Source organism: Pelodiscus sinensis, chromosome 16, assembly GCF_049634645.1.
Source record: "Pelodiscus sinensis isolate JC-2024 chromosome 16, ASM4963464v1, whole genome shotgun sequence".
Lineage (NCBI taxonomy): Eukaryota > Metazoa > Chordata > Testudines > Trionychidae > Pelodiscus > Pelodiscus sinensis.
Window position 1 is genome coordinate 18,066,253 of NC_134726.1, and position 114,781 is coordinate 18,181,033.

At 42.9% G+C, this 114,781-nt stretch overlaps 1 protein-coding gene across 1 annotated transcript; it reads left to right on the plus strand.

The window, feature by feature from the left end:
* The first annotated feature begins 15,262 nt into the window (after positions 1-15,262).
* BMERB1 (bMERB domain containing 1) lies at positions 15,263-104,013 on the plus strand. Its single transcript, XM_006136286.4, has 6 exons — positions 15,263-15,608; positions 51,993-52,116; positions 79,943-80,016; positions 91,888-92,002; positions 94,638-94,720; positions 100,738-104,013. Exons 1-6 carry the CDS (start codon positions 15,491-15,493, stop codon positions 100,848-100,850), a joined length of 627 nt encoding a protein of 208 aa, XP_006136348.1. The 5' UTR covers positions 15,263-15,490; the 3' UTR covers positions 100,851-104,013.
* The last annotated feature ends 10,768 nt before the right edge of the window (positions 104,014-114,781 follow it).

Below are 114,781 nucleotides of genomic sequence, written 5' to 3' on the forward strand. Positions count from 1 at the left end.
TTCCCTGTCACCCTGGGTATGTCTACACTACAGCACTAATTTGAACTAACTTAGTTCGAATTAGTTAATTTGAACTAAGCTAATTCGAATTAGCACATTTAGACTTAAAAAGTAGTTCGAATTAGCGTTTTGCTAATTTGAACTAGCATGTCCACACTGAGTGGACCCTGAACCGAGGTTAAGGATGGCCGGAAGCAGTGCCGGCAGGGCATCAGGTTAGGACTTAGAGCGTGGAGCTGCTGTCTCAGGCTAGCCGAGGGCTGTGCTTAAAGGGACCCCACTCCCACCCCGGACAGACAGTTCTCAGGGGTTCCCTGCTTGCAAAGCAGTCCTGGCTTGGAGTGCCCTGAGTGCCCACACTCGGCACATCACAGCACTCGGCCATCAGCCCGGCTGCACTTGCCGCAGTCTGCCATACGGAGGGGGGAGGTCAATCAAGGGGCTTCAGGAGAGCTTCCACCCTGAGGAGCCCGCAGAGCCAGCCCAGTCCTCCCCATCGGGGGCTCGTACCCCATTCCTCCCTCACCTCCTCCCACTTACCCCTCCCTAGCCCCCCTTTCTGATGTACAAAATAAAGGACACGTGTGTTCAAAAATAGAAACTCTCTTTATTGAACAAAACTCGGGGAGACTGGGAAAAGGAGGTGGGAGAGGGGAGGGCAACTAAAATGATCAGGGGTTTGGAACAGGTCCCATATGAAGAGAGGCTAAAGAGACTGGGATGTTTCAGCTTAGAAAAGAGGAGACTGAGGGGGGATATGATAGAGGTCTATAAAAGCATGAGTGGTGTAGAGAGGGTGCATAAAGAAAAGTTCTTCATTAGTTCCCATAATATAAGGACTAAAGGACACCAAATGAAATGAATGGGTAGCAGGCTTCAAACTAACAACAGAAAGTTCTTCTTCACAAAGCAAATAGTCAATCTGTGGAACTCCTTGCTGCAGGAGGCTGTGAAGGCTAGAACTATAACAGAGTTTAAAGAGAAGTGAGATAAAGTCATGGAGGTTGGGTCCATGGAGTGCTATTAGCCAGGGGGTAGAAATAGTGTCCCTGGCCTCTGTTTGTGGAAGGCTGGAGATGGATGGCACGAGACAAATGGCTGGGTCATTTTCTTTGGTCCATCCCCTCCAGGGTACCTAGTGTTGGCCGCTGTTGACAGACCAGCTACTGGGCTAGATGGACCTTTGGTCTGACCCAGTACGGCCATTCTAAGCTCAGGGCTCAGGGTTGGGGGTCTCAGTGTACCATCTTGATTTTCATGCAAACCTGCTCCTGGGTGACCAGGTTGGCAGCTATCCTGCCCTAGATGGCCACTTTCCTGTGCCTAGTGCAGAGGTCGTGGATGAGGTCCACGATGTCTGCACTAGACCAGGCAGGCGCCCGCCTCTTGCAGACCTGGGCAGGCTCCCGGGAGCCGCCAGCCTGGTCCCGGGAAGAGGCGGAGGGCTGGGTGGCAGCGGGTGGCTGGCTCATCCCGTGCCAGGTGCAGGGTCTGCTGGCTGGGTGCTGGCAGGCTTGCACCTGGCACGGGCACCGTAGCCAGCCCGTGCCCCTTTAAGGGCTCCAGGGCTGGGAGGGGGGCAGACGAGTTTCCCTGGTGGTGCCCAGAGTGGCCACCAGGGAAAGCTGGGGAGGGCTAGCCTCCCACTAGTTTGAATTAAGTGGCTACACAGCCCTTAATTCAAACTAGTTAATTCGAACTAGGCGTTAGTCCTCGTAGAATGAGGTTTACCTAGTTCGAATTAAGCGCACCGCTAGTTCGAATTAAGTTCGAACTAGTGGTTTGCATGTGTAGCGCCTATCAAAGTTAATTCGAACTAACGTCTGTTAGTTCGAATTAACTTTGTAGTGTAGACATACCCCCTGAGTGGTCTGTAGTTTCCTGGGTTGTTCTTGTTTCCCTTTTTATACATGGGCACTATATTTGCCCCTTTTTCCAGTCTTCTGGAATCTTTCCCGATGTCCATGATTTTTCAAAGATGATAGCTAAATGCTCAGATACCTCCTCTATCAGTGCCTTGAGTATTCTAGGCCCTGGTGACTTGCAGATATCTAACTTTTCTAAGTAATTTGTAACATTTTTTTTTGTATTTTAACTTCTAAACCTACCCTCTTCCCACGAACATTTACTCTGTTAGACATTCCGTCACCATCCATCTTCTTGACGAAAACCAAAATGAAGCCATTAAGCACCGCTGCCATTTCCAAGTTTCCTGTTATTGTCCAGGCTACAGCTCTTCTGCATCCCTGGGCAGTGGAGACTTTGGGAGCAGGAGTGTTGGCAACTGTCGGAGTATCCAAGTGAATGTTGGGGGGCACTCGTGGTGTGCTGGTCGATCACACAGGGCTTACAAAGCTGGCTACCTGGGACAGGCCCGTCTCCTGTTTTCAGGACTTGTAGAGCTTTGCACCTAGAGCAGTAGAGACACCAGGTGTGGCCAGAGCGGTCAGAACTGACAGCAGCAGGAGGCCTCCAGAGGCCAATTAATTTGAATTAGCGACACCAGAGTGTCCAAAATTATTTCAGACGTACAAGTTCGGACTTACATTAGCATTATCCTCATGAAAAGCAGGCCTACAGAGTTCAAATTCCACAGCCCCTTATTCTGGAATAAGGGGCTTGGTAGTGTGGATGCACCATTTGCAAATGTAAACTTGGGATGGTGGTATTTTGGACTAAGGTTCTAGTGTGGACCAGGCCACAGAGAATAGCTCTGGGAAGACTCAGTTTAAGGGATTTACTCCAGTACCCATGTTCAGTCCCCCTTGATGTACAAACCCACATTTAATTGAAGTTCTCCTTCTTCCTTGGTATGTACATCATTTCCCACTTTACCACCCAGTTAACAATTACATAAACTGGGTTACATTCTAAATGAGAAATAATTGAAGGTGTATTTTAAGTGTTCAAAGAGGTAACAAACTGAACAAAAGCAAGTGACTAAGAAAATAATAAAAAGCACGTGATCTAAACTAGGTAAACTAAAGAAGCTAGTTACATGTAAGATCTACCCTAAATGTGGTTCTAATAATCTTCACAGGCCCAATGCCCTTCCAGCTTGGGCCCAGTTTCTTCCCCCAGTTCAGTCTTAGTTGTTTCCAGTAGTCATCTTGGGTGGGGTCACTGGGGAGAACTAACAACTGGGATTACCTCACTCCCTCCTCCCCATAAACTGCGGATGCCACGCTGTGTGTGTATTCTATGTTTGTTGGTTTTAATAAATGAAGTTATCAGGATTGAAAGCATTCTTTATTCCAATACATGAAAACAGGCAAGGACACCCCGGCAAAGCAACAGACTAAGTGCATCGTAGGGACCAAAGTACCCCGCTAGCACTGCAACCACTGCCCTTCTGTGCTTGGCAACAAATGTTACTGGATTTCAGTATCAAATTGCAGCCTCAAGGCTTCTCTGATCCTCATGGCCCCACACTGTGCTTCTCTAATCACCCTGTCTCAGGCTGTTCAAACTCAGCCTCCAGGTGCTATGCCTCAGTGGACCAGCCCTGAGTGAAGTTTTTATCTTCCATTCACAAATTTGTAGGGTACAGCATGCAGTAAGCATAAGGATGTTGTCATCAACCAGGTCCAGCTTTCCATACAGACACCACTAGCAGGCAATTTTAAATGGCCAAAAGCATACTCCAAAGTCATTCTTCACCTGTTCAGCCTGTTGTTGAACCACTCCTTGCTGCTTCCAGGGCTCCCAGTGTATGGCTTCATGAGCCATGGCATTGAGTGGTAGCCACTCCAGGATCACAGTGAGCATTTTCTCTACGGTGATCTGGGAAGAAAGTCCCTGCTTGCAGCTTCCTGAACAGGCCAGTTCTTCCCTCTACTTCCATGTTTTCCACTAGTGTATGGCTTATGTCACATCTTCAGTTTTTCTCTCACCTTCATTGAGTGGCTGAGATTGAAAAAAAATCTACTTTTCTGGCCTTCCTCTACTGTTTGTGGTGTTCTCCTCTAACCATTACTATAACAGTCCAACCCTACAGTCATAGCTCAGGCAAAACTGCTATATAATTCAATATGTGTGGTTTGTCTGTATTAGGAGTGCACTTTCAGATGTGATATACTCTAGATAATGATGGGATTGATATTTCACTGTTTGAAATAAACACCACATTTATTTACCTAATACAAATATTCAGCAGCTTCCATTTCATGCATCACATTTTTATTTTCACATCCAAAGCACAACAAGATTGTTAGCTGCACCTGAGCTGCCTTAGTAAGTCAGTGACATTGACTGAAGGACTGTACATTAATTACATGCTCAATTGATAACAACCACAATACACAGTGATGAGAGACTAGTAGAGTGTAGTAATTACATCTGATGTTATGTGGCAGTACTTGGACTGTTCCGGTGCAATATTTCTCTTGCTCTGTAAGCAGGATTCTGAAAAATCAATGGGACATATGCTCCAAAGTCACTTGGAGATGATTTTAAAATATATTCATGCACTTAAAATGCAGATAGACACCCACTGGTTTTTTTCGAAAGCCCCTAACTGCCATGGGATTGGGAACTCAGCCCTGCATAACTCCCAGTGGGAGCCAGGGGTCTAGGACAATGGTCTCAAACCTTTTTTGGCCTGCAGCCCACCCTACTCAATGCAGACCTTTCCGCAGACCAGCAGCCAACCACCCATGATGACATAATGGCTGCAGGAGGGGGTGAGGATGTAGGGTCTCTCCAGGAGATAGGGTGCAGGAATGGGGTATCGGCAGGAGGGAGAATGCTGGAGTGAGGTTAGAGTGCAAGGTCTGGGCAGGACGGTCACTTACCTGGCTCTGTGCCTGCCACTGCTCCCATTGACCATGATTCTGGCCAATGGGAATAGAGGGGAACACTTCCAGGTTAGTGGTTTCCTGCATTGCCATTCCCTAACTCGGGGGCAGGAGGAGTGGCAATGTACGGAACTGCTTTCTGCTCCCACAAGCTGGATCTGGCCCATGAGGCTCACCCCCATCCCTGCAGTGGAAAGCCAGCACTGGCGCACCAACCTCATGAGTAGTCAGGGGGCTGGAGTGCCAGCGCAGGCTCCCCATTGCAGGGGTGAGTGAGCTCTGAAACTGCGGCCCACCTGCTAGACGGTTGCAGACCACACTTTGAGAACCGCTGGTTTAGAGGTTTGAAATTCCCATTAGGTGCCTATCTGCATCTGTGGGTGCCTAAATAAATACTTTTTAAAATTAAGCCTTTAGACACTTGTAAAAACCTTGAGAGACATGGAGCACCTGCAGCTCTCACTGGCTCAGGGGAGTACAGGGGCTACCTTGCATGTCTCTCATGGTGTATAGCAGGGGTGGCCAACCTCTCCTTCCCCCAGAGCCAGGCATCCCCAGGCCCCTTCCATTCTAATCCAATGCCTGGGTCTCACCGGAGCTGCCACCGCCACAGCCATGCACCTCTCCCTCCAGGAACTGGGGTGCGTGCACAAAGGAGGCATATTCCAAAAGAGCCGTATTCTTGAGAGCCACATTTCTGTGAGTAGAGCCACAGGTTGGCCACCCCTGGTGTATAGCATCTCAAATGGAAAAGGGATCTGCACTGGCCCAGAGAGTGGCTGCATTTAGTGGATCGCGCTACACGGTTCTCACAGATGATGCAGTTTACAGAATCCCATATTCAACCGGGCTGTTGAGGGAGGTAATTATATCTCCCTTATACCCATGGGGCTGTATAGCTCCAGCTTGTCCACTGCTCCGCCCAGTCAATAAATGACATAATGTGGCCATTTGACAGAATTAGGATATTTGAAGATTATAGCTGCTATTTCAGGCTGCGTCTAGACTACATCCCTTTTTCGAGAGAGGGATGTAAATTAGACACTTTGAAATTGCAAATGAAGTGGGGATTTAAATATCCTGTGCTTCATTTGCATAATCATATAATGGTGCGCTTTCAAAAAAGCGCCATTTTGAAAGTAAAACCACGGTCTAGACGCGGTTATTTAAAAAATGGCAGGCTTTTTTGAAAGATCCTGTACTCCTCAAAAAATGAGGTTTACAGGATCTTTCGAAAAAGCCTGCTGTTTTTGAAAGAACCATGTCTAGACAGCGGTTTTACTTTTGAAATGGCACTTTTTCGAAAGAGTGCCATGACACGATTATGCAAATGGAGCGTGGGATATTTAAATCCCCGCTTCATTTGCAATTTCGAAGTGTCTAATTTACATCCCTCTGTCTAGACATAGCATCAGTGATGGGCAACCTGGCTTAGTGAGTGGGCCTCATGAATGGCCCTTCTTCATTTCAGTGGGCAGCAAGATTGTTGTAATCAAGATTCTCCCGGGATAGGGCAGTTTTGCTAAGTGCACTTGCACATCTAGAATTTGCAGGGTGTGTCGACTGAACGATAGCAGTGCTTGGAATGGAGCGGAGGGAGCGTATAGCTCTCACAGTCAATGGATCTCACTTCACATGCATCTCACTTCACGTGCTCCTGCTTTACATGCATGTCACTTTAGTAATACTGATAGGAAAATATATGTGGACAGAAACCAGCAGAATCTTGCAACCCTGAATGTGGGCAACAGTAAACAAAATGTCTTGTGGGCCACACACAGAACCCCCAACAGGCTGCAGGTCACCCACCATTGTGCTATTTCAAGGTGGAAGAGATAAGAGAGTGCTAAGTGGAGAGAATAGGGCATACCTACTGTATTGCATAAGATCACTCTTACACTGAATGGATTTTTTTGTTGTCTTTTTGAGGATAAGATACCCTCTTTTTATGCCCCTGGGCCTGTGAACATTTTTGAGCTCTTTGCATAAAATCTGCTCTTATAAAAGGAAAATAGATGTCCACTGGCAATTACTTTTAATTTTTGGACTTTCTAATGCCAATACAGGTTAACTCAGGTCCTAAGTGAGATGGCAGAATGACACTATGTTGACATGTTTTATATAACTTTTTTATTTTAACAGATGTATCTGTGTATTAAAATTCGATACTCTATTAATAATTGTACACTTTTGTTAGTGTGGAAACCTGTCATATCCTGCCCCCTATATTTTGTGTAATTCATAAATCTGTTTTGTTCTGTGAATTTACTACAACCCAGGACCCATGTAAAACTTGTCTGCAAGATAATGGCTCACCTACATGACAAGGTGATGAAATGGGTCTAAAGATGTGGAAGAATGTCAATATTATAGTGACTTTATTACCAGTATTATTTGCAAGCCAAGGCAGAGTACAAATAATATGATGACTTTTAGTGTACTGATGTAAAAGTTACAGTCAGAGCAAAGTTTGACTGTAGCATGAGTTTACTAAGAAAAATAAGAAGTCAGATATCTTTCGTTGTGGTCCCAAGTACTGCCAGATGATACACAGTTATTAAGCCCTTACTGCTCTAGTCAATCTGTTTCTGTTGTGTATGACTGGACCTACATATGCCCATGTATATGAAATACCAGTTTGTATTTCTAGGACTCCTGTATTTTGTACTGTGTAGTCTGATCTTTCACACATCAGAATGGAATCTGAGTAAACAGATGTTTTTTAAAATGCTGGTGTGGCCTCTATTATTGGTCTCTTTGCAACCTTTGCAATCAGACAACAGACACCAAACCCCTGACTTCAAACAAACCCCCCCACTTAAACAAAAACTCAGCATAACTCACCATATTTTGCTGGTTTCCATCCAAAACCATAAATCAGGTCAGCTTCTCTTGAAACCCAGTTTTTGAGGCTGGGTCAACCTGGTCTGTACTTTAGGGACCGAAACCTCAAGAATCTGAGTGTTGTTCCCCTGATCTAGCAAAGCCTTTAAATAAGTGGTTCTCAAACTTTTTGGCCCACCCTGCTCAATGCAGACCTTCCCATGGACCACCAGCCAACCACCCATGATGACAAAATGGGTGAAGGAGGGGGTGAAAGTGTGGGGTCTTGCCAGGAGGTAGGGAACAGGAGTGTGATATTGGCAGGAGGAAGGGTGCTGGAGCAGGGTGAGGGTGCAGGTCTGCGTATGAGGGGGATGGCAATTTTGGCCAATGGGAGAAGGGAAAGCCTCCAGGCAAGTGGTTTCCTGCCCTGTCATTCCCCCAGTCAGAGGGTGTGTGTCTAAAACTATACCCTCTGTCGGTACTCAAAAAATGAGTACAGGAGCTTTCAGCCCCATCTAAACTGCCATTTTTTTTTCGAAAAGCCCCATTTTGAAAAAAAGCGGCGGCCGCCATAATGCAAATGAAGCACGGGATATTTAAATCCCAGATTTATTTGCACTTTCTATGTGTCTAATTTACATCCCTCTGCTGACAGAGGGGTGTAGTTTAGACATACCCAGGGAGAGTGGCAGCATGTGGAGCTGCTTCCTGCCCTCACAAGCCAGATCCGGCCCACCAGGCTCACCCTCGCCCCTGCAGCAGGAAACCAGCACTGGTGCTACAGCCTCATGAGGGAGAGTGGGGGGGCTGGAATGCCAGCACAGACTCCCCACTGCAGGACGGGGGGGGGGGAGGGGGATGAGCTCTAAACCTGCATCCCATCTGCAAGATGGTCACAGACCACTAGTAGTCTGCGGACCACACTTTGAGAACCACTGCTTTAAATGTTTGTTTTATTTTTAACATGTGATAATGGACAACTCATGTGCTTAAAGTTGAATGCATGCCGGGGAACTTTTTTGAGGGGTTGGAGGCCCAACAGAAAAAACAGTTGTGGGCCATACACAAGGGAGAGAAACAAAAATAAAAAAAATACACCCCTTTTTTTTTAAACCCAAACCCTCACTAATGTGGCCCCCAACTGAGAGCATAAAATAAAATGAGAGAGACACCTACACAACTCAAGGCACCAGGGTTCTCCTCACACTCCAGTCCCCTGGGGGTATGGGTACGGAGGTGCAGGGCTTTCTTTCTGGAACTGAATTAACTCTTGTGAAGCCCAAGGCTAGTACATTTTGTGGACTCCCCTAGGCTCCAAGATGGTGCAAAAAATGAGGGGTTAAGTGTGCTGGAGGGAGCTGCTGGGAAGCGGGTTGGGGTACAGGGTCTGGGCGGGAAGTATTGTGCAGGAGCAAGCTGAGGGCAGAGGTGGTGGGGGAGTCTGGGCAGGAGGTCGAGTGCAGGAGCAGGCTGGGAGTGAGAGTGTGGGGTCTGGGAGAGAGGTAAGGTGTGGGAGGTGCAGGGGATTGGGGTGCTTACCTGGCACAGTTCCCATTGGGTGGGGAGGCACAGATGGTTCTGCTCTGTACTGCACTTGCAGGAACTTCACCCCTGCCACTCTTTGGTTAATGGGAGCGATGGGGGTGAAGCCTGCACTTGAACTCAGGGTCAGAGCTTCTCTGCACTAGCTTCCCTGCATTGCTGTGCCCCCAGTCAGGGGGGAAAGGAAGGGGATGGCACCATACAGAGCTGCTTCCTCTCCCCTCCTGACAGAGCTGGCGATGAAGGGGCTTTAACGCTGGTTCCCCACATTGGGCAGTTGGTGAAGTTTGGGCCGGGGGAGACAAGTCCCCAGCACCGCACTCACCATCCCTTTTGCCCGGGCCATGCCCCCTTGGAAACCAAGGGCCGCCCATCTGGAGTACCATGGGGAAGTGGGGCGGTGAATAGTCCCAGCCTTCCCGGACCACAGGGAGGGCAAGTGGGGCACAACCCTCCCCAGTCCTGGTCATGAAAAGGGTGGGTGGCATGAGGCCCCAGCCTTTCCTGCTCTGGAGCATGGGGAGGGCAGGTACTCTGGGGCAACAACGCTTTGCCCCCAGTATACCTACAGTAGGTGTTCTGGGGGTAGAGTCTGGGTGTGTCCAGGCTCACAGCCACCTATTATACCCACCAGCCCTGCTCCCTGCTGTTTTCCCTTGCTGTTTCCCCCTACTTATTTGGTGTGCTGGCAAGCAAGATGGAGTCCCAGCCCTGCTAGCCACTCCCTTGGTGGTATGGCTGTCCCCAGTAGACACGCTGCAGGATAGCTCTCCCCTGGGGGCGTGCTGCCCCAATGCCACTCTCATATCGTGTCCCTCTGAACAACAGTCCCTCCCTTTGCATGTTATGGAAAACAGTCCTTTTCCTAGGGCTTCCAGTTGTCCTGGCACAACCAAACCCTGACCTTTCTTTAAGTTAGGAGAAGAGGAAGCCACTTATAAAATTTGGTGGCCCTACTTCTCACCGTTTAGGAGGAGTTCTTGAACAAATGGATTCGCAGACAGACACATTCTAATCTAAAATATACCTCTAAATTATTAGAAATGCTGGCAGTGAAGCAGGGCTTGGGAGTGGAGATTTACAGCTTGCAATACCCCAAGTAATAACCTCATGGTCCTTCTCTACTTGGAGAACCCCTGTTCTAATACAGACTCCTGCATCCCGGTGGATTCCCACTGATGTGCAAAGGGTCAGGATCAGCACCTCTAAGAATTCTTCTTTCATGACAGCACATACTTGAACATAGTTAAACTATGAAAAGATACTAAGCTATCTCTTGTCCTTCTATTTTTAGTTGGGATTTATATTCTTTGAAGAAATAAATTAATTTTACTTTTGCCTGATAGACATTTTAAAAGAAAATGTGATTTGCAGAATATCAGAAACAAAGGGAAATCCCTGATTTGTATAGGGCAATAATATGAATCAATGACATGACTCGACTCATATACACTGGCAAGATCAAACTGTGTTATGTGTTATACCCCAATCTCCTTACATAGTAAATTTGTCTGCATAGAGAGCTCATAACATCATAATGACAGGAGGTTATACATAGTGTTTAATGCTGTCTTGTTCACAGATCCAATTTCCTACCCTCTTGATTTCATCTATGTTATATGCTCATCTGTGCTGGGGGATCTGGTTACAACACACTTGGACATGTCCCAAACTTCATGGACATGCTGAAAACACAAAGTCCACTTTACACTACAAAATTAAATCATTGAAGGAGAACTGACGTGGTTGAAAATCAAGTGCCAGTAGGAGCAGGAATTATTTCATGTAAACTGTATTGTTCTATGTTTTAGAACAATTTTGTAAAGTTTTTATATTATAGACTCTGTCACATGGTTTGGCCAGAAAATTGCTCAAGAAAAAAAATCCCTGGCCAACCAAACTAAGAAACTTATTGTAGAATTGTGCTAGGCTATGTCTACAGTATGGGGTTTTTCCGGGATGCCTCTGGAACACATCGACTCTTCCGCTTTTTTTTGCAGAAGAGCAGACGTGCTTTTTTGGAAGCCCTGTCTTCCTCCTCCCATGAGGAAGAAGGGCTCTTCCAAAAGAGGAGGCTTTTCCGAAATTTGGCCCAGTGTAGATGGGTCAAATTTTGGAAAAGCCTCTTCTGAAAAAACTATTGGAAAAAGGTATGCAAATTGTGGGGCGCAATTTGCATACCTTTTTTCGATAGATCATTGTATTGTAGACATAGCCCTAGTGTCAACAATTATTAATATCATGGTTTCAAGTGTAGTATAGACAGGCTGTAAAAAGGCTTCATAAGATTAAAAACAAACAAACAAACAAAAAAGAAAATCTGCTGGCCTCCTCCCACAAAAATTAAAACCAGGCACTGATGTGTATAAGATACACGAATACTGTAGAAGCAAGAGATGAAATAATTTTCCATATAATTCACTTAATGTCATTTTACTTCACCAGATCAAATTTGCAGATGTTAATTTTAATGATGAATAAATATAAACCTTTGCAAAAGTTTTATCCTTATTTTTATTGTGTTAGAATTATTGCACTGTCTGAAGGAGAATATTGACCCTACTTCTTGCTTCCATTGTGGCCAGTGAGTAGCCAGATCCGGCCCTTGGAAAAACAATTGATGTAATCAGATTGCCAGGATAATATATACCTGCCTCCCTCTCCCCATTATGCAGTCATAAGGACTATGCCAAAGGCTTTTCCCAGGGAAGGGGAAAGATAAAAGTGCTGTTGTGATTTGTCTCTGCAAAGTTTTTTGGGGGCTATTACAGTTGCATGCAAATTAGAACAGCAATCTGGCTGCTCTAGCTTTCACCAAAGTCCCTAGCCAGCCCAGAATCTGTCGTCTCATGAAGCACTTTCTCCCCTTGTCTTGTGAGATGCTTAGAGCTCAGAACTGAGGCCAATGCATTTGTGATAAACATCTTGGTTAATATTGCCAGCTAATTTTAGATTTGGTTTCGAGGATATACCTACAGCAGCTTAAATATGTTCCAAAATGAAAGTGCTTGATGAAAACAGAATTTTAAAAAGATGTTAAATAGGCCAACCATGAAACAACCATGAAACTTTTCTGCCAAATCTCACTAAATTAACCTGAGCAGCAAGTTGCCTATAGCCATTCCCTCCTGTGAAAAAAAAATCCCAAAGAAATAAACACATCTACACTGTTGTGAGGTCTGACAGTGGTTTCTTTGCTGTATCATGTCTTTATTGAGCTGGGATTGAGACCAGTGGAAAGAACAAGGATTTCAGTACCCACGTAAGCAGAGGATAATATATATTCTGTGGTTCTGTGGGAGGCTGAAGCAAAAAACAAAAACAAAAATCCTATAGATCCCTGTCATACTATGTGAAGCCAAAGATTTATCACACAAACGTTCTTCTACTCTGATTTACATGCCATATTGCCATTGTCTGAGTAAAGAGCAAACATTATATATAGTGCTTGTCTGCTGCAGGTATGTAGTGGAGGGCAAAGGGGGCAATAGATTGTCACACACACAAATTGTCCAATTTCACAAGACTAGTCACAACACCTGATGTCATTACTTGATGAATAAATCATTGTAGGAATAGGCAGGAAACTAACACAGTCAGGTGGTGTGATTTCATGAGAAAAATATAAATTGGATCTGAGTTTTCTTCATCTCAAACTTCTGAATAAATTGAATGAACTGCGATTATCACAATTTCTTTTCCCGTGATCCATTCAGTAAAATAAAACAAACTGCTGTGGGTGTAAGGGTAAATGTCTTTCTAAGGCACATTCAAGGACATCATTACCTGCAGGGAAATTACTTCCACGGCAAATGATACCACATTACAACAGAAAAAATACTAGAGCATAAACAACTTAATTTATTGTGAACTAAGACCTCAATCCTGCAAATGCTTTCATGTGAACTCATTGGATCTGCTCAAATATTCACACGTGAAATCATTTGCAGGTTCAGGCTCTACTATTATGTAGCTATATCAAAGGAAAGTGGCTGAACACACACTATCTGAATATGTTTGACTGAAATTCTCTGTGACCCAGAGTTCATTTGTCAAAGTATATGATTTCTAACTACTGCCACTTCTTTTTTCTTTGAGGTTAGCAAATTCGGATCTTAACATATTTATTTATTTTCCTAGATTCTTCTTCCACCTCCAAAACGAATTGCATTTGTGTTGCAATTATGAAAAGCACCTAAGGGAGGGATTAAACCCAAATGAGGCCCAGATGCACCCAAATGGAAGCCCTCTTCCACCCTAATCTAAATTTGGCCCCTCTCCAAGATAGTCTTATGCCTTCCTCCCACTTATATGTTCTTCATTCCTTCCAGTGACTCAATACAGCCACCCCAGCAGGCAATCACATAGTCAATCAATCAGCTGTGCACTGTGCTGCCACCTGGTACACTGCTTCTGACTCACAGCTCTGTCTGGGCTTCTTCTCATGAAGGGCTGAAATTTGCCAGTACTGAGTTTCTTAGTTACTGAGTGCACTTCCAGAATGTCTGGGACCCAAAATAAGTCCTAGCAAATTTCCACAGAAAGCAGGTTAAAGGGAAGAAGTTGGGTGTCCTGCAAGCCTTCTAAAATATGGTCCAAGTAATTCTAGTTTGCTAGCTGGCTTCATTCTGTGAAAAGCAGAAATGCAACTAGCAGAGATTCTCTCAATGCTACAATTTTGAATTTTGCTCTTTCCAGGCAGCCTCCCACTCCAAAATTAAAAATAGCTCCCACATTACTGACTTCAAAAAACCCAACATCATTTTTTGAAATCCCTTCCACTAGGTTTCTAAATTCTTTGTATGTCTGTAATTGAAAAGAAACAATCAGAATTGCCGGAAATCCTGAAGAAGTTGGTGGTACCCATGAAAACTCATGATACCACCATCTACATGTTATATTAGTCATTAAGGTGCTGCTAGCCTGTTCATTGTTTGTTTGTTTTTTTAATCCATGGATTATCATAAACGGGTCACTTGATCTCGCTTAGCTTTTGTATGTATGTTCAAAAGGAGACAGTGTGGTTCAATGATTAAAGCTCTGGCTTAGCGGCAGCAGATGTAAGTAGTGGTCCCCACTCTGTTATTGACTTGCTAAGTGGAAATGGGAAGTTATAATGTACAGTGAGGGTAATACATCAAGAAAGTGCCATGGGAGCTTTGGATGAAAGGTGCTACATACTGTATTTGTAAAGACAAGTGTTACTAGAAGATTTTACCCACTCACCACCACTATAAAATAAAACTAATAATCGCCATAGTTGGAACTTGGATTCCTGCCTAGTCATTTCCTTCTCTTTTAAATCCCTGGAGGTGTACAGTGTAGCCCCATGTTAATGAGAAATGCAAAACCACATCGTTTGTTCGGGTGCCATCCACTGGCTTTTGCTGAAAGTGAAGCTAGAAAGCGCGGTGTTCTCCCAGCGGTGGTTGAAATGTACATGGGAAGTGGGTTTCGCTGTGAAAGCAAAGCTTACCTCTCCATTGTATTATTGTTGAGCTGTAACATGCACACGTTGTGCTCACCGCTGCGCTAGACATAACAAGACAGCCCCTGCCTTGACTGGTAAACCTCTAGGCAAGGTTTCATAAACGTGGATTCCAGAGTTCTGGAAAGCTGCGTGAGGTCAGAGTCTCCTAGCAGCATTTACCTGGCAACTTACTACTCTAGAAGGAATGAAGAAGGGGAATGCCCCCAGCTTCCCTCAGAAGATCAGGAGTAGAAGTGGGCATGAACAGAAGGTGACGCTTTCTCTCCCCACTCCACCATTGCACGGATGGAGGCGAGGAGTAGAGCTGGAAGGGAAGAGGGAAGCTAGCCGGTGCCTGGTGCGGAGAGCTGCTTGGGGGAGGGGTCAGGCGATAGGACCATAGAGATGGGCTTTGGAGGAAGATTCTTTGTGAGGTGGGAAACATCTTCCTCCATAACCCTCTTGGGGAGGGGAATATTCGGGCAAAGGTCTTCTTCCTGGGCGTCCCTGCCTGTGAAAAGCTATTCCCAGCACACGCCCCCCCCCCCGTGGCAGAATCCCCAGGCAGTGACCCCCTCTCCCCCCATGGCAGGTTTTCCCCCGTTGTTTTCCTCCCCCCCTCCCCTTCTCCCTTGCTCTCATCCCGCGTTTCTGTAGACAGCATCCTCGCACTGAGCATGTGCGCTGCATCCCTTCCCCTCCTCCTCCTCGGGTACCAGCTCGGCGACAAGGTGCAGTGAGCTCAGCAGCGCCTTCCAGTCCAGCCCAGGAAAGGGCTGAGCCGGAGCCCTGACTCCCCGGCTAGGATGGAATAAGCAGGAGAGCCCCACGCACACAGCCTGCCCGGGCAGGAGCCATGCACTCCGGCGTGGAGTTAAAGAGAGCCATCTCTGCCAGCATGGAGGCAGAGAAACCAATGAGACGTTACGGGGCAGTGGAGGAGACCGAGTGGAAAGCTGAGGGGCTGAGGAGAAGTAAGTGCTTTGGATTCTTAACGCAAAAGATGAAAACGCTGAGCTGCTGCTTATTTCCAGCTCCCTGCACCCGCACTTTAAACCAGGGGCGGGAGGAGGGAATAGCCATTTAAAGGGACATTCTGTTGGCTAGCTGTTGTGTTCAGTCAGCCCTGGGTAATGACCTGATTTGATCCCCTCATGCTTAGCTCTAGCAGTGCATGCACACATGCGATTGAACAGTGTGGTCCTGGTAACAGCCTCTGCTTTGTTTGGGGCCGGGCAAGGTTGGTGTGATCATTTTGCCCTTTGAGGCTGATGAGCGCCTCTGCCTTCTGAACTGGGTTGAGCTCAAGACAAAGGTCTTTCCTTCACTGACCCTAAAAATGGACAGGGAACCTGGGGCTGGATTCATTCCAGGGGAGCTCAAGTCACTTTGTTGTTTCATTGAAAAACGGATCTCTTACTTAGCTCAATGATGTGCAGAGATGCTACTGTTTTGGAGGCTGTGGGATGGGGAAGGCTAATTCGGATGTTAGTTGTCCTCTGTCTATAAATGTGATTTAATATGTTGGATTTTACAAATATTGGCAGCATGTTATAGGCTTCATGTTTGACAGGCACAAAAGACATCCACATTATTCATTGCTATGTTCAGCTGGCGGGTATTGAAATACTGTGCTTCGTTCAATTGTATAATAATGGATGTACTGTATCTATTGGCTTAATAAAAGCTCTTTAGTGCAAGAGTGCTCTTCAGTGAAATCAACATTTTTCAGAATGCAACAGCTGACACATCCGCTCCAAAGTGCTGATGACAAGAATAGATATAGAGATAAATGCTGTCAATTCAAGTTATCAAGACTCCTGACTGTTCCAATACTAGTAACCGTTACTCTTTTAGTGGCAGGGCCAGTGCCCACCACAACTTGATAATTCTGTAACCCTAACCATAAATAAGTGATTATGGCTAACATCCTTGAACAGAAAGTCATTACAAGCTGTGCATTCATTGTGGGACAAAATATATGATACAATTTAGCAAAGGTTCTGATTAGGCTCTATGAAAATGCTTTGGGCAATGTCTGCACTAACTTATTTGTTTGGACATGTTGTGGATCATATTTGCTGGTCTCATAAATTTATCATCCACTTTTTGATATTGTGCATTATGACATTTTGATTTGCAGCAACATATACTTTATCCACAGTTTTCTGCTTTGCACAAGTTTCTATGATATTGGAGTGTTCCTCAGAGCTGTGTGCTGGGTTCATACTTTACCTTTGGTTTCAGTTTTCCATGAATGTTATCATAGATCATATGCTGATGACAGTGAAATCTAACTCTCCCACACTCCTGATGTTTCAATTGCAGCATTGCTTTTGTTGCAATGCCTGGCATAGGTTCAGGACTGAATGGCTTAACAATTTCCAAAACTGAACTGAACAAAACTGAAATCATGTTGGTTGGCTCCTGTACATGTAATAGATTCTACTGCTTCTGTTGCATGGAATAAACTTGTACTCTTCTCCTTGTTTCTAAAAATTAGACTCTTGGTATTGTTATAGAGCCAGATCTCGAATGCTGGTGACCATGTAGTACACATAGTAATGATGATTTGTATTTATAGATCTCAGAGAGGTAGCCATGTTAGTCTGTAACTTAAAAAAAACGAGTGGTTCTATAGCACCTTACATACTAACTAAAATATATACAGTATATAGCATCATGAGCTTTCGTGGGCACAACCCACTTCTTCAGATGGGTGGTACCCACAAAAACTCATGATACTGTATATTTATGGAGTAACTTTCATCCAAAGTCCACAAAGACCTATATTAGCACCATTCCAGCATCTCCACACACAGTACATTCAGGCTTAGAGAGGTGACTGGCATGATTTTTAGAACTGTTCATCACTTATGACTCCCACCAAATAGCAATGTAAAATCACAGAGAATGTCATTGGCAGAGTAACTGGCAGGGAAGAAAAGAACCCTGATGTCTTGACTTACATGTGCAGACGATAGCCAGGGGAGCTCCACTGCTTCACACTAGCCTCACTTTACAAAGGACTTTTTAAAAAAATCACTGAGGAACATTATAGAATATATCTCATAGTAAGGTGTTGGTCTCTTCTCCAGTCACCTTGAGTACTATTATGAGGCTTTACTATTTGAATAATTGATCTGTTGGTTCATAGGCTTCAACTTGCTTAAAACACTTTAGAGAGGCTATTTACAGTAGTTGTTCTAAATGATCATTACACATCTTTCCTGCTCTAGTTCCTGTACTGACTTCTAATCAGGCATTTACATTGATTTTAAATCTTATTGTTGACTTTGTGAGATGATTCCAAGTGCTTTGGCACAGAAAATGGTGGCAGAAGTGCTCTCTAGAAGATGTGGGAAGCAAAATGTGGTAGAGGGTCAGAACAGAGTCACTCTTCCCAGTGCCACAATTTAGCCTTTAATGTTGATATAGCACTTTGAACATGTGAAGTATTGATTATTATTATTAACCAAATCAGATGCCCAGTCTAACCATATGTAGTTGCCCTCCTTAGTTTCTTGTTTGTCTCATCTGTTGGCTGCTTTTTGTCGTAATAGAGATCATGAATTCATCAGGGCTGAGACAATTACGGCAATTTTATTGTCTGTCTTTCCAATGCCTATCACAGTAGGGCCCTGTTCCCTAATTAGTGCCTCTAGAGTAAGACATACCTGCACTACAAATAAATAATAATAATAAGATGACATACCTTTATTTTAATATCATTTGATTGGGTAAGGAATGGGGTGGAAAATAATGGAAGCTAATGTAATGGAAGTAATATAATGGAACCCAGATAGTTTCTACTTAACTGTTAAAGGAGAAGGAACTCTTTGCTAATATACATCTAGATTTGCAAAATTAGAAAGATTTACTTATTTATTGGTTGTGTCAGAGATTAGTTATTGTTAGGGCAATGAAGTGTAACACTATATGAAATCCTATTCTACAACTGTCACTTTTAGCCAGATCCTTACTGGTGCTGTGCTGGTTTACACTGTTTGAGGATCTGTCCCCTAAAGTGTGGCAATCTGAAATAATTTTACATATAAGTCTCAAGCGGTTTTGTTGTAGGACATGTTTTTTTAAAAAGTTCACGAGGCACTGAGCTTGCTTTCTCATATGTGGGTGAAAATTTCTGGAGAGAACAACAGGAATGCAGTCATTCCTATCCATGCATGGAGCAGCTAGGGCATTTCTTGTGCTCAACAAGAATATAAATGCAATGTAAAATGCATTCAAACTTGTTAATGGAGAGAAGTAATAATTATAATGTGGCAACAACTTTCTCTGTAAGTCTTCTTTGTAATATACTTTTGGAAAGGCTTCACTGAACTAGAGACACATAAATGTATCTCTGGGTCATCATTAGCATACACACAACTTCATTTGGAATCAACTGTATTGGCTTCAGTAGGGCTATAGAATTTCCTGGGCAAATACTAAGATGCTAATCTAATAAAATAATCACACAGAAATGAATGAGTCACACAGCATTCTATTAAGTCTCATACTTTCCAGGTACATTTTTGTTTATTATTGTTATGAAGTTTAGAACCAAATGCCGGGCTAAAGGTAATACCCCAATTTTGTCCAGCACAAACAGGAGCACATGCCAAGAGACCACAAAGGGAGAACTTTGCTGGAATTTAACATGAGAACAAACAACAAATATTCTGCTTTTTGCACGCTTAGGAATTTGTGCCTTAGCCTTATTTTTATGGTGACAATGTCAGATGTAAGCTGCAGTAGATAGTTCAGTAAATCCATCTTTTTGCTTAACTTTGAATAAGATTGGTAGGGTAGAAAACGTGGTCAGATCCTCACTCAAGAAAACTGGAAATTCCCATATCATGTGGGGATCATCCAGTAGCATAAAGCCAGCTCTCTGCCACACTCCATTCTTCCTCTGTTTTCCCAGGATAGGGGGGATATCAGAGGTGTGCCACTGGCAGGAAGCAGTCAGCCTGGAATGAACACCAATAATCTTGAGCCATCAGAACAATGCTTGCGGGTCCATGCTAGCTGGCATAAGTTAAAACAGTTCTGTGGTTGCTCTAGTTTGCACTATGGATATGAATCGTTAACCAATTCACTGGTAAGCATCACCCTTGCCCAGTGATGTTTACCAGTAACAGCTAACCACAGCCTGGCTGGAGAAGCTCAAGATGCAGTGAGCCCGACTGGGTTGGAGGGTGGCAGGCACTCCAGTCCTGGACTGGCCCACTGCATTATGGGTGAGGGGGGCGTTCCAGCCTGCCCGGAGCAGCCCCCGCACACGGCGGGCCCAACCTGGCTGGAGCAGTCCACTTTTCATTGATTTCTTTGGATATTGAATTGGGTCCACAGAGAATTAAGCCTTGTCAACAGGATAAAGATGTACTAGTTTTCCCCATGTAAGTTTTAAAACCTATTTAGGTAAACTAATGCAAATCTGTGTGCACATACTCTTATTTCAGAGTGGCTTCTTTCAATTTTAAATGATTTCTAGTTGATTTAAACTGAGATTAAATAAACTTGGTTTAAACTGAAATAAGATTTACCACACAGAGGTTTATACTAGTTTGAGTAGGTAGATTTAAAATTATACTTTTAATGAAACTGATACAACTTTCTCATGTATGCAAGGCCTTAGATGTATATTTGCCACTGATAATTTACCTCAAGCAAATGCATCATATAGTTCAAGTTCTGGAGAACCATAGAAGAGTTTTGCTACTAAATGCAGCAACAAAGAGACAACCTTGCACCGTGTATCTCAGAAGTATAGGGCTGGAAAGAACCTTGAGGGGTCATCCAATTAATCTCCCTGCACTGAGAAAGGAATATTATAATTTATATACATATGCAAAGTAAATCTAAAATACCCCCCTAACAAATCAGAATGGTAGCATTTTATGTTCACTTTGCACAGGAGTAAATGATGACATAAAGGTTCAAAGCAGTGAAGAATCAGGACCCTAAAAAGTGGAGAAGAAGGTAAAATGTAAGAAGAATAGAAAATCAGAGCTTTATACAAGAAAAGAGATTGGTGGTAAAATAACATTTAATGCCACAGCATGAAAGAAGTTAAAAACTAGTTTTAAGTTCTAGATGTTGAACAGACCCCTTATCCTCTCAACCAAATGGATTTAATGTTGCAAAAGATTCTTGCTTCACTAATTAGGCAATATAAAGAAGGCAGAACACTGGCCAGCAAACATGGGTTCTGCTCCTCACTTACCTGCAAATCATTTAATTTTCTTGTGACTTTCTATAAAATGGGAATAATGATGCTTTGTAAAGCACTTGGAAATATATGGGTGAAAAACTCGGTATTGAGCACTCAGTATTACTAACTGTATCTATTGCAAGCAATATCATAGATAAAATAGTTTTTACTTACTCAATGCCAGTCCACTGGGAAAAGTGGGAAAGGATGTAACCCAACGACATGGCAATTAAATATCTCTTTACAGAAGTAGCAAATCTGCTGGTTTTATGAAGGTCTGAAGACAAGCTTTAAATAGTCTGAGAAAGTAATTAAGATTCTTAGCATGTTTCTATTTTTAAAGACCTTTACATTAATTTTTAAAGAAACACAGAGAGACCAAGAAAGCAAATTTGCGGTGATAAAACAGCAATAAATAATCCCACTGCAGTAGACCATATCAGATCAAGTAAAGACTTGTAAACTCTTTTGGCAGCTATTTTCTAACAGGCAGTAAGACAGACATCAAAGGATTAATCCAATTCGAGATTATTAATGTCTCTTATTATTATAATTATTACTATTCATATATTCATATTGTATTACTTCTCTGATGAAAGTCAGCTTTTCTCTCAATGCAGCAAAGACAATGCTTCCACTGAGGAATTTTCTCTTTTCTAAAGTATGGAACCTATTCCAGCTGAAGTCAACAGCAAAACTCTCATTGACATCAATCGGGGTCCTAAAATTCTGTGTGGGTATCCCTGGCAGGAGAAGGAAATGCCTTCCCAACTGCCTCACCTGGCCCTGCCCATGCTCCACCTGTGTCCCCCAAACTTCCTTTCTCAGCCTGCTCTTGCAGTGCCACTGAGACTGGGAGCTGTGCTGCCCATCCTCCCAGCACTGGGGCTGGTGGCTGGTCTCTGGGAGTGGAGGGAGCTTGCTTGTTAGGGGTCCAGCTGGCAGGCAAGGCCCAGGATAGCTGGGGAAATGCTGCTCGCTAGGCTAGGACCGTGCTATTCCAGGCTGGGGGTGCTACCCAGGGCTGGGAGTAAGGGCTAGCATCCATATGGGGGAAGAGGGACTAGGCAGGGGCCAGTAGTAGCCACTTGTGGCACAGAAGGAGCAGAGCTGAGGGGTTTGCCCTCTACCACCAATGGTTGTATGAATGTTTCTATAAATGATTCATGGCTTTGACCAGTATCAGAATCAAGTAACTGTGCTTGCATTTCTGGCACAATTGCAGATACTTTTATTTATCTGAATTCTCTTCTAGTATTTATTAGGCCCTGATCCTTCCTCTCTTGCAAAATATTCCATATGTACAGTAAATAACACTTAACATTCCCACAAGGTAAAAAGCCTGTGATGCAAGTAGCTCTCCGTTTTCCTACTTCAAAGAGGGGACAGCAGCATGACAGTTACATATGCCAGAGTGCTTGAAAATTCATATAACAGCTGGTTTCCAAGCCAGCAGATTGTGTGTTTTCCACACAGGAACCACCATCTCCCCAACAGCATGACTCTTTCCCCTACAGCTGTGGACTCTGAGCCCTGGTCTACATTTGGGAGTTATTTTGAAATACCCCCCCCTTATTTTGAAATATTAAGTGCATTGTCCACACTAGGATGCCCGTTATTTCAAAATAACAGGCTGGTTATTTCAAAATCTGTACTCCTGTTTTCCTTGGGGAATAACACTTATTTCAACATAGTTATTTCAAAATAGCATTAGTGTGGATGCTCCACTACTGCTATTTCAAAATAACTACTCCCTAGAGTAATTCAGATCAATTACTCCCCAATGCTTACCAGGTCTCTAAGTCGAGATAGAGCATCCACAATAATGGAACCTGCCTCGGACTTATTTTGAGGCTCCCCCATAGTGAGGACACACTATTTTGATTTTGTTATTTTGGGAGTGATTATTTCAAATTTAGTTATTTTGAAATAATTTCCTAATGTAGATATGCCTTAAGGAGCTACAGGGATGGTGGTAGAAGGCAGAGAAATAATGCTTTTTCTAATGCCAGCAAACACATTTTTGCTCAGAAATCTGCAATTAGTAGAAGCAGGCCTGCTACTTTGCACAACTGCTCTCTTGCTTTGGTTCCTCTTGGTCCTTAGAACTTTATGTATAAATCTACAGAATCCTGATAGTACAGATTGGCATAGAGAGGCTGTTTTGGATTCTTGTGATGGGAGTGGAAATAGACTATAAAGCAACTGGTTTCCTCTCACATTCTCTCGATCCTGATGCAATATGGCTGGACTGCCTCCAACATAGCAGTCCCTTTTCTAGCTGAGTCCCATGGTTGCAATTTACTGTGTAACCTGCCTCCACATTCTATGCACAACCGGAAACCTTAACTTATTATTCTATCAACTCAATTTTATACCACAAAAAGGGGCTAGTGAGAAAAACTGCAACCCTCCTCCAACCCCCACCCCCCAAAAGGAATGATCTGAAAAAAAAGCGGGAGAATCTGAGAGCAAAGCTAAGATGTTATGCAGGGTATTGTCCAGAAAAAACAATGTAAGCTAATGCAGCAAATAAATGGCAAATTATTACCGCGCTGAGTACATTTTTTAGCAAAGAAATGTATGTGTTAAATTGCTCAGGGGTCAAAGAGTTATTGAATTCCAAAGACTTTATGCATAACAGTGAATAGTTAGGTAAATTAAACTTAAATAACAAGGAGTCCTGTGGCACCTTAGAGACCAACGGATTTATTAGGATATAAGCTTTAATTGTTTTTGCAGATGCAAACTAACGATAACTCAGTGTTAATATTTAGGTGAATGTACCACCAATATTTATTTGAAATGTTATTTATGGGCCTCAAGTATCATATTTGGAACAGTTCCTCATTAACTTTCATATAGCCATTAAATATAATTTATATAAATTATGTGGTAGTCCTGTCAAGTAGGGCACTTTGAAATAAATTCCTGCCAATAGCTTGTGGCATTATGCACCTCTATTATGTAATTTTGGTGTTGTGTTTGGCTGTTGACTCCTGTGTTTTACAGTGTGCATCTCATGGGAGCTATTGTTTATCTGAGTGTGTGCGCCAATAGAGAGGCAATTATTAAAAATAGCCCACCTTGCAATGCACTGAGCCTCTCTGATCATTCCTGAGGTACTGTGCAAACTGAAACTAAGCACCTAGCAATATTCAGCCCAAAGGTGCTAGAATCTGCATCAGGAGAAGCCCCTTTTGGTAGAAAATGTGCAGTGCAACATAGTTGATTATTTCCCTTTGGGGCTATTAAATAAAGTCATTTCATTTCCCTGAGAAGCATTCTGCTGTGTAACTAGATTACGGCTATAGTATAAATTCACTCGTAATTCAAAGATGAAAAATGCATGCTTGGGGGGGAAAGTGTATGAAAAAACAGAGTGAACGTCACTAAATAAATTATGCAAAAGCGACGAGGAGTCCTGTGGCACCTTATAGACTAACTGAAGTGTAGGAGCATAGGCTTTCGTGGGCAAAAACCCACTTCGTCACATGCATCTGACGAAGTGGGTCTTTGCCCATGAAAGCTTATGCTCCTACACTTCAGTTAGTCTATAAGGTGCCACAGGACTCCTCGTCGCTTTTGCAGATTCAGACTAACACGGCTACCCCTCTGATACTTAAATAAATTATGTTAGTTGCCTTACAGAATCAGCAATGAAACTTTAATTAACCACATTTTGTCAGTTCATAAAGGATAAAATGTTTGAGAAAATCATCTCAAGAAAATTCTTCATTAAATGAAAGAATAATCTTCTATGAAACAGGTGGCTCTTTGAGCAGTTCTATGATTATATGTGCTCCCAAAAATACAAAATGTAGTGTGTTATATGACTAGCAGGAGCAGTGTTTTAACTATATTTTTACTAGCTTGAAGAAACCCTTTTATTGATTGGTGATATATGGGATTTTGTACAAACATGTTTGTTTTTTATACTGACAACATGGTAAATTATCTCATCTCCAAGTGATTTCATGGAAATGTGACAGCAGCCTTTGTTCACCTCTTAGCAAAAACAATTCAAAAAAGGAAGAATCAACAGCGAATTCCACCTTTTCTTTATTTTCATGGTGTAAGGCCAAGCTCATTCCTGGAGTAATGCCACCCAAGCCAGCTGGCTTTCTTTAGGGTGAACTGGCCCTGTGGTGAACTGGTACATAACATCCATTCCCTTATTTTTACAAACACACAACCCAGTCCTGGTTCCACCTGAAGTCAGTGGGAGTTTCACCATCAACATCAGTGAGAGCAAAATTGGGTTTTGTGCTTGTAGCTGTGTAAGTCCAGATCACCCTGATTTCCTGCAGGAATACCTGGGGTGGGCATTTGAGAGAGGTGTGCAGTGTGTGAGGATCTCCTTGCAGAGATTTTCTGGGATTATTCCATTAGCATGATGGAGATTATCTCCAGTCCTTCTCTTCCAGCTAGAGAGAGTGGTCCTGTCCCTGGCCCCCAGGAGTCCAGATGATCAATGGGGATTTATCTCCTTGGAGTCCTTGTGCATCTACATTTCCTCTAGGGATCAGTGTCTCAATCATTTAGCTTCTGGGCAGCATGGCACCATTGGGCAATGGAACTGGAGCATCCTGGGCCAGTGACTTCCCCTAAAGCCAATGTGTTTCCCAGTTTCAGAGAGAGCAGAACAAAGTTAATGCTACCCAAAATTAATTCATTCCCATGGCCACACCCTTGGTTTCCTGTGTTACCCCCACTATGTCACCTCTCCCGCTAAAGGTACTTAACTTTACAGAGGACTTTCTACCAGAGTCCGGGCTGAGGAGACATGAACAATGCTGTTACAGTGAATCAATGCAGAGGTTAACTTCCACACTGCTAAATATGGAGCACATAAGCATGAAACTACCTTGGAGCATGGCATATATAAGCATAGGGTTGTGTCAGCCACTGTAATTCAGGTAGATCTGTTCCTGTTGTGATGAATCATAGAATCATAGAACCATAGAGCTGGAAGAGACCTCAGAAGGTCATCAAGTCCAGCCCCCTGCTCTAGGCAGGACCAATCCCAACTAAATCAACCTGGCCAGGGCTTTGTCAAGCCGAGACTTAAACACCTCTAGGGATAGAGACTCCACTACTTCCTAGGTAACCCATTCCAGTGCTTCACCACCCTCCTAGTGAAATAGTTTTTCTAATATCCAGCCTTTCCCACCACAACTTGAGACCATTGCTCCTTGTTCTGCCATCTGTCACTACTGAGAACAGTCTTTCTCCATCCTCTTTGGAACCTCCCTTCAGGACGTTGAAGGCTGCTATCAAATCCCCCCTCACTCTTCGATTCTGCAGACTAAACAGACCCAACTCCCTCAGCCTCTCCTCATAAGTCATATGCTCCAGCCCCCAATCATTTTGGTTGCCCTTCGCTGGACCCTCTCCAATGCGTCCAAATCCTTTTTGTAGTAGGGGGCCCAAACTGGACACAATACTCCAGATGTGGCCTCACCAGAGCCGAATAAAGGGGAATAATGACATCTCTGGATCTGCTGGCAATGCTCCTCTTAATGCAACCTAATATGCCATTAGCCTTCTTGGCTACAAGAGCACACTGTTGACTCATATCCAGCTTCTCATCCACTGTAACCCCAGGTCCTTTTCTGCAGAACTACTACTTAGCTGGTTGGTCCCCATCCTGTAACAATGCTTGGGATTCTTCCGTCCCAAGTGCAGGACTCTGCACTTGTCCTTGTTGAACCTCATCAGATTTCTTGTGGCCCAATCCTCCAATTTGTCTAAGTCACTCTGGACCCTATCTCTGCCCTCAAGCATATCTACCTCTCCTCCTAGCTTAGTGTCATCTGCAAACTTAGTGCAATCCATCCCTTCATCCAGGTCATTAATAAAGATATTGACCAAAACCAGTCCTAGAACCGAATCTTGGGGCACTCCGCTAGAAACCGACCGCCATCCTGACATCGAGCCGTTGATCACTACCTGCTGGGCTTGGCCTTCTAGCCATCTTTCTGTCCATCTTACTGTCCATTTATCCAATCTACATTCCCTTAACTTGCTGGCAAGAGTATTGTGGGAGACCGTATCAAAAGCCTTGCTTAAGTCAAGGTGTATAACATCCACTGACTTTCCCATGTCCACAGAGCCAGTTACCTCATCATAGAAGCTAATCAGATTGGTCAGGCACAACTTTCCCTTTGTGAATCTACGCTGACTATTCCTAATCACTTTCCTCTCTTCCAAGCACCTCAAAATGGATTCTTTAAGGATCCCTTCCATGATTTTTCCAGGAACCGAGGTAAAACTGACCGGCTTATAGTTCCCTGGATCGTCCTTCTTCTCTTTTTTGAAGATGGGCACTACATTTGCCTTTTTCCAATCATCCAGGATTTCTCCCGACCTCCACGACTTTTCAAAGATAATGGCCAAAGGCTCCTCAATGACATTTGCCAACTCTCTCAGTACCCTCGGATGCATTAAATCCGGACCCATGGATTTCTGTACGTTTAGCTTTTCTAAATAGTTTATAACCTATTCTTTTCCCACCAAGGGCTGTCCATCTTCATCCCATCTTGCGTCACTTAGTGCATTAGTCCAGGAGCCCACCTTGTCCGTGAATACAGAAGCAAAGAAAGCATTGAGTACTTCAGCTTTCCTCACATCATCTATCACTAGGTTACCTCCTTCATCCAGTAGGGGCCGCACACCCTCTCTGATCACCTTCTTCTTGTTAACATGCCTGTAGAAACCTTTCTTGTTATCCTTCACATCCTTAGCCAGTCGCAATTCCATTTGCGCTTTTGCCTTCCTGATAACCCCCCGGCATTCTCGAGCTATACATTTATAGCTCTCCCTGGTCATTTGTCCAAGTTTCCACTTTTTGTAAGCTTCCTTTTTGTGCTTAAGTTCACCAAGGATTGCCCCTGTAAGCCAATCTGGTCTCCTACCATGTTTGCCTCTCTTGCTAGGCATCGGGATGGTTTCTTTAAAATACTGCCAGCTGTCCTGGACTCCTTTCCCCTTCATGTTAGCATCCCAGGGGATTCTGCCCATCAGATCTCTGAGGGAGTCAAAATCTGCTTTTTTGAAGTCCAAGGTGTGTATTTTACTACTCTATTTTCGTGCTTTGGTCAGGTTCCTGAAATCTACCATCTCATGATCGCTGCTTCCCAGGTTGTCACCCACCTCTACTTCCCCTATTAGTTCCTCCCTGTTTGTGAGCAGGTTGGATCCTTCAGCACTTGTACCAAGAAGTTATCCCCAGCATTCTCCAAAAACTTCCTGAATTGCCTGTTTACTGCCGTATTGGTTTCCCAACAGATGTCAGGTTCCCTATGAGAACCAGGGCCTGTGATCTGGAAGCTTCTCTCAGTTGCCTCATCTACCTCATCCACCTGATTCGGTGGCCTTTAGCAGACACCAACCACAACATCACTGCTGTTGTTTGCTCCTTTAAACTTAACCCATAGACTTTCAACAGGTTTTTCTCCCTCTTTATACTGGAGTTCAGAGCAATCATAGTGCTCTCTTACATATAGTGCAACTCCTCCTCCTTTTCTCCCCTGCTGGTTCTACCTGAACAGTTTATACCCTTACATGACAGCGCTCCAGTCATGCAAGTCATCCCACCAAGTCTCTGTTATCCCAATTAAATCATATTTCTTGGACTGGGCCAGGGCCTCCAGTTCTTCCTGTTTGTTGCCCAGGCTTCTTGCATTAGTATACAAACACCTCAGTTGATGCCCTATCTTGTACATTCGAATCAGGGGTCCTCCTTTGTTGCTTGTTCCTCTTTGCATTTCTTCCTGGTATCCGACTCTCCCACTCCCCTCAGGGTATGAAACTTAGGTATAGTGAGGTTAGAAAAATCCCTCTACAGATAAGGTCCCTAATGGTAATTACATGAACTAATTAGGGTAGCTCAGGAGTAATTCAGGGAAATTTGGTCTGATGTATCAATATAGGCAGACTACCTGAGCTTGTGATGTGAATCCTAGGTGAAAGCAAAGAGCTTGTATGAGAATTGCCTTATCTTGGCTGCTCACCTTTAAGAATGTCCTTCCAGTTTATTTCTGTTTGTTACACTGATTTAATAACTTCTTTCTGTGTGATACACAAGAAACTCATTTGTGTTTACTTCTCATGCATAATATTTGCTTGGATTTAAACCTTGCCGTGGTAGCGTTTCTCATGGTAAAGGCAGTCCAAGTAAAAGGGAAAAGTGTAATAGCATATCTTATTTCATCTTCCTTGAATTCCACGGTCAGATTCTGCTGGCAGTCAGAGTAGGGTAAAAGGCTTCACAGAGTCTTGCTTAACCCAGTGTAACTGGAAGAAGCTGCCACCATACATATGAGTCATAGAAAGATACAGGTGTTTGAGTCAAACAAATAATTGACTCCTTTCTGCATCATTTAGAAATGAAGTAGAAATCAAACATTGTTTCTTCAAATCAGATATTGCTTTAGCACCATGTTGTTCTGCTTTACAACACAATTACAAAGAGATGGCTATGCACTGCCCTGCACAGGAACAGAACTCACAAGGTGAAGGATACTCCAAGTTTCTCTTTGCAGAGTGTCCATCTCATTATACCACCATTGGTTCTTGTCCTTTATAGTAGATAGTGTAAATTTCACCAATAAATATAATTGTATGTCTACTGTAATAAGGACAGTCAGAACTCTCATTAGTTCCTAGATACTATGATAATTAGTGTCCTATAAGTATTATATGAAAGGCAGACAAAGTGGATAATGTCAAAGGAAATTCAGTGTGCAGAACAAGGACAGTGTTAACACCTAATTAATGAGCTAAATGTATGCTGCTGATTCACATACAGAGATTGACAAACCTGAGACACAATCAGTTTTCATCATAACTCCTCCTACAAAGAGAATTATTAGTACAACCAAATAAAATCTTCTAATCTAGATGTGAATAAAATACAATAGAACATTAACAATAGCAGAGGAAGAAAGTAAAAATATACATATAGTATTAGCTTCTGCTTTATTCTTTAGAAACATGAATTGGATAAGATATATTTAATTCAGAAGAAAGGTCAATAAAAATGGATGTTCCTCATGTACCTAGAAGTAAAGACATCTATCATGGTGAGAAAATTAAAAGATGAATAAGCTACAATGACTCCTCTACAAATAAATGCTGCTTTGGAAATGTATCTTTTCTGTGCTTACAAGTAGAAATATTATTAAAAAGATAAATCACACTTTTGTAAGATTACCTGTAAATCTACAATTATAACTAGTAACATGTAAGATTACTGACCTGAAAGAGATTATAGTGAACATTTTTGTTTGTTCATTTTGTTTACTTTGTGATTTGATAACACTTGGTGACACACAGTGAATAATTTTCTTCTGTTGCCCGTGAGTGGTTTTCACACAGCAACAGAGAAGAGATAAACACTTTAGGAAATAGGAAAATGCAATTGTAAAACTTCAGAATGCTGCAGTGGATCTAAGGGGCAGCTTTAGTATAATTTTTTTTTATAATTGACAGAATTCAGGTTTCAGACATCCTAGTCATTCATTCACTGACAGATCCTCTCCCGCCTCTCTCTCAGCACTGCAAAATATTTCATTTGTATAGGGACTTGCAAGGATTTCCACCCATACAATCCCAGAAGGCAAGAGTCCTGAATATTGACAGTCAGAAGAATGTATTAGATATTACCTTCCTTTCCGATTTATTATGGAGTAACTCTCCAGATGGTTTAAGTTTTAATTTGGTGTCTATATGTGGCCATGGCTACAGAGAATATATGTTAAGAAAAATTCAGTTCCAGATAAATTACTTGAAAAATGATTCTCAAGGAAATAAACAGTTTGACTAAAAACATGTCATAGGGTACATCTACACAGTACCGCATGCCTTGAAATAAGCTATGTGATTTGAGTTACACAAATTGTGTAGCTTATTTCAAAATAACTTATTTCAAAATGTGGCGCTTTCTACACAGCACTAATTTAAAATAAATCACTATTCCAGCATCTTCCTTAATCCTTGTGCAATAAGGTTTATAGGAAGCCGGAATAACAAACCTGTTATTTTGAATGTATTTCGAAATAATAGGCATGCTGTTAAGACGCACAGAACACTATTTTGGGATAATGGACATTATCCCGAAATAGCGCTGCTATGTAGAAGTACGCTTATAGGGCTAACTACACCTCTGGTCCTTTTCTGATTTCTCTAATAACATCCCTTAGATCTTAGACTTTATACCTTTACCTATCATAGGCTAGAATTCCATAAGGGTACGTCTACACTGCAAGTTTATTTCGGAAAAAGCTATTCCAGATGATATCTTCCAGAATTGCTTATTTAGAAATAGAGTGTCCACACTACAGGGAAGCCTCAAAATTAATACAAGGCAGGCTCCCCTAATGTGGACACACTATCTTGATTTAGAGTCCCAGGAGGCACTGGGGAGGAATAACTTAGAATGGCACTGGTGAGGAGCTGTTTCAACATAGCAGCAGTGGAGCATCCACACACACCCTCTTCCGAAAGAGCTTTTTTGGAAGAGGTGTTATTCCTCATGGAATGAGGTTTACCAGCGTTGGAAAAAGCCCTCCGTTATTTTGATTTTCTTTCAAAATAATGCAATTGCAGTGTGGATGTTAGAATTGTTTTTCTGGAATAATGGTGCAGTGTAGACACGTTCTAATTCTCCCATTCTTCAATATAGCTCTGGACTACAATACCCTGCATATCATTGGTCTTACCCAGAAGGTCCAACCAGACATCTTTGGTTCTTCATTCAGAGTCTTGGACCAGAGGTATATTTAGTGATGCAATATCCCTTCTTAAATCAAAGTATTGTGTATTTTTAACAGTAGGAATAAAATACTTAGATAAATGGATTTTAAAATAAAAATAAAAATAAAAATTTAAAATAAAAAAATAAAATAAAAACAGTCTACACATATCTCACCTAAACTCTTACCATCCCCTGATCTTCAGACACCATAGTGAGTAGCTTCCCAGTTTTTTGAAAAAATTCCATCCCCCTTCAGCAACCTGTTTTGGGCCACGATCCCTTTCCTCTTTTTGTTCCTGAATCTCATTGTGAACCTTAAAAAAAACCTGCCACAATTCTTCTAATATCTATTTCCAGGCCTTCTGCTATCCTGGCACTGTGTCAGGAGTAATAATCCATAGATAGCTTGCTTACCTGCTAGCTTAGCCCTCAAGCAATCTAGCAAGTGCAGCTGGCCCTGCTTGTGCTACTTGACTGGTCAAATTGTTCAACTGTCTGAGGGCATCAGCAGTCCTGCTTTGAATACCAGCAGTTGGGGCAGAGGCAGGGGATTTGCCGTTGGGGGATTTGCAGTTGGGGCAGAGGGTTGTGATAGTGCCAATATCTACTTGTTTTCTGTCTTGTTCTAGCCCTCTTCCTGCCTTGGCCCACTCCATGTATCCTGGTTTTGACCCTTGAATTTGGCATGTGGCTTCTGGCTTCAGCTCTGACCATTGGTGCCAGTTCCTGAAGTCTGCCTTTGACTTTGGCCTCTGACTCTGGCTCTGAGTCAACCAGTGGGCAGGACCATCCACAGCCTAGTCTCCGACATAATGTCTCTCAATAAATCCTTAGGGGTTTGTAGAAATGTGGCTTATCCTGCCTTATTCCTTTTCTTTCCCACTTGATTTTTCTTATAGCCCTCTATTAATCTAAAGCAATACATTCATACAGTAAATATCCCAATAACTTGGTCAATCCACTGTATTCATAAATTATTACAGAGTTGCTTCAAATCCATCATAGACAGTAACCCAGATATATTGGCATAGAACAATCAGCTGATTAGATCCAAAGTGACGAGCACTAAAAAACCTTTCATATTCTGAATACGATGTTGTAAACAGTTGGACTCTTCAATTTTTATGTAATAAAAATCTGTATTGTAGAGTAAATGTTTATGTAAGTACAAGAAAGAAGACCCCTCTAGATCATGGGTGCAAATTCATCTTGATCAGTAAAACTTCTGTCAGATGAAAATATATTGAGCTGGGAAAAGGACAAGATAAATGAAAAACTGCAAAAGAATGTACAGGCCCATCCATGCCATCCAGGCAATACTAGAGCCATTATAATAATTGTAAAACCAGTGACACTAGTAAATGGACTGCTGGAAATATACTTACAGCCACAACTATACCAGTGATCTGGCACTATTTTACAGGCATAAGGCCATTTTCTGCATTTGATATGTAATTCCCACTGACAGATGTAAGTTTGACCTACACATTGCAGAGAAGGTTTTGGGTCCCAGGCTTTTAAAATAGAGATTTACCAAGACCAAGACTGGGATGTCAGCTGAGAAAGCTGCTTGCCTTACAATAGTTCCCTCAGGACAAAACTGACTTAACAAATTATATTTCTTTAGAGAAGTGGGTGTCCAATGTCTCATTAACCTCATTCTAAGAACGGTGTTATCATATAACTATATTAGAAAATATTTACCTGAGCAACATTTTGAAATGGGACACATTCCTATGGTAGCTGCAATGGTGAGGAAATCTTTCCTGAGAGCTATATTATGACATAGATGACATAATAGAGTAAGAAACCCTGTCATATCCCATTACAGGTTATTGGAACCATGGGTCTAGCTCTAGGTGCATAAGAGAAAGCAGGGCTACTTACCTGCAGACTCCTTCCCTAGAGTGAGTAGATGGGGAGTAGCAGTGAATGAGAAAAAACATGGCTCTACTCCTTACGTGCTAGTCAGGGTAGCTGAGCAATGTGAGGTAAAAGAGTGGAAACAATAATCAACACGGTATAGGCCAGTAATAAATTACTAATCTCCCATCCCTAAAAGCAAGCAGGGAGCATCTGTGTCTTTGAGTAACAGGGCCTCCTAGGGATGCCTCTAATGCTGGTGCCTGATGTCAGAGGAGTCACAAACAATTACAAGGAAATAAAGTTCCCAAATGCAACCCGCACCCTTTTTAGAAATACTGATGACATTTACTGCAGACTGATTTAGACTAGACAATATCAGAAGCTTCTTAGTCAGAGGCAAATTAATTCAACTCAATCAAAAGAAGGTTCATTGTATTCAAACTGTCCATTCCCAATCAATTACAAAAATTGAGGCCAAATATACACTGTGGAGAAGCATAATACAGGAAAAGTTCTCACTTTGCTTTTAAATGATAACACTAAAGGCAGCTTTTCCTGGAAATAATGATAACTGGGAGACTCAGTGACGTAATACATAAGGTGGCACATCTTTTCCAATAGGAAGGAAGAAAAATACTGATCCATTTTGGTGGAACAAATTAGGTTGCATTTGTATGTAAAGTAGCCTGAGTGAAGTTTCTTTCACACCTCATCCAATGGTCACCATCTATACCTGTGAAAAGTTCTGCTGTCACAGCATCTGACAATTAACTGATTGCACCAATTAATAGTTTCCATTAAGAGAGTTGGTTTGGAAATATCAGGATGAAATTTGGAAAAAAGTGCTTTAATAATTCATAGCTATTAATCAATAGTTCTTAATTAAATCCATCATAGTTCTCTTCAGATTTCATTACAGGAGCAAACCAAATCTCATTCAGAACTTTTTTTTGGTTTGTTTACATGAGAATGTCTGGATAATCTACCTGAGGTTATTTTTACAATGGGATGTGATGGTTTTGCTTAGGGATGTAGTCTTAATTAAAACAGAGAACTCTGCTTCATCTGTAGGGAGAATCTAGAGTGACGCCCATGAGTAATATGTACAGGTTTGTTGATCCTTTGGGATACCAGGGTCTGCCATGTTTATAAAACAGTGCCTCTCTGTTAAAGTTTTTTTTCTGTTGTGCTGTTGTGCCCCTCATTTTGCAATGATACTTGACTACTGACAGGTTGAAGAATATGTGCATGATCTTTGTCTCATTGACTGTAATGGAAACAGGATCAGCCATGTAATGTCTCAGATGGAGTCTTGCAGTTGACTTCAAAGGCCCTGTAATGGAATGTCAAAAAGTGTCCTTCCTCTAAGATTTTTTGAACAAACTAACAAACCTTTGAACTGCTATAAGGTAATTTACATTAATGGACATGTTCCTGTACAGTATGAATCCCTGTGCTGTCTGCATATTTTCAACCACACACAAAGTTGGTGAGTTTTTGTCTTGAGAATAAGACACTTTACAAACAGGCACGAGGTTGTTAATTGTCTGACTGAAAAAAGAACTTACTCATGGAATTTTTCCTATATTTTGAGCAGGTGATAAATGATAAATTCTAGATGGGTGATTGCAGCTCATTAAGTATTTATTGCAATGGGGGCACAAAATTGTTGTCTGACATGTAAATACATGTGTGTTTGCTTCTGTATTGCTGTGTGATTGACTTGTGGAGGAAATATTTTCTCTAAATAGAGACTGCATTGTCAGATATACCCATCAGCAGGGATGTCAAGGGTACTGAGAGACACAGATCAAAAGCACTATTTAAATACATCACATTATCAAAAAAATAAAGATCTTAATGGCAGCAAAATAACAAATAAATTATAACTAGAGTACTATGGAACAACACCAAGTCACAAAGTCTTGCAACTGATTCTCATTACAGATAATTAGATACCATATTGCTATATAGTACTGAATAAGTTACTTGTATATGCAAATACTCAGATCCAGATGGAATAAAATGCAAGAAAAGACAACACATTATTTTGAAGTGGGTGGATTGTCTTTCCATCCTTTAAATGGTTTCATCTGACAGGATGAACTCTTTGATTCTCTACAGAGAGAGAACATACCACATTGTGATATGATGTCTAGCTATGTGAAGTGCTACCTCTAAGCTGATATACACTTCTGGAGCTGAGCCTATTTTATCCAAGATGAAGATCTGGCCCCAAAACCCCATGTAAATTCTGCTCCCCTTCTGAGAAGCCATTAGTTAAAGACACTTTGGGGCTCTTCAAGACCTGGACTTCTTCCATTTCCTGTCCAGAAGAGGGGTGAAATTCATTTGTGGCAAGAGTATAATGCTGAGGGGATGCATAATTATATACTTAGAAATGAGAACTGTTAAAAATTGATAAACTATTGAGCCAACAAAATCTTCTCAGGGGAGTAAACAAGACAAAGGAAAGAATTTGAAAGATATTTTGGGAGACAGTTATATGGCAAATGATCTTTAGATGTATGGACATATCTTGACAATGATCTTTACATAGGGAACAATAGCAGGACAATAGCATAAGGTATAAACCTGAAGAACTTATTCAACCATTAAGGCCCCAATTCAGCATAGCACTTAAGCATATGCTAAAAATTCATCCCGAATTGGAAATCAATTTTGCTGAATTGAGGACTATATCTCTCCAAAGTCATGTCTACACTGAGAGACAAGGTTGAATTTATTAAGGTGAATTTTTTAGCATCGAATTTTGTAAATTTGAAGGTTTGTGTCCCCGCTGTATGCAATGTATTTGAAGTAGCTTAACCCCAGTAGGGTGGCTACCATAGTGCCCTTTGAGCTGCGCGCTTGCGCATGCACGCAGACAACATTTTTACCCTGTCCACCTCCTAACAGAGCCATGCAGCAGAGTTGCAGGAGGCAGGCGGCTGTTCAGATGGCAGATAAGTGGCTGCTCCGGCCAGCCGGTCAGGGCTGGAGGAACCATGTGGCAGCAGTGGTGGCCCGTCCATAGGTGCAAACTAGGCAGTTGCTTAGGGCGCCAAATTAAATGGCCGTTGAGGGGTTTGGAGGCAGGGGTGCCGATCGCGTGTTTCGCCTAGGGCGCCAGTTGCTGGCAGCTCGTCTAGGGCCGCTCCTGTGTGCCAGGCAGGTTCTGCTGCCAGGGTTTGGAGCTACAGGTGGGCGGGAGGGTTGCTGCCACCGGGGGTTGGGATTGAAGGGATTCTTTATTCCTATTGTTAAAACAGAGACGGGAAAGGTACCCAAAAAAGAAAAGATCAGAGTTGAGAACAGATCCTGGATTTTAAGTCCTCATACTGTATAGGCTGGATGAATGGATCACTGTCCATACGCAAGTCTGGAGCTAAGAGCTCTACTGTGTCTTTTACTGCAGCCTTGAAGTGTAGGAGGTATTGTGCATTGAGAGAACTTTAGTCCACAAGGGCTGGAGGGTGGGGAGCCTGTTCAGGTAAGCATCCTGGAAAGCTGCTATGGATGACAAAACTCTCATCCTGCTATGGATGACAACACTGCCCTCCTTTCCTCACGTTCCACGTGCATCTCCTCCGGCAGCATATTCCTCCACTTGCTTACACACTCCCTGTCCAAGCGGGCAGATTGCATTTGCTCCTTGAACATCTCTTCCTAGTCCATTTTCACCTGTGGATTTGTGCCAGACAGAGAGCTGGGGGATATAATGGATTGCTCAGTGGGCTCCCTGCTGTTCCTGCTGTAATGAAAAGCAAAGGTTAGACTTTACAGGAGATTCTTTGCAGAGCGTGAAGCCTAATTTGTGAGAATAAAAGGAAGGTCTGTCTAAGGATATTAGGGATGTGTTACGTACGTTATGCTTTGAAAAGGCCACTTGGAAACAGGTACATCTCAGAGTTCTGGGTGGAGCAGCTGGACTCAGTTGGAGGCAGGCATGGTAAGGGACAGGCCAGGGCACGAACCTGCAAGTGGCATGGTGGCAGAGCAGAGTAGGGGCTCATATGGTGCCGTGTGTTCAGCACCCCCCATTTGTTGGGGAGTGCAACTTTCCCTACCCACAGAAATGGGAGGGTGGGCAGGAGCATGGCAGCAAGGCAGGGCAAGGGCTCATGTGATGCCCATGTGTTTGGCACTCCTTGTTTGCTGGGACAGTGCAACTTTCCCTTCCTGCAGGAGCAGGCGGGTAGACAAGAGGGGGTCTTACTCTAGCAGCAGAGTCAAGCAGGGGCTCATTCAGCACCCATATGTTCGGCACTCCATTTGCTGGGACAGTGCAATTTTCCCTTTCACGGGAGTGGGTTGGTGGGTGGGGATCCAGGCATGGTGGCAGGGTAGGGGCTCACACAGCGCCCATGTGTTTGGCACAATGGTCTGCACATACCAGCTATAAACCAGATAAAAGGCAGTAAAGAATCTCATTTTGAAGATTAGGCAGGGAGATACACCGGCTTATGTCAGCCTGGAATACCATCTATTGTGCACAGTTCTGGTCACAATTATATGGGAAAGATATTCCAAGTATGAGACAAAAGAAGCCAAAATGACTTTTAGTGGAATGAGTTAATATTTTACACTTGGGATCTGGCCTTTATATTTTAGGAGAGATTGCGTACACTGAGTATATAGAATCCAGGAATAGAGAAAGAGAGTGCTGCCAACAAGCCTTTTGCAGTGGTAAATAATGCAAAAATAAAAGGGCAAGGATTGAAGATAAGGAAGAGAAACTATAGTATAAACAACTCCAATAGAATCTCTTTATAAGAGAAACTATTACATTTGGAACAAAGGAGGCACTGAGTTTTGGACAAGTATGCAGGCAGTTGCACACATGGATTATCTTTATCTTTATCTGGTTTAATTTTAAAATTGGGTCATGTGGCCTTGTAAGTAAGACACCACTTTAAAGTATAAGGGTTTGTATAGACTGCAAGTCTGTGCCAGTTTTAGGTTTCATGTATGAACTACACCACATACTGCTATACCCAGGCTGTCCTATCCTATACCACAACCGGACAATTGTATTTGAACATGGTTGTTTTTAACTGTGTCTGACAAGTCGGCACTTATCATGGCTTTGAAGGAAGTAATGTGGCAAGTGTCTTTCTAGGGCAATGTTTCCCAATTTTATTTGGCCACGGAACCCTTTTAAACTCGAAAGAATTTTGTGGAATCCCTAATAACAGTCTAATATATGGACATCAGCGCTGAGTAGTGACATCCTCATCCCTAATCTCTGGCTAACCTGGCATTACACAGGGACACTTATCTTGGCAAACACAAATGAAAATTGTTTTCAATAAAATTCATAAATGCTTAAATATTAATTATTTTTTAAATCATAAAATGTTATTGTAATTGAATTTTCTCGCGGAACCCTTACTTTCACTTCACAGAACCCTAGGTTTCCATGAAACAGCATTAGGGAAACACTGGTCTAGTGGATTTTGTCAGTGAAGCCTCTTGATCACACTAATAATGAATCTGCATTTTTGGTTTAAGTCTTTCTTTAAAGTTATTTACATGCGCTTATTAAATGTCAGCTCATTAGAGCACTTAAATTGAAATAAATAGATAAAAATAAATGATAATAGTCCCAAGCTATGCAGCGCATGAGTGGGCTCTGCTGTGCTATTATTAAAAAACAAATAGAAATTTTTTTTTGTATTAGACAATCAAAGTGACATCTTATTCACTAATATTGAATGTTGAATGTTGATGCCAAGTAAGATAGATAGGTAGATCAAATATTGAATGAGAGGAAGAAGCTGAATCAAGCAGAAGAACTAGTCATATTATTTGCACATTTTTTCCAACTGAAGAATTTGCATTTGTAGTTCAACAACATACCAGAACACTGTGTTCCTAGGCTGCTGTGTTTACTATCCAGTAAATATTTATTCAGTTTGTCTCAGTTATTAATTACATTGTTAATATCCCAGATTCTCTAATTTCCACTTTGATTACCTAGAAAGTGGTTAACACTCTGTAACTGCAGCTATTATCTTGACACACACTAGGGAAAAGTATTTTTTATTCTCTACAACTGCAATATAGTGATATTTACTCTGCATCTGAGAGCTATAACAGCACTATTTCAAATGATTCTAAACACCACTAGGAGATAATTTATCAAACTTAATTTCTTAATTACTGATAGTCGAGAGGAAGCTTAAATATGTGATAATTCCTTGTGAGCCTCTCAGGAATGTCTGTATTTCTCTGTGCAGGACTAAAGATAGTAGGATTTCTGATTACTTGAACTATATACATAGATGAAAGGTCTCAGAGTGGTGGCCATGATAGTCTGTATCTGCAAAAACAATGAGAAATCCTGTGGCACCTTTCAGAATAACATGTATTAGGACATAAGCTTCCATGGGTAAAACCCACTTCATCAGATGAATTGGAGCGGAAATTACAGAGGCAGGAGTGTATATAAGATCAACAAAAGAAAGAAGTTACTTGTGTTAGTGAGATTAGTCAAGTCAGGGTGGAATTGGCTCATTCACAGCATTTGATACGGAGATGTGAATAACAAGAGAGGGGAAATTGCCTTTGTAATGTGTTAACCAGTTAAGATCCTTATTCAATTCTACATTGATAGTGCTGAATTTGCACATGAATTCTTTTGTAGAAGGATGGCTACTTTCAAATCCTTTACTGAATGTCCAGGCAGGTCAAAGTGTTCCCCTACTACAGGTTTATATGTGTTACTTTTCCTGATGGCTGATTTGTGTCCATTTCAGTTTGGCCAATATACATGGCAGTGGGTTCACTCTTGACCATCAGTGCTTTTTTAAACTGTAAGTGGCTTAAGACAGCGTTTTTATAGTACAGCCAGTCCCCAACTTATGAACAAGTTACGTACCAAACCCTAGGTCATAACTCAATTTGTTCGTAAATTGGATTACATTCACTTACATACGGCCACGCTGTTCGTAAGTGCGGATTTCGTTCATAACTCGGATTCCGGCTGTATAGGAGGTTGGTCGTAAATATGAATGGTCGTAAGTCAATGCTTTCATAACTTGGGGACTGGCTGTACATGATACTTTGTTCTGTTGGTGTGGGCTCTGGGTGTGTTCTCTTGACTCTCCTTAACTTCACCCTTTGTTGGTACAACTTCAATTGCAGCCCAGGCCACTGATTGCAGAATGAGTAATTGTGCCATTCAACCCAAGTAGGAGAAAGAAGAGAGTCATTAGCAGTTGTGCAGCCAGAAAAATCCTTCCTTTCCTGCTGGAGACTGAATAACCTTATATTCTTCCCGGTATTCAGCACTTCAAAGGCTTAGAAGGCAAGTGGCTTTGGGAACTTCAATGCATAGAATAGCACTGTAAGTAAGCACTTTGGTCCGCCAACAACTTCTTGTGTATTGTACTAACAGCCATACAGGCTGTTTCCATTGCTGCACTCTAGTGAGTAAAATGGCAGAATTAGTCATGTATGTGAAATCAAATGGATGACTCAGAGAGCTCTGCTATATTTCTAAATAGCCCTGATGAGTCCTCATACCATCCTGAATACCTTACATAATGCTACAGTCGATGGAGATTCTCCGACAGTTTATGTGAATAGGCTGTATTTCTGCTACAGAAGATTTTGAACTTTCTGTCTATTGATGACCATAAAAACATGTGGCCACACTGTATGGTTGCAGTGGTGTTTGTAAAAATGCAGTGTATGAGGCTGAATGCAGCCGCAGGCCCTGTTCCAGAGGAAAAGCTAGAGACACGTGTCTAATTATGCTAATTTAAACTTTAACAGCAGACACAGATGCTGTTCTGTCTTTAGTAGAAAGGGAAAGGTTTTGGTGAACAACAGGGAAGGGAGAGGATGTCTGGGGTCAGGAAAGAAGTCTGAAAAAGTTGCAAATCGCATCTAAACTAATGACTTTAAATGAACTATGTACTGTGAAAGCAGGAATGGTCTGATGAGTTTGTGCCAAGCACTATGGGTCCTTGGGCTTGATTTGGACTCTAGGTGCTATTGTAGTGTGAAAAACAATAATCACTGGTAGCAGGTAACATAACTGTTAATCATTGTCCAATACAGATGTTTACTTTACAGGTAAATATTATTATAAACATTATTTTTGTAAATACACATTTATTTGCAACATTTTCCGGTGACAATCATGAATATGGAAGGTTGGATAGACCACTAAGCTGATGCTGAGGAACTTGGGTCTGATCCAAACTCCATTGACTTTAAAGCCATTGATTTTAATGGACTTTGGATTGGATCCTTTGTGTACTATTCCTTGGAAAAATCCTGACACACTGTTTAAGATCACATTAACACTGCGCACCTCAGAGACATCAGCAACAAAATATACTGCATCTATTTGTAGTATGCTTAGCTATTATTATTATATTTCTATGGTAATTCTAGCATAATGCATTGAATAAATAAAGCTCTACTGATGCACAAAATTACACTATCTTTAGTGCTCTCAATGACAATTTTCTGCAGCAGGCTGGATTAGGAGTGAGAATTTGGGTCTTTCTTGCAAACACAGGCTAATTATTAGTCATTCCATTCCACCACCCTATTTGTTAATTCTTAAAAATACCATAGCAGGAGAAAACTGAATGCATTTTCTCAGAATTGAACAAGGTACAGAATTTTGTTCATGTTTCCAGGTGTGAAGTTAATGAGCAATTAAATGAGCCACCTGATCCTCTTTAGATGTGTCTGTTATCCAGAATATTATTTTGTATTATACCAATAAATTAGTCAGCATAATGTAGCTATTTCAGTTTCCACCAACCATGTTGATTTTTAAGCTTCACCATCTGGTTCTCTTCTCATCTGCATTTAACCTGTACCTTCTGCTTACTTCTGCTCTGGCTCATCAATTATAACTGATCTTGAAAGTCCTAGTTTTAGTACATGAATCAGTCTTCAGAATATACTTGAAACCATATGTTACTTAAGCCTTTAGGAAACTCTAGTAGTAAGGGTTGTCTTAAATGTTTTACTGAATAATTATGGGAAATTGCAAAAGTGTTGATTTGTGTCTGAAATGGAAACTCCAGGCAGGTTTGAAACTGTAACTAGGGGTATGTCTACACTACCACCCTAGTTCGAACTAGCGTGGTTAATGTAGGCAACCGAAGTTGCAAATGAAGCCCGGGATTTAAATATTCCGGGCTTCATTTGCATCTTGCCGGGTGCCACCATTTTTAAAGCCCCGGGAGTTCGGACTCCGTGCCCACGGCTACACGCGGCACGGAGTAGATAGTTTGAATTAGGCTTTCTAATTTGAACTACCGTTACTCCTCGTTCCGTGTTTAAATCCCGGGCTTCATTTGCAACTTCGGTTGCCTACATTAACCACCCTAGTTCGAACTAGGGTGGTAGTGTAGACATACCCTCAGATTATCTTTTTATTACACCTCAAATTCACCAGTTTAAATCCACTCCATGTCAGTAGCAACTGAAAGTCATTGCCACCTGAAGGACCAAAATTAGGTAGTCAGAGTGAAACAAAGTGGTCTTCTTGGTCCTTTTTGTAGTGGAGAAGTGTCCACATTAGAGGAGCTGCCACTACACTTGATATGAAATGGCATCTTCTTTGACAGTCTAAGAGGGTGTGGTTGTTGAGTGAGCATGGAGAATAGGGGAGCTGACAGCCTCCGAGTACCCCCAGTCAAAGTGTGAGACGGGGCTGGTTCCATGTCCCAGAAGGGCTGGGGCCTCAGGCAGAAGGGATGGCGATAAGGGCAGCCAGCACTCAGTGCCATTCGGACTGCAGCACACACCAGCCCCTAAACCTCAACACTGCCTGGAGCATGTGACTCAGCATCCCTACCTGTCAGCCGACGGTCAGGGCAGTGAGTGGTGTGTGTGTGTGCACTATACACCCGAGACTTCAACTGCTGAGACCGGGGTCCCTTGCAGTGGGCAACCTGGAAGAGGTTGAAGGGCGCCCCAATAAGTGTACAGGAAGAGCTTATTACACTTCAGATTTCAGCTGCTAGAATTCATAATTCCTTCGCAGCAGGCAGCCTCGGGGAGGCTGAGAAGCGCCCCAATGGGTTTTGCCACCTGGGTGTGGCACAAATCCAAATGCCCAAGCTCTTCCTATACTGTGTGTGTACTATACACCCAAGACTTTAACTACTGAGACCGGGGTCCCTTGCAGTGGGCAACCTGGAAGAGGTTGAAGGGCGCCCCAATAAGTGTACAAAGAGAGAGAGCTTATTACGCTTCAGATTTCAGCTGCTAGAATTCATAATTCCTTCGCAGCGGGCAGCCTCGGGGAGGCTGAGAAGCGCCCCAATGGGTTTTGCCACCTGGGTGTGACACAAATCCAAACGCCCAACCTCTCCCTATATCTGTCCCTTTATGACCGGCTGAAGTTCTTTTAAATTGTGCTTGGTTCTGTTACAGCAACTGAAGGAGTCAGGTTAAAGCTTAAACAGTTACAGGTTTATTTGAGGAAGCTTATAAATCACGTGGTTGCAATGGCTATTGTTCTATTTCTTAACTGCTGGCAAATATATATATATATATATCTTTAAAAAAAATGGTTACAAGGAAAATAAAGATAGAAAATAGAGAATAATGGTACCAAATGACAGCTTAATCTTTAAAGAGCTCTATTCTATGCATGCACTAAAACAAAAGGACACATACAGGTACAATTTTTACCCCTTTTTGCATCACTCGGTCCCAGCGTGTCAGGCCAGGATCGGTCCCTCAATTCCTCGGAAAGACGAAAATACGAGGTGGGCGTCCCCGTGGACCTCGGGAGGTCAAACACCTAACCTAACCAGCAGGTAAATGGTAGATTGACACTCCAAGTGAGTGTGTGCTGGCCCATCTTATATACCCATTGGGTCACGTATTTTCTCTTTCTTATCTGTAATGCCAAATGATGCTGGTCTGTCTTTTGTGAGACCAGTTCTTACAAGGGAGTTGTGAACTTAATTTACACTTGTAAGAGAGAATTGAGATGATTAAATTGGAAGTACTGGACATTCTTTTCTCAGTGGGAAATTCCTCTTCCAGGGACTGTGTGTGTTCGAATCAACATAGGTGCCAGCCAGCCACTTCTTGCAGCCTCGAGCTTAGCTTATTTCCTTAATCGTTACTCAGAGTCAGAGAAACTCGCATATCCTGGTTTCACATCAAAGCAGATCAAAGCTTAATGGCTATGCTGATCTTCTTATTGTTCCTTCTCTGCTCTGTATACAGACATCTCAGAGGGCAAGCAAGATTGTTTGAGATGGGGGGGGGGGGCTGTCTGGCTACACCACCTCCTCAAGTAATCCTAAGAGCTGCCCAGAGCACTCTGGCTACAATTTAAAGTGCCCAGAGTTCTGGCTACTACCACTTCTGTAGTAGCAGCTGCAGCAGTCGGGAAACCCAGGCCCCTTTGAATCACCAAGCCCTGGGACAATTACCCCCTTTGTCACCTCCCTCCACATTGTCAGTGGGCCTGGTGGGAAACTAACCTGAAAGTGGTGGATCCTCCAAGTCAGGTGAAACAAAGTGGCTAAGCAGTCTCTGAGTCTCTGTTCTGCAGATAAAGGTAGGAGGATATTGTCTCCAGAGCTATCTGACCTGCACTTTTATCAGCAGCAAATTCACAAGCAAGAGAAATTTTCAGGATGAAGAGAAAGAATGAGGCTCTTAGAGACAGTGGAGATACTGCACTGAGCCTATTCCTGCTATACCACTGACCTGCTGAGGGGTCTCACTTCACTTCTGTGTTCCTCTTTTCTTCCTTCTGACTTCATCTTTCTTGTCTCTGCTGGAAGTTCTTTGGGACAGGAACAGCCTTTTACTAAATGTTTGTACATCTCCTAGCACAGTGGAGCTCTGATTGCAGTTCAGGCCTCTAGATATTATCATCTAGTAATAATAGCAACAATTTTATCCTTGTAGCATCAGAGGGTGTCTACACAGCAAAGTTATTTCGAAATCACAGCTATTTCAAAATAACTTTCCCAGCGTCTACACAGCCAAACCGCTATTTCAAAATTAAATAGAAATAGCAGAGGGCTTATTTAAAAATTGGTAAACCTCATTCCATGAGGAATAGCACCAATTTCAAAATTGCTATTTCGAAATAAGCGTTGTGTAGATGCTTATTTTGAAATAGGGGGCCTCCAGCCCTTCCCAGGGTGCCCTGGTGGCCACTCTGGGCACAACCAAAAAAACTCCTCTCCCTCCCCCCTTCCCAGAGCCCTTAAAGGGGTAGACTCTGACCACAGTGCCTGTGTCAGCTCCAAGCCTGCCAGCCCAGAACCAGCAGTCGCTGCACCTGACCCAGTGGCCCCAGCATGAGCCAGGCACCCAGTGCCAGCCAGCCTTCCACCGCTCCCCAGGACCAGTCTGCCAGCTCCCAGGAGCCTGCCAGGGGCTGGAAAAGGCGGACGCCTGCCTGGTCCAGTGCAGAGATCAGGGACCTAATTCAGGTTTGGGGGGATGCCTCCAACGTCCATGATCTCCACACTAAATGGAGGAACGCAACTGTCTACAGGTGGATGGCTGCCAGCCTGGCCACCAAAGGCCACATGCGAACCCAGGAGCAGGTTCGCATGAAAATAAAGGCGCTGTGGCAGGCGTCTGCCAGGGCCACAGGGGGCAGCTCCCAACCAGGGGCAGACCCAGGCCCCTGCCCCTATTTTGATGTCATGAACCGCATCCCGGGGGGCAGGACAGTCCGTGCCCCCCAGGTGGTCATCGACCCTGCAGAGCTTGCTGCCTCCTGCTGCTCCAGCCCCTGCTGCCTCCCCAGCTCCTGCTCCTCCTCCCACTCCTTCTCTCCCTCCTGTTTCTTCCTCTCCAACCTCCCCACACCCCCAGGGATGCCAAAGCCCCCACACCCACGATGCTGGGAGACATTTGGGCTGTGTCCAGACTCCATGCCTCCGTCGACGGAGGCATGTAGATTAGCCAGATCGGAAGAGGGAAATGAAGCCGCGATTAAAATAATCGCGGCTTCATTTAAATTTAAATGGCTGCCCCGATCTGCCGATCAGCTGTTTGTCGGCAGATCGGGAGAGTCTGGACGCGATGCCCCGACAAAGAAGCCTTTCTTCATCGACACAGGTAAACCTGGTTTCACGAGGCTTACCTGTGTCGATGAAGAAAGGCTTCTTTGTCGGGGCATCGCGTCCAGACTCTCCCGATCTGCCGACAAACAGCTGATCGGCAGATCGGGGCAGCCATTTAAATTTAAATGAAGCCGCGATTATTTTAATCGCGGCTTCATTTCCCTCTTCCGATCTGGCTAATCTACATGCCTCCGTCGACGGAGGCATGGAGTCTGGACACACCCTTAGGCTGGTGAGACCCCCAACCCTGAGCCCTGAGCTCCTCCTCCCCCTTCCTCTCCTTGCCTCCCCTGCCAGATCCCTCCTCCCAGGTTTCCCCCTCCCCATCCCACCTTCTTTCCTCAGTCTCACCTCAGTTTCATTTTCCCCCACCCAACCCCAGTTTTGTTCAATAAAGAGGCTTTGTTGTAATGAACACGTGTCTTTTATTGTACAGCAGGAAGGGGGGTTAGGGAGGGGTAAGTGGCAGGATGTGAGGGAGGAATGAGGCACACGCTCCCAGTGGGGCACACCAGGGAGACTGTTACTGCCTGCAGAACATGCTGCCAGGCTTGCAGCAACACGTCCAGTAGAAGCACCAGAGTGCCCAGCGGCGGCTCCAGCTCCATGCCGCAGAGTGCTGTGGTGTCCTGAGTGAGGGCAACCAGAGCACACAGAGAAAAAAATGCTTTGCTGTTCCTCAGCGAGGTAGGCAAGCAAGCAAGGAAACGTTAGAACCAGCTGTCTGGGGGGTCCCTTTAAACACAGGTCTCAGAGAGCCTCAGGCAGCAGCCACACAAGGTAACTCCTGACCTGATGCCCTGCCAGAACCAGTTCCTGCTGGCCTTAAATGCGATTCAGCGTCCTATCAGTGTGGATGCACTATTTAGAAATAGCAAAACGCTTTTTTGAACTGCATTTTGTGTCTAGACGCGTTATTTTGAAATAACTATTTCAAAATAAGATATTTCAAAATAAGATATTTTGAAATAATGCTGTAGTGTAGACGTACCCAGAATGGCTGCCACAATATTGGATTCTTGCACAGACTTCCTATGCAACCTTGGACTTATCGGATTCTCTGTGCCTCAGTTTCCTGTGACAGTATGAATGCCAATTCCTTCATTATGGGGCTGTGGGAGGCTAAATCAATTAATATTTATAGAGCACAGTGGACTTCTGTGACAGACAATACTCTAACGGTGTAAGGTACTGAAATTATTCCCCATTTCATCACTGTGGTTTTTTTAAAATAAATGTACCTGAAAATATCTACAATTTGACTTATACATTCTTCTATTTCTCATTCTGTTACTTCAAGCATTTTCCAAAGTTTTCTTTGCACATTGAAAGACTTTGTACTGACTAAAGATGCACTTTCTTTTCTGTTGCTTTTCATTTCAGGCTGCTAATGTTCCTTTTAAAGCTGTACACTGGGAATGAAATGTGATCATTAAATGAATAGACAGCTTTACAATACTGGTCTACATTTAGATTGAAGCAAAATATGTTTAAATTGATTTGGTTTAATCCTGCATTCCCTCTCACTACATGCAATAGCTTGATGGTTTTATTTTTATGTAGTAATTATTCTAATGTTAATGCCTCTTTGTTCATTCAGTATTAATATTTCACATTTTTCTTCTCCAATGAAAAATATTCTGATAAGACAAAATATTCTAGTTCTGTCATTTGCTATGACTAATCTTGATGGTGTCTTCGCTATTGCTTTATGGATCTTGGCTCATTATCTGAGGCTGAGCTTTGATTTCTTTAATAATATATACTAAAAATCAGCTGACTAACACACACAAAATTGCAATATCAACTCACATTAGTTTTAAATAAAAGAAATGTTTCTCCTTTGTGTTATGAAGTTGCAGCATTTTTATGTGTTGCAGTCTGCCTAGCCAGAAACTTGTGGATGAGGTTTGTTTATCATGCTAACGGAGCTTGAATCACAATAGTGTATGCCTAGCTTGCCAGTGGGTCATATTAATAGCTTAGCTCAGAGACCCATTAACATGTTGATTTTCTATATCATATAACGAACACAGGGTGTTTTATAATCCTCAGAATTCTGCTGTCAAGTAGGGTCATTAATATAGTCCTCTATGTTAGAAGTGAGGAAACTCAGACAGGGTACGTCTACACTACAACGTTAATTCGAACTAAGCTAATTCGAACTAACGGATCCAGACTAAAAAACTAGTTCGAATTAGCGTTTTGCTAATTCGAACTAGCATGTCCACATTAAGTGGATCCTGAACCAGGCTTAAGGATGGCCGGAAGCAGTGCCGGCAGGGCATCAGAGGAGGAGTTAGAGCGTGCAGATGATGTCTCAGGCTAGCTGAGGCCTGTGCTTAAAGGGTCCCGAACCCCACCCCGGACAGACAATTCTCAGGGGTGCCCCGCTTGCAAAGCAGTCCTGGTTTGGATTGCCCGGAGTACCCACACCGGGCACATCACAGCACTCGGCCATCAGCCCGGCTGCACTTGCCGCAGGCTGCCATCTGGGGAGAGGGGACAATTGGGGGGCTGCAGGAGAGCTTCCATCCCCAGAAGCCCGCAGAGCCAGCCCAGTCCTCCCCATCGGGGTCTCGTACCCCATTCCTCCCTCACCTCCTTCCACTTACCCTTCCCTAGCCCCTCTTCTTGATGTACAAAATAAAGGACAATTGTGTTCAAAAATGGAATCTGTCTTTATTGAATAAAACTGGGGGAGACTGGGAAAAGGAGGTGGGAGAGGGGAAGAGAGAGGGTGGGAGAGGGGAGGGCAACTACAATGATGAGGGCTTTGGAACAGGTCCCATATGAAGAGAGGCTAAAGAGACTGGGACTTTTCAGCTTAGAAAAGAGGAGATGGAGGGGGGATATGATAGAGGTCTATAAAAGCATGAGTGGGGTGGAGAGGGTGCATACAGAAAAGTTCTTCATTAGTTCCCATAATAGAAGGACTAGAGGACACCAAAGGAAAGGAATGGGTAGCAGGCTTCAAACTAAGAACAGAAAGTTCTTCTTCACAAAGCAAATAGTCAACCTGTGGAACTCCTTACTGCAGGAGGCTGTGAAGGCTAGAACTAGAACAGAGTTTAAAGGGACGTGAGATCAGGTCATGGAGGTTGGGTCCACGGAGTGCTATTAGCCAGGGGGTAGGAGTGGTGTCCCTGCCCGAAGTTTGTGGAAGGCTGGAGAGGGATGGCACGAGACAAATGGCTTGGTTACTGTCTTTGGTCCATCTCCTCCAGGGTCCCTAGGGTTGGCCGCTGTCGGCAGACAGGCTACTGGGCTAGATGGACCTTTGGTCTGACCGAGTACGGCCATTGTAAGCTCAGGGCTCAGGGTCGGGGGTCTCAGTGGACCACCTTGATTTTCATGCAAACCTGCTCCTGGGTGGCCAGGCTGGCCGCTCTCCTGCCCTAGACGGCCGCTTTCCTGTGCCTAGTGCGGAGGTCGTGGACAAGGTCCACGATGTCTGCACTAGACCAGGCGGGTGCCCGCCTCTTGCGGTCCTGGGGGGCATCGGGTGGCTGGCTCGTGCCATGCCAGGTGCAGGGTCTGCTGGCTGGGTGCTGGCAGGCTTGCACCTGGCACGGGCACCGTAGCCAGCCTGTGCCCCTTTAAGGGGTCCGGGACTGGAAGGGGGGCAATAGAGTTTCCCTGGTGTTGGCCAGAGTGGCCACCAGGGAAAGCTGGGGAGGGCTAGCCTCCCACTAGTTCGTATTAAGGGGCTACATACCCCTTAATTCGAACTAGTAAGTTCGAACTAGGCTTAGTCCTCGTAGAATGAGGTTTACCTAGTTCGAACTAAGCGCTCCGCTAGTTCGAATTAAGTTTGAACTAGCGGAGCGCTAGTGTAGCGCCTATCAAAGTTAATTCGAACTAACGTCCTAACTAACTAAATACTGTCTATTTCTTATACAGCACATTCCATCATTATATCTCAAAGCACTTCACAATCTTCTTCATGTATTTATCCTCACCACACCCCTGTGAGACAGGAAAATATTATTATTCCTATTTAACAAATGGAGAATGAGGCACAGAAAGGCTAAGTGACTTGCCCAAAGTCATACATGAAGTCCATGGCAGAGTAAGGAATCAAACCTATGTCCCAGACCAGTGCCCTAACCTCTAGATGTCACTGTAATATGAAACCTTATGAGCAGTTTAGTAAACAGGAAAGCCTAAGGAGATTGATGGTGCTTGGAAAGAGACTAAAGCCACATAGGAAATTGCAACTTTATTCATATTCCAAGTCTTCTGAGGAAGCAGTTATGTTTAGCTACCGGGGTCTGATCTTTATGGTGATACTTGCATAATTTGTTTACTTGTAACTGGCAGTGCTGCATTCTCCTAATTCAGATACGCAGCCAATACTACCATTTCTTTTTTGTTTGTCTTTTGTGACCTGTACACCTGGGTATTCAAGTGTAGCTAGTGAGTTTGGGTGTCTCTGTTTGTGTTATTTAATTTGAGATTAAACGGGTCTGATTTTCAGAGGGCAAGTTCTCAGCACTTCCTGAAAATCCAGCTTCTTTAAGGTGCTTCCAGCTGAACATGCAAAACCTGAGATACTCCAAATCTTTTGAAAATATTAGTTAAGATAAATAAATGTGATAAAATATCAGTATAACGTTTCCTGGAGGTCAGAGTCCTTCCCAAACCAACTCTCTGTAGACTGATGATACTTATTTCTATCTATCGGAAAGGGATAATATGTCAGTTACACCAAAATAACTATAAAATTGGCCTGTCTGATCCTGCCACTTGCTAAGCACCTCCTACAAAGTACTGTGTATCCTCTACTCTATCTGACATCAGTGGAAATCGGGATTCCTAGCATTTCACAAGAAGCATTCTGTGGTTCATAGCAGCAGACCCTTAGCCTCAAATGCACATCCTTTAGATTCTCTGATGGGCCCTGTTTTCTGTGCTGTCCTTTTAACCATCCCCTTCAAATCAAAGAAGTGCCAGGGAGAATCATAGGAATTAGAGCTGGAAAATCTTTATTAATTCATTTTCCATGTCTTTTCCAAGGCAGGATTGTTCACAATAGTGAATTCTTGTAGTTGGTAAGTTTTGCGGCATTTATATTACTATATTTTAAAAGTCTGTAGTGATGTAAAATAAGACACAGCAGCTCTGACTGAACATTGGGTTACTGTAGGGTAGGCTTTCTTATGAGTTGTAATATATTCTGACTTGCTGAAACACATGTCAAATCATATTAGAGATTTATAGGAATCCTTTTATATTTAAATAATTGAAACTAGCCAGCCAAACACAAAAGGACTCCGTCTATCTAGCATCCAGCTAGTATGTTCCCTGCTACCCACCTTAATTATGCCATGGCCTGGCACCTCTGTGATTAAGTTGCATTCTTTGAATGTCCAACTCTGTTAGTTTGACTTGCCTCATTCATTTCTCTCTTCCTTCACACACGTAGATCAACTTGACATCATCTCAATGGCTGAAACAACAATGATGCCTGAGGAAATCGAACTGGAGATGGCGAAGATCCAGAGGCTTCGGGAAGTCTTAGTCAGAAGAGAATCAGAGCTCAGGTTTATGTAAGTACCAGCTCTTCTGGGAACATACTAAGCAAAATTGATCAAAATGGGAGTTTAGGGGTTATTTATCCATTTGACATTTTGAGAAAAAGATTGTCCATTGCTGAATGCTTGCACACTACCACTGGGAAATGGTTTCTGTAGCTGCAAAGGAAGTGAAATTTGTATCCAATATGTACTGCAGAATTTACAAAGAGGATCTACTCTATTGCTTACAAAGGGAAACATTGGAGCAATGCTTCTGGCAGAGCATGTTTTCACACCAGAGCTCACATTTTATTTGGGAGTGAGTATGATGTGAAGGAACAAATACATTCTATTGAAGTTTCACTGAAGATGGTGCGATCTGCACATGAATCCCTGAGGGCAGAATTATCACTTCTCATATAGGGCCAGCTCCTATGCTCATGTAAATTAGTGACTGCATTGATTTATATCACCTGAGAATCTGGCCCTTTTCTTGCCCTACTTATGCACCCATTTTAAAGGACAAATATAGAGCACGATCCTTTAATCCTTACTCATGCAAATAATCCCATTGGCTTCAATTCTCCTTCACTCTTTTCTTTGACTCACTTGTGTGAGTAAAACTGGGTTGGCCTCCTAATCTTTACAACAAATCATGTCAAAAATTTTTTATCCAGGTTTGGAAATTGTACTGTGTTAGTGAATTTCAGTCCTGAGCAAATGCAGAACCATTGTTTACATGTTTTTGGAAATAATAGTTTGCTGGCAGACTCTTTATAGTACTGACTGGAGTGATATTGCAGTAGTAAACAAGCACAGGATTGGTTTTGTCACACCTGCTTCTAGGTAATCAAGTAGCAAATACTTAACTATTGGTTTCCATATATAGAGTTGGGTCAGGCAAAAGTCTTGCCAGGAACACCTGCGTTTCCTTTAACATTTCCTATATCAAACAGTGCGAAGGGATTGAAATGAATTATCCTAGTGAAAGAGTATAATAGTAACTGTCTGTCTGTCTGTCTGTCATACTTACCTACATTCTTTCCCTAACTTGGTCTGTTTTCCCTCATCTCCAGCTTGCCTTTTTCATTTCCCCAGTGCTCATATTCATAACTGTTCTCAATATGTTGTACTTAAAGTACTGCATCGGATCTTTTCAGGGGGATAAGGCAAAATGCCACATTTATTGGTAATAAATATATAAATCACTACTTTATCATATGCATATAATATATTACACTCATGCTCTCTCTCTCTCTCACACGCACATGTGCGTGCGCGCACACACACACACACGCACACTCCATCTTGTTACCAGCTAGTAGTTGTTCCCCCTAACTGGCCAGGTGGGTTAGATTGGGGAGGGATGGAGCCAAGCTTCTACCAACCTGGATCAGTGTTCTGATGTTGTTGACAAGACTGAGATTTATAGTAGCTCCCCTCTCGTGCAAATCTATACAAAAAACAACAACAAATGGTCTGGTAGCACTTTATAGACTAACAAAACATGTAGATGGTATCACTAGTTAGTCATCATATGCACAAGCAAAATTTGTGTCATCTTATACATATGCAATTAGTCATCTGTGGCACTTTCTTCTGGGTGCTGTCTTAATGCTACCACATTCATCTTCAAAGAGGGTACTTCCAAAAGAAGACACTTCTCCCAAGGTCGTCAATATGTCTGATCTTCTTTCAATGAGCCCACTTGAAAGGTCTTATTGTCCTTGGATCTGGCTTCCATCTGCTCTCCAACTGTTGTAGCTGCTCCAAGGTGCTTGCCTTCTTCATGCCTTATCCAGTCACACCTCATTCATTCAATAGGACAATCAATTAAATAAAAGGGGAGAGATCTATTCCGGTGCAAAGACATGACTAATTGCTTCTCGGCCTTTTGGCTAAAATCAAATGTTATATCAAAACTTAATACAAAGTTGCGATATAAAAAGACTTACTATAAAGTTTCTATATATAATGACAATACAACGTTATATATGGAAAGAATTAATACAAGATTATATGAAAGGCTTAATACAAAGTCATATGAAGATGATACAAAGTTATATGAAGATGTTTAATACAGAGAGTTAGCTACAAACACTCCTTTTCTGGTGTGAGATGGTGGGATCAGCAGATTAACATGGACGATTTGACATTCAGACTGGTGGAAAGGTAACTGCCAAAACTGGCACCATCTATAGCACTTTCCCAGTGTTATCCATTATCAGAATAAACTGCTTAATACCCAGGAGCACTCAGCAGCTGTTTACCTGCTCAAGTAGGACAACTTTTCGGAGCACATACCACCTGTGCTGCCCCATATTTGTCTTTGAGATGCAATTCAAAATACGGATGATGATGGATGGTGTCCTGGTGCAAGTCATGTCCTGGTGCAAGTCGTGTCCTGGTGCAAGCTGTATCCCTGTGTGCACAGCTGCTGCCCCCTTTGCCCTCCCAAAATCTGCCCTTATCTCCTCCTCCCCCACTGAGATTCCCGGTCTCGGTTGTGCAACTGCTCCAGCCAGGGATGGCCTGTGGTCCAGCAGTTTGAAACCCCTGGAATAGAGTGAGGCAGCAGAAGTGTAGGTGCTAGTGAACTTAAATAGCAAAAACTTCAGCACTGAGTGTTTTTAGGCAGCAGCTGAGAGAGTTTTGTGGGTCACAGTGGAGCCTAAAATTGTGATTTATATGCCTAAACACCCTTGATGCTCAGTGCCAAGTTGTGCCAGTACCCTGGAGGGCACGGGAGTTCAAGGTGATGTCCAGAGTGGCTAAACGGGGCATTGTGGGATACATGCTGGAGTCCAACAAACTCGACAGAGAACCTACTTAGTACACACTGCTTGATTGTCAACAATGCCGAGACAAAAGTCCCTCATGGGGTTACAAGTTTTTTGTCACTGAAAATGGTTGTATGTCACAATATTTGTTGCATTGTAATGTGAACGTTCAGAGGCTTTTGTCGCCAAAAGGCAAGTTTTGGCAACAAAATGTGCCAGTGTAGAAAAGGTCTTAATCCAGTTTAGCTGAGTCGTTTTGCAAATCCCAACCCTACTTTTACAACAGTGGTCTAAAACACTCATTCATCAGTTGTTTGTTTTATTTTCATTTAACTGCAGATCAGTATCCCCAGTTCTTTGAGGAGAACCCAGAGGGTTAGAACAACTTTATAAATTCTATTTTAGTGCCATTTAAAAGACCATAAACCACAAATAGTAATAGAAAAAAAAGTCATGAAATGTACTGCTAGGTATCTGTTAAGCAACAAACAAACTGAGAACATCATTGCAGGTAACATTTTTATTTTTATTACAGAGACTCTATACGTTTAAACACTTTAAGTGAATTTTTCTTCCTTTAATTCCAACTCTATTGCAGGCCTCTATTTTCTGAAAAAAATTACTTTTTCCAAATAAATCCATTTTACCACTATTGCATCACTGGGTTAGAAAGGAATATCCATTTTATAACAGTTTAATTAGATAATTAAATATCAGTGGGATTTCATTTTACACAGGTAGCTAAGCGTAATTAAACACATTTTGTTTTTAAAAAGCTGTTGAGGGTACTCTTACAATTTAAATCTGAACTTTCAGAGCCATTGACTCCTGAGAGAATCAGCAGCAAACACATTTAATCATAGAACGTTAACTTAGCTCTTGGCAAGCTTATGGTCACTGGACAGGAAGCAAATTAAAAGAGGCTTTTCCATTTCAATATATGAAGCCTCAAAAATAAAACCCATCACCAGAAACCTGCTGCTCAGTCCCATCTCACTGCACCAAAGGTTGCAAAAAATGGAGAGTTCCCAGGGGAATGATGGGGCTGGAGTATTTGTCTGCATTGTTTTTCTGTTGAAGATGATCAGATGTTGTTCCAGGAATTTCCCCATTGTCTGATGGTCTCTGCACACAAGCAGGGCAACAAATCTCAAGTGAAATTTATCTCTGCCTGTTGGGGAGGTCTGGCTGAGAGAGGCTTTTCAGAGGCTACTGGGCCACATCTCCCATCAGATGTCAGGGTTTAATTAATAGTTGTTCTACACATAGGATTATAATTCCATATTTGAGGTTATTCAGCATAGGGAAAGCCTTGTGACTTCTTACACAACTGTAGGAGGCTCCTTGGTGTGTTCTGCATTGTGTATGATGTGTGTGCACCTCAGACCAGACCCACTCAAACCACCAGGAACAGCCTTTATTCTGTAAAAAACATTGAACAGGATCACAGTTCAGCAGCCCCCCCCCCCCCCCACAGCATGCAGCCTCTGTGCTGCTTCTAGCACAGTCCCTGCTGAGACCCTGCTGGGGGCAGAGAGCACATCCTGGCAGGAACCAGGAAGTTATTCCAACATGCCATGGTTTGTAGTCCACAACTTGTAGTTCCCAGGGCTGCTGCTGAAGCACACTGGACCTTGCGCTACACATAGAACACTGAGGACATCACATATGCTCCATGTCTGAGCCATAGTACATGCCAGTCAGCTTTACCACCAGCCTGATCCAACTCCCACCAGGAGCTCTGCTTCCATCTCCATTCCCATTCCCTCCCTGAAGCACATAAACCACCACATTCTTCCTCGGCCAATCCTTCAAGCATCAAACCATGACGGTGGTTTTAGGGAGCTGAGAGCTACAGGCTTCTTGCTTGCCATTCAGTACCCCCAGTGCTGCCTCCCAGCTGTTCCTAGCTGCCATCTCTTCTCCGTCCTGCCCTGCTCTTCCAGTATGATCACTGCCCCTGGTGTGCCCTCGCCTGTGGATCTAATGGAAGGATTTTAGCCTACATCAGTTATTATACCCAAACTTATCTTTGGATGATGTACTTTAGGAGCTTCTACCTCACTGTTTTTTCTATTCAGATTGGAGTGTGAATAAAAATAGAGGACCAGATTTGAAGTCAGTGTAAATGAGAGTAGCTCCAGCTCCCCTGAAGTCAATGGAAGGGTACAGATTTACAGCAGATGAGACATTGATCTAGAGATTTCTAATAGAAATGATGTTACTTTCCTTGGGAGGTTGCACTCTAACAAGCTTAGCAAAGGGCTAGTGGAGCAATAAGAATATGGAGGCTTGACGTGGCTTAGCAATAATATACATGCACTGCCTTATATTTTCACAACATTTACCGCAGCACATATATTTAGCCAATGAAATATGTGCTGCCATGAACACAGAACATGGGGTGCAGAGGAATTCTCCGGGCTAGCATGGTTTCTAGTGCAAAAGTAACTAGTGAGGTCTGGCTGCTCAGTAGTTGGTTAGCATTTCCCAACACTCTGTGTATAAACCAAGAAATTATCCACTGGTTTGTGATTTCATGGACAACATAATGTTCCTTCAGGCAGTTCCTTGTTTATGATCTTTGTATCATGCATCTCCTACTTTGCATTTTCTTTCCTCTCCACATAGCATGAGATACAACTGAAGAAAACTGTCTTGCCTTGAGTGTGGTTTAGAGAGAAATCTGCTTGCTTTGAAAGTTAAGGTGTATGAATCCAACTCTAGTTATTAGTTATTACAGTTGGTGCTGCACTGCATCATGCTGAAGATAATTAACTGCTTCTAGATCCTTCCCCTCTCCCCCCTCTGAACAAAATGACATGACTGACTAGCAAAGCTTGTAGGGAAACCATCACCAATTAAATGTGTTGCTTCTGTGTCCGTAGGCAAATGCCAGCATGTTACATTACAGCACTCAGATAGGTAACACTCCAGTATTTAAATAGAACCTTTACTGAACAGGTCACCACCACTACAAGCTTTATAAAAGTCATCCCCATGGGCGGCGGCGGGGGCCGAGGGGGTCACGAGGAGGACAGTACAGGCGGCAGATGAGATAAAAGCCATGCACTTCATCATAATTTTTAAGGCTAATTTTAAAGCACTTGAAGATGGGCTGGGACTAAAGAGACAGATTATAAGACTGGGCTCAGGAATAAAGGAATGTACTCAAAGTGCAGTGCGGAATATAGTTTAACTTCCCTGAAGGAGTACGTACAAGTGCTCTATATTAGGCATATATTCAAGTTGCAAAGTTCAGCTGAAGTCAGGCCTTGGTTTTTATTCAGATCCCTTTCTAATACATATTATGCAGACAGCTTCTGTGTATCATGTTAGGATTATTTCTGAAGAATAAGTAGTTTCATATAAAGACCAACTTTTTTCAGTTCTTTTACATTTTTGACATTTTGAAAGTTTTTGAAAGGAAAAAAATAGGAACAATTTCAATGAAACTAGTAATTTCCTGGCCAATCGCTGATTTTTATTTGAATTTTTTAAAAAGGGGGATTGAAGAGGATGTCTCTGAGAACATTTGCTCTGTTCATCTACCACCTGAGGCTTTGTCTATACTGCAGCACTATTTTGGGATACCAGAGGTATCTCGAAATAGCTATTCCGCATCTTTTGAGCACGCCTGTTATTTCAAAATACAGGCAGTCCCCGGGTTACATACAAGATAGGGACTGTAGGTTTGTTCTTAAGTTGAATTTGTATGTAAGTCGGAACTGGTACATATTGTAGGGGAAACTCTAGCCAAACATTTCTCCAGAGCTCAGTTTTATTCTCCCACACCTCACTTCCCTCAGTCCTTTATTCTCAAGCTGAGGTGTCTGCTGAGAAAAGCCTCTCTGAGTCTCCCTGGTTTGCTGGGGGAGGGGGGCGCTAGCTTCGCATCTCCCTGGTCTGCTGGGGGGAAGCAGCTAGTGCGGGGTTGCCTCACCCCGTTTGTAAGTAGGGATCCGATGTAAGTTGGATCCATGTAACCCGGGGACTGCCTGTATAACAGGCTCGCTATCCCGATGCCCCTGTAAACCTCATTCCATGAGGAGTAAGGGACATTTCGGAATATCGGTTTATTTCAACAGTGATTTATTTCACTGTGTAGAGAGTGCCAAATTTCAAAATAAGCTATTTCGAAATTGACTCAAAATAAGCTATGCAATTTGCATAGCTCAAATTGCATAACTTATTTCCAGCTATGGGTGCAGTGTAGATGCACCCTGAGTGACTCAGTTTAGCACATACTGAGGCATGGTGACTAACATTTGAAGACTGCCATAATTTGGTGTATAGACTCAAGATATCCAGTGCTGCTGGATCTCATTTGGAAACTAGCAAAGGGAGTTACATAACTGGTAGCTGCCATCATAGCTGTGAGACCCAGCAAGATGATTACTTTCAGAATGGCTAGTCTCAAATTTGAAAAAACACTTACTCTATCTTTAGTAACCTGTTCTCTGAAAGAAAAGCTTTCCCTGCTTCTGAGTCCGATTACAGAACCTATTAAATGAATTCTCCAAGGTGACCAGAGACTCAATTTTTTGACATAGAGATGCAGACCCACATCTGCAAACATGGAGATTGTAAATATACTGTGAAGTGACACATCCTCGTGTGAAGTAGCTTTTAGCAGCCAATCATCCAAATAAGGATAAACAAAACTATTCTATTTTCTCAGATGTGTTGCTACTACAGAAAGTCAGTTTGAAAAGACTATGGCTACGTCTACACTGGCCCCTTCTTCGGAAGGGGCATGCTAATTTTGAATTTGGGAATAGGGAAATCCGCGGGGGATTTAAATATCCCCCGCGGGATTTAAATAAACATGGCCGCCGCTTTTTTTCCGGCTTGGGGAAAAGCCAGAAAAAAGCGTCTAGACTGGCGCGATCCTCCGGAATAAAGCCCTTTTCCGGAGGATCTCTTATTCCTACTTTGAAGTTCAAAGTTCAAAATTAGCATGCCCCTTCCGAAGAAGGGGCCAGTGTAGACGTAGCCTTTGTGTGTAGTTGAGAGGCCAAATAAGCGCAGCTAGTCCTAGAAATGGTTCCTACTACCACGGAATGCAGGTATTTTAAATACTGTGTCAGATAGAGATATGAAAATAATATCCTTTCAATCAAGAGTGGTGAACCAATCCACAGCTGAAAGCAAGGAAATTAGGAAGACCAAGGTTAACATAGCAAACCAGAACATCCCAAATCTAAAATTGGACAGAGATTCCCTATTGTTTTTCTGTATCTGTGAAGAAAGAGGAATATATGTATTATTTTTATAAATATCATATGCATCTCAGTTTACCTGCTTGATATTATCCTGCTTGACCACATATCTAATTTGCATTTGGAGTTACACAAGTGAAGGCATAAGTGCAGGGATTTGTAGATGCAACATATATGTAGGTGCATGAGCTGGTATGTAGCACCCATTTTTTTCAGTGATACTCACTGAGTTCACTTTGGAAAATTTGGCTTCCAAAAGATGCAGTAAGGGGAAAACGACAGTTAAAATGATAAAGCAAGAAAAACACCATTCCTTCTCTTTTGATCTGTAGAAGCCTTCTTTTAAAAGAGATGAAAGTCTCCCAAAGGGAAGTCAGCATCACAGTTTGAGAAACACAGATGTTAACCAGTGGATTTCTGTTGCTTTATGTTCCATTACATACACTAAACACAAGATAAATCTCTCTCCCTAAGCTAGTGCTGGCCTGGTATTTCCCTAGAATGGACTAGCTTAGTCAGTCAGATTTCCTGACAGCTCAGGATTCAGGTTCTAGCCCAGCTTTTGAATTAGTTCTTGTTCCTACTGTCAAATATTCATCCCCTGCTGGCCTCTTGAAATTATAGAGAAAAGGCTTGAGTTCAAAGGATTTTTTTAAAACTCTACATAGCCCTTGCTCAAAACTGCACATTATTAATGATTATTTATAGTGTGCCATCAATATACATAGAGCTTTACACAATATACAGTCTAATGAAGACAAGCCAAACATACAAGCCACATGCTGCAGTACCAGAAGGATTCATCTTTCCATTTATTGTTAGTCCCAGGAGAAGCATGTCAACACCCATAGCTACAGTATTGTAAAGCATGTTGGAATTGCAGCAAAGCATCTAAAATGGCCCATCACAAGATTTAGATTGGGTTTAATTTTGATAAATAGCCAAAAATATGGATGCTCTTCCAAGCTTATATAAATTCCCTGAGCCCCCACTTCCCACAGCTTTCCCACCTCCCACCTCGGTTCCCATTAATTCCCAAAAGATTTCATGTCTTTTTTTTTCATTCCATCCAATATCCACACAAGAGACTTAGCTTTTCCCTTTCTGCTGGAAAGCTGCTATCTACTTCTAGTGACGAGTCTCCTCTTCCATTCAGGCAGCCCATTACTCCCACCATATCAGTATAATCCAGAGATCAGCTGGTTGGCCCACTCCGAAGTCCTGACATAGTAGGATCAGATATTTAAATACTGAGTCCCAGCAAGCATTAGGAGAACAGTTACTATTGCAGGAATGTGGGGAAGGAGTGTTCTATTAATGTGTACAGATACCTGGAGAAAGGGACAATTCCTTGAACAGTCAAAATGAACAAGGCCCATTTCTCGTGTAAGCTAAAGAAGTGGTTCTCAAACTTTGGTCTGCAAACTATGTAAGATTTTCAAAGGGGTCTGTACTTCCATTCACACTTTTTAGGAGCCTACAAACAAAAATGGTTGAAAACCACTGCATTAATGCCTCCATGCTCCATTCTGGCAGTGTAAAGAAGCTTTAGATTGGACTCTTTAAGGCAGGCATGTCCAAAGTCCGGCCCGCGGGCCAATTGCGGCCCGTGTTCCGGTTTAATAAGCCCCCCAGGTAATTTGGCAATATCTATCTTTTATGGCCCCCAACGAATCCATATGTATTGAGATGAATACATTGTAAAATCTCAGTTAATGTCAGTTGGTCTAAATCAGTTATAAATATATTTGGACACAACATGTATACTTGGTGTTATGTTCCTGTTCATATTTTTTGAACTTAAATGTTGACAGACAACCTTTATTACCAATAATATGTAATGTACTTTACAATGTTCCTGACATATATTTCAGCTTCCTGGATTTTTTTTCATCTGGCCTTCAGATATGAAAGGCAGAGTGATTTAACACCTGTTTAGATTTGTCATCCATGTGATGAAATGAAAAGTATGCCGTTTGCAATAAACTTTGCATAAAATAGTTAATTTGCATTTAATTTGAATGGTTCAAAGAATGTCAGGCAAAATGGTCGGCCCTCACGCATGTTTACTTCATCAAATCTGGCCCTCAATGAAAAAAGTTTGGACACCCCTGCTTTAAGGCATGGTGCTGACAAGAGCTGTGAAAAAGGCCTTAGTGTAAATGAGAATCAAGCTGCCTTACTAAGCAGTGTCAAGGAGATCTCAAGGACTAGCACTGGCCCATGGATTGGCTATTGAGCACTATTGTTCTAAAACACGCAAGAAGCTTTCCAGACAGTAACAATCTTGTCATGTCTTCCTTCATCTCTTTTACACTGTCCCATGATATTTACTTCTCTAGAATTTTAAATCTTTCTTTCGATTTTTTTTGTTGCAATTCCAGTGTGGATGTAATTGACGTTTTTTCAGAAAAACAGCTATTTTTCCAAAAAAATCTGTAGTGTAGACATACCCTGTGTGTCCCAATCTCTCGTCTCCATTTCTACACATCCAGCTCCCTTCACCCTTTTCTTTCTCCCCTCCTCCCCAACTTTGGACAAAAGTGCTGGACGTAGGCTCATATTCGCCCTTGTCAGTGTTTGTCTTTGTTCAAATATGGATGAATAGAGGTTCCTGAAAAGCATACATTTAAATTACAGTGTTTCTTATACTGAGAAAGATGGTGCATTCTGGAATGTTATTATTTGTTTCTCAGCAAATAAGTAACTTTAAAAAAATGTGCACTAACACTTGCAGACACTATGTTTATTTTGCAGGGTGTTTGTATTCTAAAAAAAAGAACAACATAGAAGGCAGAAATCTCATTACAGTATTTGTAGTGAGCAGATGGGAAAAATAATTAAGAAGTCTGTGCCCAGAATTTGTGATATGATTATTAGGAACTTATGAAATAGGAAATGGAGCATTGTCTAGTGGCTAGATCAAAAGACTGGGAGTCAGACACTGGATTCTATCCCTGATCTTCCCCTGACTTCTTTCCTTTCCATGGGACAATACTTACGCCAAAATTAAATTTACCTTTAACATTGAGAGCTTCTGTTTTTGGGAACCCAACTGCAAACACGTTGGGTTTCATCTTCAAAAGTATGGCAGACTTGTGGGTCCAGCTAAAGTCTACAGGAATACTCACTGATACAAATATTTACAGGACTAAGAGCTTATAACATATGGTGTAGATACAATATTTATGACAAAAGAGTCATCCTCTTGCATAACTGATCTCCATATATGGTAAGATTCTCTCCAATAGCTTTAATATCCTTGTGTGATGATATGTCAAGTATAGTCACTGCTTCTGCTCATAAACAAATAACAGATTATTTTTAAAAAAATTAAGGAAAGAATTAAAGGAAATAAAGAAATAACTCTAGTCAACTTCAAGAGGGTAATTGAGCCTTAATAAATAGAAAAATCATAAAATGGAGTCATTATCCTGTTTTTAATTACTAAATGGAATCTATATTAAGAACCATGACTTTGAAAAAAGATCATCTACAGCTGCTGGTACAAAATGATTGTTTAAATATATGGAGGGATCAAAATAATTGGAGTCAAGTGCAATCACTGCTGGCCACAAAATGAAGAGGGAGGAGGAACGATTATAATCAGTGCACATCAGTGTTTGTATTGACAGGTCAATGCAAAATAGCACAGCTTCTTTTATCAGATGTGTTTAATTGGATTTTGCCATTGGGTATAGCACTGACATAAGTTAGTGGTTGTCACTTGATGGATGATGCACTAATAGCTGGTTCCCTACAGAGGAAAAAAAGTGTTTTCATCAATTTATAGATGTTCAGTGTGTGATTTTTTCCTCATTAAAAGGGAAACTATTATTTCATAACTAGAGAAATGTTCAGTTGATAATGGGGACTCTGCATGCCTTCAATGGATGGATGATGCAGCATGAATACTTTAAAACCAAATGCATTATAGGTGAGCAATCACTGAAAGAGCAGTCAACTCCAGACCCTTCACAAAAAGATATTTTGTTATTCCATTCATCATTTTGTAAATGGGTCTGTCAGTTTCTGATGTTATCCCAAATAACAGAGAATGTATCTGTTAATGGATGATAAATCCCATAACTGGTTTCTGAAGAAACCATCAACAGATAATTAAATGATCAAAGAGCTATACTTATAGTTGTGAAGGCTGATTAACTTTTCATTGAAATGATATACGTTCTACCAGGAAAGAAAAGCCTGGCTCCTGAGATATTACTTTCTGTGAAGAGACAAAACTATTCATTATCTGACAAAACTGGTGATCTGCCAAATTACTAATAAGAATTAAGAGTTCAGCCAAAGTCCATTGAAATCATAGAATCATAGGACTGGAAGGAATCTCAAAAGGCTAAGTGTATTCCCCTACATTCATGTCAGGACCAAATGCTTTGCCACTGACCATCAGTGTGCTTAGTATCAGACTCATACTCAATACAACACGCTGGTGAATTTCCTAAAGCAGAAAAGACCCTACCTTGGCATGTAATCCCTGTGTGAGATCTGTAGCTGCTGCATGTGGATTATAGGAACTGCCATAAAGGTTCAGCCCAGTTGCCCCTCTAATCAAGTATCCTAATTGTGGCTAGCGTAGGTTGCTTTAGTGCATGGGTTCCCAAACTGGGGGGCAAGCCACCATGGGGAGGGCGTGAAGAAATTCCAGGGGGGTTGCGAGGTGACCCAGACCCATCACGTTTTGCTGCCCTGCTCAGTTCCTTTTTTTCTCAACAAGTTTTGCTGCTTTTTTTTTTGGCAGGGGGGGCGTGAGGGTTTTTTCAAAAATCAAGAAGGGGGGCATGATGCCAAAAAGTTTGGGAACCACTACTTTAGAGGAAGGAGGAATAAATGCTGTGGTTGGCAGTTATAGAATAACTTGCCAATAAGGAATGTTTCTTCAAGGTTCCCAGTAATTAGAGCTAAGTTTAAACATGAGAGTTTATTTCCGTTCCCAACTCTTTGTTATATAGGCAGTCCCCGGGTTACATGGATCCAACTTACATCGGATCCCTACTTACAAACGGGGTGAGGCAACCCCGCACTAGCTGCTTCCCCCCAGCTGACCAGGGAGATGCAAAGCTAGCACCCCCCCACAACAGACCAGGGAGACGCGGAGCGGCTTTTCTCAGCAGACACCTCAGCTTGGGTATGTCTACACTACCCTCCTAATTCGAACTAGGAGGGTAATGTAGGCATACCGCACTTGCAAATGAAGCTCAGGATTTGAATTTCCCGGGCTTCATTTGCATGAAGCCGGCCGGCGCCATTTTTAAATGCCGGCAGTTCGAACCCCGTGCCGCGCGGCTACATGTGGCACGGAGTAGCTAGTTCGGATTAGGCTTCCTAATCTGAACTAGCTGTACTCCTCGTGCTGCGTGTAGCCGCGCGGCACGGGGTTCGAACTGCCGGCATTTAAAAATGGCGCCGGCCGGCTTCATGCAAATGAAGCCCGGGAAATTCAAATCCCGGGCTTCATTTGCAAGTGCGGTATGCCTACATTACCCCCCTAGTTCGAATTAGGAGGGTAGTTAGTGTAGACATACCCCTAGAGAAAAAGGACTGACAGAAGTGAGGTGTGGGAGAATAAAACTGAGCTCTGGAGAAATGTTTGGCTAGAGTTTTCCCTACAATATGTACCAGTTCTGACTTACATACAAATTCAACTTAAGAACAAACCTACAGTCCCTATCTTGTATGTAACCCGGGGACTGCCTGTATTCTTATTATCCAGGTAACTGTCCAGCGCCCCATCATTCTTTCTATGCTTCTGGCCAATGATACCATGTGGCAATGAGTTCCATAGGCTCATCATGAGCTGTGTAAAAATGCATCTTTATACCCGTTTTAAATTTGTCACCTTACAGTTCAATTGAAAGTTATCTTCTTGTTGTATTATGTAAAAAAAGAACAAGCAGAAGTTCATGGCCTATCTTCTCTGTGCCATTGAACTCAATGAACCTATTCCATCTTACACCAGCTGAGGACCTGGCTCTCAGCATAATATCCACACCAGCCTCAAATATCGAGAGTTATGGCATCAATGTTTTATTATTCTAGGTTGTGGAAATTAAAAATAAAAATGCTGGTTCTGATTTAACAAACAAAACTGCAAAGCAAAACAAACAAGCAAACAAACAAACAAAAACCCAAACCCTTAGCTTTTAAAAGAAAAACTCCCATGTAATGTTACCAGAAAAAATTGTGTTTACTATGTCCAGTGGATTAAGGAACAACCAGGAGACAAACTGTACACAAAAGTTAATGATTAACCAATCTAAGATCAATGTCTTCTTACTCTTCTCTTTGGTGCAAACATCTGAGCGTATGGTCCTTTCTCTTATTTAATTATCTATCATAGTTCTTTCTTTTTATGTAATCATTTATCATACTTCTTTCTTTTTATTTAAGACTTTCATACAATCTTCCTGAACCAAGGTTTACAGCAGAAATCAACCAACCATCAAGTATGGTGTAGTACATGGTACATCTGGTCACCAATCAGTTCCTTATCTTCAAAAAGTAATGGTGATTCAACATAAAACAAACAGAGAGTCTCCCAGATTATTTATCTGGGCTACCCATAGCTTTTTAATGCAACTCCTTCACAAATCAATGCTTCTGTTTTTTCTTTCCTGTTGTTAATACTGTGATGCTATATAGAATTTGGGAGACACTTAAGATATTGAAACCAACTGCATAAAACAGCAAGGAATCTGACCAGATATGCCATTTAAGTTAATTTGTGAAAAAGTTATGATTTGCCAAGTTTGAGGATCTTCTTTATGGCTACATCTAGACTGCCAAGTTTTTCCGCAAAACTGGTTGCTTGAATTTCCTCAAGAACACTGACTTCCTACTATCTGAAATCAGTGCTTCTTGCGGAAATACTATGCTGCTCCCGTTCGGGCAAAAGTCCTTTTGCGCAAAAGCTTTTGCACAAAAGGGCCAGTGTAGACAGCTCAGATTTGTTTTGCGCAAAAAAGCCCCGATCGTGAAAATGGAGATCGGGGCTTTTTTGCGCAAAAGCGCATCTAGATTGGCATGAATGCTTTTCTGCAAAAAGTGCTTTTGTGGAAAAGCGTCCGTGCCAATCTAGACGCTCTTTTCCGCAAATGTTTTTAACGGAAAACTTTTCCGTTAAAAGCATTTGCAGAAAATCATGCCAGTCTAGACGTAGCCTATATGTTTGTATCACCTTAGTATTGTGAGTTATAGATACGTGTGGTATATCTGTATCTCAAAACTTGTGCTGTGTTTCTGGATGATGCCCTGAAAAGATTGGCATCAACACTGGCTACCCTGTTTGATGGTGTATCAAAGATTATCAAATGTACAATGAACGCATTGGAAGAAGCCAGGGGATACAGGGCACACTGGTGGACAGAAAACTTAAGGCTTGTCCATGTCATATGCTGTGAAGCTTGTGACTGGGGCACAGGAAGTACAAGCCTCATGACAAAAGGGATATAAAAATCAGCTGAATCATCTCCTTTTTGTCTTAGTTTATTCCCGCTTCTTACCTCTGGAGTACTTTTCTACAAACTGAAGCTCTGATCAAAGAACTGAATGATGCAGCCACACTGTGGATGTGTTCCAGAGGGACTTTGAAGCCAGCAAACTCATCAATGCTGCTAAGAATCTGATATGTAGACTTTGAAGTCTCTGTGGCTAGGTCTACACTACAGAGTTTTTGTGCAAAAACACACTGAGCGTCCACACCTCAAGTGCGTTTTTGAGTAAGTAAAACGAAAGAACAGAGGGGTTTTTCTGGTGTAAGTATTCCTCCTTTTGTGAGGAATAACTCCTTTTTGCTCAAGAGCTCTTGCACAAAAAGGTGTGTGTGGACGGGGAACAGATTTTTTGTGTGCAAAAACAGGCAATCGAAAAAAGCCCAGGTGCCCTGGTGTCCATTCTGTACATCGCAATCAGAGTTTCCTTTCGAGAGAGCATCCATGCAGTCTGTACACTCGCTTGTGCAAAAGCACATCACTTTTTCGATGTACTTTTGCAATGTGGACCCACTTGCACAAGAAGTTTTTGCGGAATATCTCTTCCGCAAAAAGCTTCTTGCGCAAGAAGCCTGTAGTGTAGACATAGCCCGTGTGTATCTGAATGCCCTATCATTTAACACCTCTCTTCTTGTTCTTTCTTCCTTTCATAGTAAACCTTTAGTTTTAATTACTAAAGGATTGGCTGGCAGCATGGTATTTTGGCTAAGATCCAAACTAATATTGACTTGTAATGTGGCTGGTTTTGAGGGGTCAGAAGAATACTTTGTTCCAGGATCTTTCAAGGTATCAAAGTTAGGTGATTAGCTTGTAATTCCCTGATTCTTCCTTGTTCCCATTTTCAAAGATAGATGCTATGCTTGCCCTTCTCCAGTCCTCTGGGACTCACCTGGCCTCTATGAGTTCTCAGATAATTGCTAATGGTTTTGAGGTTGCTCTAACTACTTCTGTAGGTACCCTAGTGGGAATTTCACCATTCCTTGCTGACTTGAATACACCTAACTTATCTGTCTCAGAATACACAAGTATTCTGTCTCAGAGGGGTAGCTGTGTTAGCCGGTAACTTTAAAAACAATGAGCAGGAGACCTCATGCTCTAATACATTTATTGGTTTTTAAGGTGCCACAGGACTGTGCATTATTATTTAAATATTGTTTATTCTTTCCCTGTTTTGACTAGTGTTTCTTTCCCTATTTGGTAATATTAATTGTGTTATGTTTCTGCCACAATTAACCTTTTTAGTGAAGAATGAAGCCAAATAAGCATTAAGCACCTCAGCCTTTTTGGTATCGTCTACTTTGTTATTAGCAATCCTTCCTTACCTACATGTGCCTTTATTTTGCTCTTGCTCATAATGTAATTATAGAACTGTTTTTCTTTTAGTGTCTCTTGTTAGATATGACAGAACTCATTTTGTGCCTTAGCCTTTCTTTGATTTTGTCCCTATGTGCATGTGCTATTCTGGCAGTAAAATTCCATGACTGTCACGAGAAAAGGTTTCAGCCCACAATAACAGAAATGCCACAGAGGATACATTTCAGGCAACTTCAATGATGCTGAAATTATACTAATTTGAATTTAGTATAAAATATTTTAAATGTGAACTGCAATGGCTAGAACTGCCAAACATCACTGCCTTCACCTCTGTCAAACATCTGTGATAATTGAATTACAATACTATTTAAAAGTACTAGTACAGTGCTTTTCCCCCATGCTCCTTCAGGATCAGGCAGTGCTTTTAATTAGAAGAGATAACTCCATTTGCTTGAATACTTAAAGTTAATCATAGGACTTTGGATTTGGAATCTAACCAGCCAGGCAGGGCTAGTCAGCAATCTGTTTCACTAATTGCAGGCTTGCTGTGTTCGCGTCTGAGAATCACTGGGTGTTGAACTGAATAACAACATGATAAACATATACTATAATGACTCAGATAGCATGTATTATATTCTCCTCTATTAAATGTTACTTGGGAATTCAGGGTTTTATAATTAGAAGTTTCAGGAATCCAGGAGAGAATCTACAATGTACTGACCAATCTGTTTTAGAAAAGGGGCACATATAATCTTTCCATGTCAATGCAAGGATCTCAATTAGCCCCAAGATTTAGACAAAGATTTTATTCCCCAAAAATCTTTATTCAAAAAATCCCATTCCATGTTCCCAGTGTGTACTCGTTGGCCTTAAATATACACAAAGCCAAGCTCGGCCCTTTCTGGGAGGGCCCACAGCTGACTCCTCCCACCTTTCCCAGGGGACTGACATTTCTGTTCTCAGCCCTGGTTCTTCCATCTCTTAAGACTCTTATTACAATGAACAACTTTACTTCCCAGTCAGGAATAAGCCCAGACAGGACTACAGAATGAAATACCTGCTGGCAAAATCAGTTAAAGAATTGCTGGAGAGAGGGGAACCCAGAAAGCCATCATGTTGAAAAGGTAGATCCACTTTTGATCTTCAAAAATGAATTCAAAAGGACTTCAGTAAAATGAGAAGATACTCTCTAGATTAACAGCAGGAAAATAAACAGGGAAGTCAAGATTTCTGGCCACACAGAGCTATTATGTGATGATGGTTTGATAAATGAGAGACAAAGTGGGTGAGGTAATATTTTTTACTGAACCAAATTGTGTTGGTGAGAGACAGAGACAAGTTTCTGAGCTACGCAGAGCTCTTCCCTGGGTCTTGGGAAAGTATATAGATTGTTACAGCTAAATGCAAGAGCTAAGGAATACCAGACCTGAGAAATAGCTTCATGTCATTCAAAACTCTTTCTCTATCAGCAACAGATGTTGATCCAGTAAAATATATTACCTCACCCACCGTGTCTCTCTAGCTCCCTGGGACTGACAAGGCTGCAACCATACTGCATATCGCTTTGATAAGAGCCAGGGGCCAGAGTCTCTGCTGGTTGAAATCAGCATAGCATTCTTGAAGGTTTTACTTTGATTCATACACGCTGGCAATGTGGCTCTTCCAAGTGTGGCTCAAGTGCCTGCCTTCCCTGTGTGAACGGCATAGCCACTTTCAAATGGCTTTTGTCTGTGAAATGGCAGTTCAGGGTGTCTAGCTTCCGTGATAATGGAAAGACAAGGAAGCTATGTGTGATGACTGTAATTAGGGTTGGGGAAGCCAGGTTAGGTACGAGAACGAACCCTTTTCCCCTGCCTCTCAACTCCACTCAATCTTGAACCAAAACTTTGCTGCAAACTGAAAAGAGCACAGTTAACTCTGTATCCCTGTTTCCCTGAACATTTGGTACATCCCTGAATTTTCAGAGCCTAGCAAGCCATTGGGTTGGAAATGGTCAAAGAAGCTGTTTTCATGGTAGAAGGAAACAATGGAAATGACACAAGAAATCCTGTTCCTGCCATTTCTCGACCTGATAACAGACGATTCAGATTTTCACAGAAGGAAAAAAAGATAATATTTTGATGATAGCACGTTCTGAATGAGGATCAAAAGGCAATTTGAAAACATTAATCAATGCAATGCTGTGAGATAAGGGTGTATTATTATCCCCGTTTTTTAAATGAAGAAACTGAGGAACAGAAGTTGTACGTGATTTTTCCCAGGATTACACAGAAGCCTGTGGCAAGCTGCAAATAAAACTCGGGTCTGTGCCTTAACGACAAGCTCTTCCTTTTTCTTAAACAATGGTTTGGTGAGGTGAAGTTTATCCATAAACCACTGAAATAGAGCCTAATCTTAAACACTCTGAACTCTGAATCTTAAACGCTACATGGCAATATAACCATATCGCTCAACAGTGCTACCTGAAACTCTGAGATCCAAAACATTTCAGTGCTTATTTCTAGTCTCTAAATAGTTTGATCTTCACACACCACTAATTGTAATTACCAACTCTTTAAGACATGTTTTCCTCTAGATGATCATTACAGTTAAGGGAACTGTGGGAAACACAGACTCTCGTACAGCTTTTATATCTTTTTTTTTTATCCTAATGGAAGCACAGTTTTGTATAACAGCGGAATCTTAAACTATGAGCAATGACCTTTCTTAATCCTCTGGGAGAAACCCCACAAAAGGATTGTCAAATAATATTCAACTTGTAATGAACTGATGCTAAAGCAGAAAACAAAAAACCGCCAGTACAGAATAAGCATGAATCATTGTTCAAACTCTGGTTTTTTACAATTTCTGGTTTTGGTTATCAGGAAAGTCTTGAGAAAAATGTCAAAGGTGCAACCATGTTAGTTTGTATGGCCCTGTCTACACTAGTGAGATTATTGACCCTTCAGAGGTCAATCTTCTAGAGTTTGATTTAGCAGGTCTGATGTAGACCCATAAATTGAACCCTGAGGGCAGTCTCCACCAGCGTCTGGTACGTCTTGTTCTGCGAGAAGTAAGGGAAGCTGACAAAAGCCTCCTGCAGTGGGGATGCTGCCATGACTCAGGTTAAGGTAAGCTGACTCCAGCTATGCAACGGACCTGGAGTTGTGTACCTTAATCCCCCACCTGCCTGGTCAGGTATAGATCAGGCCTATGTACAAAAACAAGGAGGAGTCCTGTGGCATCTTAGGCTATGTCTACCCTGCACAATTATTTTGGAATAAGCTATTCTGGAAGAAATACTCCAAAAAAACTTATTTCAAAATAGCATGTCTACACTACAGGGAAGCATGGAAATTAGTTTGAGGCACGCTCCCTTAATGTGGACACACTACCTAGATTTAGAGCCCCAGGATGCACTGAGGAGTAATTACTTTTAATGGCCTGGGCAAGGAGCTGTTTTGAAATAGCAGCAGTGGAGCATCCACACTACCGCTATTCTGAAATGGCTATTTCAGAAGAGGAGTTATTCCTCGTGGAACGAGGTTTGCAAATGCTGAAATGAGCCATGCATTATTTCAAAATTATTTCAAAATAATGGGCTAGCTATGTAGACGCTCACATAGTTATTTTGGAATAATGGACATTATTCCGAAATAACACTGCGGTGTAGATGAACCCATAGAGACTAAGGGTACGTCTACACTACAGCGCTAATTCGAACTAGTTAATTCGAACTAAGCTAATTCGAACTAACGCGTCTAGAACTAAAAACTAGTTTGAATTAGCGTTTTGCTAATTCGAACTAGCATGTCCACATTAAGTGAACCGGGCTTAAGGATGGCCGGAAGCAGTGCCGGCAGGGCATCAGAGGAGGACTTAGAGCGTGGAGCTGCTGTCTCAGGCTAGCCGAGGGCTGCGCTTAAAGGGTCCCGACCCCCACCCCAGACAGACAGTTCTCAGGGGTGCCCGGCTTGCAAAGCAGTCCTGGCTTGGAGTGTCCGGACTACCCACACTGGGCACATCACACCACTCAGCCATCAGACCGGCTGCACTTGCCGCAGGCTGCCATATGGGAAGAGGGGGCAATTGGGGGGCTGCAGGAGAGCTTCCACCCCCAGAAGCCCGCAGAGCCAGCCCAGTCCTCCCCATCGGGGGCTCGTACCCCATTCCTCCCTCACCTCCTTCCACTTACCCTTCCCTAGCCCCTTTTCTTGATGTACAAAATAAAGGACAATTGTGTTCAAAAATGGAATCTGTCTTTATTGAACAAAACTGGGGGAGACTGGGAAAAGGAGGTGGGAGAGGGGAAGAGAGAGGCTAGGAGAGGGGAGGGCAACTAAAATGATCAGGGGTTGGGAACAGGTCCCATATGAAGAGAGGCTAAAGAAACTGGGACTTTTCAGCTTAGAAAAGAGGAGACGGAGGGGGGACAGGATAGAGGTCTCTAAAAGCAGGAGTTGGGTGGAGAGGGTGCATACAGAAAAGTTCTTCATTAGTTCCCATAAAGAAGGACTAGAGGACACCAAAGGAAAGGAATGGGTAGCAGGCTTCAAACTAGTAACAGAAAGTTGTTCTTCACAAAGCAAATAGTCAACCTGTGGAACTTCTTGCTGCAGGAGGCTGTGAAGGCTAGAACTAGAACAGAGTTTAAAGGGAAGTGAGATCAAGTCATGGAGGCTGGGTCCATGGAGTGGTATTAGCCAGAGGGTAGGAATGGTGTCCCTGCCCAAAGTTTGTGGAAGGCTGTAGAGGGATGGCACGAAACAAATGGCTTGGTCACTGTCTTCGGTCCATCCCCTCCAGGGTCTCTAGGGTTGGCCGCTGTCGGCAGACAGGCTACTGGGCTAGATGGACCTTTGGTCTGACCCAGGACGGCCATTGTAAGCTCAGGGCTCAGGGTCGGGGGTCTCAGTGGACCCCCTTGATTTTCATGCACACCTGCTCCTGGGTGGCCAGGCTGGCAGCTCTCCTGCCCTAGCTGGCCACTTTCCTGTGCCTAGTGCGGAGATCATGGACGAGGTCCACGATGTCTGCACTAGCCCAGGCGGGTGCCCGCCTCTTGCAGTCCCGGGCAAGCTCCCGGGAGCCGCCAGCCTGGTCCCGGGAAGAGGGGGAGGGCTGGGGGGCATCGGGTGGCTGGCTCGATCCGTGCCAGGTGCAGGGTCTGCTGGCTGGGTGCTGGCAGGCTTGCACCTGGCACGGGCACCGTAGCCAGCCCGTGCCCCTTTAAGGGATCCGGGGCTGGGAGGGGGCATATGAGTTTCCCTGGTGTTGGCCAGAGTGGCCACCAGGGAAACCTGGGGAGGGCTAGCCTCCCACTAGTTCGAATTAAGGGTCTACACACCCCTTAATTCGAACTAGTAAGTTCGAACTAGGCTTAATCCTCGTGGAATGAGGATTACCTAGTTCGAACTAAGCGCTCCGTTAGTTCGAATTAAATTCGAACTAACGGAGTGCTAGTGTAGCACCTATGAAAGTTAGTTCGAACTAACGGACGTTAGTTCGAACTAACTTTGTAGTGTAGACATACCCTAAGTGATTTATTAGGGTCACAGGACTCCTCAATGTTTTGGGGAAAAATTGTGCTCTCACATCTGCACAGTGGGTCTCTCCTCCAGGATGCTGAATTTACAGTAGCAGTGCTACACACATATAGAGGCAGAACGCGGGACTCAAGATCAGGGCTAGAACTGTGCCCTTTCTTGGCAACATATATACAAAAAGTCTCTCCTCTATTTCTCTTGTATTTCTTTACTCTCTCACATCTAGCTTCATCTTACCCTAAAATCTGGTTGGACATGATTTAATGCGATTTCCCGTGTTCACTGCTTTCTCTTGCTCTAGCACTGCAGAGGGCAGGGATGACTCAGGCTGTTTATCGAAACCAGTAGATAATATGGGAACTACTGCGTTAGGGCTCAGAGCATTCTTCTCCTAGTAAATGGAGCATGGCAGGCTGTCACCACTATATCAGCTGACTGCAGGGCTCTGTACAGCTATTTGTTTTTCTGTCACTTGTAGCATGTTTATAAAGTCATTTGTTCACATGTTTATTCATTATGCATCATTTTATATTTCATGAGCAAATAGCTTTTGAAGATATAGGTTAAAATAATTGCTAGGCAGAAATGCTATCTCTGGCCATGTACAGGATTTATTGAAAGAAGTCATTAAGCAATGAAAGGGGAGATATAAAAAGACTGCCAGGAATGCTTTAAAGTACGTGGCCAGATTCATTCCTCTGGGTAGCAACACTAAAGTTGCTCTAGGAATGAATTTCACCTGTTATTAAGGGATTCGCTTGATCATGCTTGTAACTCACACAGCCGGCTCAGCTCTTCTGGAAACCAAACAAACTGTAACAGCTCTTCTGTTTACTGATGTCTATACTGCAATGTATGGTGCTTTGGGGACCCAGGAAAAAAGGCACCATATATCACACAGATTGTACTGGAGAGGATGGTTGTGGGGAGACAGATCTGACCTTTTAGATTAGCGAAACAAAAGCTTGTATGTCTTTTCTTGAGCATCTGCCTTGCAACCTTGTGGATTTATAGATGGATTTATACTTCTATATAAAAGCTGTTGCAACAATTAGGAGAATTAGCTGCCATGACTGGAGGGAACTCTTCTCTGCAAAGCTGGGGGCAAGAGTGGGCAAAAAGGGACATTGTTTCCTCTGCTGCATAGATTTCCACTCTCTGGGGGTATATTACTTACAGCCACACTGCAATTGTGTTCTTTAGACAGAACATTGAAAGAACTGAGGGTTTTTTTCTGAAATTGGTAAAGCTCTTTCTATGAGGAAGAAGCCTTTTTCGGAAGAGAGCTCTTTCAGAAAAAGGCGTGTGTGGATGGGAAAGAGGGTTTTTTTTTTTTTTTTTTTTTAAGAAGAGGCCTCCAGGAAAAAGCACAGGTGCTCTAGTGGCCACTCCATCCATAGTAAATACCATTTAAATGCGAGATAGTGTCCATTCAGTGTGGACACTATTTTTCTAAAAAGCAGATCGCTTTTTCAATGCACTTTTGCTGTGGAAAAGCTTCTTCCGAAAGCAGCCTGTATTGTAGAGGTAGCCTGGACCATTACAAATACTCTTCTTTCTCTGTATCTAATATTGCTTTCTCCTAGCACTAACACACTGGAGGTGCATGAAGTTTAGGGTACACTTGGTTTTAGGGTTGCCAGTTTTGGTTGGACATATTCCTGGAGGTCTATCTCAAAATATAATCTTTCATTAAAGATTAATCTTCTATTCCTGAAGACTACACACCAATCCTGGAGGGCTGGCAACCCTACTTTGTTTGGAGGTCAGGCCCTCTGTCTCTCTCTCATTATGCTTTGCTGACTATGAGGCTTTTGAATGACAAATCTATTAGGAGCTGGTGCTTTCTGAAGCTGCCTTAATGTTCATTAGGCCTTCCTTTGGCTGCTACTGCAAAGCTTGCAGGGGGACTCTCTCCATGCAATTAGGCAAGTGGGTAGGGAGCAGTGGCACTGCTGGATTGAAAGGCTCTCTGTGTGGCTGGCGTTCTCTTCTCTTCCCAGGGGTCTGTGGGGCCGGGAGGCTGTAGTCCCAGCCTTTTCTGTTGGGCTTGTAACAGTTCCCCACTTTTGGGAGACGATGACGTGATCCTGGCTCAGGATGAGCTGATTTAGCCCTGGGGCTTTATGTCATCCTGCTCACTACACACATTCAGTCAGTTCTGTACTTACATCTGAACTTGTGAGTTTCTACACCTCTTGAGTACACCTCGTATCTGAGGACTTGGCTCAGAGTTTACAAATAGGAACCCTGGATCTTTTTTAGCCAACTGAATACTACAGGCAGATTTTTGCTAGGTAGTAGCATGGAGTGGATGAGACATAAAACCTGTTTCTCACAGAAGGGAGGAGAGATATTAGATGGAGCTTAGAGACTCAGTGCAGATGGTGGGCTTAGCTTTTATCAGTCACCAAAATCCACCAGCTTGAGGGGCTGCAGATCTGGAAAGGTCAAATTGCTTCTGACATTTACAAGTCAGATGGTGACAGGGCTATTTTTGCCATGGATGCTTATCTCCAAAGAGCTAAGTGGCAGGAATGACAAAGTTAATGAATCAATAGAGATATATTGGGAATATGGTGTGCGAAGAAAGCAGGATCTGCACTTGGTGGGGGACTCTGGCAGCCAAAACTCCATGGCTACATCTAGATTGGCATGATTTTCCAGAAATTTTCTCCAGAGAAACAACGTGAGTGGATAGCAATGATATCACCCTCTGGGACTCTTATCTTGAAGTGCAGGGGGCCAGACTGGCAGCACCGTCCTGGCCCAGGTTTTTCACATGGGACCAATTTATAAGATGAAAAGAGAATTTTTAAAAGAAAATATTACGGGTCAGATCCTCAGCTGTTATGAACTGACTGCACTGGAACGACACCACTTTACGTCAGCTAAGGATCTGGCCTGGGGATATGAGCCAAAAACAGCAGATCAACACTGAACATCTTTCTTTGGAGAAAATGTCTCCTTCCTATGAACACAATCATTTTATTCAGCTATATGATATGGGTACAGAATACCCAAACTGTACAAACACAAAATGAATGTGGAGCTAGGTGTTTTGCTTATTCCTCAGCACATTTTAATACTGATTCTCCTAGAAGGACAGTGTTTAAGATTGTAAATTGATAGAAAGCAATTTCAATACCATTCAGCATAAAGAAAGACTTTGCTTTTAATCCAAGTAGACAACGTGGAGAACCTGAGGAGACAATATCCTTCAGCATGAAGGTCTCTGCCTGTCTGTGTATTGGGCACAAATGTAATGGTGAATTGGTAATTAGACTCCAGGTGGATGCACAGTGAAGATTAATTGTGATCTAGGACGAGCAAGACTGTACAGGGAGAGATCCTGGAGGATGGGCTGCTTCCTAGCTGAGGTACACAGATGCATTTGGAACTGATGGGGAAGAAAGGAAGGAAGTCACAATGAAGATTATCCCACTGACACCACCTGTGAGGACAGAAACCCAAACTGGAAGGAATAGCCATTCCTCCCTTCTTACATAAGCAAAAGAACAGGCAAGATGGAGATCAACAAAGCAGGAAGCAATAAAGGGATTGTTCTGTTTTAATAATCTGAGCAAAGTTCAGTGTAGGATCCTTCAAGAGGATATGGGCTCAGTTTGTGTTTAAGATCTCACTTGTGCCAGAGGTACTTATTTTCCCATTCACCAGTTCTATAGTTTGATTTTATTATCCTTTCCTCTCTCCCTGTCTGTCTCGCATATGAGCCTGCTACAGTTCTGGGCCTTGGAGCAACTTGTGTTATAACATCCTTTGCCACATTGCAAAGGCTTGACTAATAGAAATTCTGCAATAATGTAATAATAAGGATGGAGTGTGTAGCAAGCATTCAGCAGAAATACAGCTGACTGGAGAGTTAACTCCTGGAAATGGAGCAAGTGAAATAGGGAGTCTGTAAGTGGGTGCAGAAAGAACTAGCAATGCTGATCTGGGAAAGGCACCTGAGCAGAACTGTGTATCATAACGTCTTTTTTATATCCTTTTCTTCTTTAAATATGTGATTTGGAAACAGCGGCCCAAAAAACAGCCCTCGGTGACAATACATGAGCACAAGCCCAGTGCTGCTAATGAAGCTGAATCCAAATGTAAATCTAAAATAAAGTATTTGCTGGGAAGATGGCTAGTTCATAATCATTGCTAGATCAACATTTGCATTGCTGCTTCTACAAATGGTTATAAACTTTACCCTGTGAGGTACTATCAGTTTCACTGGGAGCTGAGTGTGCTCATTACCTCTTAATTATGTTACATTATTCTCTTAGTTATGTTACATTATTCTCTACTGATTTACTTAAATGGTCTCCGTTACTATACTAATAGGCCTGGTCTATATTAGACCAAGCAGGTTAGCTCAGGGTATGCTATCCAGCTACACAAAATGCACATCTGGTTTTATCTTACCTTAAGCCAAGCCGCGGCAGCGTCTACACTGTGGGAGACTGATGGGAGTACATGTTCCCTTCGGCTTCCCTTGCTCCTCACAGATTGAGGAGTACCTGATGCCAGTGGGGGCTGCCCTCAGCATTTGATTTGAGGTTCTGCACTAGACTCGCTAAATTGAAATCTAGGAGAGCAGCCTCTGGCGGGTCGATCTCTGTAGTTTAGACATGCCTTCAGAGCATAACCCTGACAAACTGAATCGAACCTGAGACCTTTGGAACTTTGAGCATTTGCCTCTACCTACTGCTTGAGCTAAAAGTCAGCTGGATCTTAGCTAAGGCTGTAGATCAGACTCATTATTATCTCTCTGTATGTGGTCTTGGTGTCCCTAGGTGGGACAGAACAGCACACCCAGTAGGTGGATAGGTTACAAGAGCACCTCACAATCTTTATATTCACACCACAAATACTGTTGTCCCCATTTTAACAGCTGGGGGACTGACACACAGAGATATACCCAACATCACAGAAGAAGTCAATGGTAAAAGGAAGAACTGAATCACAGTTTCCCAAGTCTGAGACTAGTAGCCTACTCACTGAACTATCCTCTCTTTCATAGTTGCTCTCTGCCTTTTACCTAGTGAATGCTACTGGAACTGTAATGACAGGGGTTTGTACTGCTTATTGTTGTAGCCCTTGACTCAGTACCACTGATTTATTAAATATGCAGGTGCCCATTTTCAGAGGTGAGCTGCAGAAAAGGAAAAAGCAGCTGATGTGACAATACAAATATATAGATTAGATTCACATGGTACAAAAAACAAACAAACAAACCCCTCCCCCCCACACACCACTGATAGGAGAGATCACCTGGCAGGGTATTATAATGGAGGTAATTTGTTCTGCAACATTGTGCATTGAAAGGTGCCTGTTACTGATGGCAGTTAGGTGCCTAGGTTGAAAATCCAGGCCCCAAGCAGATGCAGGAAGCCCCAAGCAAAGGGCAGTACTACACATTTCACAAATGGTTTATCTGAGCCTACAAAGAAACGTGAGTAGCAAGTATGTATGTCCCTGACCTGCTTTTCCTGTTTCCTCAGGATGGATGACATCCAGCTGTGCAAGGACATCATGAACCTTAAACAAGAGCTGCAGAATTTAGTAGCAATTCCAGGTAATTTGTATGGCAGCCTTACAAAATACTTTGAAACACAGAAACCCTTCTATGGGCCACATTCCTGTAATCCCAAGCCAGTCACAATCCCTCTCTCTGTCTTTGCCTCTCATTTCCATCCCTCTCCTATACTTAGTTATATTTTCTAATGTCCTTAGTTTCTCTCAAGTTTTGTTTTGTCTACCTTCTGTTCTGTTCTTCTGAAATTGTTTGCTGTATTTCATATGCATCTTCATGACTGGAACCACAAATATCACTCCAAGAAACTGCATTATTCCAAGATTCGATCTCTTGAAAATCTTATGGAAATCACTGTTGCTACACTACGTTGACACATTATGTGAGGGAGAGTTGCTGAAGAAGGGAACATGCTGATAGATATGGAACACCAGGTGGTGATCTGATGGGAAATTTGGATGTTTTTTTCTTTTGTGTTTCCTAGTTAATTGTTGTTCCCTGTAAGCCAAACTCTCACCTAAGGAAATAGTTGGAAGCATGGGGCTTTCCAGAGAGGGCTGGGGAAAAGGTTTAGTCCATGTTTACCTGTATCTTTAAGGGATTGATCCTAACATGTCAACAACTTAATTGCTCCAAGCATGGGCAGAATCTTCTTTGAGCAGTGTCCTGGAGTCCTTAATCTTACTCAGTAAAAAGTCCCACTGAAATCAAGCACTTCAGGAGTGGCCTGTTCGTTATTTTAGCTTTGCAGCAGCTACCCCTCCTGTTACTTTGCAAAAAATGGAGCCACCATCTTATTCCAAAAATGAACCTAGTGCTTGACCCTACAAACATTTACTTCTGTGTCTAGACTTGGCTATGTGCTGTTGACTCCAGTGGGTCTGTGACCAAAAGCAGCATTTGGCCCATTCGCATTGATTTGACTGTATACTCCACCTTATTAATACATGCCAAACCTGCCATTCCTCACTGTATTGTGGATATATATTCTGTGAATCTGTTAGTCAACATAGTGTTACTCAGCAGCTGGGATTTTTTTCTTGGTGTGTGTGGGGAAGTATTTTTTACCAGCTTTTGAACAATCTTTATTCACTCTCTAATAACCTTTTGTAAAGGAGTGTGTAATTGCCAACATAAACCTGAGTACAAAATCAATACCATACTCACACACAAAGAGCCTAAGAATCTGAAACACTCTTTGCCTGCTCCTAGTCAGTGATCTTGCACTCCACAAGGAAATCCTTGCAGGTTCACCTCTCTGTCACCCATGAATCTACTGTAGGCAGAGGTGATCTGGGCGCTGAGGGTGACAGCAAAGAGTTTTGGTTCAGCAAATGTGATTAGTTTCATTACTGTAGGATGGGAACTATTAGGTTTATCAGAACATAGCTCCTCTTCTTTTACTAGAGTAATGAAAGGGCCTTGTATCATTCAGATGAACATTATTTCCTCTGGGGCAGAACTTTGGCTACAAAGTTATAATTAGATCTGAAATGTTCCATGAGCCTTTCAAAAGGAACGATACAGCCCACTTACAATGGCTTTAATATAAATTAACAGCCTCAGGTGTAGCTGACCCTCCTGTTTTTTTACTTAAGATTAAATGAAAATGCAAAATAATTATGCTAATTAGGACTGCATCCAGAGGATATTAGCACTCAGTGAAGCAAACCGTTCCTGTAATGACATGAGATATTTTAATAGGAATAATTTGTTCATCAACTGAGATGTTTTCTTTACCATCACAATTTGTCCTGTTAGCCCCCTGCTGTATTAAATGCAGCAGATTTGCTGTCCCTTCTCAAGCACTGCATCAGGGTATTCATGACGCATACACTGGACCTAGATTCCACAGTATGGTTCCCTAAGGAAGAGAGTTTGACAGCACAGTGTAATGCCATGTCCCTGGCATCCGGAGAGGGGACTGAACCTAAGCCTTCTAAATGAGTGTCTGCTGCCCAAGCTAAAGTCACATCTTCATTAGCCAAGATTGTAGCAGGCTTCCATATGTGCACTAGACACCACTAGAGGGAGAGAGAATGCCACACTCAGTAAGGGCAGGTTACAACAGTCTTGCTGAACTCTGAAAGGGTGAAATGGGAAGAAACACATTAAGAAAATTAGCCTTTTATTTTTTAAATTAAATGATATGCAACAGAATAAATTTGAGGTCAGAATGGTTTTAAATCAGCTTTGCATGCGCTTTGGACAGGCAGAAATTATTTGGCAAGGTGCAAGGTCACAAAGAATCAGGGATGAGAGGAAAAATCTTGCTCCACCTTGTGCCCCAGCTGCAAATGGATCTGTTTGGAACTTAATATTTCATCGTAATTTATAGAAAAAAAACTAATCTTGAATGGGGGGTTTAGAAGCACAAAATCTCCCCTAATTGGGGAAAGCGTTCCCCCTGTTTGAACTCAGTCCTCTTGGTCCCTTGGTGTCCTCTTGGTCCCTTGGTATATGGGACATATTGGAACAAGAAAGGCGTGGCTGGCACACACTGCAACTATCCTTAATTGTGAAGTTGTGGAGGTGTTGTACAAGAGCTCTGCTTAGAAGAGGACTGAGGCTGCTCTAAGTTACACCAGGCTGAAGGAATTCCCTGAATCCCCAGCATCATAAGGGTGAGAGGAAGGACAGGTACCAGAATGCCACTGTTTCCATGTGCATCCCCAGTCTGCCAAGCACTGCTGTGGTGCACCTGGTCTTTTGGCCTCTCAGGCAGTGTGTGATGGAAAGGTGTGCGAAGAGAAAGGTTTGCAGTGCAAGCAAAAACAAAACAAAACCCAGACCTTTTTTAATAATTGAACTGCTTTGCTGAGGGACACTAAAGCTGCTGCTGCTCCATACCTGGAGCCTGAGCATAAGTTGTTAAACTCTTAAATAGATTTCCAGAACAACACTGATTCACAATTGCTGCTTATATGTACAATAAGCCTGTGAGTACAATTACACTAGAAGTATGTACAAATGCTTTAGTACCTTTCAGAAATAATTTAATTTTACCCAACCAGTAGAGTGGATTTTTAAGTCTTATATCCTTATATTTGTCCATTTATCACTGTGAGAAAAACTTCATAGATAAGCAAGCAAGGTAAAAGAGATAAGCCCCCTCCCTGCCCTTGCTAGAAAGGAAACAGCAGGTTAGTCATAAGATAGGAAGCCGTCATATCTTCCTTCCTCCTCTCCCAATCCAGTGGGCAAATAGCAGCATTTCTCAGTGGGATAAGAACCTTTCCACATTTCATGCACATCTAACAAGAAAGTATTCATGTTTCCCTTTTTTTCCTTCATGACATTTTCAGCTACTTTTTCTCCAAACAATTCCTCCACATTTTTGCTAACAGATGTATGGGGAATTATTCAAGCAGAGCCTATTTTAAAGGTAACCTTTGCAAAGGACAGTGAATGCTGCATACAAATAACAGAAGAAGCAACTCATGCCAGTGTTTCTGGAGCCAAACCCCTCATTTAAACTGGTTTACTTATACTTAGGACTACTTTTTCCTAGCAGACCCTCCCACAGTTTTAATTACAAAATCTTAGTTAAATTTAATACATAGTAGTTTGTTTTTAGAGCTTAGCACATGGTGCCCACTGTACCACCCATCACTTCTTTATCAGAGTCATATTTGCATATTTGACCATTCAGCATTTAGTGCCAGCTGCTGGCAAATTCACTACAGAGTATTTAAGTATTAAAAGAGGGCAAAAGGGTTAGTCAGTATAGGGCTGTTGGCCTTTGCAGAGAACTAAATGTTAGCACTGGGATTTTTTCAGTCTAGACTGAAGCAATCGTCACGTCTTTAGTGTATATTTTGACTGTGCTGTGCATGGGCATCCTCCTGCTTCCCATTGATTTCAATGGACATAGTTGCACCGAAAAGGAGGGTTGTCCCCACTATAAGGGCTCTCTTCAACAGGGATTAGGAGCAGGGTAAAAGGAGGGTAGGGATGGACAGAAAGAACAGGAAGACTTTGGAAACACATTTTTCTGCTATAGCAATTAAATTAAAATGTGTGTTTTAATTAAGAATAGTCTTTTGAAGAATTTATTAAAAACCTACATATGTCTGACTGAAGATCCAAGCATTTAAGGCTAAACACTCAGGCTATGGATATTTAGGTGCACAATCTGAGGCTCTGTCTACACTGGCACCCTTTTCCATAAAAGGGTTGCTAATGAGACACTTCGGAATTGCAAATGCCGCGGGGGATTTAAATATCCCCCGCGGCATTTGCATGAACATGGCTGCCACTTTTTTCCGGCTCGGGGTTTTGCCGGAGAAAAGCGCCAGTCTAGACGGGATCTTGCGGAAAATAAGCCCTTTTCCGGAAGATCCCTTATTCTTACTTTCAAGAGGGAATAAGGGATCTTCCGGAAAAGGGTTTATTTTTCACAAGATCCCGTCTAGACTGGCGCTTTTCTCCGGCAAAACCCCGAGCCGGAAAAAAGTGGCAGCCATGTTCATGCAAATGCCGCGGGGGATATTTAAATCCCCCGCGGCATTTGCAATTCCGAAGTGTCTCATTAGCATCCCTTTTACGGAAAAGGTTGCCAGTGTAGACAGAGCCTCAGATTGTGCACCTAAATATCCATAGAAGGATTTTTTTAGAGATGTGGATTTATAATTTTCAGCAACAAACTAATGTAATGTTTAAAGCACAATTTAAACTAAGGTCCTGTAGACATAGTAATGCACAACTGGTTTTGACAATAAATTCAGGGTTGGCACATACCTGTAAAATGGTTTTATTACCACTTAGTAGCTCTTTCACAGGTTCAATGGCAATACAACTGGCAAGCTGGAAGGCTTTTCACTTTTAAGTTAACATCCTCGTCAGGGGAAGAGTCACCAGCCTGCAACAGCTTGCTGTGGGAGCCTGTCGGAATGGTCAGAATAGGGATAGGATGAGGGGAGAGCTTAAGCACTAAGACCCGGGGAGGCATTGCTTCCCCTTGCCTCTTATATTCCCCACCCACCCACTTTTGTGGAAGCTTATGAATGGTTCAATCATCTGCATTAACAAATGGTGATGGGAAAGGGTAAAGAAGCCCCAGCTAAGATTCTTTTCAAATATGTGGATTTTTAAAAGTTGTTGTTATTTGGTGAATAAATGTAAGATTGTTTATAAAAATTAGTAAAAGTGAAAAACAGGAAGACTAAGTTAGTTTAAACAAAAGGACAGTGCTGAGACCATAACTGATAAACAAGAAGAATGTTAAACTTAGAAAACAACAAATGGTCTGGTAACACTTTATAGACTAACAAAACATGTGGTATCATGAGCTTTCGTGGGCACAGCCCATTTCTTCAGATGACCAGAGTTTTGAGTTTAGGATGTGCAGACCCAAAATAAATAGGGGAGGAGGGAGAGGGGGGAAGAAAAAAAGGAAGAGGGTGGGAAGGAGCAGAGGGTATGAAAATATCAAAGGGAAAAGCAAGTAGGCAGAACTGGTAACCTCTAAGCACCTAAAGATTGGATAGTGGATGTTGTACTGGAAGTTAATGGACTATATTGCTATGTCAGAGATTAGGTTTGATGGTGAACAAAGGAGAGGATGGACTATTCTGTCCATTATCCCCTTTTTCAGAGCTCTTAAAAAGAGATGTTTGGGGCTGAGGAGCTGTGAACTGTCAGGAAATTCCTGGCGAGAGGAAAGGCTTGAAGGCCTCCATCCCGCTCCCCTCCAGGGATCTCAACCTTCAGCTGTGTCTCCAGAAGTTTACCGCATCATCTTCAAGACCAGTCCTTGGCACTTCCTAAGGGACAACAGGTCGTCACCCACACATATACCAGGGACATATGAGATCCTGCTCATTTCCCCTTCCCTTGCATGTTCCCCTTTCTTCCCCAGTCTTTTCCTCCTAGCTTCTCACTCTCTTGGCTTTTCATTTGATTTGATCTTGAGGTCAATTCTACCCCATGGCACCAGCACACTCAAATGAGACAGTCCATCTAGCTCTAGCCAACTCTTTCCAACTCGAGATAGGCACCAAATCAATCAGATCAGTGGTTCCCAACCGCTGGTCTGTGGACCGGTGCTGAGCTGCGAACTGCTGGGCCACGGCACACTGTCAGGCCACGCCCCCATGGCTTGATGACTGGCTCGGCGGCTGTTCCGGCAGCCAGTGTCAGCACCACATGGAGGGTGGCTGCAGCTAGAGGAGAAGTTCCCGGGCATCCCCAGGCCACTCTCTTGCCCCGCCTCCCATGTGGGAGGAGAGACCAAGGAACCAGCCTCCCCGCCAGCCCACTCTCCTCCTGCCCACGCTGGCACTGCCAGGTGGCTCCCTCCGCTTGGTGGGAGCCTTCCCCTGGCCTCCAGCTGCTCTCAGCCCAGCCAGCACACACACAAGGACCTGCCATCGCCCCACCACGCTGAGCCCTGGGGGATGGCTCAGGGACCGCTGGCAGGGTGGCTGGGACTGAGCAGGGACTGCCACTACCCAGGCGACTGGGGTGGGGTGAGGGGACAAGGTGGGAGAAGCTCTCTGAGCTGGAGTCAGCACCTGCTGCTTTCAGCCCAGTCTCTCCCTGGCTTAGTCCCCTCTTTAGCCCCTGCTCCTCGCCCCTTTCTTCCCCCGGTTCCTTTATTGGGTGCGTACAGATACAATGTAAAATAACATGCAACTGCTTAAAATTAACTACCGTAATGAATATGCAAATATTCAAACAAATAATTATCATAATGAATATGCAAATGTTTCAATACCATTCCGCCAGACATTTTTGAATGAGTTTGCCAGGCCGCGGTATAAAAAAGTGGTTGGGAACCACTGAACCAGCTGACCCCTCAGAAAAGGAAATAAGCCAGAACTCAGAGATACGCTGTTGTGGCAGACTTGCCAACCCAGACCATCCATCTGTGGCTGACCCACTGCCTACAATTTTCCATCAACAACAGCTGTAGTTTTCCCACCTTTACTATGGTCAAAAGCAGGGGAAATGACCATGCTTCACAATGCTGTTTAATGTTGGACAGTGACAGAGTCATGCTAAAACTTCTGACTTTTTGGGATCATTTAGTCCATCTAAATTGATGTTATAGTGGTAGCTGCTCCCTGCCTTACCTGATGGGAAAGGAAGGCCCATTGCACTATGGTCCAGCAGTTGTCAGTTTTAAGTATCATCTCTTGTTTCTCCTGCATATTTTAAGAGTGTTTACTAATATTATGCCTAAGTATTTCCCTCCTGCCCATTTTAGGTAACAATAAGGAATCTTTGAAGCTCCCACTGAAGCTAATAATAACATGCATGCTTAATTTTTGAATAAAAGATTTTATTATCATAAAATGTAAAAATATTTTTGTGGAAAACAAAGCAGCCTTTTTGTGCCATTACAAATAGTTTATTACCTCTTTCAATGGCAAACAGTAACTTACAGTTCTCCAAGGAATAATGATTTTACAGGCTCAGATGTACAGAATTTCATTATCGTTTAAAACCAACTTTCAAAATGCTTTAATCACATTGTTTTAAAGATGTAAAATTTATTGCAGGAATTTCTAGTAGGAAATGCAGTCGGAGTCCTTGGGCAAATCATTAAGCTGTAATAAACAACTCTTTTCAAATGTCTGGACTTTTTAGAAGGATTAGGAGCTCTTATAAATTTGGTCAATAAATATAAAATATATTGACTGCATCACACTGTAGGTGTGTCCCAATGACTTTCAGTGTACTTGACTCAATTTGATGTTTCTTTGAGATCAGTTCCATAGCTCCATGACTGAAAACAAAAATTTTTGATTTAATGAGAAGTTTTTCTTTCTGCTCATAAAAAAATTGAATTCTTTAAGGAAATGTGTTGTTTAGGATTAGCGTCTAGCTTTCTCTTCCTGCTCCACTTGCTTAGTTTTAGCCCTAAGGAGTTTTGTCTTGGCTGCATTTGTTTTTTTACCTTTGAACTAAACCTGTTGATTAATCGCAATTAACTCATATAATTAACCCAAAATTAATTGTGACTAAATTGCACTGTTAAACAATAGAACACCAATTGAAATTTATTAGTTTTGGATGTTTTTCTACATTTTCACATACATTGATTTCTATTACAATAGAATAAGTGTACCGTGCATATTTTATATTATTTTTATTATCATTTTATAGTGGAAATATAGAAATAAATGAGAAATAGTATGTAGATTTTTGTTCCATAACTGCACTTAAAAAAAAAACAATGAAAAGCTTTCAAGCCTACAGGGCCACTCAGTCCTACTTCTTATTCAGCCAATCACTAAGACAAGCAAGTTTGTTTAAATCTATAGGAGATAATTTTGTCCACTTCCTATTTACAATGTTACTGAAAAGTGAAAACAGGTGTTCAGATGGAACTTTGGTAACATTGCTAGGTATTTACATGCCAGAGATGCTAAATGTTCATATGCCTCTTCAGGCTTCAGCCATCATCCCAGAGGACATGTATCCATGCTGTTGCTGCTCATTAAATAATAATGCGTTAATTCCATGTGTTACTGAACTCCTGCCATATATTTAATGTTACAGCAGTCTCAGATTATGAAGCAGCATATGTTCGTTTTAAGAATACTTTTCACACCAGAGTTGACAAAATGCAAAGAAGGTACCAATCAGAGATTTCTAAAAATAGGCACAGGACTCTCCTAAGGTTTAAGAATCTGAAGTGCCATCCAAAATCTGAGCGGGATAACGCATGGAACATGCTTTCAGAAGTCTTAAAAAACAACTCTTCAGTGCAGACACTACAGAACCCAAACCACCAAAAATGAAAATCAACCTTCTGCTGGTGGCATCTGACTCAGATGATGGAAGTGAACATGCTTTGGTCTGCTCTGCTTTGGACGTTTGTTGAGCAGTACCTGTCATCAGCAGAGACCAACGGTTTTCAAGTTTTTTTTTTCCTGGTGACCCAACTGAAGAAAATTGTTGATTTCTGAGACCCAATAGAGCTGGAGATAAGAGCTTTGGGGCAATGTTCTCTCTATTTTTTTCCATCCATGTGCAGAATAAATTTTGTTCTGTGCACTGAGGCATGTGCAGATGTGCACCATCATTAGAAACACATGCTGCTGGCTGTGGGTGCTCTGCTAATCAGCTGGGCAGCATCTCAATCTCTCGTACATAAGCTGGTAGCTGCACACGGCTTATAGGGAACACTGCTTTGGGGGTGCAGGAGAGGGTTTAGGGCTGGGGCAGGAGATTGGGGCACAGGATTGGGACACAAGCTTACCTCCTATGGCTTCTCATCATCAGGGGTGGGAAGGCAGGCATCCTGCCTGTTTTGGCACCATGGACCACACTGTGCCCCTGAAACGGCCAGCAACAAGTCCGGTTCCTAGGTGGAGGAGAGCAAGCAGCTTCACACTGCTCTCACCTGCAGGCACTAACCCTCCCCAGCTCCAATGGCTGGTTTCTGGTCAATGGGAGTGTGGAGCCAGTGCTTGGGGCAGGGAAAGTGTGGAGAGCCTTGTGGGCTTGATGCCTAGGAGACGGGCCTGCTGCTGGTCACTTCTGGTGAGCAGCATTGTTGGAACAGGCAGGGATTGGACAGAGGTTTTCAAAGTGTGGGCTGAGACCCAACCTTAGCTGGCCATGAGGGTCCCTGAGTGCTGAGCAAAGCGATCCAGTGCCTTACATTCTGTGACCCAGCACTGGACCACAACCCGCACTTTGACACTGGCATAGATGCATGTCCTCTGGAATGGTGGCTGAATTTGGGAGGCTATGACTCTAGCGCTTCTGGCATGTAACAATCTTGTAACCTCAGCTACAACAGGGTCACGCAGACGCTTTTGTTCTCACTTTCAGGTGACTCTGTCAATAAGAAGCAGGCAGCATTAGCTCCTGAAAATTGTAACCAAACTTGTTTGAGCAATAGGATGAAAAAGACCTAGGACAGCTGAGAGGACTTTAGGCTCTAAAGTTGTACATTGTTTTTGATTGAAGGCCTTTTTGTACATAATTCTACACATATACAAACTTATTTCAGATAGGGTATGTCTGCACAGCAACATTACTTTGAAATAACTTAGCCTGCGTCTACGCAGCAGGCAGTTATTTCGAAATAATGTTGAAATACTGCCCAGCGGGAGGACTTCTTACTCCAACTGCTGTAACCCTCATTGTATGAGGAGTAAGGGAAGAAAGAGGAAGAGTGCTCTGTTTCGAAATAAGTGCTGTGTAGACGCTCCCAATTTCAAAATAAACTATGCAATTGATGTAACTCAATTTGCATAACTTATTTTGAGTTGAGCCCTGCTGTGTAGACGCACCCGTAGTGATTGGCTGAACGAGAAGTAGCCACAGAGGAAGAGGAGCAAATTGGGTGGGCACACTCGCCCAGCTTCTTCTTTACCGCCTGCCGCCTTGGGGAGTGCGGTGGGGCACGACCACTGCCACTACAAAGCTCCCTAGTGATCTCCAAAGCTGCAGGCTTGGGTGCTATGAGGGGGAAAGGGCAGGATGACAGTGGGAAGGGAAAGGGTGGCCAGTGACTAGAGGCCGACTTAGCGGTTGCCTAAGGCGCCACCTTCAAAGGGGCGCCCAATGATGATGTCACAGGGTGCCTGGGGTGCCCAATGATGATGTCACCCCATTGATGGCCATGCAGGTGGGGGCACCGATTTCACATTCTGCCTGGGGCGCCAGCTGCCACAGCCTGCTCCAGGGGAAGGGGCGGCGCTTGTTGGCTGGTAATGGACAGTTCCCTCTCTTCTGGCCTGCTTGGGGTCCCAGGCCAGTTTGCACAATTGTTTCAGCCAGGATAGGCCTGAGGGCTGGGAGTTTGAGACCCCTGCCCTAAAGTTGTATATGATTTTGGTTTTGAATGACTTTTTGTAAGACGACAATATTTCATTTTGTCAAAAGATTTCAATTTTGCAGAAAGATTGATTTCCATTGGGAAAAGTGAAATGATGGTTCATTGCCACCTACCTGGAAGATTCTTGTTAATTTCTAGCTGGGGGAAAGGCTGGGTGGCTGGGCATCCTGGCACTCCAGCAGCCAGGTGGAAGTGGCTTTTGGAACATGGCTGGCAGCTTGTCTTGAAGGGTCTTGTCAATTTCTCTTTCTGCCTGCAGAGGGAAAGTGAAATTGTCAAGAACCTTTTGGGTAGGTAGTCAAGAAATTCCCTTGCAATTCTCCCAGAATGGTCTGGAAATCTCTTGCCATGAAATTTTGAACGGTTAACTTTTCGTTCTGGTTTGGGAACCATATTTTTTCAAAACATGAAGATTTTCACAAGTGGGGATTTCTGTTTTCTGGCTAGTCATAACAATGACTTGTCCAACACCCCCCTGCAGCTCCATGGGGAGTGCAGGTAGCAAGACACACCTCTCCTGATACCCACTTCAGTGTCCTAGTGGCAGAACATCTGGGCGAGCAGCTGTGGTTGGAGCTGGTGCTAGAGTAGGAGCAGGCACAGACTGAAGTCAGGATTAGGGACAGGAGGAAACTAGAGGAGAAGTAATCTGTCAGAATAACTAGGTAGCAGGGAGCATTCCCCACAAAGTAGCAATATGGAGCAGATTGCAGTGCCTGACTTTCAGTAGTAGCCAATCTACTTGTCTTGGGGGTCACCTTTCCAGGCCATTGCTTATGGATTGGCTAGGCCTTTAGGAATGCCAATAATTATCTCAAATGAACACAAGAACACCACAATTTACTGAGTAACCTTATATATTTGCATTGAAAAAAAGTTCCCTTTTGTTACTGTTGTCCTGACCTTCTCTGTAGTCTCAGGAGAAGCAGGGAAGAATTTTTACCAAATAAAAAAATGTCTATTATATTATGGCCTGAAAAAATTGTGACCGTGGATCATGCCCTACTCTCACCCACTGTAAATCTGAGCAAAGGCCATTGACTTCAACTGGTCAAATGTTGTTAGAAATCTGAGTACCTAACCCTTGTCTAACTCTTTCTGTTTTTGGTCAGAAAAAGAAAAAACAAAAATGCAGAAACAAAGGGAGGATGAATTGATTCAGAAAATCCATAAACTGGTGCAAAAGAGAGATTTTCTTGTAGATGATGCAGAAGTTGAGAGATTAAGGTAAGGACTGAAAATGCCTGAATTTGTTTCAGAGATGTGTCAGGCCTGATAGAGTACCCAATACTACTCTCTTTGAAGTGACAACATTTCTATTGACTCTAGGTCTTAAAACATTGCATGATGCTAAAAGTTCCTCTCTGTTCCCACAGGCAATGCATTCAGACTGGATCACTAAATCTTTCTCTCCCTGTTCCATGATTTTATTTAATCTTCTGCTCATGTCTACAGCAGTTTAGTGTCTCTTTGAATTTATAACAAGAAAATATCAGAGTCTTTACCGTTATAAAAAGAGCAGGGCTGAACCCTCTTAGGCCTGAACTACACTTAAAATAGATTGGCCTAGCTATATTCCTCAAAAATAGATTGGCCTAGCTATGTTGTGTGTTATGCAAATTGCATATCTTATTTCAATTTTATTTTGAAATAGCTTATTTTGAAATTTGGTGCATCTATACACCGCCAAATTTTAAAATAAAGTGCTATTTCCAGCCATTCCTTATTCCTTGTGCAACGAAGTTTACCGGGACAGTGAAATAGCATGCCTGTTATTTTGAAAAATGTTTTGAAATAATGGGTGGCTTGTGTAGACGCAGGGGAGCTATTTCGGGATACCTCTGGTATCCCGAAATAGTCTTGCAGTGTAGAAGTACCCTCAGGTTATGACTACAGCAAAACTACTACCACAGCATAGCTGTGGTGCTACAGCTGGGCCCTTGTCATTCTATAGAATACACATCACTTACTACAGCAATGGAAGAGGTTCTTCTGTTGCTGAAGAGCCCACTTCTCCAAGAGGCAGAAGCTAGGTCGATGAAAGTTAATTCACCTTTCCGAGAGGGAGAAGCAGATTCTTCCATTGACCTAGCCCTGTCTACACTGGGGCTATGTCTACACTATGGAGTTTCTGCCGCACCCAGGGAACGCGTCTGCTCTTCCGACATTTTTTGCGGAAAGGCAGACATGCTCTTTCAGAAGCCCTGTCTTCCTCATGCCACAAGGAAGAAGGGCTGTTCCAAAAGAGGAGGTTTTTCTGAAATTTGGCCCAGTGTAGATGGGCCAAATTTCAGAAAAGCCTCTTCCAACAATACTATCAGGAAAAGGTATGCAAATTGTGGAGTGCAATTTGCGTACCTTTTGCCGAAAAAAAGTGGCAGTCTAGACATAGCTTGGGGGTTATATTGGCTTAACTATGTTAATTAAAGGTGTAGGTTTTTCATACCCCGGGGTGACATAACTGGGTTGTCTTCACTTTTAATTGTGGACCTGACCTTAGATGGGGGAAATGAACTTAGAAGAGAATTCTAACAAGGAATGATTTTTTTATACATATAAAAACTGGTCTTTGCACTTACATAATGTTCATGTTATTATCAATTATTAGTATGCCTGAGAGTCTGTTGTGGATGTCACATAAGTCATGGATTCCATGACTTTCTGCGGTGCCTGTGAATTCTGCACTTTACTGGTGCACTTGACCCCCGGGTCCCAGGCCATCCCCCCAGCTGTCCCTCTCCCCAGCCCCAATGCCCCCTGGAGTAGCAGTGGGCGCCTGATGCCACCTCAATCAGCAACAGTTGGTACCTGAAGCCCTCCCCTGCCCAATACCAGTGGGTGTCTTGGAGGCTCCACCCAGTAGCAAAAGGGGCCCTGGAATCCTCCTTCCCCAGCATGAGTGGCACCTCCAGATTCACCCAGAACACGTCTACACATCAGGGCTAAAGTCAAATCAAGCTACGCAACTGTAGCTACTTCAATTGCGTAGCTTAAGTCGAAATAGCTTAATTCAGCTTCTGGCACTGTCTGCACAGCAGGAAGTCAAAGAAAGAACACTGTTCCTTCAACTTCCCTTGCTCCTCGTGAAATGAGGGTTACAGGAGTTGGAGTAAGAAGTCCTTCAGCTAGACATTATTTCCAAATAAAGGCTTGTAGTGTAGACATGCACTATGTTAGACGTCCCCCAAGTTTTAGTAGTCAGGGGTATACAGTACAAGACATGGGCAGGTCACGGGGCCATGAAGTTTTGTTTATAGCCCGTGACCTGTCCATTACTTTTACTAAAAATACCCAACACTAAATCTTAGCCTCGTTATAGCACATCATAATATTAAGTTGCTACTTTTTTCTAGAAGGTGCATGTTTCAATGATTTGAAGATGGGAATTGGGATTAAGGACAATTGGGTTTGGTTGTTAGTTTTGACATTGATTCGCTGTGTGACCTTTTCAAACCATTTAACTTCTCTTTGCCTTGGTTTGTCTACTGGTATGGGCCCTGATTCACCAAAGCAGGTGCTTAACTGCTATGCTGTGCTGAATGAGTGGCATAGTGAGGCTAATACTTACTTGTCTCTCAGGTTAAGTAGTGAGCATTAGAATGAAATCCCAGCCTCACTGAAGTTAATAGAGCTTTGCCACTGACTTCAATAGGGCCAGGATTTCTCTGTCAATTCATTAAGTTTCTAATGAACTTTGAGATCTTTAGATGAAAAATGCTAAATAAAGTGCAAAGCAGCATTATTGCTATTAAGATTCTTATGACTCTTGCCTTCACACAAGGACTGTTTCTCTTTAGCTATGCAGAAATCGCTGCTTTTTTTTCTACAACCATTTTGTTTTCTTGTCTTTTTGCAACAACAGAGAACAAGAAGAAGATAAGGAGATGGCTGAATTCCTTCGGATCAAGTTAAAACCTTTAGACAAAGTAACACACTCTCCTGCCAGTAAGTTTAACATTTAAAAAGAAACAGGGAAGAAAAAAGTAACTGAAAAACGCTGGCAAAGAAGGGGATAGATTATTCAAGACACAGAAGGCAGCTAGACACCCAATTCCCACTGCAAGTCAGTGAGAGGCAAGCTTTTGCTCCCAGTTGTGGCTTTGAAAATCTGCCCATGACTGCTTAGACCACAATGAATTAATATAAAATCCTTCCCCCGTATGAAAGGCCATTTTCCATTTCTAGTCATTTAGGCTAAGATTATGAAAACCACTTGTGGGACATGGATTTCCAATTTTCCTCAAATTTAAAGCCAAATGTGCTAGGTGGCTTTGCAAATCTTTCTTAAATTGTTGTGCATTTTAAAAATGTGTAAGTGCATAAATTGTCACAGCTGGTAGTTGCGGCCATATTCTTCAATCATGTTAGTTCACTCAGCTTAAGACGATAAAAAATCCTGTTTAAATGCAGATTAATGTGCTTGAAACCATTTTATCTGACTGTGTTTCTGCCTCTGAGGAATCAAATACATTGCCAGCTAGTACAACTTCCTATGTGGTGGTGACAGTCTGCATCTTAATGATGGTTAACTGGCCTTGAGTTATCACAGTTGAAAGACCCACTCTTTTGTCTATGAAACCAGGTACTAGTTGGAAGGTACCTTGAAAGTCTTTATTCACTATAATACTGTGTATATTAGAGATGCGGGTGTAATATGCTGCAGATTTCTAAACAGGACTTTGGAACAACCAAAGAAGGGACTGCTATCCGAGAATTCTTTCTGGGCTTTATACTAAGCTCAGTGCCCACTGGAACACGACTTTCTGAATTTAGAGCCCAGGATGGATGAGTGAAGCTCTTTCCAAGATTTACCTCCCACATTGTTAAGACACTCCCTAACCTGCACTAGTCTCATAGATGTATTTCCCAGTCTTAAACTTGTTCATTCGAATTCTTTATTCTCACTACAGAAAGGCAAGGTGGCTGAGGTAATACCTTTTATTGGACCAACTTCTGTTGGTGAAGGAGACCAGCTTTCAAGCTACAGTGAGCGCTTTCTTTGAACCTGATGACAAGCTCTATGTATCTTGTCTCCTACACCATCACAAGTTGGTGCAATAAAAGATATTATCTCACCCACCTTGTCTCTGCATGAATACAACACTGCAAATAACTCGTCTTACTACCCAGCATACACTGCCTTTATTACTATACAGCTGCTTATCTAGGGCATGTTTGCCTTTGTTATATTTTCAGAGATGCATGTTAGCTTATTTTCTGCCTTAAAACAAAGGCTGTTTCCTATTCTGCAGCAGTTGTCTTTACAGTCTTCAAATTTTTCTGGACAAGATTCTGACGTCCTTAGAGAGTGGCCATGGCTTTAAACTTGGCCTCGTGTTTCTTTTAAGAAGGTGTAGATTACAGACCACACATTAATGTTACTTGTTTCTTCCTCCATAGCTGGTTTCTATATCTGTAGCTGTCCAAGATGTATGCATTTTCCCTATACTTGGAAAGATTTTGGTTCCATACCTGCTGGCCATTTTACCCCTATAAGAAAAACACTCCTTATGTGTTCTTAGCTTTAAAACCTACTAGAGTTCCATTGACCTCTGTGCACACGCTTAAGTGTTTTGTTGAATTAGGGCTTTAGTCAATAGAATTATGTCAAAAGTTTTTCCAAACAGTGGCACTCTTACTCATTCCCGGTTGAGTTTATTTATCAGTTCTATAGTTCATGTTTGTTTCAATCTTCACTTTCAACTAAGGAAAGGTCAACAAATTTTGGACAATACTGTCCAGTGACCTGATCCAAGCCCAGTGAAGTAAAGGCAAAGGCTTCTATTGATTTTGATGGGCATTAGATCAGGTCCCAGTCAAGGCATGGAGAGTGTTAGAGCAAGGATTCTAATGAAACTCTTAACAGAGAGAGAGGGCTGCAAAGGCTAACTGGCCATTATATCTGCATTTTTAGCCCATTATATACAGCATTTCAGCTTATTTTCATCAATAGGAAAATATTCTTCTTCTTTATTCACTGGATATTATATAAAGAGGAACTGGAGTAAATGATGAAGGGTATCTGACAAAACCATATCAATTGGGCACTATAATTAACCTGCCAAAACCATATAGGAAAGATATGAAGGTGCAGTATTAGTGAGACGTCTGATTATTTTTAAATGTACCATAACTTCAATGGAAATTTTTTTTAAATGCAATTGTTTTAGCAGTTAATTTTAAGCTTCATTCTACTGTTCTCTTAGGGTATGTCTACACTACAGCACTAATTCGAACGAACTTAATTTGAATTAGTTAATTCGAAATAAGCTAATTCGAATTAGTGCATCTAGACCTAAAAATTAATTCGAATTAGCATTTTGCTAATTCAAAATAGCATGTCCACATTGAGTGGATCCTGAACCGAAGTTAAGGCTGGCCGGAAGCAGTGCTGGCAGGGCATCAGGTTAGGACTTAGAGTGTGGAGCTACTGCCTCAGGCTAGCCGAGGGCTGAGCTTAAAGAGAACCGACCCCCACCCCGGACAGACAGTTCTCAGGGTTCCCCTCTTGCTTGTCTAACTCGATGAGAGACAGCAAAGCAGTCCTGTCTTGGAGTGCCCTGAATGCCCATACTCGGCACATCACAGCACTCGGCCATCAGCCCGGCTGCACTTGCCACAGGCTGCCATCTGCGAGGGGCTGTCAGGATCCAGGAGGCCCTGCAGGAGAGCTTCCACCCCAAGGAGCCCGCAGAGCCACCGCAGTCCTCCCCATCAGGGGCTTGTGCCCCATTCCTCCCTCACCTCCTTCCTCTTACCCCTCCCTAGCCCCCCTTCCTGATGTAAAAAATAAAGGACACGTGTGTTCAAAAATAGAAACTCTCTTTATTTAACAAAACTGGGGGGAGGGGAATTAACCTCTGGGGAGACTGGGAAAAGGAGGTGGGAGAGGGGAAGAGAGAGGGTGGGAGAGGGAAGGGGGAAACCTGGGAGGAGGGAGCTGGAAGGGGGAAGCCAGGGGAAGAAGCAGGAGGGGAAGTATAAAACAATGGTACGCCATATCTTCAGTACTGTGTACAGATGTGGTCTCCTCACCTCAAAAAAGATATTTTGGCCATGGAAAGGGTTCAGAAAAGGGCAACTAAAATGATTAGGGGTTTGGAACAGGTCCCATATGAAGAGAGGCTAAGGAGACTGGGACTTTTCAGCTTAGAAAAGAGGAGACTGAGGGGGGATATGATAGAGGTCTATAAAATCATGAGTGGTGTGGAGAGGGTAAATAAAGAAAAGTTCTTCATTAGTTCCCATAATATAAGGACTAGAGGACACCAAATGAAATTAATGGGCAGCAGGTTTAAAACTAATAAGTGAAAGTTCTGCTTCACACAGCACATAGTCAACCTGTGGAACTCCTTGCCACAGGAGACTGTGAAGGGTAGAACTGTAACAGAGTTTAAAGAGAAGTTAGATAAATTCATGGAGGTTGGATCCATGGAGTGCTATTATCCAGGGAGTAGGAATGGTGTCCCTGGCCTCTGTTTGCAGAAGGCTGGAGATGGATGGCACGAGACAAATGGCTTGGTCATTGTCTTCGGTCCATTCCCTCTGGGATAGCTGGTGTTGGCTGCCGTCGGCAGACAGGCTACTGGGCTAGATGGACCTTTGTCTGAGCCAGTACGGCCATTCTTATGTTCTTATGTTCTAAGCTCAGGGCTCAGGGTCGGGGGTCTCACTGGACCAACTTGATTTTCTTGCAAACCTGCTCCTGGGTTCACATGTGGCCTTTGGTGACCAGGCTGGCAGCTTTCCTGCCCTAGACGGCCGCTTTCCTGTGGCTAGTGTGGAGATTGTGCACGTTGGAGGCCTCCCCCCAAACCTTGATGAGGTCCACGATCTCCGCACTAGACCAGGCGAATGCCTGCATCTTGTGGCCCCGGGCAGGCACCTGGGAGCCGCCAGCCTGGTCCTGGGAAGAGGCGGAGGGCTGGGTGGCAGCGGGTGGCTGGCTCATGCTGTGCCAGGTGCAGGATCTGCTGGCTGGGTGCTGACAGGCTTGCAACTGACACAAGCACTGTAGCCAGACCGTGCCCCTTTAAGGGCTCCGGGGCTGGGAGGGGGGAGAAAGAGTTTCCCTGGTTTGGCCCAGAGTGGCCACCAGGGCAACCTGGGAAGGGCTAACCTCCAACTAGTTCGAATTAAGTGGCTACACAGCCCTTAATTCGAACTACTTAATTTGAACTAGGTGTTACTCCTCATATAATGAGGTTTACCTAGTTCGAATTAAGCACTCCACTAGTTCGATTTAAATTCGAACTAGCGGTTTGTATGTGTAGCCCCTATTACAGTTAATTTGAACTAACGGCTGTTAATTCAAATTAACTTTGTAGTGTAGACATACCCTTATTGCTGGAAAATACAGTACAGTAAATTTAGTTCCAGACACTTATATTCTTCCTGAGTCCAACAAAAGGAAAGTTTTCTAGAACGAAGTTCCAAATCCACACACTTTCCCACTGGCCCAAAGATTTCACTTCTTACCACCCTGGCTTATTAGACATTGGGAGATACTGAGGATAGCATTGATCAATATTCGTGCCAGCAATATTTTTATTCAGCGGAGTACAAGCCAGGCTATCAAGCAAGCTACTATGAACCTCTGATATACGGCAGTCCTGGAATCTCACAAAGTAGAGCCATTGAGGAAAGTAGAAAAACTCCAGTCTCAGGAGCAGAAGGAGAAAGCATTAAATACAGAAGCAGCTGGGTTCCATGTTAGGTTAGAGATTCATTCTAATGGCTACAGATGAGGATTTAATGGTGTCAAGCCTGATTCTAAAGGGAGTAAGCGTGGAAAAGTGGCAGGACAGTCCTTACTTGGAGGTGCATTTGTAGCTGAGAACACCAGTGTGAAGGAGCTCTGCCAAAGGACAGTTCCCTCCTCACCACTTTGCACTGGTTAATCCTAAAAGACAAAAAGTCTTGCTGAAGTGGATTTACTTCAGGGCTGTGCGTAGATTCTGATGTTAAGCACAAGTTCGAGATAGCCTTTTAAACTGTGTTGCTAAGTATTAAGCCTATTTTAGTCCTGGTAACTGTGACTCACCTCCCTTCAATAGCTGTCTCTTTTTTATTCATTTTATTGTTTTACGTTAAAGGTTATTGGCAATGATATTTCTTTCTCCCTGCAAAGGAACATCTTTTGTCCTAATGATTGTGCCATATAGGTCCACAAAGAGAATACAAAATACCCTGATGCTTATGGTAGTCAATCATATATCTCCACAGTGCATGGGTCTGATACAAGAAGCTGACTTTGTGTGGAATATAAAGTCTTTTGGCTCTAGAGTTCCAGTTTTAATCTGGCAGAGGCTCCTCAGTGGCTGAAAACTAGTCTGATCTGATGAATGTTTGTTGGAAAAAGTAAAATGAGATTCTGCTCACACTGGGCATCACAAAACCACCAGCACTACTGATACCAAACTGATAAAGGTAGCCATCTCAGAGGGCTGAATGGATCCGGGAACCTAGCCAGTGATGATATATTGATTTACACCACTGAGGAGCTAACCCTCACTCTCTGTATCTGGCTGTGGACCGAGGCACTTACAGCAATGAGGGAAACTTACAGTAGTAAGGCAATTAGAGGGTGACAGCAATGTAACAGAACACTTTACTCTTCAAGGCTGCCAAATGGTACCAGCTAATTCCTTGGACCTCTTCTTAGAGTAGCGGGTGTTGTCTGTGGTTCCGTGCTTGGTTGCCTCATTTTAATCCCATGATTCAGTTTCATGTCTGGATTCTGTGGCCTCCCTCACCTGAGTGGGAAGACTTTGGGTCTTTTGGTGGGATTGGTCATTACATAGGCTGGTACCTTTCAACATCACTAACAACATTGTTCAAAGAATCAACATTGTTCAAACTGTCTAAAAGGCAGGCCCATAATATACATACGAGCTGAAAGCAAAGAGAAATAACCAGGTCTAACTCTAGGTTTTAATGGTGTCCTGTTCTGAATATCACAGGTACTCCAGCAGAAAAGAAGGCAGAACCTCCTCCAAGCAAGCCCACAGTTGCCAAAGCAGGAATAGCAATTATTAAAGATTGTTGTGGAGCCACACAATGCACCATCATGTAGCTCCAGGTTCTCTACCAAGTCTATCTTTACAAATGTTTTCATTGGATAAAACTGTAGGGTGAAAGGATTTTAAAGCAGCCTGATAATCGAATCAAGAAATACTGTAAACATTACAGTAACGTACTGTATGTACCAATGGTGAATACTTCACTGTTGCATGGATCACTCAATGCGCATGCTTAAAACAAAAGAATATATATAGCAGTTGTCCAATGACCAGAAAAGATATGTAAAAATAGCTAAAAGAACAATACAATTCTGTGGCAAGTGATTTAGAAAAGTGTATATTTTACCAAACAATGTTTAAAATAGTGGTTTTAAAAATTCAGCACTTTGTATAATTTGTTACACACTTTTTTCCCTTGACAAATTTCATTCAAACACATGCCAAGGTCTGAATATAAAAGTATCCTATCTTGGCTGTTTTTCAAAATGAAATCTCAGAGTACTGATACTGTACATAGTACAACTAGTAGGCAAAGCAATTTAGTATAACTGGTGTTGCATAGAAAATATTTACTGAACTAGTATGACATTTGGCTACTTTGCTGTGTAGTTTCATTTCCAGTTCTTCATAGGGAACAGATAAGAACAACTGAGATCCTGCTCATTGGCTTGTATTTTATTGTGACATTTTAATGATAAGTGATCAAATGTCCTATGTTACTTTTAAACAACCCAATTCAAATGGAAATTATCTATCCGTTTGGAAATTGGTTTCAGCTAAATTCTTAGCAGGCACAGCTACAATATTGGTGTAAATTCAAACACTGCATCATTTATTGGCTTTTAAGCCCTCCACCTTGCAGAGATGTAATAATACTGAGAATACAGTCAACTATGTTAAAACCACAACTAAATGCACTAAGAAATTATGTATCACAGACTAAATAGATTGCTGTCCAAAAGGGAAGAAAAACACGAAGGCAGCAGGATCATTTCACTTATGAAGCAGGGTGCTAAAATGGGCTATTAATCAGATTCTTAATGGCTATGGGAAACAATCGCTGTCAAGCATTATAAAAAGACAATACATCTCTGAACTCTGCCTTCAAGATTAAAAATAAGCTTAAAAGATGATGTTTTTGCTTGTAACAAGTTAGCAATACATAAAAAGTGGTTTTGAAATTAAGGGGAATACAGTTAGATCTGCTACATTTGTGTTTCATGTTTAATTGCATTTTTTATTGATACCAAGATGGACACGTAAAATATGGTTGTCCCTTTACTACCTGTCAGTAAAATGGTGCATCTGTGTGACTAGTTAGTATACCACGTGTATAAATGTATGTTGTGATGGGTGTAAATAATTAAATGAAGATGTTCTGTTGTGAAAGTATTGGGCTTAAAAAGAGATGGCAGGATATTCCTAAAAGAAAAATGTTTTTCAAATTGAACAGCCATTTCTTAATGCTGGATAAGCAAAACCTTACATATAAACCCACAGTAAATAATAATTACAGCAGGGGAAGCCAATAAAAATACCTGAAACGTGCTTAACTAAAGGCAGATGTTAAACATTTCTGAAAGAGTTGAAGCAGTTCAGATTCAATATCAACATCCAAAGTAGCTGGTCCTATTGTTATATAAAAACCAAACGGCCTAAGTGGGATTGTTCCAATGTGCAGCATTTGCATTTCTAAAACAACCGTTGCACTGTCACAGAGACCCATTTCAAGAATCATACTACAAGAATAAAGAGCAGCAGTGGAGCAGGCCTAAGAAACAAAGGAAGTATGTTACTGCAAAATGTTCCTTAGAGACTGAAATAAGAAGAGAAAATTTTCCTTGAGATACCAGCAGCACTTTAAGTATTTTAACCAAAAAGTGTTTTCTGCCAGGCAGGAAAGAAGATAAGCTTATTTAAAGACCGGGTTGTACTATCTGGATGTACGTGTGATTTCACATTCATCTCTGGAGCTGTGGGAATTTGGTGTACCCAGATTTGGGCTAGGTTGGTTGCAGGGTCAATACAACATGTGCATAAAAGCAGGGAATTGTTTATAGTCCAAATAAACTTTAAGGAAAATGCACATAACAGACTGTGGACAATTAAATCACTTTCTGAAGTTTCTGGTACCTTCTCATTATTTTGGACCAGTTCCTCATTCTCTATCATGCAGTGTCTTGTCAGAAATATCGGATGGTTGAATATTATCAACAGGGGTGAGGAAGGCTGTAGGTAGTGCTAGGAGTGGGCTTGCTCAGAAAGTATCAAATTTAAGGTCTCAGAGGAATCAACTATTTCACATACTGCTTTATTTTGATGGATCAGGGAAGCTGGGGTTCTTGAATAATAGGCTAATCACAAGGCTGCAACTGACAGAGGGAGAGAGATGACTGGGATATGGGAGGGCTATTAGGAGTATTTAGACTTTCAGATAGATGACTGTCCTTGATTAAGATAGGAGATACTGCTGGGGATTCACATCTAAGAAGGGCTCCAATCAGCAGGATGGGAAGTGTGCCTGGGACAGCAAATTCAATTAAGAGAGAGCACCAATACAAACCTTTGTGTGATTGGGCATTCATTTATTGCAGCACATCTCTATAGTTTCGTGCCTGTAAAACAGCCTGTCACAATTAAATTAAAAACAAACAGCAAAGCAAAGCAGAGCTAAGCATCTGTGAACATGGTTGTAATCAGGCAGTTGCAATTGGTGTCTTGAGGGAACGGAACTAAAGTATCAGTAATGAAAGTGATCCTCTAGTTTTCAGAATTTACAGTTCAGATCAGCTGGTTTATCAGTGGAGTCTTAGTTGTATCTATTTTGAGTAGAGTAAGGTGTAGAAATCAAGAGACTTGGCCAGTGTTATATCAGTGGTTCACTTAAAAATAGAATCAAGGATCTGGAGGGCCACAAGTCTTGTAATGAAGTATTAGACAGTGCATAGTCAGATTTTCTGGAGCCTAACTCTGCTTCTACTGAAGTTAGTGGGGTTTTCACTCCAACCCAAGCAGAATTAGGTGTGGATGCTTATTTAAATCCCAGTCATTTTCTTGAAAACTAGACTCATACAGTATTCCAAATGAGAGATTAAGGCCATTTAACTCCTCTTAAAGTCAGGAAGAGCCATATAGCTAAATCCATCAGGGTATGTCTACACTACCACCGTAGTTCGAACTAGGGTGGTTAATGTAGTCATTTGAAGTTGCAAATGAAGCCCGGGATTTAAATATCCCGGGCTTCATTTGCATCTTGCCGGGCGCCGCCATTTTTAAATCCCCGTTAGTGTGGACTCGGTGCCCGCAGCTACACGCGGCACGGAGTAGGTAGTTTGAATTAGGCTTTCTAATTCGAACTACCGTTACTCCTCGTGGAATGAGGTGTACCAGTAGTTCGAATTAGAAAGCCTAATTCAAACTACCTACTCAGTGCCGCGTGTAGCCGCGGGCATGGAGTCCGCACTAACGGGGATTTTAAAATGGCGGCGCCTGGCAAGATGCAAATGAAGCCCGGGATATTTAAATCCCGGGCTTCATTTGCAACTTCGAATGACTACATTAACCACCCTAGTTCGAACTAGGGTGGTAGTGTAGACATACCCTCACAGACTTCTTTCCATGACTGCAGCTTGTTAAAATATACTTAGCTGAGATTTTCAGATATGATTAGTGATTTTTAGATGCCTCAGTTTTGAAAGGCCCCAATGTGAGACATTTAACAGAGCCTGCTGGGTTGGTAATTTCTGAAAATTATGCCACTTAACTGGGCACTCAAAATCACTATTCATTTCTGGCCATTTACTACCATTTGTATCACGTTAAATGCCAACATATCAGAAAATTATAGATGTTCAAGAGAGAGAAGACATGTTAGAACATCAAGTCCATCTGCCAACAGAGGATTGCTCCCCACTGATACACTAAGTTACATTTTGTGAAGGATTTCACCATCCCAACATACCTCCCCTGCCAGGAGAATCATGAAACTGTCATTGGTACTGAACTCTCTCATTCTGCCATCATGTGATTCCAACATATCTTCTTACAGAGTAACTGAAACTCTACAAATTAGAGATAAACATGTTTCTGAATGAATTAAAATATAGTGTTGCATAAAACATTTGCTATTTATCTTCCAACTACCAAGAACAATGAGTAGTTGTGAACTAGAGTAGGATGTACATGTGTCTTGCGCAAGACCTCTTTCCAGAAAAGTTAGATTAACTTTGTGCAAAAAAAGACTAATTTTGTAAATTCATATTGTCTGTGAAAGATACCTGAAGGGCTCTATTGGAAGGAAAAAATGTGCAGTCTCCCACCGATTACACTCCATAGAACTAGAACTCAGTAAACAGGAGCCACTTCCATCAACTAAGCACCGCAGAAGTATAATTTGCCATATCTTAGAAAGATGCAGAAATCAAGAGACAGTCCTGTGTTCAACCTCAGTCATTTGTAAGGTGAGATGGAAGAAGGGGGTAAGAGAGGTAAAGCTCTTTGTGGCCAGTGGTACTAGGCCAAGAGTTATTTTTATTTAGTATCTAACATTGGCCCCACAGCAAATCGTTGGCTCTTTCTGATTCAGAGATAAAAGCTCTCCCTGGTGAAGGTGGTTTTAACTTTTGTGGGCACAACCCACTTCTTCAGATGAGTGGAGTAAGGGGTCCAGGGAAGAAATAAATAGAGAAAAAAAGGGGATGGGGCAGGAAAGAGAGGAAGAAAAATAGGAAAAAACATTGCCAATTGATGTCTCTGTGCTAAATGAGGCTAATAGAGTGGGCTGTAAGTGCCTGGTGCTTAACTTTTTATATCATCACAGTGAGGAATGTAGCATCCCATCCAGGGCAGGTGCTGCAGAACTATTTGTTGTTTTTAAATGTTTTCAGTTAGGCTGTGTCTACATTGGTGTGATCTTGCGCAAAAGCAGCTGCTTTTGCACCAAAACTTGCTACCCGTCTACACTGGCTGCGAGTTCTTGTGCAAGAACACTGACATTCTAATGTATGAAATCAGGGCTTCTTGCACAAGCACTATGATGCTTCCGCTCAGGAATAAGCCTTCTTGCGCAACTGTTCTTGCACAAGACGCCAGTGTAGACAGGCAATATGAATTTCTTGCGCAAGAAAGCCCTATGGTTAAAATGGCCATCAGAGCTTTCTTGCACAAGAAAGCATCTACACTGGCAAGGATGCTCTTGTGAAAAAGTACATCTCTTGTGCAAAGGCACATGCCAGTGTAGATGGTCTCTTCTGGAAGAGTTTTTGCACAAGAACTCTTCCGCAAAAGAGTTCTTGCGCAAAATCATGCCAGTGCAGACGTAGCCTTAGGGTATGGCTACACTTCCAAGGAATGCGTTTGCTCTTCTGCTTTTTTTTGCAGAAGAGCAAATGCGCTTTCGGGGAGCCCTATATACCTCCTTCTACGAGGAATAAGGCAGAAAAGCCTCTTCCAGAAAAGCAATTGGAAAAAGCTATAGCGTGGACCACCCTTACAGACTAACACATCTACTCCTTCTGAGACTTTTCACAGGGGTCACCATTCACAGAGGGGAATACATTTTTATAAGTAGATACTTTAGGCCATCATCCAAACTTACCCAACTACATCCTGAAGAGCAGCATAAGCAAAAGAGGAAAGTTATGGAATGGCTGTATCTTTTGTGGTAAATGGAGTCCTTTGTGTTTTATTTGGTTGATAACCATACATTTATATTTGATTGTCAAGTTTTGTTCACACTTCATATTTTCCCAAATGGGCTTAAAAACCTTTCTGCAATCAGTTAAATACATGTCAGTAACATATTTCTTTCTTCTAATTTATTTTCCCATTATATTATCCAGTTGGACCCTGACCCATGCTGAGCCAAAAAAATTAACATAGTTTTGAACTAATAAAGTACTGAACAACCAGGTTACTTGATAAGTTGAATTTTGAACTGAAAGATGGTTTTTTCCCCTTTCACGCTTAGGCTTATGGGAAGTGAGGGCTGTTTTTTAGCTATTCATCCTTTAGTGTTTAAAAGGTAAGGAGAAATCATAATTTTAGATCCAAACACCCTGAGATCTATTGGAATTAGTTCACAGATGACTCTTTCCTATCTAGTTGGCTAAAAAACAAATTCCCGAATCAACAATTTCTGAAATTTGAAGGTTAGCTTCAGATCAAAAATTCACTTCTGGGCCTCTTCTTTACAACAGACAGGGCTGAATGAAATGTCTGAATTTGAACATACCAAGATGTCAGGGAAGTTTTGATCTGGATTCCAATTTTGTGGTTTAGACCCAATGCATAGGTTGATTAGAGAATGATTATTTATTGCAGGTAGGAAATGTGTAACTTCTAAAAGTGTTAGACTTTCTTTAGGAAAATATGGGGCTCAGTGTGGAAATGTCAGTGTACTTCTAAGCAGAGCTCTACTGAGTCTTGCATAAAATTTGAATCCACACTATTGCTAATTATTAAGTAGCAAAAATGAACAAACTGGACAATCTATGAGCATCAGAAAGAAATACTCAGTGAAGTGTGAACAAACCAATTGTTCTATGTAATGTTGTCCACCTATTATAATGTATATGTCTCTCTCTATATCTACATTACAGCTGAATTATTTCTTGGTGCTCCTGAATATAAAATAAATATTTGTTTGTGCTTGCAAGTCAACTCTAATCTTGATATGACAACAAGAATGTTGCTATAAAAACCAAGTATGAATACAACAAGCTCTAAAATCATCTGTGAACAGTTCCTCATCTTTACGAACAATGAGTCCATGATTCAGCATGATTAGTGCTCATTTTCCATCTGTGCATCGTGCACAAGATATCTTGTGGCTTACTGCCTGGATCAGAAATCCTGCCTCTAACCAGCATTTGCACACAAGCCATTTTGTGAGATTTAAGAAACTCTGCTCCCACGAAATCTAATCCTGATTCAGGAGCTTTTAACTGAAGGAAGATTGAAAACTACACAAAACCAGGTACTTAAACCAGAAAGTACGTGTTACTGAGTTGGAGAGTGTACCTGTGTAGCCAGCAAGACACACTGTGACAATCAAGTCATCCACAAGTTGAATGTGTTTTTTTGAAAAATGGGGCCAGATTCTCAGCTATTGTAAAATGATTTAGTTCCATTGACTTCAAAGAACTTACACCCACTTACAGAGGTGAAGTTATGGTTCATTTTTTTTAAAGGAGGCACCTGGATGTCAATGGACCTATGTTAATGTATAATATCTGAGGTATAGCCCATGTTTCCCTGTGAATCATGCGGTAAAGAAATAAATAGGGGTGCTTTTGTCAGGCTGGACCCCAGAAAGCTGAGGGGATATGGGCTATTTTGAGTCTATTTTGAGAGAGAGATATTTGGGAAAAAATTATCACAAATGATTTGATTAATTTTACTTCCTCTTCTCTTTGAAAATTACTCAAAAACAGATGGACGTGTTCTCCAATGTATTCCTTACGCCAAATAATTACTGGTTAGGAGAGTGTTCATGAGTTTGTCGTGAGACTCGTGTGTGTTTATTTTACAGTTGTACCAAGACCACAGTCCCACTGTTCAAACACAGAGTCCCTGCTCTAGGGTCCCAGAATATACTTTTTAGCTGCATTCACCCAGTTCTAGATTTACCCATCTGCCCCCACAGCGAAGTTGCTGAGTTTTTCCAATAATCAGAGCTCCAGGCTCTCCCTCAGGAACTAAAGATACCATCCCTCCTTTTACTGTCATAGAGCACTGCCACAATAAAGCACTTAATTTCTCAACCTGGCCTCATGATCAGTTTGGAGAACTATCAAATTGATCTAAAATATATTATGACGAGCACAATGAGATGGGTGTTAGTTGAATGTTTCCTGGGAAACTAATTTCCAAGTCGATTTGGTCTGAAGTGAGCATGAGAGACATTGCTTTACCAGTCTGAAACAGACACTGCTGACACAGATGTGCCATCCAGCTTGTCATGACCATTAATTCTTATTCAAGGGTAGCTCAGAAATGTAAGAAAATGATAGAAACATTGGGGACACTTACACAGCAGCTACCTATGCTGGCACCCACTTTCCAGTGCCTTTCCTTAACCTTGCTGTGACATGTCCAGGTACCAGAGGGCCAATATGAAATCAGTCAAATAATAGGTTCATGGGATCATGAAACAGGGGCCCTTACCAGAGGCCCTAAAATACACACACCTCAAAGACTAGGACTGAAACTGGTGACACACAAAATCCCACTACTATGATGAGCATGTTGTAAGGGATAGCTGTATATTGCCTTTCATAAGAAGTGACCTCCAGTGGCACTTTCATGGTTAATTATTTCATCATCAAATTGACTATTAATCTGTAATCTAGTCAGTTTGCTGGTTGCTTTCACTTCAGATTGCATCGTCTCGTTAAAGGCCTGTCCACACCGAGGACAGCACTGGCTGTTTGTGGGCAGAGATTGTTTTATGAGAGCAGGGGACTGGACTCGATGATCTCTCGAGGTCCCTTCCAGTCCTAGTATTCTATGATTCTAACTTGCCAAAGTGCTTGAGAAAATGGTAAAGCAACAAACTTCAGCCAGTCTCTCACACACTAACAGGTAGTCCCCTGTACTAGCCAGGCAAATCCTATTTAAAATAGATTCCCCTGGGGGGAGGGTTTCATTACTGTAATGTAATTGCCATGAAAGTAGCTAGTGTGAGCACCTTGACTTGTTTTGTGCCATTCCCAGTGACAGTTGTGTTCATGACCAGTTCGGAGCCCCACACTCCCAACAGCTTCCCACCATTGGGCAAATCCTGGCCTCGTTGCCGGGTGGCCAGCAGAAGTAGTTCAGCTCGTCCACACCGGGGCCAGGATGGAGAAAATCTGGACAAAAAGGTCCCAAACCCACGTGTGCTACAGAACTATGTTCACTCAGCAGGAGCTTTGCCCACCTACACTGAAGATTTGGCATTTGCTTTTTTTAAGTGAGTACATGGCTGTAACTGTGTGGCTACATATGCCCACCCCTTCCTGATGCAGAGGCTACTGCACTACCCTGTGTCTAGTCTTCTGCTCTGCCATCTAGGGAAAGACAATGTTGGCAGCCCTCAGAGGAACCGCCCCACCCCACACACAAGGCTCTGACCCAAACAGAAAGACCCAAATTCTGCTCTCAGCAGTGTAAAACTGGAGCGAATCCATTGAAGTCAATGAAATTCACCCTGTAAAACTGGTGTGAGACTAGACAACCCCATGGAGACTCTGGGTCTGTTGTTTCTCTTACTTTCAGAGTTATTTCCTTCTCAGCTTTCCTATTTGTGCTTCAGTTTCCTTGCTAGTTTTCTATAGGCAAAATAGATTGGCTTATTTTACTTTGGTAAACTAGCTAAGTGAAGCCACAGAGATGTCTTTCATGCCAGATGCCTATAATTTATAGTTGATTATCAGTAGAAATAGAGGAAACACATGGAGTTGGAGGTTTTACAAAACTAGTTGAGGCTGTGAACCTTATTTCTGAATAATTTTAACCCATTTCCTTCAAAGAGTGATTCACTTAAAAGAAAACAAGAAATGTTTTTTCTAGCTAAAAAGGAAACCTACGTTATGTATTTTAGAGAGAAGATTCCAGCGACCAAGTAGGTGGCAAATATGGGCATCCTGCATATTGCACATGCACAGGGCTTGACAAACGGCGGCGAAAGCTGCTCACCAGCCCGCACTGCACATGTGCAAGAGCAGCATTGCACATGCACGTGCCGCAGGTAAACAGGGAGCGCGGCTGAAATCTACTCACCACAGGCAAGTAGATTCTACAGTTTGTCAAGCCCTGCACATGTGTATGTCCCTCTCCCCATCTTTCCTGCTGTCATTTCTATCCTTTCCCTTTCCCACTAGTTTTTCTATTTACTCCTGCCTCTTTCCTTCTGCTTACTTCTCTCCCTTATCTGGGGGTAGGTCATTGTGCCCTGGTCTACACTAGGGAGTTACTGTGAAATAGCATGGCAAGCCCCGTTATCTTGAAACAACAGGCTTGTTATTTTGAAACAACTCCTGCTTGTGAAGAGGAGTAACACTTATCTCAAAATTGTTTTTTCGGTAGTGTGAATGCTCAGCTGCTGCTATTTCAAAATAATTGGCCTCCAACAGCCTCACAGCTGCTCTCCTGGCTACTCTGGCCACACCCCTGACAACTCCACTGCTCCCCTGCTCCTGCAGAGTTTAAAGCTGCAAGCAGAAGGGAACGGGCTTGTGGCACCACACAAGCCCTGCGCCATACAGCAGCACCCTTCAGGGCAGTCATGGCAGACCCCAGCATGCCTGCAGCCACCTCAGAAGCCTCTGTCTGGGGCAAGAGAGGGCACCAGCCTGGACTGGTGTGGAGATCCTGGTGTTTATCTCATGGTCATGGGGGAGGGGAAGGCCAACACCCAGGATCTCCACACCAAGAGGTACAACACGGAGGCCTGTGGCCGGATGGCTGCTAGCCCGGTGCAGAAGAGGCAGAGCCGGTCCCAGGACAAAGTGAGGATGAAGATAAAAGAGCTCTGGCAATCGTATACCAAGTCCAGGGAGCAAAGTTCCCACTCTAGAGCGGCACTGCATACCTGCCATTACTACAAGCAGCTGGACGCCATCCCGGGAGAGGGGCCAGTCACCTCACCCCCACCCACCAACCTTTGAGTCCAGCCAGGGCACACCCGTTGTCAGCCTCTGTGAGTGGCGGGCTGTGGAGTAGGATAAGGAGGAGGAGGAGGCTCATCCTCAGGGTGGAGCTGGTCCCCCTTCCCTTCCCCTCCTGCCCAGGATGTCTCCCAGGGCTCGGATGAACCCAGGGAAAGTTCTGAAGGTGAGTTCTATAACTTTCCCTATACACACATGGGGCAAGTGATGGGCTGCAAGGGGCTGCACACTCCTCACTTGGCTTGCTTGACCTGGGGCGCTCACAACTGCTTGTGCATATGGAGCACCAGTTTGGAGCACTCAGCTGCATGACGGTCTCACACAGGAACCCCTCACGCACTCTCACACAAGGTTCCTGGACAGGCCTGCCTTACTCCAGCCTCCACGGTGGGACACCTTCCCACGACAAGCCACCTCTAAGTAGGCTGGATCATGGAAACACACAGCAGAGCTGTACACAGCACAGGCACATGCCCACACTTACGGGCAGCATCCACTTCTGGTCAAGCTCAGCAATGCAGAGGAAATTGATTCTCTGCATGGGAACCTGCTGATGGTATGAACAGGAGGGGACCCCAGTAACACACACTCTGGCAATTAGCCTCTGCTGCTCACACATGCCTCCCGACCTCCATCAGGCAGGGATAGAAGATCCCTCTCTGTGGGATGTTGCCATTGCCAGACCTGGCATCTGCCAGACACGGAAGGAAGCTGAGTCATCCTGTCCCTCACTCCCACCCACAGGCTCCTGGCCTGGCTGGCACATTCCCATGACGGATTGTCCTCAGGCCATGGGGGTAGTGATGCTGCCCTGGGACATCCATGCCCCTGCAGGAAAGTGCCTTGCTCAAAGCGCATTGCCAGCATCTGAACCGAGACCTTCAGTGTCGGCTGAGATGAGGGCTAGGCTTCATGCACAGCATTGCCTGGGGTGACTGCCTTTGTCACTTTTCTTCACCGCTGGGACAGCTGTGAGCGTAGCATGTCCACTGCCTTCCGCGCCATCAGTACAACCCTGTGAGATCCGCAGGCGGAGGTGAACCCGCAAGGACCTGGCGCAGGAACACCTGGACTGCCTCTGTTTCCTCATGCGAGGTACCCGAGGCAGGCACCAGTGCCAGCCCCATCCTTGAGCCTTCCATCCGCTCCTCCCCGCCCCACCAGGTTTTCTCCCCCGTCTTTCCCTGTTGCAGATCCCGCAAATAAATAATCAGAATTTTGTGTTCAAACAAAAATGCTTTTTTATTTAGTCTGAGGGGAGGGAGCAAGGTGGGACTGGAGGAAAGGAGAAGGGAGGGCTGGGGGAGGACAGGCACACAGGGGCAATGCAGAGGCCCCTTGTAGGGAGGCCTGGAGGAGAGTCTTACAGGTGGCCTTGGCTGAAACTCTCCCTCAAAGCCTCCCAGATGAGCACAGCCCCCTGATGTGCTCGCCAAATGGCAGCGGTGCCCAGCTACTCATAAGCCCTGCCAGGTGCTCAGCCTGTCCTCTACCCTGGCAGTAAACTCTCCCCGCCACTCTCACAGATGGGGAGCACACAGCAGGCCGCCACCACCGGGGGATATCCAGGCAGGCGAGGAGACTCCCCTTGAAGCATTCGAAGCACATTCAACCAACATGCGGCACCTGCTGAGCCTTGCACTGAAGTTCTCTTTGGTGGGGTCCAGGCTGCCTGTTTTTGGCTTCATCAGCCAGGGGAACTAGGGGTAGTCTGCATCGCCCAGGATGCAGAAGGGCATGTTGACTCTCTTCCCCTGATGGTGTAGTTGGGGAAAAGTGCCAATGTGCATCCTGTAGAACAGGCTCAAGTTCTGGGATACACGGGTGCCGTGCAGCTTTCCCAACCACCTGATGTAAATGTCTGAACGGTCCCTTGTGATCCACGAGGGCCAGCAGCACCATTGAAAAGTACCCCTTTCTTGTTGATATATTTGGAGGCACAGTGGTCAGGGGGCAGGATGGGGATGTGGGTGCTGTCAATAGCTCCCAGCAATTGGGGAAGACCATGGTAGCAAAGCCAGCGACAACGGGATCCACGTTCCCCAGAGTGATGACCCTCCACAGCATGATGTGTAAGTGCTGTGGTGCCCACAAGGGCAACCAGAGCATGCAGGGTGATTTTGGTGATCCACGAGGGAGGTAGTCAGTGGAGAAGTAGTGAGAGATGTGGCTGTAGAGGGAAGCCCCTTTAATCACAAGTCTCAGCTAGCCTGAGGAAGCAGCTACAAAAAGTAAAGTCTCTCCTGGTGCCCTCCCTGGAGTGCTTCCTGGGGATTTAAATGTGATTCAGGCTCCGATCAATGTGGACGTGCCGTTTCAATAAAATTCCACACTGTTTTGAAGTAATTTCCCAGTGTAGACATGCCCTAAAAAATCTGCCATCTTCATTTGTGCAAGGATCTCTTGCTTACTACCTTCTTTGATGCAACCACTGTTGCTTCCTCAGGGTTTCTTTCCTAACCCCCTCTGCTGCTACATTTCCCCCCCCCCACAGGGTTCCTTTTATTCATCCTCAGTAGGTGTCCAAACCAGTGAAATCCATGCTTCTAGATTTTGTCAGTTTGAGGTCAATTTCATGTATCTGTGGGGTTTTGTGTGCGCATTTAACCCTTTATTTATTGTGAAGATATGTATGTGCAAAGACCCTGACGCGCACAGTGATGGATTATGTCCGGGCACAAGCTCCCACCCCCACTCTAGGGGTGGGGCCCAGTGAGCCCACTGTCTTAAAGACCCAGGGTCTGGCAGCTAGATAGGCACGAGCCCTCAACTACCCCCTCCCCTTACGAGTTGAGTGGGGCCTCTGTCCAAGGAACCCTGGGGAGGGCTGTGCGCTCTCACATCCCCCTAGGGGCAACAATCTCTCTCAAAGGTTCCCAAGTTTGCTTAGGCAGTCATTGTGCGAGATAATGGGGTGGGGACTAGGGGGACCTGGGCCTACACTCTCCACCAGGTCTCAGGGGCCCAAAGGGGTTCAGGTGCTACCCTTAACTGGCTGACAGGGTCCCACCCTTAAAACATCAGCCCACAGGTGCCAAAAGCGCTCTGCCCCGGGCTGCTTCCTAGCTTTCCTCTGCTGGGGGGTCTCCCGCCTCGGCCTTCAGGGACCTACCACTCCAACAGCGTGCTCCACCTCCTTGCTGATGCTCCCCAGGGTCTTGTGCACCTGCCTCAGTCACAGGGGGAGGAACCGCTGCCCCATGGTCCTCCTTTTTCTCCTGCTCGTCGGGCGCCTTTTGAAGCCCCCGCCAAGGCTCATTCCACCCTCCTCGGCCCCTCCTCTGGCAACCCCAAGCACAAAGCATTGGATTCCTGGGGCCGGAGCTGTGTCATGG

Excerpts from the sequence above, each read along its gene's own strand:
- BMERB1 (XM_006136286.4), top strand. The coding sequence starts at position 15,491 with ATGCACTCCGGCGTGGAGTTAAAGAGAGCCATCTCTGCCAGCATGGAG. Across the intron at positions 80,017-91,887 it reads GAATTTAGTAGCAATTCCAG|AAAAAGAAAAAACAAAAATG; the intron begins GTAATTTGTATG and ends GTTTTTGGTCAG. Across the intron at positions 92,003-94,637 it reads GCAGAAGTTGAGAGATTAAG|AGAACAAGAAGAAGATAAGG; the intron begins GTAAGGACTGAA and ends TTGCAACAACAG.